Source organism: Bombyx mori, chromosome W, assembly GCF_030269925.1.
Source record: "Bombyx mori chromosome W, ASM3026992v2".
Lineage (NCBI taxonomy): Eukaryota > Metazoa > Arthropoda > Insecta > Lepidoptera > Bombycidae > Bombyx > Bombyx mori.
In genome coordinates, this window is record NC_085135.1 from 2,489,662 (window position 1) to 2,633,840 (window position 144,179).

General features: G+C 42.9%; 3 protein-coding genes across 3 annotated transcripts; 2 read left to right on the top strand and 1 right to left on the bottom strand.

The window, feature by feature from the left end:
• The first annotated feature begins 6,145 nt into the window (after positions 1-6,145).
• On the top strand, positions 6,146-77,630 carry LOC134198713 (protein angel homolog 2-like). Its single transcript, XM_062677018.1, has 10 exons — positions 6,146-6,195; positions 46,055-46,479; positions 48,319-48,467; positions 55,949-56,103; positions 57,511-57,675; positions 60,548-60,759; positions 62,564-62,653; positions 65,117-65,237; positions 65,775-65,980; positions 77,303-77,630. The coding sequence occupies exons 2-10, from the start codon at positions 46,196-46,198 to the stop codon at positions 77,454-77,456; spliced, it is 1,536 nt and encodes a 511-aa protein (XP_062533002.1). The 5' UTR covers positions 6,146-6,195; positions 46,055-46,195; the 3' UTR covers positions 77,457-77,630.
• On the top strand, positions 7,171-12,357 carry LOC134201650 (uncharacterized protein K02A2.6-like). Its single transcript, XM_062676893.1, has 4 exons — positions 7,171-9,089; positions 9,742-9,879; positions 10,944-11,126; positions 12,293-12,357. The coding sequence occupies exons 1-4, from the start codon at positions 7,259-7,261 to the stop codon at positions 12,355-12,357; spliced, it is 2,217 nt and encodes a 738-aa protein (XP_062532877.1). The 5' UTR covers positions 7,171-7,258.
• A 35,077-nt stretch (positions 77,631-112,707) lies between the features above and the next one.
• On the bottom strand, positions 112,708-116,901 carry LOC134201672 (uncharacterized). The gene is made up of 2 exons (XM_062676914.1): positions 116,166-116,901; positions 112,708-112,920 (listed from the first exon to the last, which is right to left on the bottom strand). The coding sequence occupies exons 1-2, from the start codon at positions 116,629-116,631 to the stop codon at positions 112,724-112,726; spliced, it is 663 nt and encodes a 220-aa protein (XP_062532898.1). The 5' UTR covers positions 116,632-116,901; the 3' UTR covers positions 112,708-112,723.
• Between the last annotated feature and the right edge of the window lie 27,278 nt (positions 116,902-144,179).

The window sequence follows — 144,179 nt, forward strand, 5'->3', positions numbered from 1 at the left end:
TTCTCAACTGAAAGGGATAGACCATGATTATTTAACCAGTCATGGAGATAGTTAATAGCGGAGTTGAGGCGAGCAGAGGCATCCCCTAAGTCCCTGGCTGTGACGTATAGAGCCAAATCATCCGCATATTGTAGTACGTTGCAGAATGAATTTACCGAAAGTTCTAGGTCGTAGGTATACAAGTTGTATAGTAGAGGGCATAAACTGATCCCTGAGGGAGGCCCTTCCATAGAAGTCTAGGAGGAAGTAAAGAATTTTGGCAAGAAATTAGAATGGCTCTAGATGAAAATAGATTAGATCATATCTAGTTAACCATCTTCTCTAGGATACTCAGCTGGAGCATTTTTTGCCTGAGTACAGGAAGAAGGACATTATCGTATGCGGATGCAATGTCAAGAAAAACCCCGACCAAGGACTCTCTTTTAGAGAGAGCAATGCGTATATCCGTTGCAAGGCAACCTACGCTATCCATAGTGCTCAATCCCTTCCTAAAGCCAAATTGACTTGCAGGGAGGATGCCTCTACTCTCCACAAACCACTCCAATCTATTTTTAACAAGATGTTCTAAAATTTTGCTCATAGTACATGATAGGGCGATGGGACGGTAGCTACTTGACTCGTTATTAGGTTTTGCTGGCTTGAGGATAGGGACGATTATTTGGGTTTTCCATTCATCTGGAGGGATTCCTAAAGAATAAATATTATTTAATATGTTTAGAAATATTAATTTGGACGTAAAGCTACATTTGACAATGAATGAATAAGGTATTCCATCGATTCCCGGGGACGAGTCCTTAAGAGACTCCAAAACTGCAGTGAGTTCGTCCAGAGAAAAAGGGGCCATAAGAGTATCAGGAGTAGGTGAAAGCGGAGGGGGAAGGGAAGAGGACTCAGCTAAGGTGGGAACGTAAGGGGGAGCAAGTCGACATGAGAATGAATCGATCCAAACCGATGGGTCGTTCGAAGAAGAATTGTGGTCTACAGATACGGATCCGCGAAATCTCCTGACATTATTCCAGACCAAAGAAGGGCGGGAACTGGGAGAAAGAGACTTACAAAACATGTTCCAGCCTAGTCTCTTTCGTTCAGATAGTGTTCTGACTGTCCTTGCAGCTACTTCTTTATAACTTATGTAATTAGCTGGAGACATGTGTAACGCGTACTCCTTCTCGGCTTCTTTACGTTGTTTACATAGATCAGAGCAGTCAGAGTCCCACCAGGGAAGTGATGGGATTTTACCCCTAGAAGCGTTTTTAGTAGGAATCGCTGTCTCTGCTGCTGAAAGTAAAGCATTCCTAAAGATGGAGTAAGCAGAATGGGCGTTCTCATGGGGTACTGGGGAAAGATTAACCAAAAGAGCGTCAACAGACTGAGAGAACAGGATCCAGTCCGCCTTAGACAAATTAAATTTAAGTCGAGGGTTGCGAGGGGGGAGTATATAATTAGAGGAGTCAGGAAAGGACATAAGGATGGGGAAATGATCACTACCATGCGTATTGCACAGCGTAAACCATGTGAGGCGCGAAGAGGTGGCTGGAGTGCATAGAGAAAGGTCTACAGTGGATTTTGGGTTCTGGCCAGGAAGAACTCTACGTGTGGGGGAGCCGTCATTGAGTATGCAGAGGTTGTGGTCATCAACTAGGTCAAGGAAGGCGGAGGATAGGGAATCATTCTGATAACAACCCCATGAACTGTGGTGGATGTTAAAGTCACCCAATACAGCAACAGGAGGGGGGAGGGCACCAATGATTGAGAATAGATTTGTTAGGATGGACATGTTAGGATCAGGTATATAAACGGATAAAAAAGATATATCTAAGGCTCTAACAGCCACTACATTGAAGCAGTTACTGTCATGTGGAGGGAGGGTGATCTGGGAATATGGGATGGATCTCGAAACTAAAATGCAGCTGCCGCATTTTCCGTTGTTCTTATCATCTCGGAGGCACGCAAAACCGGGAACCCTGAAGCGGGAGCCCGGGAGTAGGCGTGACTCCTGGACAGCAAAAATCAAGGGGTTATGCTTATTTATGAGAAAAATCAGTTCAGCTTTTTTTAATCTAATGCTGCGACAATTCCACTGTAGTATTGTTGGGAACATTGTTGAAAATCGAAATCAGCTGAGTCAGTTTTTGATAGACGTTGTTCGGTAGGGCTACATCATTCATTTTCGAAATGATGTTGATGAGGGTGGACAAGAGAAGTTCTAGTAGATTTTCTTGTTGAGGGGGGTTGGGGGATAACAGAGCGCATCCATTGGGGGTGGTGGAGGCTGGAGTATCTACAATACGACAGTGGGCTTCTCTATCGTAGCCTGGGCTTAGGGCAGCAGAATATGGGCGTCGGGCTATATTAACAGTCTTCTTATAAGAAGAGGACTGAGAATTGGGATGGAGTGGCTGAGAGAGATCAGTGTGGATTGTCGGAGGATACGTGGACAGAAATGATTGAGTCATTCGGGCAGTATCTGCAAATGATCTTCTCACCTGAGAGAACCTAGCCGATGCTTCTAAATATGAGATGCTTTCCTGTGACATAACTAATTTGATCGATTTTTGTCGACTGTGCTCTGGGCAGGATGTGTCAGTGGCAGAGTGGGGGCCGGAACAGAACAGGCATAGAGGGGATGACTTCGAGCAGGTAATTCCTTCGTGGGGTTGGGAGCAAATAAAGCAACGAGGGGCGGATCGGCACTGCGTTGAAATATGGCCGAATCGGCAGCACTTGTTGCACTGGATAATGGGAAGGACATAAACTTCAACTGGGAGAGAAGTAAAAAAGCAGAAAATCCGATTTGGAAGTTTTTGACCAGAGAAAGTTAAAACTACAGATTGGGTAGGTATCCAGGTAGGGACATTATTTTCTATTTTCTTCCTATTCAAGCGGCGTGCTTTAATGACTGCACCGCAGCCAGCAGGAACTTCTACCGATTGGACCAGCTCCTCTAAAGTCCATTCTACTGGAACATCACGCACAATTCCCATTCGTGTAACATTATAAGATGGGATGTTCGCTTCAAATTTAGCCGGCTGAAGTGCTGGGTGTTCTAGAAAAGCGTTAGCCGCAGCAGCAGATTTAAATTCCACTGAAACCCTGTTGCAGCCAATGCGTTTCACACCATCCTGTATTACATTTTTTATGCTGTTTCTGAATAGAAAGTGTCCGAATTTGATGGGTTTCAAGGTGGGACCAGCAGACACATCTGCTACCGTCTTACTAACGTGGACTAAAAAAGGGGCAATGTCATCTTCACAGTATCGGGTCTTACGTTCAACAAAATCGGGATGTGTGTACGTAGACTGAATCGACGGCGAAGTTTGTGAAAGATTAGTAATCGTTTTTTTAGGGGGAATGTTTTCCTCAGACTGTGGTGGTCGTTTTCTGGAATTGGGTGGATCAATATCCATCTGAGAAGAAAAGTTTTGTGAGTGGGGCGCACGTGGTCCTTTATAACCTCCCCCGGGATCGTGCGGGTCATCCATGATTCTTACCTTTTAATAATATAACAAACACAATATATTTACACTCACGGCACAACAGATATATACCAACACCAACACGAATCAGTAGCGCAAGTCAACAGCAATTTAAACAAATATTATCAATTAAAACACCGAGAAACTTCGAAGACACTTGTGTTCACACTCGACGTCACCCGAAGAAAAAAAACTACCCCTACCTTGACTACAAGATGGCAAAGGTATAATAATATGACACATCTCATTTTTAGTCGTCTCTTCAATCTCCTTGACAATAGTGAGTCTTTGCCGTTTCACAAATGCAGGCCGAGGTTCAATTTGAGTGAATTTTCGTTTTCTATCTGCCCGACAATCGAATTTGGATGGTAAACAGTTTGGTTTCATTCAAATTCATTTGATGGAGCCTTGTCTTGTATTGCATATAATTCTCCATGTCGTTTTCCAGCTAAAACATGAAATAATTTTCCAACACTTTCAATACCTACATAACCTATAAAAAAAAATTAAAATGTTATTTTACTAATGTTAGGAATATGATTGTGTAAAAAAGTTATTATAATGTATACCTACATTATCTCTTGAAAGATAAATAATGAACATATTTACTTATTTGTTTATATGACCTATGTGAACTCCCTATCTTTTTTATGCCTTCATAACGATAATTATGAGGATGGAAAAAATGTATTTGGTCTAACTTTACGCCAATGCACATTATTTCATTTATTTATTTTTTAATTTTTTTAATATAAAACTGTATACCAATTAATTGCTCCTTCAGGATTTATATATTTTTTTTTTTTTCACGATTAATGCCGCGTAGAAAGTTTAGGCATTATAGTTGACGCATGCGCAGTACACATATTTTGCAATTTTTGCATACATTTATTCAACTAATAAAAATAGTAAATTAAACAAAAAACGAGTAATTTCGAAAGAGAACAAACGTGTTTTATATAAGAACAATCGAAAATGAATATTTACGAGTCATTAAGGATGAAAAAATATTAAAAATTGCATTAAGGGGGCTAACATGTAGGTATATTTTTAATTTTTTTTTTTTAAATAAATAAATGCAGAACAAACAATTATTAACAGTGAACAATCAAGAACAAATGATGAACAAACGAATTAATAGAAAATAAGTATAAAATAGGAAAAAAAAATTTTTTTGAGGGGCTAACTTCATTCACCTGAAGTAGTGTGATTTGTTTTATTTTGTCTATTTAGTGTTTCTTCGGGTTTAAATGTGTAATAATGGTGGTTTATTAACTGTTTAATGTCTGTGAAAGTGCACAAATGTGGGAAAATGAAACAAAGCCGCTGGACGTATCTTCTCGGGATCCTCCAAAAAGTCCACTGGAAAAATCTTAGTAAATGACCACCATTTTACTGAGATTATATTTCATCCCATTTCATTTCATTTAATTTCATCCCAGTTGATTAATGTCTCAAATTAATCATCTTCATTGCATTTCACTCCATAATATCATTTTTCATAAAAATATGAATATAAAATAAAATAAGACATGACTTAAAGGTCTCAGTTACCAGGTCATAAAATCCCTTAAAAAAAATACGAGAAGTAGTGGGGTCACTAAAAATGTATTTTTAAGGTTTAATTTTACCAACTAGTTATTAGACTTGCGCAAAACATCACTTGCCAATGTAATGTGATATGACATCACTTTTACAGACAGGTGATATTACTCGAAAACATTACACATCACTCTTAACATTACTCGGTGCGTTCAATAGATACTGTGACGACGAATACATTGTATCTATACACCCGAATCATTACCTAAGTGATGTGTTCATACACATCACTTAGGTAATGATTCGGGTGTGTCATTACAGTAGTGTATTACAATACAAAGTATGAACTTTGTATTGTAATACACTGTTATATTACTTGACAGAGATTGACTTACTTAATAATATAATAATTTTATTTTTTACTTAATATAATTTATTGCGGGATGAACGGATTTCATATGGCGACTTAGACTGCAAATTGAGCTCGACAATAATGTTAATATACGAGAGCAGTAGATGCATTGTTTCGGCGCGATATCCTCAAAGTGCATCCAAGGAGGACTGTACTTTCATTTAGACGCCGTTATTTCTTTCACTTATTAAACACGCATTAAAACAAATAATTAAACTATCTTCAAACAAGTGCTTAAGTAATTCAAATACAAAAATTAATATGAAATATTACTAAACAATTACGAGCGACTAGCGATTTTACAAAAGTTGCGAATAAAAAATTAAGTAACTACTTGCGGGGAGCTACCGGCTGGCCGCATGAAAAATATAAACACAAATACCTATATTAAAATTCAGACGTACCATAGGTATAAAAATGTACCTAGCGGCCAGGACATACGGTTCCAAATCACTAGGAATAATTCCGTGTCGCTTGCTCATTTATTTTGCGTCGATCGGTCTGTCTCGCTCGCTCGGTTCCGTTCGTGTATTAAGCAACATTACACGACAAAGAAAGAAACATGTTGGGTGATGGTGTGATGTTTGTTTCCTTCGCGTAATGTGTGATGTTGCATTACATCGTAGAGTAATATTACCCGAGTAATATCACTCGCATTACTTACACATGTCTACTAGTTATGGTTTTTGCCTTCGCTAGAAGTAATAGTGTTCTGTGGTTTTTGCTCTCTAAATTCACAAGTCATGGCTTTCATCTCAAATACATGTAAGTTCATTTTCATTTAAAAGGGCATTATTTTGTTACGTTAAAGCCTCGCATATCATCGGTGGCTTATTCTTTAATTGTGCTCATGTTTTATTATTTTGGTGCTATTAGACATATAATTGTGTAAACGTTGCTATTACTGTCCGTGTATATCTACTGTGTAACATGTATTACTACTGCATTTATATATTTTTGGGAGTTCAAAAAGTTCTTCGTGATTTAAACTTTTTTTGCCAATCATAGAAAAAAACACATATTTTAAAACATATGAAATATTTATTTTATTCGACTATATTAAATGACCTTACTTTTAAATCCACTGGATGCTATAAAAATTAAAAATGTGGACTCACTAAATACAATGTAAATTGTAGTTTTAAAAAAAATTATGTCCTTTTTTATTTCTAATTAAATATAAATACATACACAAACATTGATATTTTGTATATATATTAATAAATGAATCATGTAAGTTAAGGTTTGGGATGTAGTTTTTTCATATTTTATAATTTATTTAACAAAAATTGTAAAATCTCTAGTTAAATTATTAGTATCTGGCTGTTATTGATATCATCAAATATATCGCACCCTTAAAATATAAATGACACTATACGAAAATGTTCATTTTACAGTATGGCCGTTTTAAGTTTTTTTAAGTATTGTATGGGTGATATGGAACTTAAAAAATGTAAATAAAGCTTCGTGATTGGCTTAAAATAACAGTTTAACTAACGCTGTTTCAGAATCCAGTGGCATACCATAAAATTATTGATTATTTATCAATGGAGAAGCATTTAAAAAAAAAAAAGTTTTGTATAGTGTCGGTTATAGTTTGATAGTTATTCAAAAATTTTTGCTTAATGACCTCTAAGTTGTTATTTTACCTACATTGTAATTGTAGTGTATTAGTGAGGGTACTTGTTCTCCTTTTAATAAAAGGATTGCTAAGTGCGGGTTGCATAAAGACAGACACACAATGAACTGATTTGTTAACGAACACATGTGCTTAAGTTCTTTATTAAATAATAAAACATAATATTGGCGACGATCGTAAAATACTAATATGGAGCGTAAATCAGTCAAATTCCAAGAATTTAATGTAAAATCGGATAATTGGGACAGTTATATTGACAGACTAAAATATTGTTTTGAGGCAAATGGAATCGAAAGTGATACTGTTAAAAAGGCTAATTTCTTTACTGTGTGTGGTGCTGAAGTGTTCGAAACTGTTCTCGCGTTAATTACACCAACAAAATCTAGTGATGTGACTTTTGTTGAAATTGAAAACATTCTAACCAAACATTACAGTCCGAAACCAAATGAAATGTCTATGTCATACAAATTCTACAAACGAGATCAGGCACAAAACGAATTGGCTTCTGATTATATTGCTACGTTACGCAAAATTAGTTCGGGATGCAATTTTATTGATTTAGAACGAATGCTTCGAGATAGACTGGTGTGCGGCATGAGCGATCATAAGCTTCAGTATGAGTTGTTGAAGAGAGAACAACTTCGTTATGAAGATGTTCTACATGCTATGGTATCATCGGAGAGCGCCGGAAAAGATGTGCGCATGATTCAAAGCACGAGCACGGACACATTTGGTATGACACAGGGTGAGGTAGTGACGTCACATGCCGAGCCTATGGAAGTGAATGTCATCAATTTCAAACGTAATTTTCGACTGTGCTATCGCTGCGGAGACCGACACGGTGGAGAGTGTCGTTATATTAATTCAATTTGTCATTATTGTAAGAAAAAAGGGCATATTGAAAAGATATGTACATCTAAGAAAAACAACAAAAGAAAGAGAATTAACTATACAGATGATGAATTTCAAGCGCAATTAAATGGTATTTACAACGTGAACACAAATAGTCGGCGCGTACCAGCTTACGAAGTAAAGGTGTTACTAGATGGTGTACCAGTGATTATGGAAGTGGACTCGGGTGCTGCCTACTCTCTTGTGAATTTACATACGTGGCGTCGAATACACTCTCACATGCCTTTGGAACCTTTGATGAATAAATTATGTACTTGGAATAATTCTGCAGTCAGAGTGGACGGTCAAGCCACAGTGCTAGTACAATATAAAGACATTAAGTGTTCTCTTAAGGTTATTGTGGCTCAGGGTTCGGGTCCAAATTTGTTAGGACGTAATTGTTTTGAAGCTTTAGGAATATGTGTAAATGTAAATACTATTAAAGAAATTAATGTGACTGAGGTAATTTTGAATAAACATAATGAAGTTTTCAGAGCCGGACTCGGTACTTATCGTGGGGAACCTGTAAATATTCACCTGAAACCAGGTGCAGTGCCAAGATTTATGAAAGCGCGTCCTGTACCGTACGCTATCAAAGAAAGAGTTGAAAAAGAAATCAATCGCCTGGAAGCTGAAGGAGTACTCCGCCCTGTAACTTTTTCTGAGTGGGCTACTCCAGTTGTTCCTATCGTAAAAAAGAATGGAGACGTACGCCTTTGTGGAGATTATCGTAGTACAGTTAATCAGGCTACAGAGTCTGATACGTATCCAATGCCCACCGCAAGTGAAGTGTTTGCCACTATCTCTGGAGGTAATATTTTCTCAACGTTAGATCTTGATCGTGCTTATACTCAGGTGGTTGTCACAGACGACACAGCACGTCTCCTAACCTTAAACACATGTAAAGGTCTTTACACGGTACATCGGCTAACTTTCGGCGTCAAGACTTCCCCGGGTATATTCCAACGTTTAATGACAGCATTACTAGCTGGCATATCTGGTGTTGCAGTGCTAATCGATGACATCATCGTTAGTGGTAGAACAGCGCAGGAGATGACACAAGGCTTAGATGCAGTCCTGGATCGCATTGAAAAAGCGGGATTACGACTCAATAAAGGCAAGGAAACAAGTAGAATTTTTAGGTTTCATAATTGATGCTGAGGGTATACACCCTGCACCGAGTAAAGTAGAATCAATATTGAAAACTCCCAAACCTAAGAACGTACAAGAGCTTCAAGCTTTTCTTGGCCTTTATAATTTTTATGAGAGATTTATTCCTCACAAAGCCACCGTACTTGAACCTTTACATAGATTGCTAGACAAAGCACATAAGTGGCAGTGGTCAGAACGGGAACAGAGAAGTTTCGAGGTAGCAAAACGTTTGTTGTCTTCAGAGTTAACCTTAGCTCATTACGATCTTGAAAAACCTTTGATACTTACCTGTGATAGTTCAGATTACGGTGTAGGTGCAGTTTTGTCACATGTCATGAGTGATCGACAGGAACGACCTGTTGCTATGGGGTCCAGGACACTTCACATGCACGAAAGGCGCTATTCGCAGCTAGATAAAGAAGCGACTGCAATAATGTTTGGAATAAATAAATTTCAGAACTATCTTATGGGACGGTCATTTACTATTGTCACGGATCACAAACCTTTGTTAGGTATATTTGATCCAAGAAAACCCATTCCTAATATGTTGTCACCACGTCTTACAAGAATAGCATTAGTACTTACTTCACATAATTATGATATTATTTATAAACCTGGAAAATGCATAGGACATGCAGATGGGTTGAGTCGTTGGCCACAACCTGTATCAGAACAACCTGAAGAACAGCTTCAGGACATATTGCTACTGGCCGAAACACCAGACGAGTTTCCAATAGATGTTGCTCAAATAGCAAATGCTACCAAACGTGACTCAGTTTTGTCTCGTGTACGGCATCATATACTCTCCGGATGGCCAGCTAAGATAAATGATGAGTCGCTACGTCCATACTGGCTTCACCGAAATGAATTTTCCTTGAATGAAGACTGCATTCTAATAGGCAATCGTGTAATAATACCACCATCATTTCGGCAGCCAGTTTTAGATTGTTTGCATAAAACACATAGTGGCATCGTTCAAACTAAAGCGATTGCTCGTAGCTACGTCTGGTGGCCACAAATGAATAAGGATATTGAAAAGTTGGTAAAGAACTGTAATCGCTGTTTGGAAAATCGACATATGCCCCCTAGAACAACTTATGAATGGATAACTCCTACCAAACCTTGGTCTCGTATTAATGTAGATTTTGCGGGACCATTCCAAAATAAAATATTCCTGATTATAGTTGACGCGTATTCGCGATGGCCAGAAGTATTCATTGTTAACAATATGACTTCGTCGACCGTTGTTAAACACCTTCGAACAATATTTGCGACACACGGATTGTGTGAGGTATTGGTGTCGGACAATGGAACACCTTTTGTATCTGAAGAAACGAGAAAATTTCTAGAGTCTAATAAAATTAGACATATTACAACGGCGCCACATCATCCATCTACTAACGGACTGGCAGAAAGAATGGTTCAAACAGTCAAGGACAAGTTACGGAAGATGGACGGTATCTCTTGGGATATAAAACTTCCCAATATATTATTAGGACTTCGCACAATTCCATGTGCAACAACAAATAAAAGTCCATGTGAATTACTGATGAACAGGCGTTTGCGCACCTTGCTTGATACACTCCACCCAGACAATCTCCAAACGTGTAAGAGAAATGAACAGATTGAAAGAAATGGCAACAAAAAAATTAGACACACTGATGTGGGGCAGAAAGTGATGTACAGGAACTTTGGAAATGGATCCCGTTGGTTACCAGGAACGGTAGTTTACAGGAATGGGCCAGGAAACTATCAAGTAGAAACTGGTGATGGAACAGTGGTGAATAGACATATAGATCAATTACTTAAAAAAGAAACAGATTCTGGACAGGAAAATGCAGAAAGAGGAAGGAATCGGAATTGGATTGTGAGGCAGTGAATGTTGAGGAACAAGAAGATATGGAAGACATTTCTAGTAGTTTGGAGGAACAGGAAATTATAGAGATACCGAGTCCGGATAAATGGGCAGAAATGTTAGGAATTCCTCCCGAACCAGAATCAGGATATTCTGGTGGTAAAATTCGTCACAAAAGTCACATACATCAGAGGTCACCTTATAGTAGATTTAACTATAATTACATTAATTAAAACCTTAGATATTATACATTATTTAATAGTAATAGTAGTAATTAGATGAAAATTATGATTAAGAATCTAATTCTTTAAATTGTGATTAAATTGTACTTGTGTCTGTATTTATGGGATCGAAATATATTTCATATTATTATGGATAGTATATACTTGGGGAGAAGGTATGTAGTGTATTAGTGAGGGTACTTGTTCTCCTTTTAATAAAAGGATTGCTAAGTGCGGGTTGCATAAAGACAGACACACAATGAACTGATTTGTTACCGAACACATGTGCTTAAGTTCTTTATTATGATAAATAAGAGACAAATATAACAATATAATTACTGAAATATTAAAGAATACTGTTTATTTGACACACGCTCACAGTTTTAGGTCAAAACTACCGCAAATAATCATAATACAAATCTGTCTAAATCTAGACAAAGGTATTGTCAAAAAAACAGAAACTTAGGATTTGTGTTTGAATAAAATTCGTAATTTTATCATAATTAACATTATATTAGAATCTTGTTCTTACTACTAACTAATCAATACAAATTAATAGAGGTATTTCAAATTAAGTACCAAGGTTAAGTCTTTCAAAGTAGGAACTGTAAAAGTTACGTATAAATCAGCGTATTAAAGGATTAATCACAAGAGTCAGCAAAAATATTATTTAATATAACTTACAGTACTTAACTTAAAAATATTGTTTTTCACAAAAAACCGTAAGTAATTATAAAAAATATTGTATCAACATGTAGGTACATCCTATAAAATCTTGTAAAAACTGAATTTAAAACTGAATTATGTAAGAACCTGTAGTCTTTTAGCAATTCGGTCTTTAAGCTTCAAGTTCTAGAACCGAGAAAAATATTAATAAAGTAAGAGTAACTTAAAACATTTTCGCACAAAAATCCGTAAAATAGATTTAACCAACTACATTTTTAAAGGGTGGTGGACACTACCCACCCAGTTCAAAACTCTGTCAAAGTAGGAATTGTAAAAGTTGGGTACCTATCAAATCAGCATCTAGAAGGCTTTTCACGTCACTCTTCTTTCTTTCGGATAAATCTAACTTTTGGTTATATAGATGTTGCAATTCTTCAGTCCTCTGGTTCCTTGCACTGGCTCTTTTAGATTCCAAGTTCAGTTCTTTGAAATCATCAATGTAGGATGCTTTGTAACAAAATTTTACCTTATCATCTTCAACTTTCACCACTTTGATGACTTTTATATCACCTTTACAAGTTCACTTTCAACACTTTTGTTCAGTCTAGGAACGGGCAGATTGATGTCAATGAAATCGTTATAAGCCATTTCGTTTACTTTGAATGGTGTGCCATGTTTTTTTGCACTTCTGATGTCGGTTACGTACTGGGAAGGCACATAAATGGGTCCAGATTTTAGTATTATTTTTATTTGTTGCTCAATCGTTGAATGAGCTGCATCTCCTTCGTTCTGTGTGTGTCCACGGATTAAAAACTTGTGTGTTATAGATGTTACTTTCAAGTTAATTGTACATCATCGGTATGTACAACTATGCAAGATGTACATACCGATGATGAACTGATTTTTCTGCTGACCGCAGCAGTTATCTGAATAGAAAACAAATCTAAGTCTTCGTCAGCTAAAGAAGATTTCTTCGCAAGTATTTCAGGACACAGCTGGCTATTTCATTTGCTCCACGGTTACCTTGCGATTCGTCTCAGAAAAAACATTCAGTATTATGTCTTGCAAGCTCAGAGATGGTAAAATTCAAACAGTTTATCTTTGACTTGTAGAAGACAGAAAACAAAATCCTAATTAAAGTTATTAAATAATTGACGTTAAACTCAAACTGCCACTTAAGCACTTACTCACTGTAAATATTCGAAAGTATATTTATTTAATAAGTGACACTTAACACAATGTGCCAGTTTTTTACTCACCTCGACAAGGGATTCCTCCGGTGACTTGTCGCGATCTGGCATAGTGCCGGCTTATTAATTACCGACCGTACAAGTTGTTACAAATTCATAAGTGACACTAGCGGCATTTAGCGAAAATTAAGCGCATTAGAGCTACAGGGGTCTTTGCATTAGGCGCGTTTCGTCTTACGCATTTTGACACTATACTTAACTAAAAAATAGCATTTTTTGTATAGTGCCATTTATGTTTTAAGGGTGCGATATGATATTCTAAATTAGAAACATCAAAAATGTTTTCCTTCTATTTTTCTATCATATAAAATGAATTTAACTAATGAAGGAATTTGATACATTAAAAACAAATATTAAAAAAAAGTGACACAAGAAATAAAACATTGCTGCTGGCAATGTTAGTAAGAGTAGCAGAAAAAATATTAAAATATTTTCAGTGTGACAATTTTTAAGCGATGTGACTGGTTAAGGATAAATTGTTGCAATTTTTTAAAGAGTAGTAGCTACGGCATAGTTGTAGGGTTAAGGGAAACAACATACAGCTCGACCAAGCTAAGTGCACCTCGCATCGATTACGTCACATTGCCGCTTAGGTACGGTCTAAAAAAAGGATTCGCTATGACTTAAAAATGTAAACAAATGTTTGTTAGATTTTACTTTGCATTTATTGTTTTTAACGATATATTATACATAGGTACATTAGAATATAGCAATATCGGGTTTTTGTATTAAGACCACCTGGGCGTTCTTGCACTTTTTAAATTTGTATCACCAATTGCTCAGTAATAATTTTCCTTTATGTTTCTTTTTCAGGATTATGTTTCCCCCTTCACTGTGTATCACCTTTCCTTTCATTTTGTTGCCCACAATAATCCTCTCGAAGTAAAAAAAATGAACGTTAAGCGTTCAGTAACAACAGTTCAACGAAAACTTAAAAAAAATAGTCCAATAATATAACTAAACCTCAACAAAAAACCTAACAAGAACAGTTAAAAAATTTAAAATTCAACGTATAGAGAGACGATAACTCGTATGACCCGTGGCGACAAAGATACTAACCGTACTGACGCGACAGGGCGATCGCGGGAAGGTGAGCGGGGAAGCGGGCGGAGCGCCACATTCCAGCGAGGTGCAAACTTGGCTTGGTTGAGTAGTAACTGTTTTGACCAATTTGATAAAGTCCATGTTTGGTACCACATGAGTCCAGGTTGGGGTTGCGACATGGTTGGGAGAAGCCTTTGTCAAACAGTAGACTTAAATATATTTACTCTTAGGGATATAAAATTTTATTAATACACAAAATATTATTTTAATAACCTAAAAGTACATGTTATTATCCGCAACACCCTTCGTCAGATTACAGACTTAAAGAGGCTGTTAATGATACCATATGAAAGAAACCCTAGAAATCTTCTAATCATTTGTGGTTCTCTACTGAAGTAAAGAAACTGATATTGATCACTGGACATGAAAAGTAGATTATCTACGACTAGAAAGTTCATAAAAGATTAAAAGGCAATTAAGATAGTGAAACCTAGATTAAATCGCAATATTTAAATTATAGTTAAAAATATATATAATTTGTGTAATTAACAGTAGTAGGACGTCTTGTGAGTCCGCACACTGCCTATTTATGTTGTGAAACAGTGATGCGTTTTGGTTTAAAGGGGACCGCGGGAACCCCCCTACTCTGACCAGGTTTTGACCCCGAAAGGAGATCAGACGTCGGGTGTAAGAGTGCAGGTTAGCCGTTTAGTGGGTAGGCTCTAAAATTCCTTGGGCCCGCGGTATGCTTCCAACACCTTGCAGATCGTTGAGTCCCACATACCCCGCGCGCCCCTTAGGCGCGGGGGCCTCGTAGGAGGTTCGGCCCTAGGCCAGAAAAAAAAAAGGTGACGGCATTTGCATTGTAGACATCTATGAACTCCGGTAACCACTTAACACCAGGTGGGTCGTGAGTAATAATCTAAGTAATAAAAAAAAGGTAATGCTGTGTATATGGTGGAATTGAAAGAGTTCTTTATTTGCTTTTACCAACATGCAAAACCATCAAGTTGAGACTCAATAAAGAAATAAAGAAAATGCTGAAATTTATAAATAGACAGGGTGTGGTTTTTATCATGATATCACCAGAATTCATACATGCTTAGCCACTTAGCAGATATTGAGAGAGCTTTGTTGAGAAGTGTTAATATATCCACTGTATAGCCCAGTCCTTGTGTCCTCAGATTTTCAGTTTTATGTAATGTTAGTTTATTTAACATTAAGACATCAAAACTACTTGTAGCAGTTTTCTGATATCGATCAGAAAACTGCTACAAGTAGTTTTGACTAATCGTAGTCTATAATTTTTTACAGCACTGGCATTGTCATAACTACAAAAAGGCTAACCAAATATTGATTATATAATTAAAAATAATATCTAGACTCTGTATATAAAATATGAAATACTTTTTTCTAACCTATTATAGAAAGGTAGTATTAAGAGTTGTAAACATTTACATTTAGAAATTAGAAATTAGTTGTTAGTTGCCTCATGATTATGGTAATTTAATTATATTTAGCAGTGTGTAAAAATGTTAGGCTGATTTTATTCTTCTTCTCAATTATTACATCATTGTTGATGATGATTTCTCTTCTATACTCTTTGCATTGTTCTCTCCACTTATTCTTATATCTTCCCTTTGGCCTCATAAAGAGCTTTGTTACTAGCATTTTTAGCTCCTGAGTCATGTGATCGGAAGACATCTTTGGGCTTTAGCCTTTTGTGTTCTATTTTATTGGTAACTAGCTGACCCGGCAGACTTCGTAGTGCCTCAATCGATAAATAAAGAACCTAAACTTTTGTATAAAATAAACTTAAAACAAACAAAAGGAATCCGTCCGACGGGGGACACATCAAAGGAAAAACAAAATTGTTATTTTTATTTAATTCAGAGTGTTTTCATATTTATCTACCTTTTGAACCTTCTCTGGACTTCCACAAATAATTTAAGACCAAAATTAGCCAAATCGGTCCAGCCGTTCTCGAGTTTTAGCGAGACTAATGACCAGCAATTCATTTTTATATATATAGATAGATGATAGATGATGAGTTTTCCAGATTTATTAGGGTTACTGTATGCTGTGTAATCGAAATTTCATATGACATTATAAATATAACATAATCATACACAGCTGATCACCATTGACACTCTTCTGTTCTTTTAAAGTTTAGGGTTTTTTTCGGAATGTAGCCCAGTGTATTCTCAACACCATTAGGCATAGAGGTCAATATTATCCAATTAACTTTATACCAAATCTATACTTCTATACTAATATATAAATTTACAGATGTTTTTACGGATGTTCCGTTATAACTACTGAACCATGCATCTGATTGACTTGAAACTTGGTATCCATGTAGAAAATACATGTACTTAATGGATAGGCTAATATTTATATGAGTGTTGGACTCCCTGCACCAGTTGCGGTACGTTAATGACGAGAATCTTTGTGGTGGTGAGAAATAATAATGTTAATTTTAAATGCGCAGCGAAGCGGATGGGTACAGCTAGTATTTTGTGTATTTATTAATTACATTAAAAAGAAATTATTTAAATTACATTAGAAGCATCACAATAAATAAACCTAAAACTTTGGACACCACAATCTATAATTCAAAGAGTTACACAATCAACAAACTAATGATTACTAATCCAAAAAATACATATTATTATTATTCTCTTGATTAATGGCAATCTGCCGATACTTTCAGCAATTTCTGCCAGTGTCGTGTTATGGCTACACATGGAACATTGTCGAGCTATTTAAACAAACTTTATATTATGAAAAGTATCCAATTTTGGCAATAATAATGGTGCCTGGAACAAACACAAAATTAATGTTACTATAGACTTACATATTATAATAAAATGTATGTACAGACTGTGCTCTTCAAAAGGGGTCGCCCTCCCGACACCACTACTAGCATCTCGTCCCGAATTAGGCGTGGTAACTCCATTTTCGCCATCAGAATTTGTATCCAGCCCATACCGTGGACTTCGAAGGCCAAGTAGCTAAGCGTCACCCTTGACAGAGGGATGAAATTCGGTCCCCACATCGCGAACATCATACACGACCGAGCCGTGTTCCTACTCGGTCGACTCTACCCCATGACTTGCAAGTGAAGTAAATTGTCCCTTTATAACAAGGTGTCAGTATAAATCCTATATACGTTCTGTCATGACCTATATAAGTATATTTTTCGCTCCGGGCCCGCACGCACATAAACTCTCCAGGTCATTCGATCCCGTTTTTGCAGGATAGCCGTCGGAGCACCATGGTACTTGAGAAATGTCGACCTTCACGACCACCTAAACATAGAACTGATAGTAAGTATCTAAAGGGAGCGTCAGAACGCTACTTTCAAAATTCAAATTCAAATTCAAAATCATTTATTTCAATTTAGATGTCAGTATGACACACTTGTTGAATGTCAAAATATAAATTATAAATAACAATGTTAACTCTACCACCGGTTCCAAAAAAAGCCACAGTCCTGAGAAGAACCGACGAAACAAACTCAGTGGTTTTTTTTTTGTTTTTTCTCAAATATTTTTTTTTTTTTAAATAAATAAAAATATTTACAATAAAGGAAAAAACAAGTCAAAAAATACAATTAAAATAATAATAATAATAATGAAAATGAAAAGGCCAGGAGCGAACGCCTCATTCCCAGGTAGTGCCATCTAGTAAATAATCCTTAACTTTATAATATGCCTTGTTGCACAAACGTTCCTTGACAGTTTTCTTAAATCTATGAACAGGTAGTAATTGAACGTTTATTGGGATCCTGTTGAAAAGTTGTACACCCAGCGCCCTAAAAGAGTTGCTTATTTTCTTAATTTGAGCCACCGGCAACGCAAGCCTATGTTTGTTCACATTGTGCAAATCGCAGACTCTGGGGAATTCTTCAATGTTTTTACGCACGTACAATAAATTTTCAAAAATGTATTGGGACGCTAAAGTTAGAATTTTGATTTCCTTAAACTTGTCCCTCAAGGATTCTCTCGGGTGCATATTATAAATAGCACGAATAGCTCATTCCCGATCCTGCGGAAAGAATGGAAAGCAGTCGACGTCGCCCAAAACACGTCATCTCGGATCCTCCCGATCCACTAACGGTGCTTCTAGGTACTTCAAGTACCGGTCACCGTTCTCGTCGAACCCGTCGCTTGCGACGAAGGGCTCGACGAGTAAATTAACTCTCAGACACTGCCCAATGAGTTTCTCGCCGGATCTTCTCAGTGGGTCGCGCTTGCGATCCGGTGGTAGATTCTGCGAAGCACGGCTCTTGCTAGGGTTCGTGTTAGCATCGTCGTCAGGTTTGAGCCCCGTGAGCTCACCTACTAGTTACGGTTATGCTGGAATAGTCTCTCAAGGCTATCAGCTTAGGTAGAAAAAAAAAAAAAAACGAATAGCCCTCTTCTGCAGGATGAAAATCGTTTCGACATCGGCAGCATTGCCCCATAGCAAAATGCCATAGGACATAACACTATGAAAATAACTAAAACAAACCAGACGTGCCGTATCTTCATTGGTATACGTTCGTATTTTTTTTTACAGCAAACGCTGCAGAACTAAGTCTACTCGCTAACTTGCATATGTGAGGACCCCACTGCAGCTTGGAATCAACTGTTATACCAAGAAAAACTGTCGAATCCACAAGCTCCAGTGTCTCTCCACTTACAGTAATATTAGTGTCTACTTGTCTAACATTAGGTGTGGTAAATTTTATACATTTTGTTTTTTTGTTATTTAATTATTTAATTAACAGATTATTAACACTAAACCAATGTACCACGCGCGGGATAGCATCATTCACATCGGCATAATCTTCCAAATGTCGTTTAATTTTATACAATGATGATGTATCGTCAGCGAATAATACGACCCCGTGACGGGTTTCAATAAACATTGGTAAATCATTGATATATACAAGAAATAGGAAGGGACCCAATATGGAACCCTGAGGAACACCCATATTGAGACACCGGAAGATCTCGTTCCTTTAACGTCTACCTTTTGGAATCTTCCGGATAAATAAGATTTAATAAGTTCTAATGAAACGCCCCTAATACCATAATGGTGTAATTTCCTCAACAATGTATTATGCTCAACACAATCAAAAGCTTTAGATAAGTCGCAGAATACCCCAAGGGCATTATGCGACTCCTCCCAAGCCTGAAAAATATTTTTAATAAGATCTACACCTGCATCAATAGTTGACCGACCTCTAGTCAATCCATATTGTTTGTTATGAAGCAGGTTATTGGAATTGAAATGGTTCAAAAGTTGTTCCAAAATAATTTTTTCAAAAATTTTACTCACTGTAAGGATACCGCACCGTCTCCTTCGAGGCGGCGTGCTTGCTCGCCGGGGCGCCACCCTGGGACCTGGAGGCGGAGGCGCTCGCTGCCGATTACCGGTGGCGTAGCGACCTTCGCTCTAGGGGGGAAGGGCGCCCCGGCGAAGGAGTAGTTTGAGCGCGGAGGTTCCAATCTCGGCGGTCCGTGCTGGAGGCGTGGTCTCGCCGCTTGGCGGACCCGTCGGCCGGCCTCCGTACCGTCGAGGCGGTCCGCCCGGTTCTCGCGGACTGGGTGGGCCGCGACCGCGGATGCCTCACCTTCCGGCTGACGCAGATGTTGACCGGCCATGGGTGTTTTGGCCGGTACCTCTTTAAGATAGCCGGAAGGGAACCGACGGCGCAGTGCCACCACTGCGCGGACCGCGACGAGGAAGACACAGCGGAACACACATTGGCGCGTTGCTCTGGATTCGACGAGCAACGCGCCGCCCTCGTCGCGGTCATTGGAGAGGACCTCTCGCTGCCGCGCGTCGTGGCTACGATGCTCGGCAGCGACGCGTCCTGGAAGGCGATGCTCGACTTCTGCGAGTCCACCATCTCGCAGAAGGAGGCGGCGGAGCGAGAGAGGGAGAGCTCTTCCCTTTCCGCACCGATCCGTCGCCGTCGAGCCGGGGGCCGGAGGCGGGAATACGCCCGTACGTCCCGGCCCCTGTAGGTGGCGGCCTCCCCCCGGTGAAGGTCAAGGGGCGACCTGAGGGGGTGAGACCGCGCGGCGCGCTACCAGCACTCTAGCGCGCTGCCGTGGAGTGAATAGAGCGACCGGTCGACGGTGTATCGCGTCCCGACCCGGCAGGCTGGTTCTGGTCCAGCGGGGTATTCCGGGACACCAGCGGCACCGTCTGGGCGGCCCGATGGGCTGCCGTACCGAGACGGCCGACGTTTCAGAGCCTTCGATTCGCCTCGAAGGCTCCGTCGGCTGGGCGTCCTTGGGGTGAGCCGCGCCGTCTGGTTGTAGTGTTGACCGCGGTAGCCCCCCTACCTCATCCGGGTTCTGACCTCGGAGGGGATCGGACGTCGGGTGTAAGAGTGCAGGGGAGTCGTTTAGTGGGTGGGTCCTAAAATCCTTGGGCCCGCGGTCTGCTCACAACACCATGCAGATCGTTGAGTCTCACATACCCCGCGCGCCCCTCTTGCGCGGGGACCTCGTAGGAGGTTCGGCCCTCTACCCGAAAAAAAAAAAAAAAAAAAAAAGGTAGTACTGAAATGGGCCTAAAGTTAGAGGGGTCAAAAGTACTACCAGATTTAAAGAAAGGTATTATTTTACTATATTTCATTAGATCAGGAAACACATCACAATCAATACAGTCATTAAATATTGTAGCAAGGTAAGGTGGGATTATATCAATAACTAGCGGAAGAAGTCGAATGGCAAATCATCGTCAATAGTCACAAAACCGACCAAGAGAGAGTCGGAGAGTTCTGAACAAAATTTCGTCAATCAAGTACGTATAATTGTCAAGAGTGCTGCTACCTAGAGACATCGTTTTATTTTTCCTGTAAAGTTTACGTAAACGTCTATCATGTCAAATTATTTCAGATAGTTGACCCGGCGAACTTCGTACCGCCTTAACCTAGCTTTGATGCACTACTTTATTTTGTATAGCTGACCTATCTTATGTATGAGTACCTATTCAATTTGAACTGGAATCTATAATATCCTCCATATAAAAATGAATCCTTATTTCCCTGGTCTCGCCATACCTGAGGACTTTACTAATTTTTATTAAATAAAAAAACAACATAATATATCTTTTCATAGTAGTGTTTATTCCATAGGGTTCAATTTCACTCATATTTTTACAAATCGCTATTGAACAACTTTACATTTTGAAGTAAAAAATGAGCTCAACACCACGTGCGCTCTAGAAAGCAACTAATAGCCTCTATACCCTTCACCTGCTTCTCTCTATTCTAATGCTTTTTGATAAACTATATTTTTAGTTTTATGTTCTGGCGCGTAAATAAATAATGTTGATGGTTTTCCGACACGGGAACAGGCGACATATAATTGGCCTTGTGAAAAACATGGATTTTCTAGGTTGATGCCACATACACTTAGCGACTGCCCTTGAGATTTATTTATTGACATTGCAAATGCAAGCCGCACTGGAAACTGTAAATGTTTAAAGCTGAATGGCATGTCGTTCGGTATCATAGGGATGCGTGGGATTAAAACATCTTCGCCTTTGTACTTCCCTTTCAAAATTGTGGCTTCGATGACGTTGTTCAATAATTTCTTCACCGCAAGCCGGGTGCCATTACACAGACGTGGCTGGTTTATGTTACGTAACATAATAATTACTGATCCGATTTTTAATTGCAGATTATGAGGTGGTAAGCCGGGCAATTCCAGCGAATTTAAAAATTCTGTTGGAAGGACGGAGGGATTCTCCACCTAGGGTGGTACCCTCCTGGGGTAATTTTATTTTTAAGTTTGCAAAACTAGGAGCATAATACTTTCGAGGAACGTGCTTATCGATTACGTCATATAAGATCTTATAAATATTATCGAGGGCCTCGTCAATGGAAAAATTTAGTAAAAAGCTGTCCCAGTCTATATCCGCAAGTGACGAGTTAATAGACTCAAAATTTCCAGAGTGGAAGCAATACTTTAACCTAGGTTGAACTATTAACTGTTTTATATCATTTAAAGACAGAAATATATTGAACGATTTATGATGAACATCCTCCTTCACTAAAGGGTCGTCACAAGCACTGATTTCAAGCTTTGAGTTCGATAAAACCCAATCAAGTACCCTATTATCTATCCACAGATTCGGTAGAATCTGGCGCCAAGTTCCGTTCAAAAATCCCGTTGTAAACGGAGCGCCAGACTACCGACTGTGTTTACTGTGAGCAGAACAGTTTTTTGAGGTTGCGAAATTTTATTTAATTCTACGGTACTTCTGGTTCCTAAATTGTATATTATATCAATCACTCACAACTTTATTTTACTGATATTAACTAGTTATATCAATTACAACAATTAATCTACTTGAAATTATTAATTTTATCACCACAAACTATGGCTCGCTCAAAAATTTCGATCCTGACTTTTTTCGATGTAAAAAGTGACATGCCACAGACTATAAATATTCGAGAATGGTAATCTAAGGCCGCCAGGGTGCGCTGGAATTATTCCTATTTGTAATGGATTTTATGACCTGGTAACTGAGACCTTTAAGTCATGTCTTATTTTAATTTATATTCATATTTTTATGAAAAATGATATTATGGAGTGAAATGAAATGTGATATTATGGAGTGAAATGAAATGAAGATGATTAATTTGAGACATTAATCAAATGGGATGAAATGAAATGAGATGAGATGATATGGAATGAAATATAATCTCAGTAAAATGGTGGTGGTCATTTACTAAGATCTCAGTGGACTTTTTGGAGGAAACCGAGAAGCTACGTACAGCGGCTTTGTTTAATTTTCCCACATTTGTGCACTTTCACAGATATTAAACAGTTAATAAACCACTATTATTACATATTTAAACCCGAAGAAACACTAAATAGACAAATTAAAACAAATCACACAACTTCACACCTCGCGTTCCCGCCAAAAAGTCATTATTCCTACATAAACTGTAGCTTCAAGGGGATAGTTTGCAGTTCTTATTGAACGGTTTATACAATAAATAACTTTAATGTTGTTACTGTTAGTATTTTAGTTTAAGTACTGCCGAAGCAAGTACTGTTGTTACTGTTGGAGAAACAATTTTGTTTTGTAATGTAATACCGAAATACTTTACGAGATGGCGTTACAAAAAATCCCTTCCCAAAACTATAAAACCGTTGTGATTGTCTACGAATAATAAATAATATAATAACTAATATTTATTCGTAGGTGATTGTTTAAGATGCTATGAATATTTCGGTTTTGATTTCATCAAAATAACTTGAACTTTACTATTGAATTCCGAAGAAAATTCTAATTAAGGCTGAGTTAAGTTCAGCTTTTTATTTAAGCCTCTTACTGTAGTTTTTAAATTACATTTATGCGGATTGATGTTTCAAGGCTTTCAGATTTTAATTTTAAATTCTGAAATAATTAAGAACAGCGTCATCTACCCTTCAGATTTGAAACAAAATTTAATTCGGTTTAAATTTGTAAAAGTTGATGTTGATTATTATTACACTGTAACGCAGCGTTCCGTTTCGCGGGGCAACAGCAGCCAAAGGGAATGTGACTCAGGTCCGTGCCGCGACGACCCACCCCGCGCTACCCGCGCCCGCGCATCTGTTGCATCATTCGCACCCCCAATTAGTGCGCGCCAGACTTTGAAGCGGAGTACACGCGTCCCCGGTCGATACCGGAACTGACAACGAGAGAGTCTCATGCCAGTCGGGCACCTAACATTAAACTGGCAGCCCAAGCGCGGGCCCTTTAACTTCGGAGTGAATCTACGTAACTACGACACGTACTCGTCGTCAGTCACGGCGTCAATCCGATTTTCAAGACGTTGAAGAAGAAATTGGTTCAACCGCGGGACCGACGCCAACATTTACCGCAAACAACATGGCGTCATTACAAGAAAGTCAAATGGCAGCATTCGAACGCCTACTCGACCGAGTTTTTGAGCATAAAACTCAACTCGAATCATCAGCAACACCGACGTCGGAGCCGACATCGCCGCCTTCCTCGACGCCCGCTCACCATTCTGGGAACTTCGCGTCATGCACGGCGCGGTTCAGCGGAGCGCCCGGCGACTCACTCGACGGTTTCCTTGACGCGGTCGAATCATACAAAGATTGTGCTGACGTAGGACACGCCATCGCGTTACGAGGACTCTCAATGTTACTAACCGGAAATGCAGCCGTGTGGTGGCAAGGCGTTAAAGCTAGCATCACTTCCTGGGACGACGCTTTATCATCGTTACGAAGCGCTTTCGGTGATTGCAGACCGCCCCATCGAGTCTACTTAGAGCTCTTCAAAATGTCGCAAGGACAAAGAGAGAAGACGGAGATCTTCGTTGCCAGAGCACGAGCCCTACTAGCTCGACTCCCACCTGGTGACCTTAGTGAGAAAGTTCAAATTGATATGCTTTACGGCCTTCTACACCGTCGTGTTCGTAAAAGATTAAGAAGAGACGAAATAACTTCATACGACACGTTATTAAAGAAAACGCGCCATATCGAGGACTCCATCTACGAGACCAGTCCGCCTGAATTTATTCATCATCCTCAGCGAGCGACGCCACGTTCATCGGGTAGTACCGTAGGCGAAGTTCCCGCCGGTGCTTCGACTTCGCAGCATACATACGCGCGGATGACGCCGCGGAAAATATTCAACTCGGGCGCCGCTGGCGGCCCGCCACGCGACGACAGCGCTGCGCCGAGCACCGTTCGAGTCCCCGCGCCTCGCTACACGAACACTGATAATGTATCATCTACGTCGATTGTTAAAAGACTGTTCTGTGTTTATTGCAAAAAGTACGGACATATTCGTGATGAGTGTTTAAAATTAGCGTCAAAAACGAAATTCGACAACGAAAATACGCAAGCTGTATCCTCGTGTTACTCGGTCTCAGTGTACAAAGTGTAACGCAAGTTATTACGCCGTCGACGCTGCACGGACCCGATCAGTCACATCCGATTTACCTATTGGTAAAGTAAATACACAGCTGTCAAGTTCAGTGAACTCTATTCATCGCGACAGCTCGTTGCATACAGCTTGCACTTCAAACACCGTAAAGTCGTCCATTTATATTAATAATCGTAAACAATGTTTTGTTGATAATGAAAATAATTATTATCCTACCGATTTTAAGGCGATTCTTCCTCCGCGCTTTTTCGGTACTGATAACAAGGTTAGACTTCAAAATTATTCTAGACTTAATCATAATATAAACAATAATATTAGTTCTAGGAATAGGCCCCTGATGCGTTACTCGAGTGGTACCGAACCAAAACATAGTTATTCCGAGGTACCAAGTGGCCGCGATAGGGTGACCATGATGAACGAAAATAGCGTGACCATGGAAAACGTCGGACATTTTTCGACGATTAATTCTAATGTGAAAAGTGTTGCCCAGAGTAACTCTACTGAGCACCAGGTTAGGTTAAGACCAATTTTAAGTGTTCAAATTTTAGGTATACGAGGTAGTGCTTTGTTGGATACGGGAGCTAAGAGTAGCGTTGCCGGTGCGTTGCTTTATGAATTGCTGTTAAAGCATAACCATCCGTGTGAGGAAACCAGGCGTCGGGTGAGGCTTGCAGACGGTTCCGCGCGCACCCGCCGAGTTTTGCTCACTACTCTAGAAGTAAGGATAAGTCCCGAAAGGTCAGTAACCCTTGAATTTACTGTTGCTCCAGATGCTCAAAATAATGAAACTTTGCTTGGCATGGATTTTTTGGTGGCGGCAGGTATTGTGCTTGACTTTGCTTCATCCACTTGGCATTTTTCGGGAAAACGGGTTACATATCCAATTGAATATGAGTGCCCTAAGCCATGCATGTTTGCTTCTACTGCTGACTTCCTGCGTGATGATAAGGGTTCTATGCTTGGCTCCGATGAACGGCAGCAGCTATCACATTTATTGCAGCAGAATGGAGACATATTTAGGGTGGGGGGAGCCCCAACCCTTTACGCCGAGCACCACATTGATACCGGTGATCATCCGCCTATATCGGTACCGCCGTATAGGCTCACTCCTGTGCTTCAACAGCGAGGAGAGGTTCTCGCAATCGATTTGTTCGGGCCACTGCCAGAAGGAGAGCAGGGGGGGCGATGGGTACTCCTGGTAGAGGATGTAGCTACAAGATGGGTAGAACTCTACGCACTTGTTGATGCCACCGCCGTGGCTTGCTCCCGAGTCCTACTGGAAGAGTATTTCCTTCGTTATGGCTTGCTTATGCGTCTAGGGGTGTAACACGTAAGTTCATGCCACGACGAGATGGCCCGTATCGCGTAGTAAAAATAGTTAGTCCTACAACGTACTTCATAGCAGACTTGTCAAACAATGTCATCGGCAAGTATCACACCGCGGATTTAACCCACTCTCCGTCAAATTCAAGTACGGATCCAATTATGCCAAAGAGGCAGAGAGGAAGGCCGCGTCTTCAGACTAACAGTCCCAAGTTGGACTCGGGACGCGTTCCCAACTTGGAGGGGGAGTATGTAACGCAACGTTCCGTTTCGCGGGGCAACAGCAGCCAAAGAGAATGTGACTCAGGTCCGTGCCGCGACGACCCACCCCGCGCTACCCGCGCCCGCGCATCTGTTGCATCATTCGCACCCCCAATTAGTGCGCGCCAGACTTTGAAGCGGAATACACGCGTCCCCGGTCGATACCGGAACTGACAACCCGAGAGTCTCATGCCAGTCGGGCACCTAACATTAAAACACTAATTAATTGAGCGTTTCATTAGCTTTTAAGCTGAGTGACTATAATTAATTTATTTTTATTAAGTAATAAATGAGCAAAAAATAATACTTAACAAAAAGATATGAAATCCGAACAAAAACAGTTTCACTGTAAAAAATTGCGCCAAGTCCACGTTTATAAAACTCATCTCAATAACATTTGCACTTTACAAAAAAAAGAAGACTTCAATAGCTTTCATTCTCTACAAAAATATGTGAAATACAAAAAAATACCAAGAAACCGTCATAAAGATGAAAAAATTAAAAAAAAATTGTTGAAAATTTAAAAATAAAAAAATAAAATTTTTATCGTACTTGGCGCGCGTCATTGAGTACCCCAAAATTTTTCGGAAGAATTTCAACCCGAGAAAAAAACCATTTTGCTTTAATATATAGTGAAAGCTGAAAAAGTTACCCAGGTTGTCTTTTTCGCTCTTGTTAGCGTTTTATGAGAAATTGAGACAGAACTACGGTAATTTTCAACAGCTCTCACTATATACCTATGGGCTATTATATGCCAAATCGACCACTTTTGCGTTCGACCCCTTTAGATTCAGCTGAAACTTTATTATTCTTTTCTACCCTTTGAAAAACATCTTTGAGAATTTTTTCAAATGTTTTGAAGCCAACTTATACATACGTATCGACTCGTAAGTAGCTTGTATTTGTATAAGCGAACACGAGAGGGTGTTTAGTTCAAATCATAAAAGATGAGTGGGAAACATAGACCTATATAGTAGGGACACGACATATTGTTCTATACGTACAATTGCTTATATAAATAGCACCCATTTTGAAGGCACACACATAAACATATATCTATCTCGTTCTTACTCAGCACTTTAACTCGCAGGAAAACAATATAACAGTATTTCAGTGCGTACATAAAATGAAACGTGAATATACGTAAATGTCTCCGTCTCTGTCTAATGAGGCCGAAAATCCGCCATGTTTAGAGCGCCAAATGTCATTATCACGTCAGTTCGGCCGTCTGTTTTGGGTTGTACATTATTTATTGACTTTGATATCGATTTAATATGATTGCTTAAATAAAATTTCTAATTTTATCATGCTTAAAACATACAAAAATAATAATTAAAACATATTTTATAGGATCTCAAGAAAGTCGATGCCCCAAAACTATTATCTATATATATTTAAATTCATTATGGAGCCCTCATCCGAAAAATCGGACACCATTTTTCGGTCGGAATGACACTAATCATAAATTCCTCATTAAAATATGTCATCAAAACATATTTAGACATTCTGTTTAGATATTTCGGGAAAAAGGCTACCGACAAAATCTCTTCGGAACTATTTAAATAAAATAGTTTTATTCCGCAGTGAGTAAAGCACTATTGTAAATTCGTTAAAATATATTTAATAATTAAGTGATTTTAGAGAGGAAGTCACAAGGAATGAAGTTTTTAATAATGAATAAATGATCTGTAGGTGGTTGCGCGCGGATTAGTAATAGGATGCTAATGAATTATTGGGATGGCGCCACCTTTGGAGTTTGTCAGTAACTAATTACCGCGACTATCCAAAGCGGGGTTCTACCCGATCGATCACGCTTTACCGCTAGCTGCCTAGATGGCGGCACTTGTATATTGTGTGGTGCATGTGCTTACGAAAAGCTACGTGAGCTTCACCCCCCCGCCGCCCGCGTGCTTCCATCGCCGACGCCCGCACGACAGTCACTGGCAAGGTCTACAGGTGAGTGCAAGTTCTTTTAATTTATTGCCATTTTATTGCTGCTTCCGTGTAATCATTCGCCCGCCCGCTCGCTTATGTGTATTTAATTTATATCTTTAGTTTGATTACTAGCTTTTGTTTACCGCTATATAGTTTTACCGCTCCGCTAATTATAAGTGACAAACATTTGTCACATACCGCTTAGGACGGCTATTTACACGCCTTTCTACAACCCCGCTTTATATGCTCCCGCCGCAGGAGGGCTATTTACACGCCCCCTTGCTACCCCATAGTTTGGTCCTGCGAGCCTGGATTAGATCCAGCTTAAATTTTAATTAGAATTAGAATTAATTTATGATTACCCCCATTCGCCATTTTGTTACTGTATTGTATTGTATGTAAAAGTTAATTATATTCATCGCTATTAGTAATAACTCGTAACCGCATATTGAATTATATTTATTAACTTAGTTCATTTAGTGTTATTTTTTAGTCAGTTATTTCATAACTTCATTATGGAAAATAGACAACTAAAGAAACTTATCGCGAAGAATAATTTAGTATTTGCACAAATTAATGATTTATATAATAAATCAAAAAATATTTCGGAGTTTGATTCGGAATTAATTGAAACTTTTCTTGCCGAATCAGAATCGATTGATGACATGCGTGTTAGATTTGAAAGCAATTTGGATGATATCAATGATTTAAATTTGAAGCAAAACCCCGAAGTTGAGCCTGAATACGCAGCTTTATCGTCTTTTGACACGTTATATAATTACGTAAGACGCGCTCGTAACAAAATTACAATTGGTAATTCGTCAAATGTAATGAGAACTACCGCCGCCATAAATGTAACATTGCCAACAATTTCACTTCCTTCCTTTGACGGACGCTCTCTTGAAGGATGGGAAACATTTTACCAGGCTTTTAAAGCTAACATTCACGATAACCCGCAACTGTCTGATGCGCAACGTGTGCAGTATTTAATGGGCAAATTAACACATAGTGCATTAAAGTTAACCGCTGGTATAATACCCACAGGTGAAACTTATAATATTATTTGGTCGAATCTAATTAGTAAATATCAGGATAAACGAGCTTTAGGATGTCATTATCTGAATAATATATTAGATTTAAAAAATTGTTCACCTACCGCAAATAGTTTAAATATGTTCATTGAAAAAATTTCATCTTCGATTGCCGCTTTAAAACAATTAAATTTACTTGATTTGACTGATTTTATTTTATTACAATGCTCACTGAGAAGGTTGGATCCTCAAACTTTACATTCGTTTGAAGCATCGGTTCGTGGTATTGAAATACCCACAACTGAAATGTTTATTAAATTCATACAGGATCAGATAAAAATATTAGAACGCTCTGCACCGAAGTGTAACATAGAGAAATCTAAAAATCACAAATCGTTTATTTCTAGTAGTTATAATGACCCAGTCCGCACTGAAAGGGTTAACAAACCGGTTTCGTTATCTACGTGCGATCTTTGCTCGAGCTCGCACCACACGCAGTTATATCGTTGTAATGAATTTAAAAATATGATTTCACCGCAAGCACGTTATGATTTTATTAAATCGCACAAGGGTTGCATCAATTGTTTAAGCTTATCGCATACATTAAAAGCATGTCAATCAAAGTTAACATGCAATAATTGTAAGAAATATCATCATACTTTGTTGTGTTTTGGTAATAAACGGGCGAATCGAAAAAGTAAAAGCGTACCCAGTCCATCGGATGACTACGCTGATATGGACAGGCAGGTCAGTCGGTCGCAGGTACATGGAATTCCGAGTGATGCCGCGCGGCCCGATTACGGTCGGTCCCAGGTTCAATCTCAACCTGTTGTTCAGAGTTACGATCATCATGATGCCGCTTCGAATACTTGTTTACACTCTAACAGAACGATACAACAACAAAATAATACGACCGCTACCACGTTGACTCACAGTTCGGAAATAAAATCGAATAGTAATATTTTATTATCAACCGCTCAAATATACGCTCACTCGAATAAAGGGGAACGTAAAATAGTTAGATCTTTAATAGATAATGGTTCCCAAAATAATTTAATAACTGTCAATTGTTGTAAATTACTTAAATTACCGATTATACCTTTAAATAATTCTTATATTAGAGGTATTGGATTAACCGCTCGCCCGATTCACGGATATGTTTATTTAAATATTGAATCTAGATTTTCTCCTAATAAATATTATATTCACGCTTTAGTAGTAGACTGTATTACAGATAAATTACCCGCTTATTTTATAAATTCCTCAAATATGAATCATATACGTAATTTACCGCTTGCCGATTCAAATTGGAACGTTCCAGGTGTGATTGATATGGTGTTAGGTGCTCAGTTATTTCCATATATATACTTAGGTAATCGTATAGATACTGGCTCACTAGCGCCACCTGCCGTAGAAACAACCTTCGGTTATGTTCTTATGGGTGACGTACCTGAAGTGAGTTACACCGGCATTATGAAACCGCAACATGATAATTTTTCTGTTATAAATGATAATAATACCTCTTTGTGACTATCTAGTACAGTTTATATTGATAATCCACCCGCTTTCGAAAATACAAAAATTCATTCTGCATTCACTTTAAATAAAACTTTTTCATCTATAACGCATAAAGACCTTGAGTCATTTTTACATAAATTTTGGGAATTAGAGGAGATTCCTCATGAGCGTCATCTTAGCCCTGAGGAAGCCGAGTGTGAAAACAAATATATTTCTACAATTACCCGCGATAATGATGGCCGATATACGGTTGAGTTACCATTTAGTAGAAATCCCGCTGACCTTGGCAAGTCTTATACTGTTGCTCACCGCCGTTTTCTTTCGCTCGAACGTAAGTTTGTTCAATTACCCTCACTCCGCGATGATTACGATATCGTTATACAGGATTACATTAGTAAAGGTTATTTAACTGAAATTAACGACACCGCTAAGGAAACCGATAACGGTTATTATATACCGCACCATGCAGTTATCCGCCCAAGCAAGACTACCACTAAACTACGTGTAGTTCTTGATGCTAGTGCTAAAACATCTAGTGGACTGTCACTTAATGACGTCATGCATACTGGTCCAAATTTACAGGCAGACTTATTTTTGCTTTTACTACGCTTTCGTTTGTTCCCTGTGGCACTGTGCGCTGATGTGGAACAAATGTACTTACGCATTAGGGTGACCACAGACCACCATAAATATTTAAAAATATTGTACCGCTTTAAAAATGATAAACTTCGCATTTTCGCTTTTAACTGTCTGCCCTTTGGTTTAAAGTCATCACCTTATTTAGCAATGCGTACTATACGTCAATTAGCATCAGAAGAATGTTATCGTTATCCGGAAGCCGCTAGTGTAGCTGAGTCTCAATTATATATGGATGATCTCGTCACATCCCTACACGAAGATATTTCAGCTATCAAACTATCGAAACAACTAATTTCACTCTTTAAATCAGGAGGTTTTAATTTAACAAAATGGGCAAGTAACTCCACTGCCTTTCTTAATAGCCTTCCAGAAACGCACCGCTCTTCTGTAAGCTTCTCTGATGATGCTAATAATACCATGAAAGTTTTAGGCCTTGCGTGGCTTCCCGCTAATGACTCATTTTTTATGACGAGCTCAAACACTAATGAAAAGTGCACTAAAAGAACAATATTATCTTTAGTCGCACGCTTGTTCGACGTGCTTGGTTTAGTTGCTCCAGTTATACTGTTCGCTAAATTGCTTATTAAGGAACTCTGGAATTCTAAAATAGACTGGGATGATACACCTCCAGATACAATTATTTACCGCTACTCTTCACTAGTGAAAGAGCTTCCATTGCTTTCAACTATCGCAATACCGCGCCATATTGGAGTTTTTAAAGACTGTGAAGTAAATATTGTTGCATTTTGTGATGCAAGCTTGAACGCTTACGGTTGCGTTGTTTATTTACACATTACAGATCCCACAGGAGATATTACTTTAAGATTATTGTGCTCAAAATCAAAGGTTTCTCCGGTTAAGATAACTACATTAGCTCGCCTTGAGCTTTGTGCCGCTCTTGTTTTGTCAAAATTAGTTAAACTTATTTATAACGCTTATAATTCTTTACATCCTATCACCGCTATATACGCTTTCTCAGATTCTACAATTGCTCTTTCTTGGATTAAATCTTCCCCGCATAGATGGTCAATATTTGTAGGAAACCGCATCGCTCAAATTCAGGAGAATTTATCACCTGACCGCTTTTTTCATATTAATGGTAAGGAAAATCCTAGCGATTGTGTGTCACGAGGTCTTTTACCGTCACAAATTATTAATAACTCGCTTTGGTGGCAGGGTCCTTCTTGGGCCTGCTATCCTATTTCACAATGGCCTATTGAACCTTTTGTACCTTGTAAATCTGGAAGTGACATACCTGAAATGAAAAAATCTGTAACACTTACCGCTTTAACTGTTGTCGAAGATTCCCCAATATATCAACTTGGGTTGAGAATTTCGTCATGGTCAAAACTTCTTCACTGTGTTGTTTATGTACTTCGATTTATCAGAAAATTACCGCGAAACAAGTTTGTAACCGCATTCGATTTAAATACTGCTGAGAAAGCTATTATTCGAGCTCTTCAAGCTAAATATTTTGGTCATGATATTGCCAGCATTAGAAAATTAGATTTACCTTCGAAAAATATTCGTAAACTTAGTCCATTTATTGACGAAGATGGAATTTTGCGTATTCAGGGTAGACTTTCGAGCTCTGATTTACCGTTTGAAACGCAACACCCCGCTTTATTGCCAAAACACGATCACATAATAAATATTATTGTTGATTATTTTCATAATACAAACTTGCACACCGGTCCGGACCTTTTGATGTCCATTATTCGTCAACGCTTTTGGATATTGTCCGCTAGAAACGTTATAAGAAAAAGAGTGCATATGTGTAAATCATGTTTTCGTGTATCACCTTCACACCCAACTCCCATGATGGCTGACCTTCCGTCAAGCCGTGTAATGGAGGCCAAAGCTTTCTGTCACACGGGAGTAGATTACGCGGGCCCATTTAAGATAACGCTTGTACGCAAACGTGGTCATCATTCACAAAAGGCTTACATTTGCCTGTTCGTATGCTTAACGACAAAGGCTATACATATTGAGTTAGCCTCGGATTTGTCAACGGACTCATTTCTTGCCGCTTTCAAACGTTTTATATCTCGTCGAGGTCCAGTTTCTTTCATGTATTCAGATAATGGCACTAATTTTGTTGGCGCAAAGGCTCAGTTAGATGAAATGTACAAACTTCTAGTTTCAAATAATTTTATATCCGCATGGAATGATGAATTAACTAAATACCGAATCATTTGGAAGATGATCCCACCTCGGGCTCCACATTTTGGAGGTTTATGGGAATCAAACATTAAATCCGTTAAAACTCATTTAAATAGAGTAATAGGCGCACAAATTCTCACTTACGAAGAGATGTTGACTGTGTTGAATCAAATAGAATGTCTTATGAATTCCAGACCTTTATGTCTTTTATCCGCAGATCCCAACCCCGAAATTCTCACACCCGCACATTTTTTGATGTCCACTCCTTTGCAGTATTTACCCGCGTCTGAATTATCCGCAAATCAGATGAGTCTAACTAATCGCAAAGCGTTGTTAGATAGTTTGGTTAATTCCTATTGGAGGAAATGGAGATTAGAGTACCTGCATACGTTGCAAGTCAGACAGAAGTGGTGTACATCAGATAACCCCGTGAAGGTTGGGACAGTAGTTCTTATTCATCAAGATGACATTCCACCGCTCCGCTGGCCACTTGGCGTTATACAAGAGGTGTATCCAGGTGTCGATAACATTATACGCGTTGCTTTGGTAAAAACGAAATCTGGATTTCTTAAACGTCCAGTTGTAAAATTATATCCGCTACCGCTAGAATAAATTAGAGTACCGCATGTCATCAACCGCTTCAACTCTACTCGTAAACATTCATGATGGCTTATTATTAATTAAAATTTGTTTCTTTTCAAATAACTTCCCGCTATTTAAGCTTTATGTTTCCTATCTTAGTATCTTTATATATTTTTTGAAAGTCCTGCGAACTTTCAAGGCGGGCAGGATGGTTGCGCGCGGATTAGTAATAGGATGCTAATGAATTATTGGGATGGCGCCACCTTTGGAGTTTGTCAGTAACTAATTACCGCGACTATCCAAAGCGGGGTTCTACCCGATCGATCACGCTTTACCGCTAGCTGCCTAGATGGCGGCACTTGTATATTGTGTGGTGCATGTGCTTACGAAAAGCTACGTGAGCTTCACCCCCCCGCCGCCCGCGTGCTTCCATCGCCGACGCCCGCACGACAGTCACTGGCAAGGTCTACAGGTGAGTGCAAGTTCTTTTAATTTATTGCCATTTTATTGCTGCTTCCGTGTAATCATTCGCCCGCCCGCTCGCTTATGTGTATTTAATTTATATCTTTAGTTTGATTACTAGCTTTTGTTTACCGCTATATAGTTTTACCGCTCCGCTAATTATAAGTGACAAACATTTGTCACATACCGCTTAGGACGGCTATTTACACGCCTTTCTACAACCCCGCTTTATATGCTCCCGCCGCAGGAGGGCTATTTACACGCCCCCTTGCTACCCCAGTAGGTGTTTTTTTTTTATCACGTGGTCCCTTGATAAGTTTAAAATTTGAATCACTCTCAAGTGAAAGTGATTCAAATGGTGCGGCGCACCTTCCTTGGGGTGCGCTGCAGTAGTGTGTTACGGACTTTAGAGTCAGCAAAACAATTAAAATAGATTGTAATAGTCTAAGAAAAACACGTACTCAAAATACGATAACATTTAGCATGCTAGAAATGGGTAGATGGCTTTGAACTACGCCATATCTTTATGTTTTGCGACAAACAACAACTTTATAAAATCAGTGTAGCAACTTTTAAAAAACATCATATCATTTACTTGGCAAATTCGAAGGACGAACTTGTCTTAGATTTCACCCATCTAAATCATATCATATTTGCACATAACAATATACCTACTTACTTCCCATTAAAGTATAAATTCTACAAATAAATAATACTCAACAATATTTAAAATAAAATGAGCCAAGAACGTTTATCGATAAAACCTGATAACATTGAAATCTTTTGTACAGCACTAAAACCGCCATGTTTTGTGGCCAGATGACGTCACAGTGGCACGAATTTTGGTTGACGTTTCATTTCCATAAGTTTCCTACTTCAGTGGTGGGAAATGAAAAAAATTCAAATAACATACGTATGAGATGTCGATTTTACTTAACTTTTGTAAAACTTATTATGAAATAATAATTCATTAATTACATTTATGCATTTCATAGGTTGACCTACTTATAAATTTCTAAACATTGAAAGGATGTTCATTTATCCTGAAAAATTTGGGGTACTCAATGACGCGCGCCAAGTACGATAAAATTTTTATTTTTTTATTTTTTAATTTTCAACAATTTTTTTTTTATTTTTTCATCTTTATGACGGATTCTTGGTATTTTTTTGTATTTCACATATTTTTGTAGAGAATGAAAGCTATTGAAGTCTTCTTTTTTTTGTAAAGTGCAAATGTTATTGAGATGAGTTTTATAAACGTGGACTTGGCGCAATTTTTTACAGTGAAACTGTTTTTGTTCGGATCAGTAATACTTGTCACGTCTTTAATAACAAGTAACTTGGGAAAATCTTTCAAATGGCTCATTTCCTTTATAAAATTGTCTACAAATCGTTCATAGCGCTTGCTTTTAATTATTACGAGCATGTTTATTTTGATTTGCTTGCAAATACGTTATAATTCTCTCATTAACACACTTACGGTAGACAACGATTGAGAAATTATAAAAATTGCTGATTTTTCAGGCACGAATTTGCAATTACCATTATCACTAGTAAAATGTTTGAATTTTTCTATCTGTTTTAATGTATTTTAATTAGAAAATAGAATCAATTCAACGCCGTCAATTGGTCGTTTGAGGATTTCCACTACTTTAGGTTGATCAGGCCTTGGAGTAGAGGATACCTCCGTAGTCATGTTATTATGGTCACAGTCAATTCGTAACCTACGAGCCTGTGCTCTTGTCATGAACGATACTACATGCTGTTGCATTTCCTTTAAGCTGTTCGATGTAATAGGTATCCGGCTCAATGCATCTGCAGCTGCGTTGTGCAAAATTCACATGATTATTTATAATATTTAAATAAATATATCCCATAGACTCTAAATTACCACTAATTCCTTTTATAATTATCTTATCATGTTTTACTAAATTCAATAAATTCTTATGTCGCGACAACCATTCATACTTAAGTACACATAAACTAGCTCCTAGATCGATTAATAAATTAAGATTGATATTACTATTTTTAAGTTGACACTTAATTACACAAAAATTACTATAACTAAAAATCGAATGAGTGCACTGTTTAGGTGCGAAAAAACTCTAAGTTGTCATAATTATTTGCGTTATCGTTGCGCAAGTTGTCTTGGACATTGGACTCTTGCGTATTATGCTGTACACGCTGATTATTCATCGGCCGTCCGCGAAAATGCTGACGCTGGCGTTGATCGCCTGAGTGTTTACCTCGATTTACGATATGTGAAGTTCTTTGACCTGTGCTATTTTCATAACAATTATAGTTACGATTATAATCTAATTTCTGATCTTGAATTTCTTGATTCGGTTGAGTCAAAATACACTCCAATTTACTATATTCTTTTTGAGCTTCCTCTAGTTTCTTAAAACCTAAATCTTCTTGTACGCCTATTTGGACCAAGTTTTACTACATATTCTCTTAAATATTTTAAATTAGCATGTAAATCTCGCAATTATCGTGACATCATTTCCTTAAACTAAATATAAAGAAATTTCGCATGAACTAAATAATAACAACATATACTCGTAATAGAGAACACTAAAATAACGGAAAAAAAATATTACAATATCAAAGCAAAAACTTACATTGCAGTAAGCACGTATTTACTGTCAACGTATATGTAGGTCATGACGTCTTACGTAGCATGGGTGACTGAACTCCTCAGCATTGGAGTCGAGCTGACTCCTAGCTGTTCCACCTCGGACCCGTACAATTTATCTCCCGGCGCCCTGCATATCCTCTCATCATAAGGCTTGAGCATTCTCCCGGCTCCCGGCAGCAACACCCTTTTCTGTCTTCTTCTATTGTTCTCATCGCTTCATCCAAATCAATCTTCTGTGAGGGTTTATTTTTTTCTTCTTTTTTTTCATTTTCGGTTATTTGAAAATCTTCTTTCCTCTTCTCGTTTTACAAACTTCTATTCTTCATAATATTCTTCATAATTTATTCAGCTACTCTCGTAATTTATGTATGTTGCAAAATTTTAACTGCTGGCTAAGGGTCGCCATGTATTGGAGTGTTGTAGGTGAAATAAAAGAGAACTGTTCAAGTCGACAATTCGTGTAATACTCTTATAATTTAGTGCGTGCAGTTACAAATATAAGGCTAGGCGAGCTGCACACTAAAATGTAGACAAAATTATAGAAAATAATGTTCGTATTTGTTTAGCATTTGACGAAATCACAGCATCTTCGAGAGTGTGGTCCCAATGAGTGTCATTCTCTAACAATCCCAAATGTTGACAGGCTTCTCTGTATGTGCCACACAATACACCATTAACAGTTCGCAGATGTTGGAATGATGTTGGACCACGAACATTGACTAACAGTAAACGCAAATAAAAACACTCGTCTTAACTGGGATGCACTGCATAAAGACGGCCTAGTGCATCGGTGGAAAATACTCGTGGGTAACCTGGAACTGGCTGTCCTCGTTTTCGTTGTTCAAATTTTTTAATGATTGATTCCAGGTATAATATCTTGGCATTTCGGAGTAAAGTAACGTTCTGGCAAAATCATCATTCTGGCACATTTCAAAGAAGCTGGTTAATGTTGTCGATGGTGGCCTGTCAACTCGTTGTAATACGTTTGCATCTGTAAAATACACCCGTTGACCATTTTCCAAATGTACGGCCAAGTGAACAACAGTAGGGTGTCGTTCATGTATAGGAAACGAAAATATACGCCACATGCCTTCGTTACTACTAACATAGCGGCCCATTTGATATTGAGTGACTTCATCATTTGAATTTTCTGCAGCAACTCCGAAGACAGCCATGTCACTACCTTTGTTCACATACTTGCAAATGTATTTAATAGATTTTACGGAATGGCAAAATTCGACGTTTATGTGTGCTTTATATGCCTTGCAGAGTAATGGCGAAAACGGAACAACCCAACGATTATCAACTTCAATGTCTTGTCGATTTACTTTGACTATTGTTGTCTTTCCATTGTCATCAATGGATCGGCGGCGATAAAGTGGATATCCATCATTTCCAGTAATAGTTTCTGCTACTAATTGTTTTGGGTAGCGTTTTGAACATTTTCCTTCAACCATACACGGAGAAATGGCATTTAATATTCCACATGGACCATGTATCATATTTTTTGTAATAACCTCATGTAACAGTGGGTCTTCATTATTATCGGGAATTTCTGCTGATATCACATTATCAATTTCATTTGGTCTTATCCTCTCAACTAACCAAATGAGGATATGTGCATGTGGCAATCCGCGTTTTTGCCACTCATCTGAGTACATCCAACAGCGCGTCTCGCCGATGCTTAACAATGAAATCCATGAGTGATTTTAATTTCATTTTGAACACCCTTGCAGTGATATCGTGGCGATCAATAGGTGATTGTCTAGTAAATAATTCTTGTTGAATTTCTGTCCACTTTGGATTGCATGTGAACGTGATAAACAAATCTGGTGTGCCATAATGTCGTACATAAGACATCGCATCTTGCGCATATTCATGCATATGTCGCGGACTTCCGACGTATGTTGCTGGGAGAATAGTTGTTCTGCCAACATTCTGTGCATTTCCATCAGCATTAATGGCATCCCGAAGATGAATGTATTCCTCGGAACGGAGTTTTGCCTGGTTCAACCTGATAAATGTTAATCGTTCAGTTTCAACTTTCACATACATATCCACAGCATATTGGTGAAATAGACGCCGACACTTTAAGATGTGATTATCCTCATTTTGCCGAACCATCAGTCTATATGAATAATAATTCATTGAACTAACTTTTTTGTTCGTTTCAGCACCTGTAAACAATTTTTTGTGTTAATAATATAAATTTTAAGTTAGTAAACATATGTTAGTAAACATATAATGTAGTAAACATATATTGTTAATTTACCTGTAACTGGATTTATCATCTTAATTGAAAAATGATAGCCGTCTTCACCTTGCCAAAATAGGATAGGATATTGTAAGGCATCATATGAGCGATGTGTTTCAGACACACGCTGAAGTTGATCGTTCCGCCGATGTAAAACAATGTCTCGGTTTTCTAAATTTTCTCCTACGACGACAATAGCCACTTCATCAATTGTTGGCGCATTAAAACGTCCAGCATGTTGTCCTGCAGGCGCCTTATCGGCTCTGATGACAATTTTATGATTATCTGATGGCATGCGGTCTAATGCAGTTTTTTTTTTTTTTTTTTTTTTTATGATTGAAAGTTTACTGGTGGCCCGAAGGCCTTTCCAGTTTCACCAGGACAGGTGGGCGAGCAAAGGCTCAACCAAGAGGGGTGGGATTTGCTAACAACTGCCCGAGCGCCTCCGAAGGAGACCTAACAACTCAAGAGCAATTGTTTCGCGAATGAATCTACTACCGGATCGGAATCGCGACCCGCTGAGAAGATCCGGCGAGAAACTCAGCGGGCTGATGCATGGGTTAGGTTGCACGTCGACCTCTTTGTCGAGTTCGACGAGTACGGTTACCGGGGTCCCTAAGCCTGCCCCTAGTATTAGAGCTGAAGGCATCTAATGCAAAGGTTATTGGATCTGATGGATCCGTAAGGACGTGTCTAGGGCGTCGACGGTGACTGGCTCCTGCATGATCAGGATTCGGGGAGTAGTCAGCGGCGGCAACGATAAGGCGATTATCATGACGCATAGCCTTATCGAAGTATCGTTCCGACGCTGACTTAATGTATTTCCGAATTGATTCGAGGCCCAGGTCGTCGTGTAGGTCAACGTTCCTCACGAACCACGGAGCCCCGACAGCTAACCTGCAAAAGCGGGATTGTAGGGATTGGAGGGTGTCTATGTGTGTGCGGGCCGCGTGAGCGAACACCACACTCGCGTAAGTCATGACGGGCCTTATGCAAGTTTTGTAAAGTGTCACCTTGTTCCGAAGGGACATTTTACTTCGCTTACAGATCATGGGGTAGTTAATGCAGTTGTGAATAATGCAACTAATTCATTGTGTTGATGGAAAAATGTTTGAAGTTGTTCCACAATGGATCTTTTCACTGAGTTGATGTGTGCGCAACGCTGATCGACTTCTCTTGCTGAATTGCCCATCAAATATATTTGCAAAAATTTATAGTCTTCATCAGGCACTGGCAATAAGGAACCTGTTCTATGATATATTTGACCCTGAATCTGCAAGAATATAAATATGTATTTAGGTAATTGTATATCAAATTGTTTGTACCACCATGTGGCTCGCAAAATACTGCCACAATACTTTACATCATTTCAAATTAAAACTACTTTAAACCTCGACATTGAACAGCAGCTTTCCATGGCAGCTTTAGGTAGTAGGCCTTACCAAGTATTGGAACACCTTGCTCATGCCATTATGAAATACAACATGTTATAAAATGTTGCTGATTAACTCATTGGGTTATAGACTATTATTATGTATTTGACTTATTGTTTACAAAATAAACACGTCTACACAACACTGGCTCAACATATTTTGCACCAGCTACATGGTTGTATAACTTAATAAAATTGTTTGCCATTATACTTACTTACCTTGAAAGTAGGTATAAAATTGTCTCGAATAACTTTTGTTGCGCCAAATGACGTCATTTGAAAGCAATTATTGTATTGCTGGATATGAGTCAAAAAATGATTAGAATCTGGCCCATTTCCGGAAACCAATGAATGTAGTGGCTCTGGTGGTGGTACCAATGGCGTCAATTTGACTTTGCCGCTGGCGCAACACAATCCAGGGGCTTCATTTTTGAATTTCAATGCATTGCAATGTGGACACACAATATTCATTAGTCCAATAGCAACAATTTGCTCTGAACTGTAATCAATTGCCACATTATAACTGAATGCAGCTCTGTGGGGATTAAAAACAACATTTCTATGTTGATTTCGATTCCGTTGAAGTTCATTTCGGGCTTCGCGTTGCTCATCAGTTTGATTTGCTCTTATATTTCTTTGACTTGCTGTATTTCGAGTTCTGCGGCCTAAGTTTGTACGTCTGGTTGGTGACATTGTTAAAAACGAAAATCCAACTGAAATTAAAAAGATCTCATATATTTTCTATATAACCATGTAAAATTGTAATATTGTGTAGTCACCAAAAGTTACCAAAAATCGATATGAAGTGAAGTGAACTTACCATGATTAACAAACACTTATTAGCAAACAAAAAACTTCTTAGTCTTTAAAACAAAACGAACTTTATTAAAAACATAATAAAGTTATTATTAACGCGGTTATGGATGTGTTTTTTTTTTATAAGAGATTTTATGACCTAGTAACTAAGACCTTTAAGTCATGTCTTATTTTACTTTATTTTCTTAATTTTATGAAAAATGATAATATGGAGTGAAATGAAATGAAGATGATTAATTTGAGACATTAATCAACTGGGATGAAATTTAATGAAATGAGATGATATGGGATGAAATATAATCGCAGTAAAATGGTGGTCATTTACTGAGATTTTTTCAGTGGACTTTTTGGAGGAACCCGAGAAGTTACGTCCAGCAGCTTTGTTTCATTTTCCCACATTTGTGCACTTTCACAGATATTAAACAGTTAATAAACCACCATTATTACACATTTAAACTTGAAGAAACACTAAATAGACAAAATAAAACAAATCACACAACTTCACTCCTCGCGTTCCCGCCAAAAAGTCCTTTTTTTTTTTTAAGAGATTTTATGACCTGGTAACTAAGACCTTTAAGTCATGTCTTATTTTACTTTATATTCTTAATTTTATGAAAAATGATAATATGGAGTGAAATGAAATGAAGATGATTAATTTGAAACATTAATCAACTGGGATGAAATTTAATGAAATGAGATGATATGGGATGAAATATAATCGCAGTAAAATTGTGGTCATTTACTGAGATTTTTTCAGTGGACTTTTTGGAGGAACCCGAGAAGTTACGTCCAGCAGCTTTGTTTCATTTTCCCACATTTGTGCACTTTCACAGATATTAAACAGTTAATAAACCACCATTATTACACATTTAAACCTGAAGAAACACTAAATAGACAAAATAAAACAAATCACACAACTTCACTCCTCGCGTTCCCGCCAAAAAGTCCTTTTTTTTTTTTTTAAGAGATTTTATGACCTGGTAACTAAGACCTTTAAGTCATGTCTTATTTTACTTTATATTCTTAATTTTATGAAAAATGATAATATGGAGTGAAATGAAATGAAGATGATTAATTTGAAACATTAATCAACTGGGATGAAATTTAATGAAATGAGATGATATGGGATGAAATATAATCGCAGTAAAATTGTGGTCATTTACTGAGATTTTTTCAGTGGACTTTTTGGAGGAATCCGAGAAGTTGCGTCCAGCAGCTTTGTTTCATTTTCCCACATTTGTGCACTTTCACAGATATTAAACAGTTAATAAACCACCGTTATTACACATTTAAACCTGAAGAAACACTAAATAGACAAAATAAAACAAATCACACAACTTCACTCCTCGCGTTCCCGCCAAAAAGTCCTTATGGATGTGTTGTCACAGATTACCACAGATTCCTTTGTTTTAAATTGAATGACGTTGACATTTGTTAGCGCGGTTATCGATGTGGTGTCACAGATTACCACAGATTTTTTGTTTTAAATTGAATGACGTTGACATTCGTTACGCGCGTTTTTTAAAATATGCAAAATTAAATGTATATTTTTCAATCTTTCTGAGAGATTTTCTTAATATTTGTTTCCGTAAGAACCTTGTACAGAGTATTAGAAAACTACAAAAAAAAAAGCCAAATCGGTCAAGCCGTTTTCATGTTATGTCGTGACAACGGAAAACGGGTTTCATTTTTATATATATAGATGGATTTTATAACCTTAATTGAAATTCCCCATAAATCACCAGTTTTCTTAATATTAATGAGCTTGAAATTATCAATTAAGTATGTCCTTTATATCAATATTTGTGAACTTAAAGTTAACACTGCATTTATCAACATGATCTTGCAGTAATGATTCGGCGGCGGTAGGAGATGAAATTAAAGATTTTATAGTAGAAGCTGGGATATCAGCAAAGTAATGCTCAAAGGCACTGGCCACTTCTTGATGAGAAGTTATTATTCGATCATGATTTTCAAAGTTAAGTCAGCATTGCTGTTTCTGACATTCCCAGTCACCCTATTAATGATATTCCAAGTCATTTTAATTTTGTCAGGTGCATTTTTTATAAGATTGCCTAAGTGCAATGACTTGGCCAATGTACAGACTTTTTTAAACAGCTTGGAATATTTAGAGACATACTCATGAAAAAGCGGGGCTACACGATAACTCTCTTATCGTTGCCGCCGCTAATTACATATCCGACCCAAGCGACAGGGCAACGCATAGCGGCCGACACCCGAAATATGTTTTGTCGGATCCTTCGAAACCACTTTCTGTGCTTTTAAGCTCTTCAAGCACTGGTCACCTCTCGTAGAACTTGGCGATTAAAACTTGTCGAGAAAATATCAATAATATAATACACAAAATGTTAGTTAGGTATTCATCTAAAATTATTTTATCACCTTCAAAGTATGCTCTTTTAGAAACGAGACACTTACGCCAACGAATAATCTAATTAACAAAATATTTTTTGCGAAGTTGCTTTCCGCGAATTCTCTTTTATGTCTTCTACCGAATGAGAACGGGTGCCACAAAGTTGTAATTTAACTTTAGGAAAAAGAATGAGGTCGACTGTAGCCATGTCTGATGGTTGCTCGACGGTATTTATAGAGTTTTGTTTCAATCACTATTATGTTCACTTTTGCGATGTGAACTTCAGCTGCAGACATTGATGGCCTCCCGGAGCCAGGCAAATCATCCACCACATCTCGACCGCTTTTGAACGATTTATTCCACTCATAAGCACGTATTTTGATGTAGCCTTAAGTAACATCTTCAGTGACTCCGATTACGAAATTCTATTGGCGATGCAAAATTTAAGACGAAACTCTTTGTTAGATGCTTTGTCCATTATGAAATTCGTAATATACACTAGGTATGATATAACTTAAAACAGCATTGTATTTAATCTAATTAACAGATGAAACTCAAACTCGGGGCCAAATTGAAAAACAGTTGTGACGATTAAAACAAAAACAAAAAAATGTTTGAAACTATAAACGAATCATTGATTCCGGATACCTACCTTTTTGACTGAATATATTTATATTTATTAATTAATTGCCTGATAAATGTACCACTACCCTATTTCTATAACGAAAAAGTCATGCGTTTCTGTAGGAAGTTATGGATAGGTTAATCGTGAAATAATCATAAATACGATTCAGTTTAGATTTAACTAAACATATAGGATATATGCAATCTTGATTGAAAAGAATTACGTTATGAGAAACAAAATCGTAAATAAGATAAAGTTAAACCTTTAAAAACCACGATTCTTTTTTTATACGGAGAATCGTTTCGGGTTGAAGGGTGGGGAAGTCGTTTTAAATCAAAACCGGTAATAAGACATTTTGTCTCAAGGTACCCATATTAAACGTTGACGTATTGATGTCCATAGGCCCCAGTTACCACCTAACACCTGGTTATCCTTGGGCCTGTCCAACTAACCGTGCAATAAATGAATCAATTCAAATTTATTTATAAACCAAGTACTTATCGTGTGCCTGAAAGGTTTGTCATCTCTCTCGACCTAAGTAATTACTTCAAAAACGCTTAAATAAAAAATTTATCGCGTTTTATTTATTTCGTTAATGTCCGTGGAAAGGGTTTTTGTTTAAGAATTACAGCTATGAAGTTGCTTATTAAATTGTCAATGAAACAGTCATAAACATACACTAAAAAATATGTACTAAGACATCTAATATAACCTAATCTTCCAACAGTATAGATCCAATTTTTTTTTCGAAAATATTAATTCTCTAGCATGATTAATTTATTTTGGAACGGGCGACAACTAATAGAAGTCTCAATCTTAAACTTACATGAAATATATAATCAACATAATTTCAAATTTAATTACATACTAATATTTCAGATCGTGATTGACACGACAAAAATCTACGTTAATACGTATTTTTTGTTTCAGAATTGACAACAGCAGCAGAGCAAATCCCATACATCATACCAAAGATATTTATTAAAAAACAAATATAAATATGTATGTACACAATTACCTACTAACAAAATTATAAATATGTAAAATAACAGTAATAAATTGAGAAAAGATATGCTGAAGACAAACAGTTTTTGCAGATTATTGAAAATAGTCACAGACAACACATATTGCGGGGCACATGTCAGGAAGTTTGCATATTTAAGCAGGAAGAAGTGCTTGCCTCAGTGCTTGGCGAGAGCTACGTGTTTGCACACGGGTCTGCTGCTGCGACAGAAGAAACGGTTGAGGATAAAGATATCAACATTTCACTCCGGTGAGAGTACGACAAAAGGGCAAATGATGGACGAGAGCCAGCCCACCGACAATCATGCCAGTTTCGGAGGAAATTTTGAAGTGTATGTTGATTTTCTTTAATCGATGATAAATTGCGTTTTGTTGCTCATTCGAGTACGGTAAAAGTGAAATAAATATATTCACGAAGCGCTGTCTAACTACAAATTAATAAATTAAAATAAAACATAAATTATACCATACCCGCGTTGAAATGTATTGTAAGTATAGTAACCGGCAAATGACCTTGACTGCGCAGAACCGAATTTCAGATCACTTTGGTGGTGAGGGTGAGGCGCGACGGCAGGGGAAATCGTATCGTTATTGGTAGATCAGTCGAACCCTGCGCCCCGCACCGCGCCCTCGTTCCGCTTGCTCCCAAAAGTACGCTTGCGTACAGTGAAAAGTCTATCGTTATTAATCGTTAAGTTATTTGTTATAATTGCTTGTTGACTTTGTTGCCATTGCTATTTGTCGAGTGTTTGTTGATTTTTTATAAAAAATACACTATATAGTGACAAGCTGGTGTAGTATTCAAAAGAAAGGGTAGAAAAATTGTGTAAGACGTATATTACTTCATTATAAAACAGGGGAAGAATGATATGGAAAAAGTAAAACAGACTTCGGCAGCAACAAAAACATCAGTGAGTACTGTTAGGTGCAATATTAACGAAGCTAAAGGCTCTGGCTTGCTCGCCGTGTTTCGGACTCCGGGTAAGAAAAGATCAGGGAAGAAGAAAGTTACCGGAATGGATAGTTTCATTCAATCTGTAATAAAAATATGTATTCATAATAACTACATAACAAGCAGCGAAACTCCGTACCGTAGAAAGGCTTCGAAAAATTTAATAATAATAATAATATAGCCTTTTATTCAGATCCATATTACAATTATATGACTAAAATTAAATATAATATATAAAACTTAAATTTTATTTAAACCTTAATCTAGCCTATTATTTGAATTTTTCTTATTTTCTGCAGATCTGTTTGCCAATCGACAAAGGCCTCCTCCAACCTTTTCCACTCATGTCTTTCTTGAGCCACTCTGTTCCATGTGACGCCTGCCACTTGTCGTATGTCGTCATCCCATCTTTTTTGCGGTCTACCTTTTTTCCTTTTACTTTCTCTAGGATACCATTGTGTCACAACTTTGCTCCATTTATCTTTACCTCTAACCATATGCCCTGCCCAACGCCATTTAAGCCTTCTAATTTTGCACCCTATATCTATTACCTTTGTTTTGCTTCTTTCGAAATTCTGCTTTTGAAAAATTTAAAGAAGATATAAATTTTAATGGCTCGAAATTAAGTTTACGACGAATTATGAAAGAGCTAGGCTTCCGATGGAAAAAAAAAACAAAAAATAATCGGAAGCTGGTGATTGAAAAAAGTTACATTCGATTACTACGAATCGAATATCTTCAAAAAATAATTAATTATAGACAAAAAAGAAGACCGAACCGACAGAGTTATAAACTACACCGATGAGCACTATGTCGACTCATCACGATGATAGCGACTCTGGTGATGAAAACAGTGACGATGAAGATGGTCAAGATTATGATAACGAAAAAAAAATTACAAATACCAGCTTCGCTTCAACTGAACCAAGACCTGGCAACAGCTCTAGTTTTTACTTAATAGAAGGAATATCTATTTTACCCCAAGATTCAATTATTAAAATTATTAACCCATATTTTTTGTTGATGTTCTATAAAATATATAAATAAATACATATTTTAATAATTTAATTGCATTATGACGCAGAGTAAATAATGTTTTTGCACGTGAGTGTACCATGCGCGAACTTACCCCCACTACGTCAACAAATGCTCAAGTAGTTTGCCGGCTATTATACCTGAAATATTAATAATTGAAATGCATTTTATAACATCAATATAGTAGTGATTCATCAGGCGAAGACACGTCGATTGTTGAACAGAAATATGATTCTGAGGACGCGAAATCCGAGCACCACAGGAGACCAACAAAGATCCCACTCAACTTCAGGACCTGGGAGACTGTAGGGAAGAAGACCGATTCGGACGAGAGTAATAATAATATCTTGTTTATACTACTTACTTATTTAGAATAAATCTGATTCTTTAATGAATGAAATTATTTCTATCAGATAGATCAGACAGATCTATTAGATTCAAAAAATACTTTACACTCAGAATTAAAAAATATCTCTGGATCTCTTCGATCAACAATAGTAACTAGATAAAGGGACACGTACAAAATCAAAGCAAAAACTGTCCGCGTGACTATACACATACATAGCTACATTGGTTTACAACAAACGGAGAAAAAAGTTTTGAAACAGTTTTAAGTTCAAACTAATTACAACTATGCCACCTAGTAATAAAGTCACAAATCTCCAAAACATTATCTAATACTTAGGATCATTCGTCACAAAGCCATAAATTACTCCTGTCACTTACAAATGAAAAGACATATCGTACGTTCGGTAAGACAAGGGCCGAAGTGCTAAAATTTCTGAAAATGAGTTAAATATGCCAAAGTGCCTTAAAAACTAATTTTTACCTGTAGGAACAAAGAGTTTCACTAGATTCAGTTTATTTTCGCCAGATGGCAAAAGTGTCTTTGTACCATTCGTTCGTTTTTTGGATGATATTGGCGCGACAAAATCTTATTGGTCATTTGCGGCATCGCCCGCGCGAGTAGTGGTTGTATACTGGACCATAGGGGTCATTAAGGTAAATATGCCCTTTTTTGTTTTATATTTTGGAAAGTCATGGTCAGATTTTGTGTACATAGTATGCCTAATTTGAGAGTACATATTTGACAGAAAAAATAAATGTCTTGCGCATTTACTTGGCATTCCACAAAGGAATATGTAGCATTTTATAGATTTAATGTAAACCTTTTAGAAGTGAATTTTATGTTATTTTTTTTATTGTAGTTTTATTTTATCATTGATAAAGATTTTCCTAAGAAAAAGAAGAATAAAGATGTAGAAAATAAGTAGTATTTTCATTTAATAAGTCATTTCAATATAATGTGTAACTTTGGTCGCAACTGCACATTTATTTAAATGTTGGTGGGATAATGGCATAATTGTAGGCATACATTAATATTTCATTAAATAATTAGTATAAATAAATAAATAACTCAGTCTTTCAAATTACATATTTATATTCACATGTATAAGGTATATTTTTGCTATAAATAAAATACTATTTTACATTAATATGGGCAGAAAAACACAATTAAAATCTATAAAAATTTTAAAACATCTCTCCTGAACATTTTTAAAATTAGCACTTCGGCCCTTGTCCTACCGAAGGTGCGATATGTTAAACAACCTTTAATGTTAAATCAACTTTAACTGCCAACAAATAAAGTAATTTTTCCCGTGATAGCTTTGAGAACTAACATAATGTTTTTTATTTTTTTTGCGTCTTGAAATTTCAATTTCTTTTACTACAGGAGGTAAGGGAGTCGCGTTGAACACTAAAATAATTTATTAAATGAATAAAAGTAAAAGTTTAGTTGTTTACTTTTTATGTTTTGAGAATTTATGTTTGTTAGTATCTATACATTACTTATTATTTTATTAGCGTTACGTTTTGTGTAATACATATTTTTATAGTATATTTTTAAGTTTTCGCGACTAGTACACATAATAAAACAACGTTTAAACGGTTTTAAGCGAGATATTTTTATTACAATGCTTCGGCCACGTTTCAGTAGCCATGAGCACGGAAGGCAAAGATGTCCAGTGTCAATGAGTCGAGTTCTTAGCTTGGTTATAAAAGTAATCTCTTCTTTCTCTGGCGACAATCGAGATCCATTCCGCACACGTGATTACTAGGAAAGCTAAAATATAAAAGGAAAGCTAAGTATCTAATAAGAGTCCAACAAACAGACACAAAACAGCATTAACCAATTTTGAAGTACTACTAACAAATTTTTAAAAATTATTACAACACAAATCTACTCCATGCATTTTACTCTTCTGTTAAATAAAAGTTTGTCCAAGTGTTGGCGAGCCTTGGCCAACTTTTGTAGCGGTGGTTAAAAATCGGTAATTTTGTTTAAAATTTAATATTATTTATTAGCTTAAAGCTTAAAATATAACTTATACTTCATGTACTTACCGAAAGTAAGATACTCCGGCCGTTAAATTGCTATTTCGGGCATTTTTTTGCAACGTTTGTATACACACTGCGGCATTGTGAGACGGTTTGACATTGGCGGTGTCTGAAGTGAAGTAAACAAAATAAAGAGCTCACATTTCAAGTGAGCTGTTATATTTTAACGAGACGGATTTTTGCGCCGACCCGAAATCTAGCTGAGCATTTCTCAAAATTATTGCACAATAGACTAGCCTCTGTCCCATTGTTTTAATATTTTGTTCCGGCTAATATATTAGATCATTACTACTTTTTATAAATTGTGTAAGCAGTAAAACTACTCTACTTATTAGAAAGGAAAAAAACAGACATAAATACAATGAGATTTTTTCATTAAAAATATATATCATAAATCAGCTTCAACCAAAGTGCAGTGTCCTAATCTCAATATCTTACCAAACCATCGATCTTTAGTTGAATGGACATGGGCATTGCATAAATATAAAATATTATTTATTTATAGCCATAAGTCACATAGTCAATTCATCCTAAAACATCCTTTTTAGCATTACTTTATAATTAAATTTCTAATTAATGATTTTAACTTGTCCCGTAAAAAGTTCCACCTAGAAATTCCAGTTTTTGTTACCATAGTTTTGAAGAAATATGAGAATCGATTAATGTAGTATTAGAGTGGTAGATCCAAGTCTGCAGTTCGCTGTAGCACGTAGGTGGGCAGGATCGACCGGTGAAATACTACCCTCTCACAGAAAATCAGCGTGAAGTGGGGGCCTCCTAGAGGCCACCGCGTTTCGACTGGTGAGTGAGAGTCCCGGCGCCCTTATCCCTCTACCTCGGGGCCCAAATAGCAACTGGCACTTTCATTATACTACACGTATCGCAACAGATTTTCTAGGGACTGTTGCGTTGCGTGTGGGAATGAGTATCAGTTGGCCCCTTCCTGTCTTTTTATTCCCTGTCCCACAATTCCTCACCCTCCGTGACCTTTCTCCTTCCCTTTCCTTCCCCACCCCTTATGCTATTTTTGATTTTTGTGCGACAAATGCGACTTTTATATATCTGCTTGTTTTAATCTAAAAGTGCGATCATAGTAAAGAGAGAACTACTGCATGATATTCCTTCTGATGTGGTGGGCTAAATTTCAAAATATCTGTTGTTCTGGGTAACGTAAAAAAAGGGTTCTATTACACTGCTGCTACAGTAATGCTAATACAATGCTGTTGGTTAAAAATGATATGCATATTGTTTGTAACCTGCACTGGTTCTGGATTAAACAACAATTAGGATTGATCAAAAAGACCATCAACTGTTTGAGCATGGATACGCTTAAATTTTTTACAGCTCTCAATAAAAATGCCTCTAACCTCTGCTGAAAAAATGAGGAACTACCGCAAAAGACTTAAAGAAAATCCAGAAAAGAAGGAGGAGCAGCGAATACGAAACATAGAAAGGTTAAAATCTAAATATTTATATAAATCAGTAAATGAGATGTCAGAAGACGAAAAAAATAAACAAAGACAAAAGTGGCGTGCCTGTGTTTACACCTTGGCCTCTATTGGCCTTTTTCTTCGACACAGTTTATCAAGGCACCGATATGTTATTCCAGATTCGTCTAATAATCCGCTGCATTTTTTATCAAGTATGAACGCTGAAGAAATAAAAATATTATTACGTTGTCTATTTTTCTGGTGCCAAAAATGTGATTATGCTTATTACTCGTAAATGTTCCCAAATATTTGAATAGGGTATTTTTTAAACCAAAAATGTTTAAACGTCCTTTGACAGCAGTTCATACTCTATTCTACATATATAAATATAATTATAATTATTTTTAACACGGGTCAAAGTTTATTATAATTTGAACTACTTCGAAAACTAGCCTTATAAAATCCTAGTTTGTTACCAGTATTCCATTTTTGTTACTGTCCCATAAAATCGGACACGTATTTCTTTTGAATTTTGTACACACACACACACAGCTGTTAGAAAAGACACGTCAATAAGAATACAGAGTACAAGGGCACTACTTATTTCATGCTGAAATCTCTTCCAGTAGGCCCGCAAAAGGAAAAAAGAATTAGGAACACAAACCTAGTGCATACAGTAAACATTACATATAATAATATATACAAATTACAAGATACAAAACAATATATATACATACAAATACACACACACACATATATATATACCTAGTCAGGTCATAAATTCACATGTCTAATGTCTGTCAAAATCTGTCACATGTTTAATGTCAAATAATTGAAACAAGTTTATTCATTATGTAACCATTCATATACCAAAATGAACTTAACAAAACATAGATTCTTATGACACTAAAGTTTATTCAAAATGACCTCCGTGATTTTGAATACAGGCCTTCAATCTGCGCGGCCAGTCGTCTATCGCAACACGAACGAGGTCCATGTCAATATCGGCGGCTGCCATAATCAAAGATGTCTTGAGTGACTCCAAATTGGGATGAGGCTTTGAGCACGCCTTTTCCTCCAAGTGTTGCCATATTTTGTAATCTAACGGATTCAAATCTGGACTGGAGGAGGGCCAGTCTTCGTGCCGGATGAAGTCGATTTCACGCGTCGCCAGCCAGTCTTGTGTGCTCTTCGCTCTATGAACTGGCGCCGAATCTTGTTGGAATACCCAGTGCCTGTTATTGAACATGGTATGAGAAACAGGTTCCACAGGGTTCGTCTGGACTGTATTTTGACACACAACTGCATTCGTTTTTACACCTTTCTCACAAAAATGTACCTCTGTTAAGCCCCAATAAGAAACTCCTAACCATACCATGAGCGAGGATGGAAAAGGACCTCGTTGGACACGCGGAATACGGTTGCTCGCTTCTTCACTACTGTGTGCGTACACCTTATCATTTTGTTTGTTGTAGCTCTCTTCTACGGTAAAAATTTTTTCATCCGAAAAAAGAATTTCCCGATATTTTTTTCCCGCGTATCGCTTCAACAAAGCGCGGCATTTCTTCAGTCTCAGGTCCATTAGACGAGCATTCAAACGATGTCCTGTTTTTTTTCGATATGCCCGAAGCCCTAAGTCTTCATTTAACACCCTTTTCACCGTGGTTCTGCTTAACCCCATCTGAAGGGCCAACAGTTTCTGCTTACGTTTGGGATTTCTTTGAATTCGCGCCTTCACAGCTTTTATCACTGCTGGAGTCCTAACAGACCGAGGGCGACCACTTCTTGACCTGTTATCTACACTAGAGTCTTCATTGTATTGTTTGATGGTACGATAAACGAATCTTTTGGTTATATTCAAATTTTTCAGTATGTTAAAAATTTGAATTGGCGCGTAACTGCAACGATGCAACGCAATAACTGCAACACGGTCTTCTTTAAGCGTCTACTCCATATTTAAAAATGAGTAAAATTCTAAAAGTATACATTTTTATTTTCATGAACAATTCGAAATTCGAATTCAATAAACTTTTTGTGGCCAGCATTCTAAAAGAAAAGTTTTTACTGTGTGACAATACTTATGACCTGACTAGGTATATAAAATACACACATAAGTATACTTACTTTATATTATAATACATTATACAAATATATATACTTTATTTAAGATGGTGAGGATAAATAATGTTCTTTAACAGATTTCTTGAACGCTGCTATGGTTTTGCACGCTCGTATGCTTGGAGGGAGGGAATTCCAAAGTATAACTGCTTGTACAGAAAATGATTTTGCGTAAGCATGTGTTTTATGAACAGGGCATTTGAGAAGAGTTTTAATGTGTGTTCTACAAGGAGCAATGGAGGGACGGGCATAGGTAAAGCGATCACGTAAATATTGTGGGTAGTTAGGATTATGTAGGATATTAAATAGGAAGCACAACATTCTAGTATTTCTGCGGAAACGGACTGGGAGCCACTTGAGCTTTTTGCGAAATTCAGAAATATGATCATATTTTTTGAGACCAAAAATAAAACGGATGCACAAATTTTGCAAACGCTCAAGCTTATTGAGAAGCTCCTCAGTGGCATCCAAGTAGCAAGCATCAGCGTAGTCCAAAATGGGTAAAATGAGACTTTGGGCAAGAGAAATTTTAGTTTCCAAAGGCAAAAAATATTGGAGACATTTGAGTGAATGGAATGCAAAGTTAACTTTGCTGCTAACATTGTTAACCTGCTCATTCCAGCTTAAGAAAGAGTTAAAGGTAACGCCAAGGTTTTTAACAGTTTTACTAAAGACAATTTTTGGCCATTCATTAAGAGAGATCCAATTGCAGAATGATTTAATGCACGAATATCTACTACCAATTATGATGGCCTGTGTTTTGTTGGCATTAAGTAAGAGTCCATGAGACGTTGCCCATTCATGAATGTTTTCCAAGTCACAATTAACATCTTTGACTGCTCTATCAATTTCACTAGGTGCGCAGTGATGGTAAATTTGCAAATCATCTGCATAAAGATGAAAATTTGAGGATATCAAAGTAGTGACTGTGTTAATGAACACTGAGAAAAGAAGAGGAGAGAGAACACAGTTTTTTTTTTTTTATCTTAAAACCTGCAATTTTTATGAAAAAAGCAAAATAAGTGTAGTGTTATTTCATTTGTGAACGTATTTAAAAATAAAACAACATCAAAACTTCTTTACTGTGATTTTAAAACAAAGTTGTGGGCAAATGGTAACGTAAAGGATATATTATTACTTATATTTAATAAGTAACATTTTGCTGTAAATGTTAATAGTTTTTTATAGACACGTAAAATGATGGTTATGTGGGTGACATTGAAATGCATAAAAGTTGACGAAATTGATTTGGTGTTTTAATTATCGTAATTGATAGACGGTAACAAAATAAGAATATTTCTCCGCCCTTGGTATATTTCTACACATTTCTCTACTTTATTACATATTAAACCTCCCAACAAACCTCATATTCAAAATCTTTAGACACCTGTCTACAAATGAAAACAAAAAAAAAAATTTAGTTTAACATTTTTATTTTAGTACAGTATTCTATTGGTGGTGCAATTATTTTGAGAAATGCTCAGTTACTATTGTTGATCGAAGCTGGATCTATTGAAATCTTATTCTCTGTATCCTGTAGTGTGTTTTTTTTTATTGCTTAGATGAGTGGACAGCTCACACAGCCGACCTGGTGTTAAATGGTTACTGGAACTCATAGACATTTGCGGTAGGTAGCGGCTTGGTTCTGCCCCTGGCTTTGCTGAAGTCCATGGGCGACGGTAACCACTCACCATCAGGTGGGCCGTATGCTCGTCTGCCTACAAGGGCAATAAAAAAAAACCATTTACAACGTAAATGCGCCAAACAAAGTGATAAGTGAAGCTAATATCGCTTATAACGTTATTTTATGCTAAAAAAAATACGCAAATAGAAGATGTAAATAATAACCACTAAACCAAATTTCAGCAACTTTTAGGTTCAAAGTGGTGTCTTACAATGTACTAGCGCAGTATTTGTTGGAGTATCATCCGTATCTCTACATTGATTGCTCTCCGAGGAACTTAAAGTGGAAACACAGATCTAGACGTCTCTACCAAGAAATTCGCAGACTGTCACCTGACGTAAGTACTTGAATGTGGCTGTGCAGTGTTCTAAACACAATATCATGTCTTACTGTGGGTGGCGCGAAATGGCCTCTTAAAGTATTCACCGGAGAATGGACTGTAGAAGGCGTTCTCCGAGCATTACGCCAGCGTACTCTGATCGTGAACTAGCATTTAATGATACGGCGTATTGTTAGGCACACATATGAGCTTCAAAGACAGAACAGCCATTATTAAATACAGTTGATGTCGAGCGATGCGATTGTGTCGATGTTTGAATCTCGCAGGCAGATACCAATTTTTCTAATGAAACACACTTTAGTAGTCGTTGATGGTGGTGGTAAGGTCACCAGTGCCGGGCGGCACAATAACGAGTCCGTAATTGGATGGACAGTTTATTTCCAATCACAGATAGTATAGCAATATTTAGAAGGAGAAATTACGGAGTACAGAAGGCACAGATAAAGCGGTAGCAAGTTCAAACACAATAATACCAAATAGACGAAAGCAATAAATCGTAACGAAGCAAAAGAGTACGCGTAAGTCGAGGAGTGACACAGTCTTAGCGTAGCGTTGATCAAACCCGACTGGCCGCGAGCGGCGGCCGAGTCGTGGCGCAGGCGACGACCAGTACGTACGCAGTTATACATAGTCGGGGTCTTTGCCGCATACTAGCGGTTGCGCCCGACTATGCTTGTGTAAATAATATAATTTTGAGTAGTGTTGTGAATGTATGATTGTTTGGCGTATTTATGTACTGTATGAGAGTGTGTTATAGAATACGTAATTAAATATGATATAATATATTAAATATTGAGTAGGTGTGCAATGTAAATTAATAAATAATATGAACTAATATACATAAATATAGTAGAAACACCTACACACACGTTCTCGGATGACTTCCACACCGAAGAAATAAAATCGTGTAATTAAAATCAAACCCGTATAAATTCTATTATGCCTAATGACTGGTGATAGAACGTTTTGTTAGCCTGTGCGTATCGGTATCGCCACCCTGTCTATTTTTGTCGCGAAGCAGTAATGTATTCCGTTTTGAAGGGCGGGGCAGTCGTTAAATGATGGCCATGAAACTGAGATGTAGAACTCATGTCTAAAGTTGGGCGGCTGTAGTCATGTTGCGATGTCTATACCCCCGGTTATTACTTTGCACCCACGGGGCTTTGGCTCGTTCACCGGTCTACACAATAATAATGAAAAGGCATGACTTATTAATACCTACGTAATTATGGAATCTCGTTAAGTTCAATTTAATCTGTCGTATGTCGCTTTTGAATGTTTTACATTTATCTAAATAAAAATTGAACGTGATAAATATTGGGTGGATTTTTTTTTGTGTTTTTTGTTTCTTATTTAACTAGGGAACAACGGACATTCCTTTATTGAGACATCGTTCTCTTACAGATACTGTGCCTCCAAGAAGTTCAACTGTCGCATCTTGAAACGTTCTATTCTAAATTCGAAAACATCGGGTACCAAGGTGTCTTCAAACAGAAAACCGGAGACAGGCAGGACGGATGCGCTATTTACTTCAAGAAGTCTTTATTTGATTTGGACGATCAAATCAGCGTAAGTTAATAGAATTAGTAGGATTTTTTTTTATAGAGATAGACGTTTTTATTTCCTAAGGATACTTAAGGACAAGGTAGTCTTGGTAAACTCCGAGAGGTGATAATTTTTTGTTGAATCAAACTTCAGAGGTGACTTAAACAGTTGTTTCAATCAGTTATATAGTACAAAAGTAGCGGTTATCATCACTGAAGTCGAGAGTAGTAAGAGATGAGAAACGTCAAGCTACGTAAGCGTTGTAACGGTGATTCTTGGTATGTCTGTGTTAAGATATCCAGTTCGGGAACCTGGCACACGGTATAGTTATAGTATTGTTCGCGGCCAGTAACTGAGTAATCAACTTCCAAAATTGCTTATTCAAATATTCTCAGAATGTTTTTTTTTATTTTTTTTTTATTGCTTACATGGGTGGACGAGCTCACAGCCCACCTGGTGTTAAGTGATTACTGGAGCCCATAGACATCTATAACGCAAATGCGCCACCCACATTGAGATATAAGTTCTAAGGTCTCAAGTATAGTTACAACGGCTGCTCCACCCTTCAAATCGAAACGCATTACTGCTTCACGGAAGAAATAGGCAGGGTAGTGGTACCTACCCGCGCGGACTCACAAGAGGTCCTACCACCAGTAATTACGCAAATTATAATTTTGCGGGTTTGATTTTTATTACACGATGTTATTCCTTCACCGTGGAAGTAAAGTTTGTCGCCATTTATATAAAAGGAACAAGAAAATATTAACTGATGTTTCTTAATTTTAAGTTCCTTTAAACCTAAGAAAAGTACATTATGCCGAATGCGTTATACACCGCTTATTTTCGACAAGTCCTATATCTCGTTCTATGTATGGGCTTTAGCTTCATTTACTTGCGAGCTAGATTGCTCTATTACCTGGAGTTTCGACATATTACTGAAGAATAGATAAAGCCTTGGGACATGACACAAGCTTGTTTGGACATTATGGATTTTTTTTTTGTACGGGGACAGGTGACTGGTTAAGTTGTGTATTTTTTTATCATAGGTGTGAAGAATACCCCGCGTTCAATGACGTAACTTCTAGAAAGACGTAAAAAAACTGGTAAATTAATTATAAAGACACTTAAGCGCATGTCATCAATTAATAAATAAAAAATTGCAACCACGATTTTACTGATAAGACAACTAAATATACCGCACCATACATGATTAGGATCACTAGGTTTTAATGCCTCATTTAGACGAATTTCAACGTTACCACGGATACTAATAACAAAAAAATGTAGTTTAGTTGAATTTTTAAAATGTTCATATTAAAGTAGTCTCTGATTAAAGCCATGAACAGACAAAACGGAAGTGAAGAATAAAAGAACATAAAATAGTGCCGTGAAATTAATTATGTATTTAATAATAATAAAAAACGCAGAGTAATTTACGACTATATCGATTTATAGCCGATACTAAATTGTTAGTACGGTAATTACAAAGTACAAAGAATTCCAGGCCGGACCATAAAATATTGATACAAGTTAAGTGATAATTTCACTCGATCAAAGTTCTTTCGATTTGCTGGTCAGAGTAACTTGTTAGCAATACATTGTGCCTTTCATTTTGGTCACGATTATGTTTCAATTCCTTAGATTCGTTTACAGTGTAATGTGTCGATATTGACATTATGTTTGTATTATACTGAATATCAACGATGACAAAGCCTAAACAGATATGTTTATAGTGTTGCTGTGTGGATAAAATTCTATCCATTCAAATCCATCCATCCTGAGGAGAGTTTCAGAGGGAGAAAAAATGCTCCTACATATCTCCTAGCCCACTAATTATCGTAATTTTGCAAATCAAATTTTTATTCAATTCGATTTGGAAATGTTTTCGTTGCTGGAAATTTAAGAAAGATTCATAAATACATTTGACTGTCGTTTATAGTGGTACAGGCAAGTAGCAATCACGGTCAGAGGTTAACGAGTGAAAAAACGACTGTCACTTACATAATATGTTTATATTTTTCACGTATTGAGGTTTTAGGGAGGTAGACCCGAATAATCTCACTAAAGGAGTTTTCTCGGTTACTAAGTTCTCAACTCTCCAGGTTTGACTGTATAATCATTAAAAAAACTTACAGTGTTCAGTTAATAAATGTAAATAGTAAGTAACTTATTTTCAGGTTTTCACAATATTTTTGTTGTATTTCGGTATATTGCAGGAATACTCGTACAATATATCGACTCGGTTAAGTCGAAATATTCATAGAATCTTGTTTCACAATAGCTTTTGAGTATCGATGACCTTTCGAGATCAATCCCTGAAAAAGTATGTGGTTCTTTGTGAACGAAAACACGTTGAATAATTTATTCGTATGAAACTGGAAAAACTTTGAAACCTTTTGTTGAAAAATCCCGAAACAACATGATATCTTTGTAAAACTTTCTCGAATTTTTTCAATAACTATACTGTGTTATATTTTCGTAATAGAAATAATAATAAAAAGGTATACCGTATTTTCCGTTGTGTGTATGGAAAAAACGCCCTTTAAAGGTAGTTGTATGAATAAAAATGAGCCCATGACCTAGCTATTATGGTTTCTTTCATGAAACTATGACTAGGGCCCACGGAGGTTCTCGCCGGATCTTCTCGGTGGGCGACGATTCCGATTCGGCGGTAGATTCAGCGAAGCACTGCTCTTGCTAGGGCTAGTGTTAGTAGATGTCTATGGGCTCCAGTAACCACTTAACACCAGGCGGGCTGTGAGCTCGTCCACCCACCTAAGCAATAAAAAAAAAAACTATATTTCTGTCGCAAAACATTATCTATAACTCCGCAAGGATTAGCAAAGATTAGCGCGCAGCATGTAATCCCCGTCTGATGCTCGTCATTCTTCAACAGGTTGAGTTCTTCCAGCCGGAGCTGCCTATCCTCAACCGTGATAATATCGGTGTGATTGTAAAATTGTCGCCGAAGGAATTGCCCGGGTCTTCCATAGTCGTTGCCACAACCCACTTACTCTACAATCCGAAGAGAACGGACGTACGACTAGCACAAATAAAAATATTACTCGCCGAGATCGATAGATTCGCTTATTTCAACAATGGGAGGGAGTGAGTAAGATTATTTAGTGTTTTCTTTTGTCTGTTTCGACTATATTGTCCTATGTCACCTTGTGTTATTTATGTATATATAATAATAGTGAATTCTAGGTTTTTTTCATTATTTCTTAGTAACTCAGAAACTTGGTTATACCTTGTATGTAGTAAAAATCGGATCACTTTTTTATTTATGGCTTAGCATTTACCGGAGCATGTAGACCTCAACAACGTAACGATTATCATGCATCTTGAGAGTTACTCTAAGTCTTACAAAGGCTGCCCCAAGTTTCGAACCGAAACGCATTCCTGCGTCGCAGCGGAAATAGTCAAGTTGGTGGTATCTATCTACCATCAGTATTATACATACATACATTATATACGCAATTGGTGATCCAGAGAGATGAATCCAGGAGAAAGATATTAAAGGAGGTCACAACCCTCATTATTGAGGATTATCGACGCAAGGAGGAAAGAATTGGTGATGGGCCGATTTGAGAGCCCTCTCAGATCACACTCATGTGTACCTTTGTAGGGTAGGACAGCCGCACTACAAACACAACTTAAGATTTCGACCTTATTTAAAATGGAAGGTGAAATTTATGTTCTGATGCTTTTTGACTATAATTGACGAGTGCTGTAAATATCATCATTCTCCTGCCCTTCTCCCAGTCACGTGGGATCGGCGCAACATATTTTCTCCTTCCATACTCCTTTATCTATACCATTTCTTCGCTCACTCCCCTCTTACACATGTCGTCTTTCACTCAATCTATCCATTTTTTCTTAGGTCTACCTTTAGCCTTACCAAAGCTAATACAACCTAGGTCCCCAGGGTCAACAAAAGCATTCCCAAGGAGAGTTGACGTTAGGCAGGCGGCCTGTCATAAAGATTTTTCCAAAACTGAGAGCAACATGACGAGTGCTGTAGAGTTTACACGAAATATTAGTTTACTTCGAATAGACGACATATCTATATCCATACTAATATATAAATCTACAGTGGTTTTTACGGATGGTCCGTTTATAACTACTGAACCATGCATCCGATTGACTTGAAACTTGGTATCCATGTAGAAAATACATGTACTTAATGGATAGGCTAATATTTATATGAGTGTTGGACTCCCTACACCAAATGCGGGTTGTGTTAATGATGGGAATCTTTGTGGGGCTAAGAAATTTTAAATGCCCAGCGAAGCGGACGGGTACAGCTAGTATCTGTATAATATCAATCGAGAAGGGAATTCTACATCTAGAATCACACAGTTTGCTGTAACAATCAAGATATTTGTTAGAAATTGCAGAATTCACCATAACAACGTAAACACGGACGGGTATAGCTAGTTTAACTATTGTAAGCTCATATTCCAGAGCCAGTAAATAAATACACAGGTTGCAATAGTTCACTTAATACTGCTTTATTTGTAACTCCACTTGTACAATCTTAGATATCTGCTCACTACTCAATATACTGATTTCTGTGTCGTTTTTTCAGACTACCGCCTTTTTTATTATGTCACGTTCCCACTACTGCCATTGCTCCCACAAACAGTGTTGCTATTTAACAATCCGATAATTGCCTTAAGTTTAACATGATACATTTTATTATTTTTGTTTTAATTATTTTACAATAAACCTTACACTATGATGAAGTATTCGTAACGGACTTCCTTGTGATGCGCCTTTGCGCCTTCCAATCACTGCAATATAATACGGAAGAAGCACTATTTATGGACATTTTATGCTAAGACACACACATGGGCTTCGACAAATGCATGTGACGGGCTGACCTCCCTTTCAAATTATTATTTTTCAGGTCCGGCCATTTTCCTGTTATACTGACAGGTGATTTCAACTCCACCCCAGAAAGTGCTGTGATAAAATTATTAGATAGAGGACGCGTTAGGTAAACGTTCAATCTATTATTTGTCACATAAAATGTTTTACGAGAGAAATCGCGTTTTACGAGTTTTTTTTTCGAATTCATTTAGATATGTACTCCAGATTTCTTATTTTTCTACATCCGCCGCTGGTGTCACGTGTAATGATGAAATGGAATGACGGGATTTAGATTTGTAAATGTCATGATACTCAACGGATCCACTGAGGAGATTTAAGGCAGGCAAAATTACTGGAAACAAGAGAGTTATTTTTTAGTTTTAGTTCTAATATATCTCGAAAACACTTTCGTTATTCGGAAAGTTTTTTTATTTCTATTTTCCTTGTAGACAGACAATCACACAGCTCATTTGACGGTGAGTGGTTACCGTCGCCCGTGGACATCAGTAATGCCAGGGGCAGAGCCAGGCCGCTGCCTACCATTGTCCGCTGTTTATAAACTAGATTGCCTCACTTCGCAATAATGTGTGTTGCATTTCTTCTCTCACGCTTTCATTATTGCGACTGTTGTATAGGCGAGTTTCATAACGACTACACGCGAACATACCGAACATCACGTTCGTGTAATTATTTTCGGATAACCAGAGGGAACCAAACTCATTATTTAGCCACAACATAATGTGGGAAGTTTAAACGACAAAGGAAGATCTTCCACCGAGCGGGTGATATTAGCTCGGTAGACCGACAGTCCAAATGTTGTTGTTCGGAACTTGTATACTTAGTCTGGCCATAAATACTGTTACAATTAAAAATAAACAAAATATTACATTTGAATTTGGAATCCGTCATTTTTATATGATTGCTCATTGAGTTCTCATTTTGGCGCCAATACATTGTACAATATTTTGCGATAACAAAATGGAGTGGGGTGATAAAGAGAACCAAATCGCTGTGATTGCATTACACAAAGTAGGTATGGAGCCAAATGCAATTTTTTAAACTCTCCATACGCTTGGTATTAGTAAAATGTTTGTGTACCGGGGTATTAATAGGTGCAATGAGACCTCCTCTATTTGTGACAGAAAAAGATCTGGCCGTCCACGTAGTGTTAGTGCGAAAAAGGTGGTCAAAGCAGTAAGGGAAAGAATTCGAAGAAATCCTGTCCGAAAGCAAAAGATTTTATCTCTGGAGATGAAGATAGCACCTAGAACCATGTTGCGTATTTTAAAAGATGACTTAGGACTTGCAGCCTATAAGAGACGTACTGGTCATTTCTTTACTGATAATTTAAAAGACAATAGGGTGCTAAAATCGAAACAACTACTGAAGCGGTACGCAAAGAGAGGTTATAGAAAAAAATTGTTTACGGATGAGAATTTTTTTACAATTGAGCAACATTTTAACAAACAAAATTTAGTAACAATTGGTTGGGTTCTTCAATAAAATACTGATAATGTATTAGGTTAGGTATTTATTGCACACCTTGCTTAGCTGGCGGTAGACGAACGACTGCCCTTGCAGGAGCGTCGCCCGACATCGTACATGCATACACGTCATATTGCAATGTGCAACATTGCATATTACCTACACTACAAAATGACCGTATTTATGCTCAAAGCTCTAAGGAATCTTCCCAATTAGTCGAGAGAGTGCAACGTGGGCACTATCCGACTTCAGTGATGGTTTGGTGGGGTATTAGCTATGAAGGAGTGATTGGGCCATACTTTTGTGAAAAAGGTATCAAAACATCGGCACAAGTGTATCAAGATACCATGGTAGTGAAGCCCCTTAACAACACCATGTTCAATAATCAGGAATGGTCCTTCCAGCAAGACTCGGCGCCAGGTCATAAAGCTCGGTCTACGCAGTCTTGGTTGGAAACGAACGTTTCGGACTTCATCAGAGCTGAAGACTGGCCATCGTCTAGTCCCGATCTTAATCCGCTGGATTATGATTTATGATCCGTTTTATGGAGACCACTTCGGATAAGCTTTTTATATTTTAAATTGTATTATATTTATGTATTAAACTAACACTGTAAAAGTAATAAATGTTATTTCCCATAGAAATTTGATTTTTTCCTTTGTAACAGTATTTATGGCCAGACAAGTATATCTATACTAATATTATAAAGAGGAAAGATTTGTTTGTATTGAATAGGCTCCGAAACTACTGAACCGATTTTAAAAATTCTTTCACTGTTTGGAATCTACACTATCTCTGAGTGACATAGGCTATAAAGGGGAGTCAAGGTCGGGGAGTTCCGGGTAACCTACTCCGGAACCCGGACGGCGTGAAGCGCGTTGCTCTTTGGGCAGGCTTAGACAACAAAGGGAAGATCTTCCACCGAGCGGGTGATATTGCTCGGTAGACCGACGTTCCGAATATTGTTGTTCGGAACTTGTATATATGCGAGCTTATCTTGAAAATGTCATAAGCGAGATTCAGGCATCAGGTCAATTATCTTGCGTTGTATGATGGCTATCGCCACACAATGTGTATTTTGGTTTGAGTTCTCATCATTTTACAGAGCGAGTTCACTACGAGACAATTCGGATTGGAAACGAATCGGCGTCACCGATAACTGCCAGCACTTGGCCGTTTATTTAAACCGAGAACAGGGATATCCATCGAATTTCAACAAAATTAAGGTCAGTTCTGGTCTCTTTTAGGTTTTAGGTTCTATACGTATGCAAGAAACTTGTTGCGGTAGTCATCATAATACGCAAGATATTTGACCGATGTCTGAATCTCTTATAGATCCGAACAATTTCAACGGCTCTGTGGGAGATATTTGTCGTTAAACCTCCCAAAAAACTCACCCTTGCAGATTCTTCTAATACAAAATAAAAAATAGTTAAAAAAAACTAAAAATGCTTTTATATAAAATCCAACTACAAAATAGTGTAAAAGAATGTATTTTATTATAATCCGAGAAATAGGCGCGCCTGGTAGTTTCCCTTCTTGGTCTTGACGCAAATAAAGTCGGGGTTCAAGGAAAACAAAAAAATCGCTAATCTTGATTATCCTAGTAAGGATGTAACTGTTTAAAACATTGAATTGTCATCGGATCTAAATGACAAATATCGAGTTAACCCGATATTTTGAAGGGGGTCAAAATCATTTTCGAAGATTCCGTTACATACATACATATGAAGCTAATGAAAGGCCATTAAAATAATTTCCAGATACACAACTCGGAATACGCTTTCGACTCGGCCGACGCGGACGAGAGTGATTACTGGAATGATGCTCACAATCGGATGTTCAACAGTGACGTCATAGGTCACTCCCTAAACCTGATCTCTGTTTACAACAAGTTCAAGGCGGACGGGCAAATGGAGGCCTCCACTTTCCAAGACCATTGGGTCACGGTCGATTACATTTATTTTAGGTAAATACATTATTTACTTACGTCGGTATTTTCGTGATTATTTCATGATAAAAAATTACATAAATAATGTTGTTCACATTGATCTGCATTTTGCGCATCACTTAAGCTGGTCTAGACCGAGATTATCGAAAACGTATCGTATTTAAATCTGTATTAAATGAATATGAAATTTTTATAGGGTAGGTGCATTTTTTACCTATGTTAATAGCTTTGAGAGGCTATTTCAGTTTCGCCTTGATGTGTAGGTGAGCTCACGGGGTTCAAACCGGAGTGTTACCAACACTGGCCCTAGCAAGAGCAGTGTCTCAGCCTCTTATCTTATAATTGATCACATTTGAGTTTCTTCATGTCGTGAATTTACACTTTTTTCCCTGCCTATTCGTTGGTAGCTTAAGAGGCTATTTCAACTTTGCGCGGACTGGTAGGTGAGCCCACGGGCTCAACCTGAGAGAATTGCTAACTCTAGCCCCAGCAAGAGCAGTGCTTCACAGAATCTTACCATCGGATCGGAAACGTGACTGAGAAGATCCGGTGAGGAACTCAGTGGGCTGTGTCTATGGGTGTTAACGCCTACGAAATTTTACTGAGCAATATTAAATTTTTATTTATGTTCACCGACACAATTTTTACACACTTCAATTAATGGCCGTGCCAAGCTAACTTGTTCGCAACGTAATAAATTAACAAAAACCTGTATAGAGAAAATACAAGCACAAAATCGATTGTGGGAGTTTTATTGAAGAAACCCAAGCATCCAACATCTGGCGACCGTGACAGGACCTTCAAAATTCTTCGGAAAAGAACATTTTTTCAATCGGATGGTCAAGTCATAGTATCGGTCAGAAACGTATTCGCCGAAACCAGCTGCCGTCCTCAACTGTATCCACGGGATCTTGGAGCTCAAGCCATTGCAGCCATCGCCGGTCATCGATCAGCAATCAGCATCGAGCCGCAGCCCAGGCCAATGCAGCTAAGTGCCCTTCCCATTACTTTCCCGTCTATATAATCACACCAACCTAAATTCCAATAACATTTTTCCTATTTACCCAAATCGATTAGTCTGTACTTGTGCTAATTGTCTTTATACAGTGTTTTTTATGTTTTCATTATTTTCAATTCATTTTTTTATCATAGTGAATCTTACCCACATCATAAAAATATTGAAACCAAAAAGTGTCTTTCTTAATATTCGTTATTATTTTCTGCATTGAGTAATTATATTTATATTGCTTACAAAGGAAGACAAGCGGACGGCCACCCAACAATAAGCGGATTTTGCTAGATAGTTATTTAAATAACTGAATACCCACCGTGCCTAATTAATTATTTTTTTTATCCCCTCTTGCATTGTTGTTTTAATTCACACAATTTAGCCGAACATTCCAGACAAACGGTGCGCCTTCGCACGTTACCTACTGGCTGCGATAAACAAGTTCAGCCCCGCTGTGTCCCAGGGTTCCGAGTGAGAGTGCAGCAGGGCCGGACTCCAATGCAGGTCACGTCTAGTCGAGGAGCGTGAGATAAATTTAATATTTTTAATTTATTAATTAACTAAACAGATTTTATTCTATTTTTGCATTCATTTCATTATCTGTAGTACTAGACTTTGCTTTTCTTATTGCTTCTTTTACCAGTTACATATAATAATTATATTAAATTAATTTACAAATTTTTTACTTAATATATTAGAAACTTATAATTTTTATTTATCATGGGAGGTGAAACTAGTGCAAAAGACTCAAGATTTGCTGGATCTTTTTGTTAAACGTAGCTCCATAAAGGGGCAAATAACTAAATTTCGGAACTATTTAACTCAGACAAGCTCAAAAGAAACACTAACTTCTTGCTGACTTGCTGAATTGACACTTAAGCTTAGCAAGTTTGAGTCACTGTCAAATCGATTTGACGACTTGCAGACTCAGATAGAGGTTTTGAATCGTAGTGATTTGACAAACGAGGTTGATGAGCGAGATGACATTGAGCAGTTATTTATTACAAACATCGTTTCCGCTCAAAGCATGATTAAACAACATCATGCAAGTAAACATGACGAAAGTAATTACAAAGACCTTAACTCTAGTCAGTCATCAGCTCAATGTAATATCGATCATCATGATGTTTTAGGATTTAAATTGCCCCAAATACAAATTGCTAAGTTTGACGGATCATATTTCCGTTGGCTTGAGTTCCGTGACACGTTTCTGAGTTTAATTCATAACAATGAGCGAATTGCTGCAATTCATAAGTTTCATTATTTAATGTCATACTTAACGGGTGATGCAGCACGCATTATTACTAACTTCGAAGTTTCTAGTTCCAACTATAAAAGTGCTTGGCAATTATTATGCAGTCGTTATGATAATAAGCGTCAATTGATAAATCATCATTTAAATTCATTATTAAATATTCAACAGACAATTCGTGAGTCTGAAAGATCTTTAAGATTTATGGTAGATCACATCACTAAGAATTTAAGGGCATTGTCTAGCCTTTTTTTTTTTTTTTCGGGCCGGGGGCCGAACCTCCTACGAGGTCCCCGCGCCTAGGGGGCGCGCGGGGTATGTGAGACTCAACGATCTGCAGGTGTTGAGAGCAGATCGCGGGCCCAAGGATTTTAGGGCCCACCCACTAAACGACTCCCCTGCACTCTTACACCCGACGTCCGATCTCCGTCCGGGGTCAGAACCCGTTCAGAGTAGGGGGGTTCCCGCGGTCAACACTACAACCAGACACGCGGCGCCACCCCGAGGACGCCCGACCGACGGGTCGTCGAGGCGATAGTCGACGACCAACGACGTCGGTCTCCGCTGTACGGCGGCCCTACCAGGCCGCCCGGGCGGTGCCGCTGGTGTTCCGGGATACCCCGCTGGGCCAGAACCAGCCTGCCGGGTCGGAACGCGATACACCGCCGACCGGGTTGCTCTTCAACAGTATGTTCGGCGACGACAGCGACGACGAAAATGCGGACCGCATCGCAGTCCGCAGCCGCCGACGCGCCGTCCCGTCCTTCTGGTGCCAGCGCGCTAGAGTGACGGTAGCGTGCGGCGCAGCCTCAACCCCCTTAGGTCGCCCCGTGACCATCACCGGGAGGAGACTGCCTCCTCATAGGGGCTGGAGCTGGACAAACGCCCTCCTCCGAACCCCGGCTCGACGGCGGCGGCACGGCGCCGAGAGGGAAGAAGAGCTCTCCCTCTCCCGTTCCGCCGCCTCCTTCTGCGAGATGGTGGACTCGCAGAAGTCGAGCATCGCCTGCCAGGACTCGTCGCTGCCGAGCATCGTAGCCACGACGGTCGGAAGCGACAAGTCCAGTCCTATTTTTGCAACGAGGACGCGGCGCTGCTCCGCGAAAGCGGTGCAGTACGCGAGCGTGTGCTCCGCCGTGTCCTCGTTGCAGCCACTGCAGTGGTGGCACTTCGGCGTCGGCTCCCTCCGGGCGACGAGGTGCAGGTAGCGACCGAAACAGCCGTGTCCCGTGAGCACCTGCGTCGCTCGGAAGGTGAGACGTCCTCGGTCGCGATTCACCCAGTCCGAGAGGACCGGGCGGATCGCCTCGACAGTCCGTCGCCCGTAGGCGGGGTCCGCCAGGCGGCGAGACCACGCCTCGAGCACGGCACGCCGAGATTGAAGTTTCCGCGCTCGAACTTCCGCCGCGCCGGGACGCGGCTCCCCCCTGGAGCGGAGATCGCATCGCCACGCGTAATCCGCAGCGAGCGCCTCCGCTTCTAGGTCCCAGGGAGGCGTCCTAGCTAGCACGCACGCCGCCTCAAACGAGACGGTGCGGTATCCACGAACCGCCCTGACCGCAATCGCGCGCTGCGGACGTCGCAACGCCGCAACGTTGTCACGGGTCAGGGCGTGGCACCACACGGGAGCCCCGTACAGTGCCATCGACATTGTCTAGCCTAGGTCAACCTACCGACAAATGGGATGTCCTCATAATTCACATAATGAGCTCAAAGCTAGACAGCCACACTCTTTTGAAATGGGAGGAGTGTCGTGGCGCGTTGGATGATGTACCGAATTTGGAACAATTTTATAAATTTTTAATTAATCGTGCTGACGTCCTTGAGTCTATAAATCGTAATTCGTATAAATCAATGCATGCGAATCGACGAAGAGCAGGGTGGTGTTTGATGGCTCTGCTCCTACTTCCTCCGGTTATTCTGTCAATGATCTCCTTTTGGTTGGTCCCAACATACAGGATTCACTTTTCTCCATTCTTATAAGAGCTCGACAGTACAAGTACCTCCTGACCGGTGACGTCGAGAAGATGTACCGCCAGGTCCTAATTAATAAAGAGGATAGAGATCTTCAACTTATATTATGGAGAGAGGATGAGAATACTCCAATCAAGACGTTGCAACTTAATACTATTACTTACGGAATGGAAAGTTCTAGTTATTCGAGTACACGCTGTCTTTGGCAGTTGGGTGAAGACTGCTCAGATCCCCTGATTAAACAAATAATACAACACGACTTTTACATAGATGATCTCATTACAGGAACTGACGATGAAAGTAGTTTGCGTCATATTCATGAAACAGTGTCTGCAGCCCTTCAGAAAGGCTGCTTCAATCTTAGAAAATTCAAAACTAATTTACCAATGATATTAGAAGGGACCACTGCAAGTTCAAGTAATAATTTGATTGTAAGTGAATCTTCTTCAACTTTGGGTATGGGTTGGAATCCATCCACTAATCAGTTGCACTTTCCTTTTAAGGTTCCACCCCCTACTGCTGTTCCTACAAAGCGATTCATTTGAAGGATTACTGGTGGCCCGGAGGCCTTTCCAGTTTCACCAGGACAGGTGGGCGAGCAAAGGCTCAGCCAGGAGGGGTGGGATTTGCTAACAGCTACCCGAGCGCCTCCGAAGGAGACCTAACAACTCAAGAGTAGCTGCTTCGCGAATTAATCTACTACCGGATCGGAATCGCGACCCGCTGAGAAGATCCGGCGAGAAACTCAGCGAGCTGATTCATGGGTTAGGTTGCACGGCGAACTCTTTGTCGAGTTCGACGAGTACGGTTACCGAGGTCCCTAAGCCTGCTCCTAGAGCTGAAGGCGTCTAGTGCAAAGGTTATTGGATCTGAGGGATCCGTAAGGACGTGTCTAGGGCGTCGACGGTGACTGGCTCCTGCATGATCAGGATTCGGGGAGTAGTCAGCGGCGGCTACGATAAGGCGATTATCATGACGCATAGCCTTATCGAAGTACCGTTCCGACGCTGACTTCATGTATTTCTGTATAGATTCGAGGCCCAGGTCGTCGTGTAGGTCAACGTTCCTCACGAACCACGGAGCTCCGACGGCTAACCTGCAAAAGCGGGATTGTAGAGATTGAACGGTGTCTATGTGTGTGCGGGCCGCATGAGCGAACACCACACTCGTGTAAGTCATGATGGGCCTTATGCAAGTTTTGTAAAGTGTCACCTTGTTCCGAAGGGACATTTTACTCCGCTTACAGATCATGGGGTAGAGTCTACCGAGAATAAACGCGGCACGGTCACGGACTGATTTTATATGCGGGCGGAATGTCATCGATGCATCCAGGGTAACGCCCAGGTACTTGACCTTCCTGGCCCAGGGTATGGATTGACTAAAGAGAGTAATCGGGGGTGTGAGATTCCTCCTCCTAATACGGGAGGAAATCCGTGTGGAGCTTCCCCTCTGAAATAGCACCGCAGTACTTTTCGCTGGGTTGATGTCTATGCGCCATTTTCGGAACCACTGTCCTAGGGCTAGGGCTGCGCTCTGAAGCTTCTTCGCGATTAGGGACTTGTTTCTACTGGAATAGTAAACAGTCGTGTCGTCGGCGAATAAAGCTAAATGGGTCGGCGGCGACCGGGGAATATCGTTAACGAATAAGCTAAATAGGAGGGGTGAGAGGACAGAGCCTTGCGGGACTCCAGCTGTGAGAGGTCGTGGGGAGGAGCGGGTTCCCTCGACTCGATATCGAAAAGAGCGGTTCGACAAGAAGTCCCGTATGATGAGCACGAGACTATCCGGCACGCCCATGTTGAATAGTTTGAAAATCAAACCGTTGTGCCAGACTTTGTCGAACGCTTTTGCGACGTCGAAGAAGAGAGCTCCCGTGTATAACGGTTTTGGTCGATTAAGCCCCACAAGAATGTGCTCCGTGAGGCGGTGCACCTGTTGAACGCATCAGTGATTTGTACGGAATCCGAATTGTTCATCGATGAGAATGCCCTTGGATGAGACGAAGTCTCTGAGGCGTTTGTAGAGCAGACGCTCATACAGTTTACCTAGAGACATGACGAGGCTGATCGGGCGGTAGCTCGTCGGATGATTTTTTGGTTTACCGGGTTTATGTATGCCGATAACGTCCGCTTCTTTCCACACCGCGGGAAAGATACAGTTCGCCATAGCGGCATTGAAAATAGATGCCAACATCACGATGAGTTGGACGGGTAGAAGTTTAATAACGCGGTTGGATATACCGTCGGAACCGGGAGCCTTGCGAGGACGTAGGTCTTTGATCAAGTCTTTAACTTCCATCGGGGTGACGGGTGGTAACGCATCCGAGGGTGGCAAGGAGGCTCTGCGTTCTACCTCACTGTCTACTAATTCTACATGAACAGGGTCCACGGATTGAGTGCTGGGCGTACACTGGGTTTGCAATGTATCGGCCAGCAGCTCTGCTTTTTCGTCATCATCGAACGCCGCGAGTCGGCCTGAGGGGCCTACGAGGGGGGGCATAGTTACTACCGTATCCGATTTGAGAGTACGAGCTAAGCGGTAGTAAGACCTTTGGGAGGGCGCGAGTCCTTCTAAGAAATCAGACCATCTGGCATCTCGGACTTCGGCGATGCGAGACTTTACGTCGCGTTGTAGGGCACGCATTCGAATACGATTTTCCGCGGTAGGATACCTGTCGTAGGCGCGTATTGAGGCGTTCTTAGCTCTTAGGAGCTCCCTAATATCGTAGGACAATTTGAAGCGGTGAAGGAAGTCCTCCGCTACAACTTGTTTCGATGACCTATCTAATGTCGAGGTGATGTGTGACGTTAAGATGTCTATGGCTTCAGCGGTATCCTGAGGAGACGGGGTAGAGTCCGGGCTAAACGGTTAATAACGCTATGTCGAGTATATCCGGGCGATGCGCGATATTTAGCGGGTAGTGAGTCGGGGTTAGCGGAGCGACGATATCGAAGGCGAGATCATCAACTAACGCATCAAGCCGCCTGCCATTCGGGGTTGTGGTGTGTGAGTTCCACCTGATGTGTTTACAATTTAGGTCGCCCGCCAGAATGACAGAGCTCCCCATGCCGAGCAGCGCCTCGATATCACTGCTTAGAACGATCTTATCCGGTGGAAGATAAACGGACGCGATAACGGCGATCGGCGCGTGTCCCGTCAATGAGATTCGGCACACTGATGCTTCGATATTAGCGAGCGCGGGAGGATCGAGCGGGACGCAATGCAGGGCTCTTCTATAGTAAATGACGGTACCACCACCACGAGCAGAGAGCCTGTCGTTCCTGACCATGTTATAGTTCGCGATTTTAGGGTCACGGCGCGCGGGCTTAAGTAGGGTCTCCTGCACTAAAAAGATATCAATTTGATGGTCACGCAAAAAGTCAGAAACCTGATCACGTTGATTTGCGAGACCGTAAGCGTTAAAAAATCCTATCGTTACGGATAGGGGCTTTATTCTACTTATATACGCCATTGATTACCGGCGGAGTGAGGGGAGGACGTACGTATTTAATGACGCGTATACGTCGGCGTATTCTTGCACAACGGCGATAAAGTGTTGTGCAGTGGAGGCAGCGCGAATGGCGTCGCCCAAAGCGTTAACGCGCTCAAAGTTGATCGACTGAAAGAAGTCGATCGCTAAAGCGAGATTGTCGGACGCGGTCGGAGGGCAAGTCGCGGGAGAGGGACGAGTCGCGGGGGCGGGACGAATCGCGGAGGAGGGAGTTGTAGCCGTGTTCGTGTACGGCAGCGGTTTCGCCCAGGCCGAGACACTGGGCACCGGCGCCGGAACGAACGCTGGCTTAGCCTGCGACACAGAGGGTGCCGAGGCTTTGATGTCTGGGCCGGAAGCTCGGAGGCGGTTTTGGCGGGCGACGCGTCGATTTATTTTAGGGGCTCGGGGGCATCCGCGGTAATTTGCGGGGTGACCCTGTGTTCGACACAGGACGCAGCTAGGCGGTTCCGTCGCGGTTTTTTGATCGCGAGTGCATAGGGCCGTGGCGTGATCGCCTAAGCACTTGACGCATCGGGGGCGCGCGTGACAGTTACGGGAAGAATGCCCGTATAATTGGCAGTTATGGCACTTGCTAGGTGTGCCTTTCTTGTGTGGGGTTTCGACTGCGATTCCGGAAAGGCTACAGACCGTTCGGATGTTGAATATTTGCTTACCCTCGGGGGTAGGCTGGAGGGCGACGAGAACCATATTATATGGCTCCCTTCCGCGGCCTGTATGCATGCGGTGTACGGAGTTAACCGGTAGGCCTTGTTCGAGAAGGTCGGCCTTAACGAGCTCGGCATCCAACTCTTTAGGGATGCCACGTATAACGGCACGGAGTTCGCGCTCCTCCTGGAGCGTATACGTGTGGAAACTTATACGCTCCTTACGGAGGTAAGAAGAGAGGGCCCTATGGTCGTCGGGTGTTCGAACCTTAGTTTGAATGCCGTTCGCGAGGTTACGGGCATTCGTGAAATTGATATTTTTGGCCTTAAGGGCCAGGCGATTCATACTATCTTCGCTTCTAAAAATTTTCGATCCTTTGGGTTTATTGAGTCCTTGCGTAATAAAGGCTAAAATGCTTTTGCAACAATTGTGGTTGCATAAGCTTGCATGGGACGATCCAATTCCCAATGATATCCAAAGAAATTGGAACAAATTTTCCATAGCTATACCTTCGCTTCTAAATCTTGAGGTACCGAGACGAGTGCTCTGCGATGAACCAATATCTATAGAACTTCATTCCTTTAGTGATGCATCTCAGAATGCATATGGAGCTTGCATCTACCTGCGCTCTGTCAACTCCAATAATGAAGTAACTGTAAGGTTACTGTGTTCCAAATCCAAAGTGGCTCCAATCAAAGCCACTACAATTCCACGGCTGGAGCTCTGTGCCACTCTATTGGCTGCGAAATTGTGTAAGGCTGTAAGAGACTCATTAAGCTACGAAATACATACCCAGGTACATTGGTGCGATTCAACAATAGTGTTAGGATGGCTCCATAGTAGTTTACAAAATTTGAAAACTTTTGTAGCAAATCGAATTTCTGAGATTTGTAACCTAACTAATCCTGCCTCTTGGCGTCATGTGCCTACATCATCTAACCCGGCTGATCTTATATCGAGAGGTGTCAGTCCCGACCAGCTAAATACCGCGTCGCTGTGGTGGTTAGGCCCGTCGTATCTCTCTGAATCTGAAAGTACCTGGCCTATACTAAAAACTAAAATAAACGTTACAAATTTACCAGAAACTAAAACTAATTCAACTATAAGTAACTTAACAACTAGTATTGATCCTATTATAATTTTCAAAAACTATTCTAATTTAACTAAATTAAAACGTACAATGGCTTACGTACTGCGTTTTATAAATAACTTAAAAAAATCTAAAACTAGACCTACCGGTTCTTTATCAGTTGACGAATTAAATAATTCCTTTCTTCAATTATGCCGCTTGTCTCAAAGGGAATCATTTCTGCTTGAGTATGAGTTACTAGCTAACAATAAATCTCTAAGTCCAAAGTCACATATTTTATCATTAACTCCATTCTTTCATAATGAGTTGATTATGCGAGTAGGTGGTCGATTGGATTTTAATTTTTGATAAGAAACATCCAGTGCTTTTAGATGCCTCACATCATTTTACGAAACTTTTATTTGAACACGAACACAAGCGCAACCTTCATGCTGGACCACAGTTGTTACTAGCTATAATTCGTGAATTCGTGCGGCCCACTAACGGAAGACACCTGGCTCGACGTACGTTTCGTAATTGTTTTAAATGTAGACGATTACAAGGACGAACTATGCAGCCCATTATGGGAGACTTACCATCGCAACGCGTTACGCCAAGTTTCCCATTCAAAACTGTGGGTTTAGACTTTGCCGGACCATTCTTTATTGTTAATAGGAAGGGCCGCGGTGCCATTATTATTAAATGTTACCTTTGCCTTTCATTTGCTTACGTTACAAATGTGTACACCTTGAAGCCGTTAGCGACTTATCAAAAGACGCTTTCCTCATGACATTTCGCAGATTCGTGTCACGCCGAGGCCGGCCAACTGAGGTGTTCTGTGATAACGGACGCAATTTTGTAGCAGGTTCTAAAGAAATTAATCATTTTTTCAAAATAAACTCTAAATCTTTATCTGCTTCTGCAAGTGAGGATGGAATAAAATTTGCATTTTCTCCAACTTACGCTCCTCACTTTGGCGGAATCTTTGAGGCCGGAATAAAATCCGCAAAATTTCACATTAAGCGCGTTATGGGTAATTCACACTTAACATTCGAAGAAATATCTACTCTTTTCGCACAAGTAGAGGATATATTGAATAGTCGTCCATTATGTCCTATGTCACCCTCTCCTGATGACCTCCTTTGCCTGACTCCCGGGAGCTTTCTCATTGGCCGGGCTCTCACTGCTCTTCCTTCGCCTGTGCTGGAAAACTGCAACTACAATAATTTGCAACGCTACGCTCGATTACAGCAAATATATCAACATTTTTGGCAGCGCTGGCAGCGTGAATATATTGCTGAGCTTCAACAACGCCACAAGTGGAAGACCAATTCTTCAAAACCAAATTTAGGAGATTTGGTACTGTTGCAAGAAGATGATGTTCCTCCTCTCTGCTGGAGACTTGGACGCATATCCAGACTATTTTATGGTCCAAATGATGGAGTACCTCGAGTCGCTGACGTCAATACTTCTAGAGGCTGCGTGCGCCGCCCGTTGGTTCGTCTGTGTGCTTTGCCTACCGCAGAAGAACTAGAGGGTTGAAACCCGAATAATCGACTTTCAACGGGGGAGGATGTTAACGCCTACGAAATTTTACTGAGCAATATTAAATTTTTATTTATGTTCACCGACACAATTTTTACACACTTCAATTAATGGCCGTGCCCAGCTAACTTGTTCGCAACGTAATAAATTAACAAAAACCTGTATAGAGAAAATACAAGCACAAAATCGATTGTGGGAGTTTTATTGAAGAAACCCAAGCATCCAACAATGGGTTTATTTACTCGTAAAGCCCTTCGTGCTAGCTGCTACTAAATAATGTATGCGCTTGCGAATTGTTATAAATGTCGTCGTTGTGTGTTCCACGAAAGCAGCTGTTGCAGCGGTCTCCGTCTGCTCGAGCGTCTGCGGCTGCCGACGGCCGCGGAGTGCGGCGTGCTCGGTACGCTCCCGAACGAGGTGTACCCCTCGGACCATCTGGCGACCGCGGCCGTGTTCGAGCTGAGGCGGTTCCGCTACGCCTCCTAACACGCACGCTTATGTGAAGCCGCGACTGAGACACGTACGGACCGCTCATTATCATTATATTGTAGAATATATTCGAGGTTGAATAGATAAAAAAAACTACATTTTTTTCAAAAGTATTTCTAAGTATCGAAGGATAGTATTATGAAAAGCCAGTAAATAAAAAAAAACTAAAAATCTTGACGCGCGCTATTTTATTAAAAATATGTACTAGAAGTAATTAATTAACATACTTAAAGATATAATGTTCACGAATCACGAACAAGTATATTTTTCTACCAAAAAAAAAAAAAGGGTAGAAATAAACATTTGGTTTTTATTGAAGTCACTTTAGAGTTTTAGGTTACGGGTGTAACTAAAAGGGAAGACGTGATTTCAATGTATGTAATTTACATGAAATACAAACGAGTAAATCGTGGCTTGGAAGGAAAGTATGCAAAGAAATTTTACTAATGAAAATTATGTCATTATTTCATAGCTTTTAATTATGAACACACAAGAATTGCCTAGTTGAACATTTTTAAATGCAAACTGACATAGATTGTACTCACAATGTTTCCTTTCCGAGAGCTGGAGCAAAAGTGCCGGTGTGACGCAGGTCACTCCCTTTTTATACCATTTGTTCGACACCATAACATTTTAAGTTACCCACAATATTTTTACAAAAATAATTATTAAGGTAATCGATGGAGTTTTACTTTGTTAAATTGATTTGATTTTATTACAATTGATTTTAAAATATTAGCACTAGAATAATCTATCAGCGAAAGTAATTCATCTCTAGAATTGACCAATCACAATAAATGTGACTCCCACCATTTCAACAAAAATTGAAGTAGTTAAAGGAATTCGGCCTCGTAGTAAAACAACGCCTAATTATTAACGACATTGACATTGCGACATTGTTCACAAATCAACAAATCGTCATTAAATAATTTAAACAATGATTTTATAACGAATAAACTTAAAATCAAGTTTTTAAAAATCGTTGCGGCGACATATACAATACTATTTGTATAAGTAGCCGCTGGTGCAAGAGTACTTAGAATTCTTATGACGTCATTTATTTTCAACCATCGCTAAATTCGAGAAGAATGTAAATCAATATATTATTAATCAAATGTGCCAAAATATTTTTTTGATGTACAGTAATGATACTTAAATATATTTATGTACGTAAAATAGTAATACTGAAAGTCCTCATACAATTATATTATATACCTTATAATGCCTAGATATAACAATGTAAATGCGATATTTTGGAGAATACATTTACATATAATACGATTTAATTTTTTATTTATTAAATGAGTAGTGGATAGTGAACGAATAAAAAAAAATTGTTAAAGGCTACAATTTTGTAGAGAACTTTTTGTAATGTTATAAGAAGGAATCACAAGAAGTACACGTTTAACATATTTTGACATCAGTCAAAAACCTTGGACTGTATATGGATTCTAGACTTGATTGGGCGGTACAGGTGTTGAATGTTAGTCGGAAGGTTACTGGATCTCTGCGTGCCCTTTATCGCTTCAAGAACTTTCTCCCTTTCAAGATAAAGTTGATGCTTGTTCAAGCTTTAATCCTGCCCATAATTGACTATGGAGATGTATGCTATCTTGACCTGAATGCAGACCTTTTGAACAAACTCGACCGCCTTCTCAACAACTGCATTCGTTTCATTTTTAATCTTCGCAAGTATGACCACGTGTCTACTTACCGTTCCGAAATAAATTTTCTTCCTATACGCGAGCGCCGCAATCTACATGCTCTTACTGCGCTTCATTCTATACTAACATGCCCAACTCCTCCCTCCTATCTGACTCAGTACTTTAAATATTTACATTCTTCGCACGATAAGGACTTGCGTTCCTCTAATAATTTACTCCTTCACTGTCCCACGCACAACTCTAGTTTGGTCCGTTCGTCTTTCGTAGTTCAATCTGTTCAACTTTGGAATTCACTTCCTCTTAATGTTAGGATGATCACTGATCGCCTAACTTTCAAAATAAAGGTACGCCAACTTTTTCTGGAGAAACTTAAAAACTTAACAATTTGACTTGCAATGTGTGTTCTGTGCAATATACTATTTTCTTGTACTATATATATATATGTATATGTGGTCCTATTTCTTTGTTATATTTTTAAGTTGTGTCTAAGTGTGTATATGAATATGTATGTGAATATGTGAGAGAGATTATATATGGATATATGTGTAAATTTTATGTTATTATCATGATATAAAATTGTGTACGTTGTTTGTGTGATTATATATATATATATATATATATATACCGTGTATGTGTTTATATATTGTATAATGTAGTTTGGTTGTTTCACATTAAATTATGCACCTATCACAGGATTCTCTACACCACCCTTGGTTGACTGGTAGAGAATGCCTCAGGCATTAAGTCCGCCATTGTACTTATGTGCATTAAGTTGAATAAATAAATAAATAAATAAATATTTTATGTATAACTAATACTTGAAGTTAAAGTTTAATGTCGGAAACAGTAATAGAAACGATCTCTCAAAAAAGTGGAAGGTTGCATCTCTGTTAATTATATTTAGCAAATATCCTTCGGTTTCCTATGCTAGCCTTCGTTTCGTATTCCTTTGCTTAACGCTAATGGCCATGCCGTGTATAAAATAACAAGAATCATTGCTACGTTTCCTCATTCTTAAGCCCGCTATTATTAGCTGAACTAAGAAAGTGTAATACAGTTTAAGTTAACTTGATTGAGTCAGCGATCGAATGGACGCAAACAATTGATGTGGAAACGATCCAACTGTGGAACCAAATGGAACAACCGTGCACATTTTCATCACTCACATGATGAATTACAGAATACATCGCGTTGTTTTGACTAGGCATTGAGTGCGGTGTGGAGGTAGTCTGTGGCGGCGTCGGTGTTCGCTTCCGTAGACTTAAAGCTGTAGCCGAATGAGTGTGCGATGTCCACTGTCGGCTCGCACCTATATCTTTTCTCTTGCTCGATGATTACCCAGCAATGGACTTTAAAAAAAATATTTTTTAATGTTAATCATATATTTTATCGCTACAACTCTTATAGGTACAACAAGGTAAGACGATTTTAAATTTAAAAAAATAATCCACAGATTCGGTAGAATCTGGCGCCAAGTTCCGTTCAAAAATCCCGTTGTAAACGGAGCGCCAGACTACCGACTGTGTTTACTGTGAGCAGAACAGTTGTTTGAGGTTGCGAAATTTTATTTAATTCTACGGTACTTCTGGTTCCTAAATTGTACATTATATCAATCACTCACAACTTTATTTTACTGATATTAACTAGTTATATCAAATACAACAATTAATCTACTTGAAATTATTAATTTTATCACCACAAACTATGGCTCGGTCAAAAATTTCGATCCTGACTTTTTTCGATGTAAAAAGTGACATGCCACAGACTATAAATATTCGAGAATGGTAATCTACAGCCGCCAGGGTGCGCTGGAATTATTCCTATTTGTAATGGATTTTATGACCTGGTAACTGAGACCTTTAAGTCATGTCTTATTTTAATTTATATTCATATTTTTATGAAAAATGATATTATGGAGTGAAATGAAATGTGATATTATGGAGTGAAATGAAATGAAGATGATTAATTTGAGACATTAATCAAATGGGATGAAATGAAATGAGATGAGATGATATGGAATGAAATATAATCTCAGTAAAATGGTGGTGGTCGTTTACTAAGATCTCAGTGGACTTTTTGGAGTAAACCGAGAAGTTACGTACAGCGTCTTTGTTTAATTTTCCCACATTTGTGCACTTTCACAGATATTAAACAGTTAATAAACCACTATTATTACACATTTAAACCCGAAGAAACACTAAATAAACAAATTAAAACAAATCACACAACTTCACACCTCGCGTTCCCGCCAAAAAGTCATTATTCCTACATAAACTGTAGCTTCAAGGGGATAGTTTGCAGTTCTTATTGAACGGTTTATACATTAAATAACGTTAATGTTGTTACTGTTAGTATTTTAGTTTAAGTACTGCCGAAGCAAGTACTGTTGTTACTGTTGGAGAAACAATTTTGTTTTGTAATGTAATACCGAAATACTTTACGAGATGGCGTTACAAAAAATCCCTTCCCAAAACTATAAAACCGTTGTGATTGTCTACGAATAATAAATAATATAATAACTAATATTTATTCGTAGGTGATTGTTTAAGATGCTATGAATATTTCGGTTTTGATTTCATCAAAATAACTTGAACTTTACTATTGAATTCCGAAGAAAATTCTAATTAAGGCTGAGTTAAGTTCAGCTTTTTATTTAAGCCTCTTACTGTAGTTTTTAAATTACATTTATGCGGATTGATGTTTCAAGGCTTTCAGATTTTAATTTTAAATTCTGAAATAATTAAGAACAGCGTCATCTACCCTTCACATTTGAAACAAAATTTAATTCGGTTTAAATTTGTAAAAGTTGATGTTGATTATTATTACACTGTAACGCAGCGTTCCGTTTCGCGGGGCAACAGCAGCCAAAGGGAATGTGACTCAGGTCCGTGCCGCGACGACCCACCCCGCGCTACCCGCGCCCGCGCATCTGTTGCATCATTCGCACCCCCAATTAGTGCGCGCCAGACTCTGAAGCGGAATACACGCGTCCCCGGTCGATACCGGAACTGACAACCCGAGAGTCTCATGCTAGTCGGGCACCTAACATTAAACTGGCAGCCCAAGCGCGGGCCCTTTAACTAGTATTTCGGAGTGAATCTACGTAATTACGACACGTACTCGTCGTCAGTCACGGCGTCAATCCGATTTTCAAGACGTTGAAGAAGAAATTGGTTCAATCGCGGGACCGACGCCAACATTTACCGCAAACAACATGGCGTCATTACAAGAAAGTCAAATGGCAGCATTCGAACGCCTACTCGACCGAGTTTTTGAGCATAAAACTCAACTCGAATCATCAGCAACACCGACGTCGGAGCCGACATCGCCGCCTTCCTCGACGCCCGCTCACCATTCTGGGAACTTCGCGTCATGCACGGCGCGGTTCAGCGGAGCGCCCGGCGTCTCACTCGACGGTTTCCTTGACGCGGTCGAATCATACAAAGATTGTGCTGACGTAGGACACGCCATCGCGTTACGAGGACTCTCGATGTTACTAACCGGAAATGCAGCCGTGTGGTGGCAAGGCGTTAAAGCTAGCATCACTTCCTGGGACGACGCTTTATCATCGTTACGAAGCGCTTTCGGTGATTGCAGACCGCCCCATCGAGTCTACTTAGAGCTCTTCAAAATGTCGCAAGGACAAAGAGAGAAGACGGAGATCTTCGTTGCCAGAGCACGAGCCCTACTAGCTCGACTCCCACCTGGTGACCTTAGTGAGAAAGTTCAAATTGATATGCTTTACGGCCTTCTACACCGTCGTGTTCGTAAAAGATTAAGAAGAGACGAAATAACTTCATACGACACGTTATTAAAGAAAACGCGCCATATCGAGGACTCCATCTACGAGACCAGTCCGCCTGAATTTATTCATCATCCTCAGCGAGCGACGCCACGTTCATCGGGTAGTACCGTAGGCGAAGTTCCCACCGGTGCTTCGACTTTGCAGCATACATACGCGCGGATGACGCCGCGGAAAATATTCAACTCGGGCGCCGCTGGCGGCCCGCCACGCGGCGACAGCGCTGCGCCGAGCACCGTTCGAGTCCCCGCGCCTCGCTACACGAACACTGATAATGTATCATCTACGTCGATTGTTAAAAGACTGTTCTGTGTTTATTGCAAAAAGTACGGACATATTCGTGATGAGTGTTTAAAATTAGCGTCAAAAACTAAATTCGACAACGAAAATACGCAAGCTGTATCCTCGTGTTACGGGTGTGGTACCAAAGGTGTTACTCGGTCTCAGTGTACAAAGTGTAACGCAAGTTATTACGCCGTCGACGCTGCACGGACCCGATCAGTCACATCCGATTTACCTATTGGTAAAGTAAATACACAGCTGTCAAGTTCAGTGAACTCTATTCATCGCGACAGCTCGTTGCATACAGCTTGCACTTCAAACACCGTAAAGTCGTCCATTTATATTAATAATCGTAAACAATGTTTTGTTGATAATGAAAATAATTATTATCCTACCGATTTTAAGGCGATTCTTCCTCCGCGCTTTTTCGGTACTGATAACAAGGTTAGACTTCAAAATTAGATTCCGATAGAGGCACCCGTCACGTGCGGACGTGCCCATCGACCACTCGATCGCCCGGCCTTTGTTCGCCCGGCTTTTGTTAGCCCGGCCATTGTTCGCGCGGCCTGTGTTCGTGGTACATCTGCCGACCAAGTGTTTTTCCTGGAAGTTTTTATTTGTTTTGTTTCCTTTCGTTATTTCTGTGTTCGTGGTACATCTGCCGACAAACTGCTTTCCTGGAAGTGTTTAATTGTTTTGTTTCTTTTTGTTATTTCGGTTTTGTTGTGTTTTTTTCTTTGTCCTGTAGTAATCGCGCCGCATCGCCACCTGTGTTCAATAGAACCGCTCAGGTCCGAGAAGTTGGGGCCTCGCCGCAAGGCGAGTGTTGTCAAGACCCAGGGCCGCCCCACCTGGGCACTCAGCGATCATGGACGCTGTATTCGCGGAGTTCCTCCGACTTCGTCATCCACAGCTCGCCTCAGAGTTTCTGGCTTTCAAGGCCAATCACACTGCGAGCTCTCTCGAAGACTCCGCCGTGCTCGCTGCTCCTGCGTCGCCTGTACCTGCGTGCAAAGCTTCTACATCGAGCACCGCAGCCTCCGTCGTGCCTGCCGTTCCCGCGTCGCCTATACTGGCGAGTAAAACTGCTGCGTCGTTCGCCGTGGCCACCGTTCCAGCTGTGCGATCATCCGCGGCCTCCGTCGCGCCCTCCAAAACACCTGCTCGTAGGTCACCTGCGCCCGCCTCCTCGTCCTCCGACTCTGACTCGGAGATGGAGGTCGACCTCGCCCCCGCCTCAACGACGGATGGATTTACCCTGGTACAAAAGAGTAAGAAGCGTGCCGCGGAGTCTCGAGCTCCCGCGGCCGCTAAAATTAGCATGGCCGCGAACGCGTCGCGCCCCCGCTCCCAGACTCCCGTTGCGCCTCCAGCCCGTGCCAGTCCGTCGCCGCGTCCGGTGGCACAAAATAAAACCCAGTCCCCTCCTCCGGTAATCCTTCAAGAGAAGGCAGCTTGGGATCGAGTTTCCCTGGCCCTTAAGGCCAAAAATATCAATTTCACGAATGCCCGTAACCTCGCGAACGGCATCCAAATAAAGGTGCATTCATCTGATGACCATAGGGCCCTCACCTCTTACCTCCGTAAGGAGCGTATAAGCTTCCACACTTATACGCTTCAGGAGGAGCGCGAACTCCGCGTTGTAATACGCGGAATCCCTAAAGAGTTAGATGTAGAGCTCGTAAAAGTCGACCTGTTAGAACAAGGCCTACCAGTGAATTCTGTGCACCGTATGCACACCGGTCGCGGTAGGGAGCCATATAATATGGTTCTAGTCGCTCTCCAGCCTACCCCCGAGGGTAAGAAAATCTTTAACACACAGACCGTCTGTAGGCTCTCTGGTATCGCTGTCGAAGCCCCCCATAAAAAAGGCACTCCTAGCCAGTGCCATAACTGTCAATTGTATGGGCACTCTTCCCGTAACTGTCACGCGCGCCCCCGATGCGTCAAATGTTTAGGCGATCACGCCACGGCCCTATGCACTCGCGATCAAAAAACCGCGACGGAACCGCCTAGCTGCGTCCTGTGTCGAACACAGGGTCACCCCGCAAATTACCGCGGATGCCCCCGAGCCCCGAAAATAAATCGCCGCGTCGCCCGCCGAAACCGCCTCCGAGCTTCCGGCCCAGACATCAAAGCTTCGGCACCCTCTGCGTCGCAGGCTAAGCCAGCGTTCGTTCCGGCGGCGGTGCCCAGTGTCTCGGCCTGGGCGAAACCGCTGCCGTACACGAACACGGCTACAACTCCCTCCTCCGCGATTCGTCCCGCCCCCGCGACTCGTCCCTCTCCCGCGATTTGCCCTCCGACCGCGTCCGAAAATCTCGCTTTAGCGATCGACTTCTTTCAGTCGATCAACTTTGAGCGCGTTAACGCTTTGGGCGACGCCATTCGCGCTGCCTCCACTGCACAACACTTTATCGCCGTTGTGCAAGAATACGCCGACGTATACGCGTCATTAAATACGTACGTCCTCCCCTCACTCCGCCGGTAATCAATGGCGTATATAAGTAGAATAAAGCCCCTATCCGTGACGATAGGATTTTTTAACGCTTACGGTCTCGCAAATCAACGTGATCAGGTTTCTGACTTTTTGCGTGACCATCAAATTGATATCTTTTTAGTGCAGGAGACCCTACTTAAGCCCGCGCGCCGTGACCCTAAAATCGCGAACTATAACATGGTCAGGAACGACAGGCTCTCTGCCCGTGGTGGTGGTACCGTCATTTACTATAGAAGAGCCCTGCATTGCGTCCCGCTCGATCCTCCCGCGCTCGCTAATATCGAAGCATCAGTGTGCCGAATCTCACTGACGGGACACGCGCCGATCGTTATCGCGTCCGTTTATCTTCCACCGGATAAGATCGTTCTAAGCAGTGATATCGAGGCGCTGCTCGGTATGGGGAGCTCTGTCATTCTGGCGGGCGACCTAAATTGTAAACACATCAGGTGGAACTCACACACCACAACCCCGAATGGCAGGCGGCTTGACGCGTTAGTCGATGATCTCGCCTTCGATATCGTCGCTCCGTTAACCCTCGACTCACTACCCGCTAAATATCGCGCATCGCCCGGATATACTCGACATAGCGTTATTAAAAAACGTAACTCTGCGCTTACACTCGATCGAAGTAGTTTCAGAGTTAGATTCAGACCACCGTCCCGTCGTTATGAAGCTCGGTCGCGCTCCCGATTCCGTTCCCGTCACGAGGACTGTGGTGGATTGGCACACGCTGGGCATCAGCCTGGCTGAATCTGATCCACCATCGCTCCCGTTCAACCCGGACTCTACCCCGTCTCCTCAGGATACCGCTGAAGCCATAGACATCTTAACATCACACATCACCTCGACATTAGATAGGTCATCGAAACAAGTTGTAGCGGAGGACTTCCTTCACCGCTTCAAATTGTCCGACGATATTAGGGAACTCCTTAGAGCTAAGAACGCCTCGATACGCGCCTACGACAGGTATCCTACCGCGGAAAATCGTATTCGAATGCGTGCCCTACAACGCGACGTAAAGTCTCGCATCGCCGAAGTCCGAGATGCCAGATGGTCTGATTTCTTAGAAGGACTCGCGCCCTCCCAAAGGTCTTACTACCGCTTAGCTCGTACTCTCAAATCGGATACGGTAGTAACTATGCCCCCCCTCGTAGGCCCCTCAGGCCGACTCGCGGCCTTTGATGATGACGAAAAAGCAGAGCTGCTGGCCGATACATTGCAAACCCAGTGCACGCCCAGCACTCAATCCGTGGACCCTGTTCATGTAGAATTAGTAGACAGTGAGGTAGAACGCAGAGCCTCCTTGCCACCCTCGGATGCGTTACCACCCGTCACCCCGATGGAAGTTAAAGACTTGATCAAAGACCTACGTCCTCGCAAGGCTCCCGGTTCCGACGGTATATCTAACCGCGTTATTAAACTTCTACCCGTCCAACTCATCGTGATGTTGGCATCTATTTTCAATGCCGCTATGGCGAACTGTATCTTTCCCGCGGTGTGGAAAGAAGCGGACGTTATCGGCATACATAAACCCGGTAAACCAAAAAATCATCCGACGAGCTACCGCCCGATTAGCCTCCTCATGTCTCTAGGCAAGCTGTATGAGCGTCTGCTCTACAAGCGCCTCAGAGATTTCGTCTCATCCAAGGGCATTCTCATCGATGAACAATTCGGATTCCGTACAAATCACTCATGCGTTCAACAGGTGCACCGCCTCACGGAGCACATTCTTGTGGGGCTTAATCGACCAAAACCGTTATACACGGGAGCTCTCTTCTTCGACGTCGCAAAAGCGTTCGACAAAGTCTGGCACAACGGTTTGATTTTCAAACTATTCAACATGGGTGTGCCGGATAGTCTCGTGCTCATCATACGGGACTTCTTGTCGAACCGCTCCTTTCGATATCGAGTCGAGGGAACCCGCTCCTCTCCACGACCTCTCACAGCTGGAGTCCCGCAAGGCTCTGTCCTCTCACCCCTCCTATTTAGCTTATTCGTCAACGATATTCCCCGGTCGCCGCCGAACCATTTAGCTTTATTCGCCGACGACACGACTGTTTACTATTCTAGTAGAAATAAGTCCCTAATCGCGAAGAAGCTTCAGAGCGTAGCCCTAGCCCTAGGACAGTGGTTCCGAAAATGGCGCATAGACATCAACCCAGCGAAAAGTACTGCGGTGCTATTTCAGAGGGGAAGCTCCACACGGATTTCCTCCCGGATTAGGAGGAGGAATCTCACACCCCCGATTACTCTCTTTAGACAACCCATACCCTGGGCCAGGAAGGTCAAGTACCTGGGCGTTACCCTGGATGCATCGATGACATTCCGCCCGCATATAAAATCAGTCCGTGACCGTGCCGCGTTTATTCTCGGTAGACTCTACCCCATGATATGTAAGCGGAGTAAAATGTCCCTTCGGAACAAGGTGACACTTTACAAAACTTGCATAAGGCCCGTCATGACTTACGCGAGTGTGGTGTTCGCTCACGCGGCCCGCACACACATAGACACCCTCCAATCCCTACAATCCCGCTTTTGCAGGTTAGCTGTCGGGGCTCCGTGGTTCGTGAGGAACGTTGACCTACACGACGACCTGGGCCTCGAATCAATTCGGAAATACATGAAGTCAGCGTCGGAACGATACTTCGATAAGGCTATGCGTCATGATAATCGCCTTATCGTTGCCGCCGCTGACTACTCCCCGAATCCTGATCATGCAGGAGCCAGTCACCGTCGACGCCCTAGACACGTCCTTACGGATCCATCAGATCCAATAACCTTTGCATTAGATGCCTTCAGCTCTAATACTAGGGGCAGGCTTAGGGACCCCGGTAACCGTACTCGTCGAACTCGACAAAGAGGTCGACGTGCAACCTAACCCATGCATCAGCCCGCTGAGTTTCTCGCCGGATCTTCTCAGCGGGTCGCGATTCCGATCCGGTAGTAGATTCATTCGCGAAACAATTGCTCTTGAGTTGTTAGGTCTCCTTCGGAGGCGCTCGGGCAGTTCTTAGCAAATCCCACCCCTCTTGGCTGAGCCTTTGCTCGCCCACCTGTCCTGGTGAAACTGGAAAGGCCTTCGGGACACCAATAAACCTTCAATCATAAAAAAAAAAAAAAAAAAAAACTTCAAAATTATTCTAGAAATTCATAATAATTTAATATTATAAATATAAAATTCATAATATAAACAATAATATTAGTTCTAGGAATAGGCCCCTGATGCGTTACTCGAGTGGTACCGAACCAAAACATAGTTATTCCGAGGTACCAAGTGGCCGCGATAGGGTGGGTGACCATGATGAACGAAAATAGGGTGACCATGGAAAACGTCGGACATTTTTCGACGATTAATTCTAATGTGAAAAGTGTTGCCCAGAGTAACTCTACTGAGCACCAGGTTAGGTTAAGACCAATTTTAAGTGTTCAAATTTTAGGTATACGAGGTAATGCTTTGTTGGATACGGGAGCTAAGAGTAGCGTTGCCGGTGCGTTGCTTTATAAATTGCTGTTAAAGCATAACCATCCGTGTGAGGAAACCAGGCGTCGGGTGAGGCTTGCAGACGGTTCCGCGCGCACCCGCCGAGTTTTGCTCACTACTCTAGAAGTAAGGATAAGTCCCGAAAGGTCAGTAACCCTTGAATTTACTGTTTTTCCAGATGCTCAAAATAATGAAACTTTGCTTGGCATGGATTTTTTGGTGGCGGCAGGTATTGTGGTTGACTTTGCTTCATCCACTTGGCATTTTTCGGGAAAACGGGTTACCTATCCAATTGAATATGAGTGCCCTAAGCCATGCATGTTTGCTTCTACTGCTGACTTCCTGCGTGATGATAAGGGTTCTATGCTTGGCTCCGATGAACGGCAGCAGCTATCACATTTATTGCAGCAGAATGGAGACATCTTTAGGGTGGGGGAGCCCCAACCCTTTACGCCGAGCACCACATTGATACCGGTGATCATCCGCCTATATCGGTACCGCCGTATAGGCTCACTCCTGTGCTTCAACAGCGAGGAGAGGTTCTCGCAATCGATTTGTTCGGGCCACTGCCAGAAGGAGAGCAGGGGGAGCGATGGGTACTCCTGGTAGAGGATGTAGCTACAAGATGGGTAGAACTCTACGCACTTGTTGATGCCACCGCCGTGGCTTGCTCCCGAGTCCTACTGGAAGAGTATTTCCTTCGTTATGGCTTGCTTATGCGTCTAGGGGTGTAATACGTAAGTTCATGCCACGACGGGATGGCCCGTATCGCGTAGTAAAGATAGTTAGTCCTACAACGTACTTCATAGCAGACTTGTCAAACAATGTCATCGGCAAGTATCACACCGCGGATTTAACCCACTCTTCGTCAAATTCAAGTACGGATCCAATTATGCCAAAGAGGCAGAGAGGAAGGCCGCGTCTTCAGACTAACAGTCCCAAGTTGGACTCGGGACGCGTTCCCAACTTGGAGGGGGAGTATGTAACGCAACGTTCCGTTTCGCGGGGCAACAGCAGCCAAAGAGAATGTGACTCAGGTCCGTGCCGCGACGACCCACCCCGCGCTACCCGCGCCCGCGCATCTGTTGCATCATTCGCACCCCCAATTAGTGCGCGCCAGACTTTGAAGCGGAATACACGCGTACCCGGTCGATACCGGAACTGACAACCCGAGAGTCTCATGCCAGTCGGGCACCTAACATTAAAACACTAATTAATTGAGCGTTTCATTAGCTTTTAAGCTGAGTGACTATTTATAATTTATTTTTATTAAGTAATAAATGAGCAAAAAATAATACTTAACAAAAAGATATGAAATCCGAACAAAAACAGTTTCACTGTAAAAAATTGCGCCAAGTCCACGTTTATAAAACTCATCTCAATAACATTTGCACTTTACAAAAAAAAGAAGACTTCAATAGCTTTCATTCTCTACAAAAATATGTGAAATACAAAAAAATACCAAGAAACCGTCATAAAGATGAAAAAATAAAAAAAAAATTGTTGAAAATTTAAAAATAAAAAAATAAAAATTTTATCGTACTTGGCGCGCGTCATTGAGTACCCCAAAATTTTTCGGAAGAATTTCAACCCGAGAAAAAAACCGTTTTGCTTTAATATACAGTGAAAGTTGAAAAAGTTACCCAGGTTGTCTTTTTCGCTCTTGTTAGCGTTTTATGAGAAATTGAGACAGAACTACGGTAATTTTCAACAGCTCTCACTATATACCTATGGGCTATTATATGCCAAATCGACCACTTTTGCGTTCGACCCCTTTAGATTCAGCTGAAACTTTATTATTCTTTTCTACCCTTTGAAAAACATCTTTGAGAATTTTTTCAAATGTTTTGAAGCCAACGTATACATACGTATCGACTCGTAAGTAGTTTGTATTTGTATAAGCGAACACGAGAGGGTGTTTAGTTCAAATCATAAAAGATGAGTGGGAAATGAAAAAAATTCAAATAACATACGTATGAGATGTCGATTTTACTTAACTTTTGTAAAACTTATTATGAAATAATAATTCATTAATTACATTTATGCATTTCATAGGTTGACCTACTTATAAATTTCTAAACATTGAAAGGATGTTCATTTATCCTGAAAAATTTGGGGTACTCAATGACGCGCGCCAAGTACGATAAAATTTTTATTTTTTTATTTTTAAATTTTCAACAATTTTTTTTTTTTTTTTTCATCTTTATGACGGTTTCTTGGTATTTTTTTGTATTTCACATATTTTTGTAGAGAATGAAAGCTATTGAAGTCTTCTTTTTTTTGTAAAGTGCAAATGTTATTGAGATGAGTTTTATAAACGTGGACTTGGCGCAATTTTTTACAGTGAAACTGTTTTTGTTCGGATAATTTTGTACACCGACCGGCAAGAAAAGACTCACTCTGTTGAAACTAATTTAGTCTCATTTACGTCTTACCTCTGCCGGGAAATTAATAGAGGTCTGGAAGTAGATACAATTTATATGGACTTTTCCAGTGCCTTCGATAAGATCTGTCATTCTCGTTTAATAAATAAATTACGAGGCTTTGGGATTGGTGGGTCGTTGTTGGAATGGTTTCGTTCGTATCTTGCAAAAATACTCCAGTTTGTAGTGGTGAATGGTCATAAATCACAGGACTACATAGCCATTTTAGGCGTACCACAAGGCTCCCATCTCGGTCCTGTATTGTTTTCAGCCTTTATTAATGATATAATTTCAGAAATACGCGACAGTCAATTTTGTCTTTTTGCTGACGATTTAAAAATATGCAGAACAGTTACTTTACCAATAGACTCGGAATTTATACAATGTGATTTAGATAGATGTAATTTAAATCTCTTCTTCTTCTACTGGTGGTAGGACCTCTTGTGAGTCCGCGCGGGTAGGTACCACCGCCCTGCCTATTTCTGCCGTGAAGCAGTAATGCGTTTCGGTTTGAAGGGTGGGGTAGCCGTTGTAACTATACTTGAGACCTTAGAACTTATATCTCAAGGTGGGTGGCGCATTTACGTCGTAGATGTCTATGGGCTCCAGTAACCACTTAACACCAGGTGGGCTGTGAGCTCGTCCACCCATCATTGCTATAAAAAAAAAATCGACATTTTTAACGACACGTGTCCTGGTCTCAAAAACAAACTAGTATCCAAGTTCCTTTGTTTATAATTGATGAGAGAATGTTAAGTAGTTAACTTTTGTTTTCATGTTCTGTTCTTTTTTTTGTCGTACTGTTAGCATTTAAATTTTTCCGCTGTTTGTAAAATTGGTGTAACATGTCATAGTGTGTTATAAGAGATTGCTGTACATGCCTGTAACTGGCTTACATACCAGTACCTAATTTTATAAATGTTAATTTTAAGCTTGAATGTTTTGTGTGTATTGCTGTTGGTGTGTCTAAATAAATAAATAAATAAACTTAACGGTGATCATTTGTTTAATTAATTATAAATTATAGCAACCCTAACGCCTGCCGCGTCGGCAGCCGCGTCTGATCGCGCGCCGCGACCAATGAGGGATTCTCGTTGTCGGCTCCCGGCGCGATTCAAAGAGTAGCGATCGAGTGGCTTTCCTTTTGGCAAGCCGCGCGTGCGCCTTTACTGGCGCCGACAGTTCACCCGCAACCACCAAAGCATACACACGAGAATACGTCCGCACCTCGCTCGCTACCATTCCTTTTCGAACTTGTTTGTGGGACCCTCTGGAGTATTCATACCCAGTGCTCCAGCTGGACAACACAAAACTGGCGCCTCAACGTGGTAAGGAGGACAACACAAAACTGGCGCCTCAACGTGGTAAGGAAAATCTAGCGGTGAGTCGACGAATCGTACCGGTTTTGCCAATAAAATTGTGAACTCATGATCATGGTGAACACTCGAAGTGATAACCGTGCTAGCCGAAATCGCAGGGATGATGATGCAACGGACCCGTCGTCTGTCCGCGTCCCGCGATCGGTCTCCCCGAGCGCGTCCGCCGCCCAAGAAAATGGCGCCGGCGACGCCTCGCGCACAATCTTCGAGTCCTTTCAAGAAGCAACTACGAGCGCGTCTCCCGCCTGCGAAATCGGCGCTGCTGACGCCTCGCGCTCCAATCACCACAACCGATCCGGCGACAGCCACGTGACCCCCGCCGAAGCCACCTTCTCCAGCGAGCACGTGTCAACAATAGTAGAGGCACTACAGCGGAGCCAAACAGAGGTTTTGAAATCATTATTTGAAACGATACGGCACAACACATCAACACCAGTGCCCGCATCACATGCACACGCGAACTTCGCCCGATGTACCACGCGCTTTAGTGGGACTGCAGGTGAGTCGCTTGATGCCTTCCTGGATGCGGCCGAGGCCTATCGCGACTGCTCCGACATCTCGGATGAGAACGCCGTCCGGGGATTGTCGATGCTGTTGTGCGGCGACGCCGCCGTCTGGTGGCTGGGTGTGAAGTCCTCCATATCTTCGTGGTGCGATGCTGTCTCAGCCCTACGAGACGCTTTCGGTGATCGCAGACCTCCACACCGTATATACGCTCAACTGTTCAAACGAGGTCAACAAAACGATGAAAGAACGGACCGTTTCATCGCTGCGACGCGTGCTCTTCTTGCGAAGCTACCTGCCGGCGACCTAAGCGAGAAAGTCCAGCTGGACATGATCTACGGACTCCTCAGCCGCCGCGTACGGGAGAGACTTCGCCGCGACGAAGTAAGTTCATTCGACGTGCTCCTGCAAAGAGCACGCCAAATTGAAGACGCGACGGACGAACTTCGCTACGAACACGATGCCTCAAGACCAACGGGAGATATAGCAAGAAAACCATACGAGTCGACGACCGGCACCGGACGCACCCGCCCTCCGCCAGCAGTAGCAGCTCGCACGGCCGCGTGCGCTCCGAGCGGCGCCGCCCCCAGCCACGAGCCCGCGACGCAGCCGCCGCTTGCTCCCGGAACGCCGCGTATATTTGACTCCGTCGAAAGGAAGCGACGCCCGAAATGTTCGTATTGCCATTTCTTCGGTCACGAGAAGAACCATTGTCGTAAGTTAGATTCAAAACAAGGTGATCAATCTCATAGTAACTTATTTAAAAATAAAACTCACTCGAAATCTAGTGAAAGTGAAGTTAAAAGTGATCAGTCATTTTATTGTGTCGATTCAAAAGTGTGTTTTGAATTTGAAAACGACAAATCAGTAAAAGACCATATTCATAGTTCTAATTTAGTGCATGAAACTTGTATACCTATTTTGCCAAATAGTGATGCATGCACTGATACCTACACACAGTATAAACAGCGGCGAATTCCACAAAATTATAATTTTGCTGCCCATAATTCAAATCGTTCGCGGTTTAAGGTTACTGATAACAGTGATAATGCCGATCGAGCTCGTATTGACCGCCCAGGTTTTTCTCGAGAAAAGATCCACAATATCACTGCATGCAACACGAAATGCATAACATGTAATCGATCGAGTGACGATCGCAAAAATAATAATAGTCCGAGCGAAAACATTACTCATGTTAACCCTTCAGCCGCCACAACTGAAAATGTTAACTCTTTGGTTGCCGAACCTAAAAAAGATAAAAATTATTTCAACAAAAATAAAAATTTGGATATGTTTTCTAGCGTCGACGGACATCTTTGCCGCAATGCCAATACAAACGGGCAATGTCAAACATTAACCTGCGCGGTCGCAGAGGATTCAAATTTTGTTCATCAAAGATGTCCGGGCGACAGCAAGATTTGTATACCATTAGTTGAAAATTATTGTGATAATAACGGGATGAACCCGAATTTTCCGGAAAATGGGAATAGGCATGATGTAAAGGGATTTGATTGTTTTTATGGTTGCGGCGGAGATGACGATCTTGCGGGACTCCCTATTGGTCGTGACGTACGGCCGATTTTTAACATAAATATACTGGGTTTTGACGGCACCGCTTTAATAGACACAGCTGCAAAACACTGCATCGCGGGTCATACGCTATACGCTCTCCTCCAGCAGAACAACCACCCTCTCCGCGTTTCCTCTCAACGAGTCAGACTTGCCGACGGTGTGGTGCGCATTATGGACGTTTTTACCACCACACTCGATGTACGCCTTGAGACGACAATTATTTCCACTCCATTCCTCATATTTCCTGAATCCACCAATAATGAAACGTTATTAGGAATAGATTTTATTACCGCAGCTGGAGTAGTAATCGACTTCAAAGAGGAGGTTTGGTTCTTCAGTGAAGATGCAATGGTAAAGTATAATCTGTGCTTCGAACCTAAGTCACGCAAAGTTTCCTGCGCCGCTACAGACATCCTTAGGGATGACGAAGGTACTCACCTTACGCCAGCTGAGCGGCAAGCGCTCGCTGACGTACTGGACAGGCACGCACACATCTTTAGAGCAGGGGGAGGTCCAACACCGTGTGCTGAGCATCGCATCGAAACAGGTGAGCATGTACCAATTTCAGTACCTTCTTACTGTTTGAATCCTTCGAAGAAACCGCCTGATATTATATTAGGGAAATACCATACCCAAGACCTTACCTGTTATCACGGTAACAAAGACTCCTTACCCAAACCTGTGATTCCTAAGAGGAAACGTGGACGCCCAGCTGAGGCTGTTGATGTCCTAGTCCAGGAGCGAGGGCGTTCTCCAGGACTAGAGGGGGAGTATATAGCAACCCTAACGCCTGCCGCGTCGGCAGCCGCGTCTGATCGCGCGCCGCGACCAATTAGGGATTCTCGTTGTCGGCTCCCGGCGCGATTCAAAGAGTAGCGATCGAGTGGCTTTCCTTTTGGCAAGCCGCGCGTGCGCCTTTACTGGCGCCGACAGTTCACCCGCAACCACCGAAGCATACACACGAGAATACGTCCGCACCTCGCTCGCTACCATTCCTTTTCGAACTTGTTTGTGGGACCCTCTGGAGTATTCATACCCAGTGCTCCAGCTGGACAACACAAAAAAATAAATAAAAGACGAACAAAAATTTTTTACATTCGAACATTAACGAGCAAACGACGAACAAATAATTAAAAAATAAAAAAAATCCGAAAATCAAAAAAAGAGGGGCTAAATTCACTAAGCCGTATCTTACCAAATTGCTATTTTTTAAATATATTTAGATAGTTTTTTATAGATTAGTATATATTTAATATAGATTAGTTTTTTATACATAGACACATTTTTTTCTTCTTCAAATTTTATTATTTGTCTTTTTTATCAGGTGTATCAGATACTGATGATGATTCTTTTTTTTCTGCAAATGAATCCAGTACGTCTTCTGGAGAGGAAAGTTTTGGTTCAGCCACCGACACCCTTGTTGACTTCTTACGACATACTTTTGACCACAAATCTGGCTGCCAGGTCACCGTATGCCACATCAATGCACAGAGTGTAACCAGTCATTATGGCGAACTGTATCATACATTTTACAATACCAACGCCGACGTCATCCTGATATCCGAAACGTGGCTCAAGCCTACTCTTCTGTCGACCTCTTTCTCTCTCTCCCAGGTTTTATTCTTATCCGTAATGATAGAACGGTCGGTAGAGGAGGTGGTGTGGCCATTTAACTTCGCAGCACGTTTCCATATAAAATATTGTCTTCTTCTTCTACCAACTCTAGTGCGGAGTTTCTTTTTCTCGAGGTTTCTCCTAAGAGAGTAAAAACTGTAGTTGGTGTCACCTATTGTCCCCCTAATATTGATTACTTTACTGAGTTCGTATTAGAATCTTTGGGCTCTGAGTACGCACATCTTATCATCATGGGTGATTTCAACACAAATATCTTTCTGGTAATTCCTCTAGATCCCAGAAGCTTCTTCAAATCATTGAATCAACTACTCTTCATCTAATGCAAACTACAAGCGACGCACCTGAATACCGTCGGTGAACACACCTGGCTCGATTTAATCCTTACCTCGAATCCTTTCTTAGTTTCCTCTCATGGTCAACATACTGCTCCAGGGTTCTCTCATCATGACCTAATTTTTCTTACCATATAGGAAATCCCCAAAACCTATTCCCAAGACCCTGCACAGGCGGTGCTTTTCTCGCATGGATCTTGAAAAACTCAGGAATGATGCAGCCGAGATAAACTGGGATCCCCTAGTAGATGCTGCATCAGTTGACCACAAAGTCGAAATTTTCAATAATATCGTAATCAAATTATATTATATTCATGCCTCAATTAGAAGAGTAAAACTAAAACGAACGCCTGCACCATGGATGACTGAAGGAGTTAAGATGGCCATGCGTCGCAGAGATAGCGCTTTTCGAAAATACAAAAAGAATCGCATAGAAGATAATTGGCTCCTTTTTAAGTCTGCTAATGGTGTAATTAAATGACATGTAATGCCAAGCGCCGCTACATTCAGGATAATATCGCTTCTTCTTCTCCTGCCGATGTTTGGAAATTTCTCGGAACTTTGGGTATCGGCAGATCGCGACGTTTGGACATTCCAAATATTATTCAATTATATGATCTCAACCGACACTTCTCCAAATCCTCCGTGATAGATCCCTTAAGGGATTTGACAATAAGACAACGTTTGATTTTTAGTTAACTAAAAATCAAACGTTGTCTTATTTGTCTGGCCTAAAGCGTCCAGATATTGTCCCCTTTCAGCTCTTCCCAGTTGCCCCCTCTGAGATAAGAAAAGTGATACTTTCCATTTAATCTAATGCGGTGGGATGTGACAACATATCTCGCCGCATGATTATAACTATCCTAGACTGTCTCCTACCTGCAATCTATCATATTATTAACTTCTCTCTTGACTCCGGAGAGTTTCCTTTCCTATGGCGCAGAGCTTATGTTCGTGCTCTACCTAAAATTTCTGACCCTTCTGTTCCTAATCACTTTCGCCCAATTTCAATCTTACCCTTCCTATCCAAAGCGCTCGAGATCTGTGTCCATAAGCAGCTTTCTCGATATATATTTAATAATTCCCTAATTAGCCCTTTTCAATCTGGGCTTAGACCAGGCCACAGTACCATTTCTACGCTTCTGAAAGTAACAGGTGATATCAGGGCGGGCTTGGAAGAATCCAAAATCACTATACTAGTTTTGGTTGATTTCTCAAACGCGTTTAACACCGCTTGTCACGATATCCTTCTTTCCATCCTCTACCATCTCAACGTCTCAAAAGGGGCGTTTGATTGGTTCTCTGCTTATCTTCAGGGACGTCAGCAATCTGTTCGTAATGACGAACTCTCATCAAACTGGTGTAATCTTGAATCTGGCGTCCCACAAGGCGGTGTCCTCTCTCCTCTCTTGTTTTAAATTTTTATAAATTTTCTCCCCCATGAGCTACGGTGTGCATTTCATCTTTACGCCGATGATCTTCAACTGTACGCACAAACCGATGTTGATCACATATCGGACAATATTACCAAATTAAATCATGATTTCAAATCAATCAAAAATTGGTCTGATAGGTTTGGTCTGGCGGTGAATCCTACCAAATGCCAGGCGATAATTGTTGGTAGCCATCGAAATATGAGAAGATCAGTAATTTTAAGTTGTCGCCTGTTATTTTCAATGACATTATCATCCCCTTTAGCCGAAACGTCAAATATCTTGGATTACACATTGACACTACACTTGTTTGGAGAGCGCAAACAACATCCATTAGTCAAAAAGTCATCAGGACCTTGCGATCTCTCTATCGGCTAAAAAATATGCTACAATCGAATGTAAAGGCCACGCTTGTGCAGACTTTAATTTTCCCTATGGTCGACTACGGTGATGTGTGCTACTATGACCTGAATGCAGATCTCCTCAACAAACTAGACCGCCTTCTCAATAATTTGAAGTCGTCGTGGCCTAAAGGATAAGACGCCTGGTGCATTCGTGTGTATCGATGCACCGATGTTCGAATCCCGCTGGCGGGTACCAATTTTTCTAATGAAATACGTACTCAACAAATGTTCACGATTGACTTCCACGGTGAAGGAATAACATCGTGTAATACACTGAAACCCGCAAAATTATAATTTGCGTAATCACTGGTGGTAGGACCTCTTGTGAGTCCGCACGGGTAGGTACCACCACCCCGCCTATTTCTGCCGTGAAGCAGTAATGCGTTTCGGTTTGAGGGGTGTAGCCGATGTAACTATGCTTAGACCTTGGAACTTGTGTCTCAGGGTGGGTGGCGCATTTACGTTGTAGGTGTCTATGGGCTCCAGTAACCACTTAACAACAGGTGGGCTGTGAGCTCGTCCACCCACCTAAGCAATAAAAAAAAAAATTGCATTCAATTCGTTTTCAATCTTAGAAAATATGAGTATGTGTCCGCGCATCGAACTCGTATGAAATGGTTACCGATCCGTCAGCGTAGAGAGAAGAGAGCGCTGACTACCTTGTTTTCTCTTTTGGACTCTGCCACTGCTGCCCCACCCTTCAAACCGAAACGCATTACTGCATCACGGCAGAAATAGGCAGGGTGGTGGTACCTACCCGCGCGGACTCAGAAGAGGTCCTACCACCAGTAATTACGCAAATTATAATTTTGCGGGTTTTTTTTTTATTACACGATGTTATTCCTTCATCGTGGAAGTCAATCGTGAACATTTGTTGAGTACGTATTTCATTTGAATAATTGGTACCCGCCTGAGATTCGAACATCGGTGCATCGCTCAACACGAATGCACCCGCTTAGGCCACGACGACGCATTTTAGATACTTGAACGCAAGCCATGAGAAAGTCTACGTTCTTCACATAACCGTCTCTTACAATGTCCTATCCATCGCTCAGATTTTTTACATTCTTCTTTCTTTGTACAGTCCATAATATTATGGAATTCGCTTCCCAAAGAAATCAGGATGACCAGCAATCGCTTTACTTTTGTTCGCGACGGACAGAAATAAACATAGTAAGAATAAGATATTCCCGAACGGACATAAATGATTAAAAATAGTTAAATAGATATTGTTCGCGACGGACATAAATAGTTGTAAAATAATAGAAAATGTCCGCGATAAATAAGTGGAGAATGTCCGTGATGAATGAATAAAGAATATCCGAATAAATAGTTATGTTAAAATTAAGTTAGCATAAAAATGTAAATAGAAATAAGTTAATTTGTAAATGTTATATTCATTTTGTAAATAAAGATTGGTCCTCGTGGTCTTTAATTTGGCGTGGGAACGCAGGAGCGAGTCACAATGTGAGCGAGTACTAATGGAGCGACCGGGCAAACAATAGGCGAGCGAGGCGGCCGAGAGAACAATGGACGCCCACCGCGCCTCGAATTTATCATAGCACTAGACGAGCGCGCGTGGGCGACCATAAATAAAGGGCTTACCTCGCTGCAAATTCAGTGCCCGGGACACCAGTGCTACGAGGCCCCTATTGTGTTGTGCTGTGCAATTGTGTGTGCCCAAAGTGAGTGTGTTTGCATCTAGCGGTGTTGTGTCGGCGCGGAGACGTTCCGAGCAACGTAACGCAGGACCCGGGACCAGGTGAGTTGTTCGACACTTTCTTTTTTAACATCAGTTAATTGCGGGTAGTTGTCGATCAGCCTGGAGAAGCTGCGTACTCATTTTATTCTAACAATAAAAACCGAGTTACGTTAGCGCCTTCGAGTCTGGCCATCTGTGTCCGTTCCCAGTCCTCCCCTACCCTTCGGGGTCAGGAGGGGCTGTTATTAAACCCGCGTAGCTGAACTATGGTGGCGGTTCGCGGCGACGTCGGGAACCCCGTATTTAGTTCCGTGCTTAGGTTAATAAGTTTAGTTCCAATATAGTTATTGTTCATTTTCTAATTTAAATTCTTTTTCCGTATTATTTTTACAATTAACCTAAGATATAATATAATTAAATTTATTATTAGAATTAGTAATCATTATTATAGGGTAGTTATTCAACTGCATACTAGCGCCACTGTGGCAATTTATTTACAATTAAACTAGTTTTAAATTAGATATACCCTCTATAACTTAATATTTTTTAGTAAAGTATAAATTGTGTTTTTAGTAAATTCTTTTGATCTTATACTGGTGAACCGACCGACTTCCATAAGTGACTATTTTAGTAGTTCAGTCCAGTTTTACTCATCATTAGGTTTATATTTTTGTGATTTTCTTTTGCTTTTCACGGGACGTACTGTGGGTTCTCCCGTCGTGGCCGGTTGATTTTTACTTTATTATTATTAATTTTCTTTTCTCCTTTTAATTTTATTTTTTCATATTTATTAAAGTAATTAATTTAGCTGGTAGTATTCTATCCCCCTCTTATTTAAAGTTGGGGTGGAATCATAGTTTCTCCTTACCATATTTTGTATAAGCCGATCGAGTTGGAGCTCCTGAGGGTAAGTTAGTTTAGTTTTGTTTTGTTTATTTACTTTCCTTCCCATAGGTTGGTTTACCCACGTACAACTCGCAAGCCGGTCGCGGAGGGTGCCCGCAGAGTGGCTCGGGCCCATTTCTTTGTACATTATTCCATTTTATATCTTAATTTTAGTTGATCAACGATTATTATCAGTATTATCAGTTACACATTGAAAATCCTAACAACAAGGTGGGTCGGTCGTTGTCGTCAATAGTAGTACGGATGTACCGCCAGCCGTAGTGGCCGTTCATAGTTCGGCCAAATCATGTCGGGGGGGAACCCACCCCCAACTATCAGCACACCCGGCCCGTCTCATAAGGGACGACAGGCAATGCCGGAACTTAATATACCAACACCAACACCTGCAATCCGTATGGCCCCGATGGGACCCGGTGCGGGCAGTTCGTCCGGGCCTTCGGCCGCGGCCGGGGAATCCCTGAGGATCGTACCGGTGGAAAGTCACTTTCCTTCGTCGGCCGATCCCTCTGGGCCCTCTCGGCCGCGGAAGAAGGCCAGGTCAGAGTCTGACCGAGGCTCATCGGGCCAAGATAAACGCCTACGTATAGGCCCTTCCTCCAGGTCGGAGGGAGAAGAGAGCGTGACCACGTCCACGGATCACTCCTCTACCGAGTCTATTACTCCTTCCTCGTCAAGATCCACTTCCCCCTCTGGGAGTCCAATCCCAGTCCAACCCGTTCCTAAGCCTAGAGCACCCGCCAGGACAGGGATTGCTCCTAGGCAATTAAGAACCCCTCCTCACTCTCCTTCCCCAACTTTATCCCCAATCCCGGTGGACTCTACCCGAGGTGCCTCCGCCCTAAGCGGCACGGCGGGTAACCTGGACTCCACCAGGTATATGGACCTCGAGTCCACCAGACCGCATCACGCCCCTAAGATAAATCCCACGCCCTCTACCTCCTATGCTGCTATGGCAGCTAGGCCGGGTATCCCATCCACCCAGAGGACATCCCAATCCTCTCATGTCCCTCCCCCGAGGCCGAAGGGTCGTGCCCAAGAGGAGCTGCGCCGACACCCGCCAATAATGGTGGAGGCCCTCCCTAATTGGTCTCGCCACATGGCGGCCATTAGGGGACGCCTCGGCCGCGCCCCCTCGGCGCGACCCTTCGGCGCCCTCGGCGCGACCCTTCGGCGCCGGTTTTAGATTCCTGCCGACGTCAGTGGAGGAATACAGGACGGTCCAGGCTTACCTGTCGGAGGCCTCTGCCAGGGATTGTACCATTAAATGGTACTGCTATGCCCTGACAGGGGAGATTCCGACTAAGGTGGCGGTCCGAGGCCTCCCTGCCGATACTGACGCGGCAGAAGTAACCGATGCCCTGAAGGAGCTGGGGTTCCCGGCTCGTCACGCCAGGTGCATCAGATCCCAGAGAGGGCGCCCGGGCTGCGTGTTTCACGTAGCCTTGGACCACCTCTCGAAGGACGACCTCGCCCGCCTGTACGCAGTCAATGAACTGCTGTACTTGCCGGGGGTGACGATTGAGGGATGGCGACCAACCCGCGGGCCTGCGCAGTGTCATCGCTGCCAGGCCTTCGGGCACGCCTCCAACAATTGTCACCGAGCGGTCCGTTGTATTCGATGTGCCGGGGAGCACGTCGTAGCGGACTGCCCGAGGCCGAGGGACGGCCCATTCTCCTGCGCCAATTGCGGGAAGGACCACGCCGCCGTTGATAGGCGGTGTCCGGTCTACCGCAAGAAGGCCAGGATGATGGGAGTAACCGTCCCTCCTCCTGCGCCAACGGTGCCTCGACCCGGGAACACAGCTCTTCCTTCTGTAGCTCCCATTCCGAAGGGGAAGGGGAAAGGGAAAGGGAAATCCTGCCAGCCCCAGCCCCCTCCCCTGTCCTCACCCATCCCCCCTGCCGTGTCAGTGGAGGCCCGCGGCGGGGTAAACCTTTTCCTACCCCTCGTGGTTCACAAGCTGCAATCAGACCGCCCCACTCGACAAGCAGCGCCCCAGCTCGTGCTGGAATACAAGCTTTAACAATACCAGGTCCGAAAACTAAGAAAAATCGGCTTAAAAAATTAAAAAAAAAGCAAAAAAAGAGAGCTCAACGGGATGCAGCGGTGAGTGCTCCTGCTGCACCGGCTCCCGCGCTATCAACAATGGAGGTATAAACCCCCCAATCGACCCAACTTTGCCACCGATCTTACAATCGGGAACGACCCCCTTGTCCCAGGCTCAACCAGCCAGCTCGGGCACATCTCAGCCTCCTCTCCCCCCCGCCCACAGCGCGAGCGGTGCAGCGACCGACAGGCAACGCAGCTTGCCGTGGTGCATCAGTTGGATTTGCTGTCCTTCACATCGACACGATCGGTCGGTGTGAGGGTACACACCTCGGGGGGGATATGTGGATTTATGCCGCGTATAGACCCCCGGGGCCTGAATTTCACCCTGAGGACATAAGACGGGCCCTGAATCACGACAGCCGCCCAGCTCTGCTGGTCGGGGACCTCAACGCGAAGCACGTCGCGTGAGGCTCCCGACTTAACTCAGCAGTGGGCAGGCGGCTGTTAGAAGATGCCGATAGGGGTGACTACTCTGTGGGCGGCCCCGACGAACCCACACACATTCCGACCGCCGCGCGCTATCAGCCCGATGTGCTGGATGTGTGTGTGCACAAGGGGCTACGGTGCCCCGTAACGATGATCGAGGCACTGTACGACCTGGGTACCCCCCATCTCCCTATCCTGGTCACTCTGGGAATGGGGCTCACCCGGGTTGCGACCTCGCCCCTACGACCGAAGGTCGACTGGGAGCTCTTTAAGAGACGCCTAGTCGACCTTCCCGTGATTCAGGACCCCAACACCCCTGATGGGGTCGACGATGCTGCAGTCCGCCTCGTTGACTCCATCAGGGGAGCGATCGATCAGGCGACGACTCTCGTGCCCAGCGGCGGGCAAAGAGGTAGACTCCCGGCCCATCTGAAGGCGATTATTCGCCGGAAGAGGGGCCTGAGGAGGCTCTGGGCGACAACTCGTTGTCCCAGGATAAAACGCGAGCTTAGTGATCTGGAAGCGGAGCTGGCGACAAAGATTAGCTCCTTCTGGGGCTATGCCTGGCAGGGGAGGATCGAGGAGGCCCGCGAGGATCCCTCCTCAGTATCTCTCCACCGGCTTTGTCGCCAGCTCTCAAATCGGCCTGCCCCGACTTGTCCACTTGTGGACGAGAGGGGCAACCGATGCTTCTCGGCTCAGGCCCGCGCCGATGTCCTGGCCGTAATGCTGGAGCAGTTCGCTCCTAATGACTCTGCACCCTCAGAGGCCGCATTCCACCAATCGGTGGAAGAGAGCGTAGCAAGCCTACTCTCCTCCCCGGTGCCACCGTTGGGAGATGATGATTTCATCACTCCCAGCGAATTGCGCCTCATCATCAAGCGGATGAAGAGGCGCAAGGCGCCGGGTGAGGACGGTATTCCCTCCCTCGCATTCTTCCACTTCCCTGAAACGGTCGTGTCATACATGACACGGCTGTTCAATTCCATTCTGTCCACAGGACACTTCCCGGGAATTTGGAAATTGGGCAAGGTTATCGCCTTGCCCAAACCCGGCAAGGATAGGAGAAATCCCTCCAGTTACCGTCCGATCACTTTGCTGTCGCATGTGGGCAAGTTGTTCGAGCGGCTGCTGCTGAGAAGGATGTCGCCATACATCCTTCCCAGACCCGAGCAATTCGGGTTCCGCAGCGGTCACTCGACAACGCTGCAATTGGTCCGCGTTATGCACCACTTGGCGGATCGGTTTAATGCGCGCCAGTACACGGCCGCAGTCTTTCTCGATATCGAGAAGGCCTTCGACCGTGTCTGGCATGCGGGACTGATCCACAAGCTGGTGCAGAACACGGACCTCCAGCACGCCTACGTGCGACTGCTGGGGTCGTACCTGGAGGGAAGATCCTTCTTTGTCGCGGTCGAGGGCGCCAAGTCGTCGGTGCGCCCAGTCACGGCCGGAGTTCCGCAGGGAAGCGTCCTGGCACCATTCCTCTACGCTCTCTACACCAACGACATTCCCACGCTCGAAGGCAACCTTCAAGCGTGGGAAGTAGACGTGAAGTTGGCGCTGTTTGCCGACGTGTTATGTTTGTAATAAATGTTAGTGTGTCACTGGCCGTCTTGAGTATCACTTGTCCCCATACACGCTAACACAACATTGGCGACGAGGTACCCACACTAAAAAAAAAAAAAATAATGTCTTTCGGAAATTTAAGTAATTTCGATCATAACACGCAAACTTGGAAGACTTGGAGATGCAGACTCACACAGTGGTTCATCGCGAACGATATTAACGTGGTGAAAGATCCAGCAGGAGTCAAAAGACGGGCCATATTGCTTAGCACACTCAGCGAATCTACCTACAAACTGGCAGCTGATCTCGTGCTGCCTAAAGAAGTTCAAGAAGTACTATACGAAGATATAGTTAGTGCCTTGGACAACCATTTCACTCCAAAATCAGTGGGATTTGGCGAGCGTCATCATTTTTATGCCGCCACACAACTACCCCAGGAGACACCATCACAGTGGGCTGCGAGGTTACGAGGTCTCACTTCTCAGTGTAACTTCAGCAATGTAGAAGAAACATTAAGAGATCGATTCATTATGGGTATGTTGCCGGGCGTGGAGAAAGAAAAAATGTACGTGCAGGAGCTGGCCGGGCTGACCTTCGCCAGGGCTGTGGAGCTGACCGAGAGCTTGCGCAGCGCCCGCGCGGCTGCTGCTGCAAGCGCTGCTGCCGAGACTGTCGTTACAGAGCTGTACAAAATAGGCAAACGTTCTCCGACTAGTGTACCTCAAAGTGCAAAAGTAAAGTGTTCCGTGTGTGGTTATTCGAATCACAAAGCCGCGGAGTGTCGTTTTGCGAGTCACACTTGTAGGAAGTGCAACAAAAAAGGACATTTGCGTAGAATGTGCAAAAGAATCAATTATGTTGTAACGGAGGAGAACGATGAAGGTGACGGTGACGACGGTAAAATTTGTAACATTCGATCTTTGCGAGGTGAACCATTAATCGAAGCCGTGTGTGTCAATGGTATCAGAATGAACTTTGAGATTGATAGTGGGTCAGCTGTTACCGTTATGTCCGTAGATACATATAACGAACATTTTAAAAACATTCCCTTATTTAGCACAAATAAGAAGTTATTAAGTTACTCGGGTGACGTGTTAGGTTGCGCCGGTCGCGCTCAGTTGTTAGTGGAGTGGCGGGGTCGCACGCGCCAGCTCGACGTGTACGTGGTGCGCGATGGCGGACCACCTTTACTGGGCCGCGACTTCATCGCGCAATTTGAACTGCAGCTAGCGCCCGTATATAAATGTGCCACTACCCGTGACACGTTGAAATTAATACAGGAACAATATCCCGCCGTGTTCTCGGACAAGCTAGGTAAATTCAACAAATATAAAGTTAATTTGAAATTAAAAGAAAGTGCTCATCCTATATTTTTTAAACCACGGCCGGTCGCATTTGCTCTGCGTGAAAAAGTAGAAAAAGAGATAAACCGTTTAGTGGGACTGGGAGTACTCCGACCAGTCAAGCATTCCGACTACGCGTCACCAATAGTTCCGGTACTGAAACGTGACGGTTCGGTCCGTATCTGCGCGGACTACTCAGTTACTATAAACAAGCAGTTAGTTGTAGAACAGTATCCGTTGCCTACCGTAAACGAGTTGTTTTCTAAACTATACGGGGGCCAGAAATTTACTAAATTAGATTTGTCTATGGCCTACGGTCAGTTTTGTCTGGATGAAGAATCCCAAAAGTTAACTTGTATCAATACGCATAAAGGGATCTTCGCGTATACGCGTTTGGTGTTCGGGTTAGCTAGTGGGCCATCAATTTTCCAGCGAGCCATGGATACAGTGCTAGCGGGCCTGGACGGCACGCTGTGTTTATTGGACGATGTGCTCATAACGGGTCGCAATGACTCTGAACATCTTGAGAGATTGCATCAGGTCCTACAACGGTTGCAAGACGCAGGATTTGTTCTACAAAAGTCTAAATGTCAGTTCTTTCAAGATGAAATTAATTATTTAGGGTCTACCATTAATAAAGAGGGGCTAAGAAAATCACCCGATAAAATAAGAGCAATATTAAAGGCACCGGCGCCTACGAATGTTAGTCAACTACGATCTTTCTTAGGCTTAGTAAATTATTATAGGAATTTTGTACCGAATGCATCTTGTATTCTCGGACCATTATACGAACTTTTAAAAAAAGAAACAAAGTGGCGTTGGTCTAAGTTACATGATAAGGCGTTTAATGAAATAAAAAAAATGTTAGCATCCGATAATGTATTGGCCCATTTTAATCCTAATGCAAATATAATTCTCACTGTAGACGCGTCGCCCAATGGATTAGGTGCTATTCTATCACAGGTGAGTTCCGATGGCCAGGAAAAACCTATCTCTTTCGCTTCGCGCACGCTCAATGACGCCGAGAAACGGTACTCACAAATCCAAAAGGAAGCAACCGCGATTATATTTGGTGTTCGTCGATTTCATCAATATTTGTACGGCAGGTCAAATCCATTTATACTAAGGACGGACCACAAACCGCTGCTCTCGATATTTGGCCCACAACGAGGCATCCCAGAAGTCTCGGCAAACAGACTTCAAAGATATGCAATTTTTCTTAGCGGTTATAATTATGTAATCGAGTACGTGAAGAGTGCAGATAATAGTGCGGACTATCTGTCTCGTGCGAGTCTACCGGGCGGCGCGGGCGCGTGCGGTGGTCGAGGCGGGGGGGGGGACCAGACGCGGAGCGGGAGCGGTCGATGTCGATGCATTCGACAGCGCCTCTTATGTTTGCTTCGTAGTGCAAGGCGCACTCCCGATATCGGTGACTGAATTACGTAACGCAACCAGCAATGATAGCATATTACGTGAAGTCATCAAATATATTCAAAACGGATGGCCTAAAAAAATTATTAACGCAGAAGTTAAGCCTTACTACTTATGTAGATTGCAACTGTCCGTTGAAAATGGTTGCGTTATGAGGGGTCATAAAGTGGTGATACCAGGGAGTTTGCGTCACCGTATTTTAACAGAGTTGCATACCTCACACATGGGCATAGTTAAAACAAAGGCTGAAGCTCGATCTCGATGTTGGTTTCCAGGCTTAGACGACGCCCTAGAAAATATGATTAGCTCATGTGAGGTGTGTATGCAGCTACGACCGACTCCGCCGCGCACTCCGGTGTGCCCGTGGGAATACCTCCCACAACCCTTTTACCGTGTACACTTAGACTTTCTAGGTCCGCTGAATGGTCGGATGTACCTCGTCCTAGTAGACGCGTACTCCAAGTGGCTTGAGGTGTACGAGATGGCTTCCACAACTACTAGTGCGGTCATTGAAAGAATGTATGAGTACATGTCCAGATACGGATTGCCTCATACGGTAGTTACGGATAACGGTACTAATTTTTGTTCTCAGGAGTTTCTTAATTTTTGTACACTAAACGGTATATCTCATATGACTTCGCCGGCATACCACCCGGCAAGCAACAGACAAGCCGAAGCTTATGTGAAAATAGTAAAAAGGGGTATCAAAACTTGTTTGTTGAGTAGTACCAATGCTAGGGAAAACAAACTGCGACTATACAAATACGTTTTCGATTATAGAAACTCAGTTCACTCAACAACAGGAATGTCTCCGGCACAGTTAGTGTTTGGTCGCAAATTACGTTCACGTTTAGATTTAATGAACCCGCGTTCGCCGCCGTCACCTTCATCTGCTTCGTTGACTGATTATGTTTTATCTAAACAGTGTACGCAAAGTAAAACAAAAGGAGGGAAAGTCAGAAATTTTGAGCAAGGCCAATTAATTATGTACAAAAAATATCTTGTTAATAATAAATATACGTGGTGTAAAGGTGTGATATTAAAGAGAATTGGTAAAAACGTATACATTGTAAAAGACTTTAAATCTTCAATACAACTCAAGAGGCACTCTGAACAGCTGTTTTCATGCAAAACCAAATGTGGTGCCAGTCAAACCTGGGCGGATGACTTGAGCGGTTCTATTGCTCCAACCGTTGCTAGTCCGGCAACGGGGATGATGTCGTCGCCTTGTGATGATAGTAGCGGCATCGGACCTCATACACACGACGAAGAGAGTGCAACTGAGGAGAGGGAAGAGGAGAGCGGCCGCACTGGAATCTCTAGTGCATGTGACAACCAGCCGAATCGGGAGTCACCGGAACCGAGTCACGTAACTGTCACGCGAGGAGTGCGTCGACCCGCGCAGTCTGAAGACTCTGAAGAAGGGGATCTGTTCTTCGAGGCAGAGGAGGCGAGCTTGGAGCCCCAAAATATTAGGGAGCCCAGGTTTCCTAAACGTAACCGTCCTAGGGTTAATTATAGACAGTTTTATTAAATGTGTAGCTTGTAATTTTGTTTGTCTTAATAGTGTTAATGTGTCTTAATAGTTAATGTGTCTTGAACTGATAAGGGAGGAAATGTTATGTTTGTAATAAATGTTAGTGTGTCACTGGCCGTCTTGAGTATCACTTGTCCCCATACACGCTAACACAACACGACGACAGCGCCTACTTCTCGTCATCCAACGTCCCCTCTGCGGCCATTTCGAGGATGCAGAGGCTTTTGGACTTACTGCCCCAGTGGCTGGACCGATGGAGGGTCGCGGTCAACGTGGGGAAGACTGCGGCTATGCTCTTCGGTCCGGTCCGCACAACAGTCGTCCCGGGACAGCTCAGTCTCCGTGGCGCTAATGTCGAGTTTAGATCCAGCGTCCGGTACTTGGGGGTCGATATCGACCGGAGTTTGAGGATGACCGCCCACGCCATGTCGGCGTTGGCGGCTGCTCGCTATGCGAGATTCCTCCTCCGGCTGGTGTTGGCCTCCAGGTTGCCGGTCAGGACTAAGCTCGGCATTTATAAGACGTATGTCCGTTCCCGCATCACGTACGCAGCTGCGGCCTGGTATCACCTCATCCCGCAGGGTATGCGGGCGAGGTTACAGGTCCAGCAAAATCTGGCTCTTCGCACGATAGTCGGAGCAGGGCGTTACGTCAGAAATGACGTAATCGCCCGGGATCTAGATGTGGAGTCGCTCGAGGAGTTAATCCGGAGGCTAGCTCGTAATTTTTACGAGCGGGCTGACGGTGGACCCCACGAGCATCTCCACAATTTAGCTTCCTTGCACGCCAGACCACCTGATGGTCGGGCGCTACCAAGGGAGCTACTGGAACCCCCGGCTATGGTAAGATAGTCGGCTTAACCGGAGTGATATGGGAGTGCTCATAATGAGTGCCCCCATGGGACTGAGCTGTCCACACTCGTCACTTCCCCCCACATTGTTGGGGTGCCCCCCTATGGGGACCCATTTTCCACCCCCGAGGGTGGACCACTCCCCCGTTTGGGGAGTGTTTTAAGTCGGCCCCTCCCCGTGACGGACTTCCCCTTCTGGGGAGCCTTTAGCGGGTGAGCGCCAAACTAGTGCCGCGGCTCCCCCTCTGACTTGTGGAGGTGGGGCCGGTGGCGGGCCCCACGGTGCTGACTCTTGTGCCGGCTTTGTATATATTGTAAATAGTTAGTAGTTAATAGTTAGTATAGTAGTTTAGTTTTAGTTAGTTATAGTTAGTAGTTAGGAAAAAAAAAAAAAAAAAAAACGGGGTGACTCCTCCGCGGGCATCACTCCGCCCAAGAGAATCAAGCCCATCGTATTATGTATATGTATATATAGATGTAAATTGCAGCCGTGCACGCTGCGCGTACCTTCCCCAAAGTCCTCCCTGCATCTACTTCACCCCTGCCCTATGTGGTAGGGAGTTTCAGCCCGGGTAGTGGGGTTTGCCCCGAGGCCCGTTCCGTGCCCCCGTGAGGGGGTACGACGACCCTTCTTCTCTGCAAATTCAGTTCGAGACAGCGAGCCGACGAGTCAAGACCTCTCCGGAAGAAGACGAGAGAACCAACGACAAGAAGAGACTCGCTCCTACGCCCTGCGCCGATCAAGCCACGAGGACCGTGTGAACGCCATACTGAAGCCTTCGTTATTTTCCTCGAACCAATCCCAGCACCCGTTCCGCGACAGCCACTGCGGCAATACTCGAGCTGCCACTTTTCAACACGTAAGAAGTCTAAAAATCACACGTGGTGGCCGAAACTTGAGCGGTGGCCGTCCGGAATATTGGTCCTTCGAGAGCCGGATTCATTTGAGGAAGACCGAAGAAAATTTAAGATAGAACTCACACGGTCCGAGAATATGAGGTCGTCGCGCCTTGACCGGCCCGGCAATGAAGCTGTCTCGGGCTCAACTTCACAAGACGCACAGCAACGAGCTGTGTCGGCCACGCCGCGTTCGGGAGTGACGCAGGGACCGCCACCGATGGCGGCACCCTCCTCCTAAGTGGAAAAGTGTCCGGGAGTGCCGCGGGGCTCACAAGCGATGCCCCCCCCCCTCCCGCCAAATATTGCCTACGCAATACTCGCCGGCGTCGCCAACGGGACCGAACAGCGGGGTCTGTCGTCTAGTGGTCAGACCTCCCAGCACCGCGACACCGGCAACAACTTCAGGCGACGCAGCAATGGAGAGCGTCGTATCCGCGAGCCAGAACAGAAAAAAGTCAGCGCTCACGGCCAATCCAATCCAATCCAATTGTACACGGGTCCCACACCACGGACGCCGCTGCCAAAATCTCGACGACAGAAGAAGGCTCCACACTCCGCGACGGGATGGCGCCACCAGTACGAGGATCTTCGAGAAAGTCGAGTCAACAGTCACAACGGCTGTTGCTTATGGCGCGCCTCAAAAAAGAGCATCTTCGCGCCAAGGAAGAACAAGCCCGACTCCAAGCAGAGCTCGCCGCCGCCCGCATCTCAACATTAGAAGCCGAAGCGCTCGTTGAAGAAGAGGAAGATGCGCGCACGACACTCACGTGTAGTGTGCAGCTCACCTAACCTTATATTTGTAACTGCACACACTAAATTATAACAGTATTACACGAATTGTCGACTTGAACAGTTCTCTTTTATTTCACCTACAACACTCCAATACATGGCGACCCTTAGCCAGCAGTTAAAATTTTGCAACATACGTAAAATACGAGAGTAGCTGAATAAAATATGAAGAAATATAATTATGAAGAATAGAAGTTTGTAAAACGAGAAGAGAAAAGAAGATTTTCAAATTATAGAAAATGTTGCAAATGATGTGACAATAAAAACCAGCAGCGTAACGACAAGTTCTTTTATTTGTGCAAGAATGCAGAAAAGTAGTTAGAAATGGCTGGCACGGCTTGTTTTATTAACACTATCCCCCCTTCGTTGGCTTTGGCTGGCGGCGGTGGCGGTGGCTGTGGCGGAAGGGGGCGTGTTAATATGGCTTGGCGGCTTGGCTGGCGGCAGGGCATGACAGCTGACGTCACGTCCGTTACATTCGGCCATCCTGCAACAATTGCTCCCGCAATGGGGAACACACAAAAACATTTAGTTCTCAAATAAATCAATAAGGTCTTCAGTTTCGAGCTGCTCATCGGAACTACTAGCGCTATCGGACACATGGGCTATACTTTTATAGGGCTTTAATGAATCTGTTGATACCAGGCCAGTGAAGTTTTTATAACTTCGTAAACCTTTTAGATATACTTCTAATTCGATAACAATTGTTACCTACTACTTTAGTTACTACATACGGACCTGAGTACAAATCGTCTAATTTGGTATTAATCCTAGCGGCGCTACTAACCAGTTGGCGCCTGTCTCTACGATACAAAATGCCTTTTCTTATAAACATGAGCTTTTTTTTATATTAATGTTGTGTGTCATTATTGTACTCGCTTGTTTTATCCTAGCTGCAGCTATCTCACGCCGTGCGTCAACAGTTTCTGGTTCGAGACCAGGAATCGAAACATCACATATTGACCTACCAGAGCGCGCAAAGATTAAATCACAAGGCTTGTAGCCGCTGTTACTTTTAATTGTGTTGTTTGTGCCTCAATTGACGGAGTTCACTAAATTATTTGAAGCTTCACTAGGATCAGTTGCCCGCAACACATAAAATTGTATGTTTAGTTTGTTCAACCTGGCCAATTAGCGCGCGGACAAGCAATACCGTTTAACGTATGCCTAAACTGTTTATCTTCTGATATATTTTTTTAAAGTACCTACTCGTAAAAGCTTTCCCGTAGTCTGTCACCACGTGATTCGGGTATCTGGACAAACCCTATTAATATATTTTTCAATGCACGAATGGTCCCGATTGAATTTACAGTACGCGTTAGTTCAGCTATCACAAATTTAGACAACGCATCTTTCATTACGATCATGTACTGGTTGGTGGCCTTTAGATGTCCTACAGAAGGGCATCATGTTATATATTTGTACCATGCGCATAGTATCAGATGGTTTAGAGATCGGATATAGACAGTCTTCTTTTTTTTAACATAGTTATCCTTCTCATGTGTACAATAAAGACATGCTGCCACGTATTTCCTAATAAAGCGTGTCATTTTAAGAAACCAATATTGGCTTTTAATCAAAGCTAAACGATGATTTAGATCCACGTGACAAATGTCGTCATAGTGCATTTGTACAATTTTCCATTTAGCCGAAGGGACTGCGAGTCTATTTCCCTTAAAAAAATTTCGAACTAGTTCATAATTATCTTTAACATCAGCGCGACTTCGTCCGCGTGGAATAAAGCATATAGTTCACAAATAATGCTTTATTTTAGAACATATTTGGTTAGCATAAAAAAAAAACGTTATAGTGAGCCAACCTTAACATATAGATATATGCTATCGCGGACATTTTTTTTAAAGGGGAACAATTCTGTCACATTATTTTAGCGAAACTTTAACCGCTTCTGCAGCGCAGGCACCGGAAGCTCTTAAAAGTGAAAATAACCCGATTTTGAAACATTATTTACTGGTACTTCGCTTGTATTGGCCTTAGCGTGACACAATGATGATCTTAGCGGTCTTAGCGTTATATAGCCTATAACCTTTTATATAGCCTATAACCTTTCTCAATAAATGGGTTATTTAACACTGAAAGAATTTTTCAAATCGGACCAGCAGTTCTTGAGATTAGCGCGTTCAATGCTAGTATAGATTGCTTTATAATCGAACTAAGCTTTTCGTCCTGACATTGCACAGTACAGAATCAATTCTTTAAGATAATTTACGTTCATCATGTCAACAGGATGCCTATTAAGCGCGTCTACAAATGTTCCATACGTTCACCAGGTCTATACTCAACACTAATGTCATAATCTTCTTTCAAAACTCACCATCGCGCCATGCGTGGTATAATGCCGCGTTTGGTAAACGTAGCACAAATCACAGTACAATCAGTTTCTACTATATCATGCTTACCTACTTCATAAACACGGAACCTACGTAGCGATTGTACTACCGCCAGGTTATGAGCTCTTAACTATGATACACACTCTCTTCCTTCCTAGTAACCCGGCTAAAATACATAACAGGCCGCAGTGAGTTGTCAGTTTGTTTTTGTAATAGTATACCAGAAATTCCTAAGTTACACGCATCGGTTTGTATTTCTGTAAGAAGCATAGGATTATACAGAGCTAGCATAGGTTTGGAACATAAACTGTTTTTCAGTTGTTCGAAATTCGCGTTATGTTCACGGCCCCACCCCCATGATTTTTCTTTTTCTTAACTCAGTTAATGGACGCGCAATCACGGAAAAACTGGGAATAAACTTTCTAAAGTAACATAACCAATAAACTGTCGCACACTATGAGCATTATTTGGCACAGGAAACTGCGAAACGGCCGTCAATTTTTGTTGCATCCGGCTGTATACCGTCTGAAGATATTTCATGACCTAAATAAGTGACTTTTTTCTCCAAGAATGAGCATTTACTCATTTAATTTTAAGTCTCCATCATAAAATTTCCCAAGTACTTTCTCCATAATTATTGAACCTGATTTTATACCAACTGAGGGTAGAGGTAAATCGTTTCAAATTGCTAGTATCTCTATTTGACCTACATTTATTTTTACCCATTTCTTTTCTACCCACAGACTCAATTATTTTATTTATTAAACGCATTTAACTACCCCACCTAGTGGAATAAGGTGGAGAAAAAGAAGAAACGCATGAATACAGATGGCGCATTTGCTAAACCAAAAGGAATTCTAGTGTACTCTAAATAATGACCTTGCGGTGTAATGAAAGCAGTTGTGTGTCTGGCACAATGGTTAATTGATGGTAGCCCTGGTCTAAATCTAAACTCGTGAAGTACTTTTCGGTGGATACTTTTATATTTTACCATAGCGTTTAACGCACGATAATCAACGCATAGCCTATTGTCGCCGTTCTTTTTCTTAATAAGACCACTGGTGGAGCATGACTAGCTTCAGATTATTTTATAATGCCGGCATCTAAAAGTTAATTAGCTTTAGATTTAACTATCGTTTGTTCATTATGAGAAAGTAAAGGTGGCGATACATGGGCTGATCACTAGTAAGCTTAATTTGCATTTGGACTAAATTGGCAATACCTAAATCATGTGTATTCGTAGCAAAGCAATGCTTATACTGTATTTTTTAAATCTGAATGACCCTTATTATTTAATGGCTCCTTTTAATTTTTTTTTATTTCTACCCTCAAATCTCGAAATATTTGTAATAGCATGGCTAGGGCAAGTAGAAATGCAACACACCTGGCTGTTTGGCTGTGGCTCCTCGCAGCTGTTGGCCCTCGGCAGGACCTCGCCCGGCGGCCACATGATGGTCTCTGAGCTCATGTTGATGACTTTGACGTAGCTGTATTCGCCGCGCAGCAGCGTCGCAGGCAGGGAGAAGGAAGCTCGTAGCCGTGAATCTCATGAAGCGCCGTGAAGCTCGTAGTACCGCAGTGGAGTAACCGCGTTGCTGCTCTTCTAGTTTCCCTCCACGTGAACCAGAATGATGGAAGGACAGGGCGGCAGGCGCTCTTGGTCCGACGACGTCGAAGTCCCTTTGATTTGATTGTTCCAGGTTCTTCATCCTGTAGCTCAAGTATCGCCTTGTGGACCTCCTTCTGAAGCAATTTTTCAACACCTTCCTCGCCAGTGGAATAGGAGCTTCATCTTCTTCAAACTTGTCAGAAGACCGAGAGATCTGAGCGTGTATATGACGTTGTTTCATTTCTTTATGCCACTTCTGATTGTTGCAAATGATGTGACAATAAAAACCAGCAGCGTAACGACAAGTTCTTTTATTTGTGCAAGAATGCAGAAAAGTAGTTAGAAATGGCTGGCACGGCTTGTTTTATTAACACTATCCCCCCTTCGTTGGCTTTGGCTGGCGGCGGTGGCGGTGGCTGTGGCGGAAGGGGGCGTGTTAATATGGCTTGGCGGCTTGGCTGGCGGCAGGGCATGACAGCTGACGTCACGTCCGTTACAAAAAAGAAAAAAAAACCCTCACAGAAGATTGATTTGGATGAAGCGATGAGAACAATAGAAGAAGACAGAAAAGGGTGTTGCTGCCGGGAGCCGGGAGAATGCTCAAGCCTTATGATGAGAGGATATGCAGGGCGCCGAGAGATAAATTGTACGGGTCCGAGATGGAGCAGCTAGGAGTCAGCTCGAGTCCAATGCTGAGGAGTTCATTCACCCATGCTACGTAAGACGTCATGACCTACATATACGTTGACAGTAAATACGTGCTTACTTCCACCGGATAAGATCGTTCTAAGCAGTGATATCGAGGCGCTGCTCGGCATGGGGAGCTCTGTCATTCTGGCGGGCGACCTAAATCGTAAACACATCAGGTGGAACTCACACACTACAACCCCGAATGGCAGGCGGCTTGACGCGTTAGTCGATGATCTCGCCTTCGATATCGTCGCTCCGCTAACCCCGACTCACTACCCGCTAAATATCGCGCATCGCCCGGATATACTCGACATAGCGTTATTAAAAAACGTAACTCTGCGCTTACACTCGATCGAAGTAGTTTCAGAGTTAGATTCAGACCACCGTCCCGTCGTTATGAAGCTCGGTCGCGCTCCCGATTCCGTTCCCGTCACGAGGACTGTGGTGGATTGGCACACGCTGGGCATCAGCCTGGCTGAATCTGATCCACCATCGCTCCCGTTTAGCCCGGACTCTACCCCGTCTCCTCAGGATACCGCTGAAGCCATAGACATCTTAACGTCACACATCACCTCGACATTAGATAGGTCATCGAAACAAGTTGTAGCGGAGGACTTCCTTCACCGCTTCAAATTGTCCGACGATATTAGGGAACTCCTTAGAGCTAAGAACGTCTCGATACGCACCTACGACAGGTATCCTACCGCGGAAAATCGAATTCGAATGCGTGCCCTACAACGCGACGTAAAGTCTCGCATCGCCGAAGTCCGAGATGTCAGATGGTCTGATTTCTTAGAAAGACTCGCGCCCTCTCAAAGGTCTTACTACCGCTTAGCTCGTACTCTCAAATCGGATACGGTAGTAACTATGCCCCCCCTCGTAGGCCCCTCAGGCCGACTCGCGGCGTTCGATGATGATGAAAAAGCAGAGCTGCTGGCCGATACATTGCAAACCCAGTGCACGCCCAGCACTCAATCCGTGAACCCTGTTCATGTAGAATTTGTAGACAGTGAGGTAGAACGCAGAGTCTCCTTGCCACCCTCGGACGCGTTACCACCCGTCACCCCGATGGAAGTTAAAGACTTGATCAAAGACCTACGTCCTCGCAAGGCTCCCGGTTCCGACGGTATATCCAACCGCGTTATTAAACTTCTACCCGTCCAACTCATCGTGATGTTGGCATCTATTTTCAATGCCGCTATGGCGAACTGTATCTTTCCCGCGGTGTGGAAAGAAGCGGACGTTATCGGCATACATAAACCCGGTAAACCAAAAAATTATCCGACGAGCTACCGCCCGATTAGCCTCCTCATGTCTTTAGGCAAACTGTATGAGCGTCTGCTCTACAAACGCCTCAGAGACTTCGTCTCATCCAAGGGCATTCTCATCGATGAACAATTCGGATTCCGTACAAATCACTGATGCGTTCAACAGGTGCACCGCCTCACGGAGCACATTCTTGTGGGGCTTAATCGACCAAAACCGTTATACACGGGAGCTCTCTTCTTCGACGTCGCAAAAGCGTTCGACAAAGTCTGGCACAACGGTTTGATTTTCAAACTATTCAACATGGGCGTGCCGGATAGTCTCGTGCTCATCATACGGGACTTCTTGTCGAACCGCTCTTTTCGATATCGAGTCGAGGGAACCCGCTCCTCCCCACGACCTCTCACAGCTGGAGTCCCGCAAGGCTCTGTCCTCTCACCCCTCCTATTTAGCTTATTCGTTAACGATATTCCCCGGTCGCCGCCGACCCATTTAGCTTTATTCGCCGACGACACGACTGTTTACTATTCCAGTAGAAACAAGTCCCTAATCGCGAAGAAGCTTCAGAGCGCAGCCCTAGCCCTAGGACAGTGGTTCCGAAAATGGCGCATAGACATCAACCCAGCGAAAAGTACTGCAGTGCTATTTCAGAGGGGAAGCTCCACACGGATTTCCTCCCGTATTAGGAGGAGGAATCTCACACCCCCGATTACTCTCTTTAGTCAATCCATACCCTGGGCCAGGAAGGTCAAGTACCTGGGCGTTACCCTGGATGCATCGATGACATTCCGCCCGCATATAAAATCAGTCCGTGACCGTGCCGCGTTTATTCTCGGTAGACTCTACCCCATGATCTGTAAGCGGAGTAAAATGTCCCTTCGGAACAAGGTGACACTTTACAAAACTTGCATAAGGCCCGTCATGACTTACGCGAGTGTGGTGTTCGCTCACGCGGCCCGCGCACACATAGACACCCTTCAATCTCTACAATCCCGCTTTTGCAGGTTAGCCGTCGGAGCTCCGTGGTTCGTGAGGAACGTTGACCTACACGACGACCTGGGCCTCGAATCTATCCAGAAATACATGAAGTCAGCGTCGGAACGGTACTTCGATAAGGCTATGCGTCATGATAATCGCCTTATCGTAGCTGCCGCTGACTACTCCCCGAATCCTGATCATGCAGGAGCCAGTCACCGTCGACGCCCTAGACACGTCCTTACGGATCCCTCAGATCCAATAACGTTTGCACTAGACGCCTTCAGCTCTAGGAGCAGGCTTAGGGACCTCGGTAACCGTACTCGTCGAACTCGACAAAGAGTTCGCCGTACAACCTAACCCATGAATCAGCTCGCTGAGTTTCTCGCCGGATCTTCTCAGCGGGTCGCGATTCCAATCCGGTAGTAGATTCATTCGCGAAGCAGCTACTCTTGAGTTGTTAGGTCTCCTTCGGAGGCGCTCGGGTAGCTGTTAGCAAATCCCACCCCTCCTGGCTGAGCCTTTGCTCGCCCACCTGTCCTGGTGAAACTGGAAAGGCCTCCGGGCCACCAGTAATCCATGATTGTGCAATGTAAGTTTTTGCTTTGATATTGTAATTTTTTTTTTTCGTTATTTTAATGTTCTCTATTACGAGTATATGTTGTTATTATTTAGTTCATGCGGAATTTCTTTATATTTAGTTTAAGGAAATGATGTCACGATAATTGCGAGATTTACATGCTAATTTAAAATATTTAATAGAATATGTAGTAAAACTTGGTCCAAATACGCGTACAGAAGATTTAGGTTTTAACTAGAGGAAGCTCAAAAAGAATATAGTAAATTGGAGTGTATTTTGACTCAACCGAATCAAGAAATTCAAGATCAGAAATTAGATTATAATCGTAACTATAATTGTTATGAAAATAGTACAGGTCAAAGAACTTCACATATCGTAAATCGAGGTAAACACTCAGGCGATCAACGCCAGCGTCAGCATTTTCGCGGACGGCCGATGAATAATCAGCGTGTACAGCATAATACGCAAGAGTCCAATGTCCAAGACAACTTGCGCAACGATAACGCAAATAATTATGACAATTCGTACCTAAACTCAAAACTTCGTACAAAAACTCATTCGATTTTTAGTTATAGTAATTTTTGTGTAATTAAGTGTCAACTTAAAAATAGTAATATCGATCTTAATTTATTAATCGATAGTGCAGCTAGTTTAGTAGAATTTATTGAATTTAGTACAACATGATAAGATAATTATAGAAGAAATTAGTTCTAATTTAGAGTCTATGGGATATATTTATTTAAATATTATAATTAATCATGTGAATTTTGCTCAACGCAGTTGCAGATGCATTGAGCCGGATACCTTTTACATCCAACAGCTTAAAGGAAATGCAACAGCATGTAGTATCGTTCATGACAAGAGTACAGGCTCGTAGATTACGTATTGACTGTGACAACAATAATATGACTACGGAGGTATCCTCTACTCCAAGGCCTGATCAACCTAAAGTAGTGGAAATCCTCAAACGACCAATTGACGGCGTTGAATTGATGCTATTTTGTAATAAAAATACATTAATAGAAAAATTCAAACATTTTACTAGTGATAATGGTAATTGCAAATTCGTGCCTGAAAAATCAGCAATTTTGATAATTTCTCAATCGTTGTCTACCGTAAGTGTGTTAATGAGAGAATTATAACGTTTTTGCAAGCAAATCAAAATAAACGTGCTCGTAATAATTAAAAGCAAGCGCTATGAACGATTTGTAAACAATTTTATAAAGGAAATGAGCCATTTGAAAGATTTTCCTAAGTTGCTTGTTATTAAAGATGTGACAAGAATTACTGACAAAGATACAAAGACTGTGATCCTAAATGACTTCCACCTGTTACCCACGAGTGGCCACGCGGGGGTAAACAGAATGTTAAATAATATTAGGAAGTATTATTATTGGCCAGGAATGACCAATGAAGTATCAGAATACGTAAAGAAATGTAAAAGTTGTCAGATTCAAAAGCATTCCAATAGACGTACAAAGGAGCCAATGGTTATCACATCCACGGCATCCACTGCTTTTGAGAGAGTTAGTTTAGATTTAATGGGGTCATTAGATGTAGATAATTTTAATTTTAAGTATATTCTGTCGTTACAATGTGATCTGACTAAATATGTTGAAGCTTATCCTTTAGAAAATAAGGATACAGTTTCAGTAGCGCGATCATTTGTAAATAATTTTATTCTGAGATATCGTATCCCTACAGAAATAATAACAGACCAGGGAACAGAGTTTATGTCATCAGTATTTACTGAAATTTGCAATTTATTGCATATAAAAAAACTGCATTCAACAGCTTATCATCATGAGACTCTTGGAGGCTTGGAAAACACTCATAAGGTTCTAGGAGCTTATCTTAGGATTCAGTGTGATAATAATAAAACAGATTGGAGCAGTTGGCTTCCATTCTGGTGCTTTTCATTTAACACTACAGTTCACTCTGAGACAAAATACACGCCATTTGAATTAGTATTTGGTAAACATTGTAATCTACCGTCTAACATAGAACAAAATTCATATGTTGATCCCTTATAATATATAATCCTGATTCTTACCCTTTAGAACTAAAGTACAGACTTCAAAGAGCACAAGCTGAAGCAAGAAACAATTTGTTATTTAATAAAAAATTAAGAAAAATAAATTTTGACAAAACTATTAATTCAATAAAATATAAGAAAGGAGATTTAGTATTAATTAAAAATCAAGTAGGAGATAAGTTAGATAAGATTTATTTAGGACCATACGAAGTCATAGAAGATATCTCACCAAATGTTAAAATCTTAAAGGATAATAAAGCATTCATAAAAATAATACAAAAAAGTTTGTAACTTAAAATATTATTTTATTGGATTTTTGTTAGTAAAGTATAAAATTTAATAATATTTTGTGTTAATTTCTTTAAAGTAAAAAAAAAATGATGTAATAATATAATCTTTTTTTTTTAAAAAGGGGGGAGGTGTAGTGTGCAGCTCACCTAATCTTATATTTGTAACTGCACACACTAAATTATAACAGTATTACACGAATTGTCGACTTGAACAGTTCTCTTTTATTTCACCTACAACACTCCAATACACACGGAAGACGAGAACGAGCAATCACAGCGCATCGATACGTGGCTCAGTCAGCAACGATCGATCGCGCTACACGGAGTCGATGAAACAGTAATGCAGCCAACACATGGATCACCAGCCACCGTCGAGCAACCGCAACTGGAACTTCCCGCACCAATAGAACAGCTGAAGTTACCGGCCCCTGCCGCGGCACCGATTGCCGTACCTGTCGCACCGAAGAGCGACATCGCCGAACTAGCAGCTGCCATCGCGACGGCCGCCCGCCAAGCCAGGCCCGGACCATCGCATCGGTACTACGGGGAGCTTCCAGTCTACAGTGGATCGCATCAGAAATGGCTCTCCTTCAAGGTCGCCTACGCCGAATCAGCGGACAGCTTCAGCGCCGCAGAGAACACTGCAAGACTTCGGCGTACGTTGAAAGGAAGAGCAAGAGAAGCGGTCGAAAACTTGTTGCTGCATTACACCGAGCCCGCCGAGATCATGCGGACTCTAGAATCGCGCTTCGGACGTCCAGAAGCGATCGCCGCAACGGAACTGGAACGACTACGCGCGCTGCCACACTGCACGGACACTGCGTATTCGCGAATAAGGTGAACAACGTCGTCGCCGCTCTGAGGGCCCTCGACCGCGTACATTACATGTACAACCCGGAGCTCACCAACATCACATCGGAGAAGCTGCCGTCCACTCTACGCCACCGCCACCGCCAAGAGAGACGATCAAAACTTGTGTCTGAAGTGGAGAACTCTCTGGGGCGAGTCTCCGAATGGGGTGAATTGAACTTGGTTCAATTCAACCCGATAAAGACACAAGTTTGCGCGTTCACTGCGAAGAAGGACCCCTTTGTCATGGCGCCGCAATTCCAAGGAGTAACCCTGCAACCTTCCGAGAATATCGGGATACTTGGGGTCGACATTTCGAGCGATGTCCAGTTTCGGAGTCATTTGGAAGGCAAAGCCAAGTTGGCGTCCAAAATGCTGGGAGTCCGCAACAGAGCGAAGCGGTACTTCACGCCTGGACAAAGACTTTTGCTATATAAAGCACAAGTCCGGCCTCGCATGGAGTACTGCTCCCATCTCTGGGCCGGGGCTCCCAAATACCAGCTTCTTCCATTTGACTCCATACAGAGGAGGGCCGTTCGGATTGTCGATAATCCCATTCTCTCGGATCGTTTGGAGCCTCTGGGTCTGCGGAGGGACTTCGGTTCCCTCTGTATTTTATACCGTAATTTCCATGGGGAGTACTCTGAGGAATTGTTCGAGATGATACCAGCATCTCGTTTTTACCATCGCACCGCCCGCCACCGGAGTAGAGTTCATCCATACTACCTGGAGCCACTGCGGTCATCCACAGTGCGTTTCCAGAGATCTTTTTTGCCACGTACCATCCGGCTATGGAATGAGCTCCCCTCCACGGTGTTTCCCGAGCGCTATGACATGTCCTTCTTCAAACGAGGCTTGTGGAGAGTATTAAGCGGTAGGCAGCGGCTTGGCTCTGCCCCTGGCATTGCTGAAGTCCATGGGCGACGGTAACCACTCACCATCAGGTGGGCCGTATGCTCGTCTGCCTACAAAGGCAATAAAAAAATAAAAATAAAAAAATAAAAACCGCTGGTTCGAATTCTCAGCAACTCAGCCGGCGGGAGAACCGGACCTCGTCAAGCTGTCGCGCTTCTTACAGCGCGAGGCGGACCTGTGCAGCCCATACGCACAACCGGAACCAGAGACGAGAGTGGAGAACATCAGCGGCCGGCGGAAGATGTTAAACACGCCTCAGAGGACGCACACCACGCAAGCGAAGGAAGAAAGGAAATGCGCAGCATGTCAGAAGCCGGGGCACATCCCACAAGATTGTCCCGAATTCAAGAGAGCGGCCATCAGCGAGCGCTGGGATACGGCGAAGCGTGAAAATTTGTGTTTCCGGTGCCTACGGTTCCGGTCCCGGGGACACGTATGCAAAAAGAAGAGGTGCGGCGTCGACAACTGTGAACGCACGCACCACGAGCTGTTGCATAAGAAGCCGGCATGGCAGAAACCAGCAGAAAAGGAAGAGGCGGTCACCTCGACGTGGGCCGCAAGCAGAGCGACAGCCTACCTCAAGATGGCGCCAATTACTGTTATCGGACCGGCGGGAGAAGCAGATACGTGGGCCCTGCTGGGCGACGGGTCAACGATCTCGCTGATCGACGAAGACTTTGCGAGACGAGTCGGCGCCAAAGGACCGATCGAACCCCTCTTCATCACTGCCATCGGGGACAACAGAATAGACGCAACACGCTCACGACGCGTCCCGCTGAAGTTATGTGGACGCACGGGGGAACCGCAAGAACTGAATCTACGGACAGTCAACGGCTTAAAATTGACACCACAGCGACTGAACAAGGAAGTCCTCGCGCCGTGCCATCACCTCACCGACCTCCGGTATCACTTCAAAACGAGCTACGCCTCGCCGAAGATACTGATCGGCCAAGACAACTGGCACCTGCTGGTGACGGAGGAGATGCGGACGGGACGACGCGATCAACCAGTGGCGTCTCGTGCTCCGCTCGGGTGGGTCGTGCACGGAGCACATCCGGGAGGCAAGAGACAGCGCGTCAACTTCGTGGGACACGCGACGACGGTCGACACGAACATGGACGAAGCCCTCAAGCACTACTTCGCGATTGAGGGACTCACCGTCGCCGCAAAGACGCCGAAGAACGATCCGGACGAGCGCGCGCTGAAGATCCTGCGAGAGTCCACTCAACAGCGACCCGACGGCCGCTACGAGACCGCACTGCTGTGGCGTGAGGAGAGCCTGAAGATGCCCAACAATTTTGAAGCCGCACTGAATCGCCTGACATCCGTAGAAAAGAAACTGGAGAAGGATCCAAACTTGAAAGAGCGCTACAAGCAACGAACAAACGCGCTGGAAGCGAAGGGATACGCCGAAGTAACTCCGTCGACGGGTACGAAGGATCGAACCCGGTACTTGCCACACTTCGACGTGACACATCCCAAGAAGCAGGAGAAGCTTCGCATCGACGCCGATGCGAAAAATAGAGGGAAGAAGCCCAAAGGACTTCCTGCTCACCGACCCGGACCTGCTGCAGTCGCTGCCCGGAGTGATGATGCGCTTCAGGCAGCACGCCGTCGCCGTCTCCGCGGACATCGCGGAGATGTTTATGTAGATAGGCGTCCGAAGGGAGGACCGCGACGCGCTCCGGTACTTGTGGAGGGAGGACCCTTCACAGGAGCCTATAGAATACCGGATGAGGTCCATCGTCTTCGGCGCGACAAGCCCACCTGCAACCGCCATCTGCGTAAAGAACCGACTGCAGTACCCGGACGCCGTCGACCTCAAGCTCCACACGTACGTGGACACGAGCAAGTACGCCCACGACGCCGCGTTGTACTAGCGCGTGGAGACCTCCGACGGGGAGATGAGGACCTCCCCCGCCAAAGCCCGAGTCGCACCCATGAAGCTAACATCGACACCGCGCCTCGAGCTACAAACCGACGTGATGGGAAGCCGCATAGCCGCGGCCGTCACGGGAAAACACTATAGAAAGCCAGACACGAGAGTGTTCTGGACCGACAGCGCCACCATAGAAGAGTACAGCACTGTGGAAGAATGGCGCTGGGTCCCCACAAGAGAAAATGTCACCGACGACGCCACAAGGGAAATACCCGTCGGCTTTGAAGGAAACCACCGCTGGTTCATAGGCCCGGAATACCTAAGACGGCATCCGGATGATTGGCCCGTACAACGGACTGCAAGAAGAGCAGAAGATACGGGCGAAGAGAAGTGCGCAGCGCTCGCCGTGAGCAGAGAGAGCCTCGGCGAAGCGATCCCGGACCCAAGACACTTTTCAAAATGGGAAAAGTACCTGCGTGCAATGGGGCGAATACTGCAATTCGTCGACCTATGCCGCAGGAATCGCGACCGCACTTACTACAAGAGGACCAGACGGAACCCGCGCTCGGACCCGACGTGGGAGAGAAATAGAAAAAAGATGACTTCGAAGACCCCGCTGAACACACCGCGGACGCCAAAGCACGCGGTTATTCGATACAGAACTTTAGACGCCGACACGCTACGACGAGCCGAGACGCTCATTTGACGGCAGAGCCAGCGGGAAGCCTTCGAGGAAGAGATTTTGGCGCTCCAACGAGGGAAACAAGTATCCCCAGCGAGCCGACTGCGAAACTTGTCCGTAACTTACGCGGACGGGATATTGAGAATAAACGGACGCATCGGCAACATTGAAGGAGCTAACGTCATCACCTCGCCTCTCGTGCTAGATGGATCCCGACGCGAAACGAGGCCGATGATAGACTTCATCCAAGATGCACCACGCCGGAACCGAAGCTACGATCGCCGAGTGCCGACAGTCGTACTGGGTCTTACGGCTACGCCCAGTGACACGGAGCGTGATACACAACTGTCTCCCGTGTCGTATCCGCAAGGCCACACCACCGCGTCCAGCCACGGGCGACCACCCACCAAGCAGACTGGCACACCATCGGCGACCATTCACGTACGTAGGCCTCGACTACTTCGGGCCCTATCAAGTCACCACCGGCAGAAGCACCCAGAAGCACTACGTGGCCATCTTCACGTTTTTTATTTTTTTTTTTTTTTATTGCTTAGATGGGTGGACGAGCTCACAGCCCACCTGGTGTTAAGTGGTTACTGGAGCCCATAGACATCCACAACGTAAATGCGCCACCCACCTTGAGATACAAGTTCTAAGGTCTCAAGTATAGTTACAACGGCTGCCCCACCCTTCAAACCGAAACGCATTACTGCTTCACGGCAGAAATAGGCAGGGCGGTGGTACCCACCCGCGCGGACTCACAAGAGGTCCTACCACCAGTAATAAACGCTACATTTAGAACACTACGCGTGCGGTACATTTAGAACCGGCAGCGAGCCTCAGCACTGACTCAGCGGTGATGGCACTCCGGCGCATGATTGCGCGCCGGGGAGCTCCGACGGAGATATGGAGCGACAACGGCACCAACTTACGGGGTGCCGACAAGGAGCAGCGCCAAGCTTTGGACAAGGCGACCGAGCACGAAGCAAGCTTAAGACTTATACAATGGCGCTTCATCCCACCGGGCGCGCCTTTTATGGGCGGCGCCTGGGAAAGAATGGTGCGGGCGGTAAAGGCCGCGCTCTCGGCTACGGAACAGCCGAGGCACCCGACGCCCGAAATATTTCATACTCTGCTAGCAGAGGCAGAGTTCATAGTGAACAGCCGACCTCTCACCCACGTATCGGTGAGCGCCGACGATCCCGACCCTCTGACACCGAACCACTTCCTGCTGAGAGGCCCGGCGCGAGTCCCCGTGCCGGGCAAGTTCGACGACGCCGACCTCATAGGGCGCGCAGCTCAACGTCTGGCAGACGTGTTCTGGAGTCGCTGGCTCCGGGAGTACCTGCCCGACCTGCAGAACCGGCGGGAGCCCCACAGCCGCGGGCCCGCCCTGAAGATAGGCAACGTCGTGATCATAGCGGACGGAACTCTCCCACGGAACACCTGGCCACGTGGGATCATCGAGGAGGTATACCCGGGGGCCGATGGCATCACTCGAGTGGTCGACGTGCGCACCGCCGGCGGTATCCTGCGACGCCCGGCGAAGAAGATCATCGTGCTGCCCACGATGTCCGCCGCTCACCAAGGAGGATGCAGCGACGTGAACGACGCTACACGGCGGGAAGATGTTCGCGACGGACAGAAATAAACATAGTTAGAATAAGATATTCCCGAACGGACATAAATGATTAAAAATAGTTAAATAGTTATTGTTCGCGACGGACATAAATAGTTGTAAAATAATAGAAAATGTCCGCGATAAATAAGTGGAGAATGTCCGTGATGAATGAATAAAGAATATCCGAATAAATAGTTATTTTAAAATTAAGTTAGCATAAAATGTAAATAGAATTAAGTTAATTTGTAAATGTTATATTCATTTTGTAAATAAAGATTGGTCCTCGTGGTCTTTAATTTGGCGTGAAGAAGAAGAAGAAGAAGGGTCGTCGTACCCCCTTACGGGGGCACGGAACGGGCCTCGGGGCGAACCCCACTGCCCGGGCAGAAGCTCCCTACCACATAGGGCAGGGGTGAGTTGATGCAGGGGGGAATGGGAAGAGGGTTCGTATGCGCGTTCGGCGCACTCCACATCGACAAAAATATATACATATACATAATACGATGAGCTTGATGTAAGCGACGGATTGATGCCCGTGGAGGTGGCACCCCGGCGCCGGCTGCTGTCCTTGGCTTCGGTTTTTTTTTATTTTTTTCCTTACAATCTAAGTAATTCTAACTAAAGTAACTACAACTAACTATACTACTATATACATACTATATACAAGAAACCAGGGCAACAGACAGCAGACGAGGGGCCCGCCACCGGCCCCATGCCGCGGCCCCACCTCTACAAATCAGAGGGGGGGCCGCGGCACTAGTTTGGCACTCACCCGCTAAGAACTCCCCAAAAAGGTAAGGCCGTCGCGGGGAGGGACCGACGTATAGTCACTCCCCATAAGGGGGAGTGGTCCACCCAACGGGGGTGGGAAATGGGTCCCCATAAGGGGGCACCCAAACAATGTGGGGGGAACTGACGAGTGTGGACAGCTCAGTCCCATGGGGGCACTCATTATGAGCACTCCCATATCACTCCGGTTAAGCCGACTATCTTACCATAGAAGGGGGTTCTAGTAGCTCCCTTGGTAGCGCCCGACCATCAGGTGGTCTGGCGTGCAAGGGAGCTAAATTGTGGAGATGCTCGTGGGGTCCACCGTCAGCCCGCTCGTAAAGATTACGAGCTAGCCTCCGGATGAACTCCTCGAGCGACTCCACATCCAGATCCCGGGCGATTACGGCATTACTGACGTAACGCCCTGGTCCGACTATCGTGCGAAGAGCCAGATTCTGCTGGGCCTGTAACTTCACCCGCATGACCTGCGGGATGAGGTGATACCAGGCCGCAGCTGCGTATGTGATACGGGAACGGACATACGTCTTATAAATGCCGAGCTTAGTCCTGGCCGCCAACGCCGATTTGGCGTGGGCGGTCATCCTCAAACTCCGGTCGATATCGACCCCCAAGTACCGGACGCTGGATCTAAACTCGACATTAGCGCCACGGAGACTGAGCTGTCCCGGGACGACTCTTGTGCGGACCGGACCGAAGAGGATAGCCGCGGTCTTCCCCACGTTGACCGCGACCCTCCATCGGTCCAGCCACTGGGGCAGTAAGTCCAATAGCCTCTGCATCCTCGAAATGGCCGCAGAGGGGAAGTTGGATGACGCGAAGTAGGCGCTGTCGTCGGCAAACAGCGCCAACTTCACGTCGGCTTCCCACGCTTGGAGGTTGCCCTCAAGCGTGGGAATGTCGTTGGTATAGAGAGCGTAGAGGAGTGGTGCCAGGACACTCCCCTGAGGAACTCCGGCCGTGACTGGGCGCACCGACGACTTGGCGCCCTCGACCGCGACAAGGAAGGATCTTCCCTCCAGGTACGACCCCAGCAGTCGCACGTAGGCGTGCTGGAGGTCCGTGTTCTGCAACAACTTGTGAACCAGTCCCGCATGCCAGACACGGTCGAAGGCCTTCTCGATATCGAGAAAGACTGCGGCCGTGTACTGGCGCGCGTTGGACCGATCCGCCAAGTGATGCATAACGCGGACCAATTGCAGCGTTGTCGAGTGACCGCTGCGAAACCCGAATTGTTCGGGTCTGAGAAGGATGTGCGGCGACACCCTTCTCAGCAACAGCCGCTCGAACAACTTGCCCACATGCGACAGCAAGGTGATCGGACGGTAACTGGAGGGATTTCTCCTATCCTTGCCGGGCTTGGGCAAGGCAATGACCTTGCCCAATTTCCAAATTCCCGGGAAGTGTCCTGTGGACAGAATGGAATTGAACAGCCGTGTCATATATGACACGACCGTTTCAGGGAAGTGGAAGAATGCGAGGGAGGGAATACCGTCCTCACCCGGCGCCTTGCGCCTCTTCATCCGCTTGATGGAGAGGCGCAATTCGCTGGGAGTGATGAAATCATCATCTCCCAACGGTGGCACCGGGGAGGAGAGTAGGTTCGCTACGCTCTCTTCCACCGATTGGTGGAATGCGGCCTCTGAGGATACAGAGTCACTTGGAGCGAACTGCCGCTCCAGCATTGCGGCCAGGACATCGGCGCGGGCCTGAGCCGAGAAGCATCGGTTGCCCCTCTCGTCCACGAGTGGACAAGTGGGGGCAGGCCGATTTGAGAGCTGACGGCAAAGTCGGTGGAGGGACACGGAAGAGGGGTCCTCACGGGCCTCCTCAATCCGTTCCTCCCACGCATAGCCCCGAAAGGAGCTAATCTTCGCCGCCAACTCCGCTTCCAACTCATTAAGCTCGCGCTTGATCCTGGGACAACGAGTTGTCGCCCAGAGCCTCCTCAGGCCCCTCTTCCGGCGAATAATCGCTTTCAGATGAGCCGGGAGTATACCTCTGGGCCCGCCGCTGGGCACAAGAGTCGTCGCCTGGTCGATCGCTCCCCTGATGGAGTCGACAAGGCGGACCGCCGCGTCGTCGACCCCATCAGGGGTGTTGGGGTCCTGAATTACGGGAAGGTCGACCAGTCGTCTCTTAAAGAGCTCCCAGTCGACCTTCGGTCGTAGGGGCGAGGTCGCAACCCGGGTGAGCCCCATACCCAGTGTCACCAGGATAGGGAGATGGGGGGTACCCAGGTCGTACAGTGCCTCGATCGTTACGGGGCACCGTAGCCCCTTATGAACACACACGTCCAGTACATCGGGCTGATATCGCGCGGCGGACGGGACGTGCGTGGGTTCGTCGGGGCCGACCACGGAGTAGTCGCCCTTATCGGCATCTTCTAACAGCCGCCTGCCCACTGCTGTGTTAAGTCGGGAGCCCCACGCGACGTGCTTCGCGTTCAGGTCCCCGACCAGCAGAGCTGGGCGGCTGTCGTAATTCAGGGCCCGTCTTATATCCTCAGGGTGGAACTCAGGCCCCGGGGGTCTATACGCGGCATAAATCCGCATATCTCCCCCCGAGGTGTGTACCCTCACACCGACTGACCTTGTCGATGTGAAGGACAGCAAATCCAACTGATCATGCACCACGTCCCGCCTGACGAGGGCCGCAGTGCCCCTGAACGGCCGCCCGGCAGGGGTAAGCTCGTCACGTCGGTACATGAAGTAGTTTGGAATCCTGAACACATCCTGAGGACGTAGCTTGGTCTCGCCCAGGAGCAGAATCAAGAGGTCGTTCTTACGGGGTTTAATCCCGTCGGGGTTCCAGTAGATGATGCGCAACTCCTGGCTAGCCATTGAGCTGCGCAATCATCTGGTAGAACCCCGACAGGAGCGCCCCGAAAGGGCTACCTCCCGAGGCGATCTCACGGATCACTCCGGAGATCACCTCGGACAATTTCTCCCACAGCGCGAGGAGCCATGCAGCAAAGCCAGCAGGTTGTGAGGCCTGCCGACCGCTGCGCCGCTCACGCTGAGGGCGGGGAGGGAGGGAATGAATATTTGGGCCCGAGGTCGTTGGGTCTTGGGGCTTCTCGATAGACACTTTTATTGGCCTGGATGTAGAGGAGGTGGAGGCTACTGCCTCTTCCGGCTCCACATACTCCACCTCCATTTGTTGAGGCGCCTCTTTTTGTGGCTTGGATTGGGCAGTTGAGGTACTGCCTGTGGCCTGGGTTTGCAAGGCTTGTTCTTGGGCCCTTTTTTTTTTTTTTTTTTTTTCGGGTAGAGGGCCGAACCTCCTACGAGGTCCCCGCGCAAAAGGGGCGCGCGGGGTATGTGAGACTCAACGATCTGCATGGTGTTGTGAGCAGACCGCGGGCCCAAGGATTTTAGGACCCACCCACTAAACGACTCCCCTGCACTCTTACACCCGACGTCCGATCCCCTCCGAGGTCAGAACCCGGATGAGGTAGGGGGGCTACCGCGGTCAACACTACAACCAGACGGCGCGGCTCACCCCAAGGACGCCCAGCCGACGGAGCCTTCGAGGCGAATCGAAGGCTCTGAAACGTCGGCCGTCTCGGTACGGCAGCCCGTCGGGCCGCCCAGACGGTGCCGCTGGTGTCCCGGAATACCCCGCTGGACCAGAACCAGCCTGCCGGGTCGGGACGCGACACACCGTCGACCGGTCGCTCTATTCATTCCATGGCAGCGCGCTAGAGTGCTGGTAGCGCGCCGCGCGGCCTCACCCCCTCAGATCGCCCCTTGACCTTCACCGGGGGGAGGCCGCCACCTACAGGGGCCGGGACGTACGGGCGTATTCCCGCCTCCGGCCCCCGGCTCGACGGCGACGGATCGGTGCGGAAAGGGAAGAGCTCTCCCTCTCTCGCTCCGCCGCCTCCTTCTGCGATATGGTGGACTCGCAGAAGTCGAGCATCGCCTTCCAGGACGCGTCGCTGCCGAGCATCGTAGCCACGACGCGCGGCAGCGAGAGGTCCTCTCCAATGACCGCGACGAGGGCGGCGCGTTGCTCGTCGAAACCAGAGCAACGCGCCAATGTGTGTTCCGCTGTGTCATCCTCGTCGCGGTCCGCGCAGTGGTGGCACTGCGCCGTCGGTTCCCTTCCGGCTATCTTGTGCAAGTACCGGCCGAAACAACCATGGCCGGTAAGCATCTGCGTTAGCCGGAAGGTGAGGCATCCGCGGTCGCGGCCCACCCAGTCCGCGAGAACCGGGCGGACCGCCTCGACGGTTCGGAGGCCGGCCGACGGGTCCGCCAAGCGGCGAGACCACGCCTCCAGCACGGACCGCCGAGATTGGAGCCTCCGCGCTCTGTTATATCCCTAACCTGTATAGACTAATGCTTACCAAACACCTTACTCATCGTAAGCTCTCTCACAGTGATTTCATGAGAACATACCAGGCTCAGTTCGGGTCAGATATTCATTGAAGTGAGACGTTTACCAATTTTCCTCACTATTTCTAAATTCTTTTATTATAATTAATTATTCATTAAAAATATTGTGTAGTGTCGAATAAATCCTTTTTTTAAAAAGAGTTCGGCCTTCTCACTACTAACATTTGGTGGCAGCTTAAGGGATTTTAAGTAAAGAAAATCCGGGAAACGCCTTCGTGTGTGAACAGTGTACAAAAGTTGTAAATTCAAAAACTAATTTCGGCTGTATTCGCCGTTGTGAGTTCTGCATCTCTCATTTAATTAAGTGAAAAGTGAAAATAACATGTTCGTGAACATCTTATACATGTAAGTTAATTCATGTGCACATTCCATCGGTGGTGTATATTCAAATAAATCACAAAACCAAAAGTGAAATAAACTTTCAACTAAATAAACTTTAATCCACAAACACCTCACGCTATCGCTACAATTGTCCAGTTCCGAGAACTCTTATCTCGCTCAGCGCATCCGCTCACCTGTATTTGGTATCGAATAAATTCAAGATAAATTATTACGATGACTACAAAGGAAGAGACTAGGCAGAGAGGTCAAAAATCAGAGAGTGAAGAGAAAATCGATTTGAACATTCTATTAAAGTTTATTAAAAACTTCGATGGTAACAGAGAAAATTTAAGTGCATTTCTCACAAATTGTCAAAACGCCTATAATCTAGCTAATCCACAACAAAAACCTATTTTATTTAAGTATATTTTAAGTCAGTTAGAGGGTAAAGCAGAATCAGTATGTGCCATACGCGAATTCGAATCGTGGGAACAATTATCGGAATTTTTACGTGCACAGTTTGGCGATAAAAAACATTACGCTGCATTACTCTCTGACCTACAAAGTTGTAAACAAAATCATAATGAACCGGTCAACCAATACGCCTTACGTGTAGAGTCATGTTTAGCAAGACTTTTAAGAGAAATAAATATCTCCTTACCGTCACGTAATAAAGGCGAACTGGCAGGCCGTGTCGCTGCAATGCAAGACCTCGCTTTATATACATTTATCACTGGGTTAGACCCTAAATTGTCTATTGGTGTTCGTTGCCGCGATCCTGACACATTGAACGAAGCAATAAACCTCGCTGTCTCAGAAGAGAAAATTCTACAAACAACTGTTAAAAAGTTTCCCTCGTTTTCATCTGGATTTTCATTCAGAAACCCGCCAATTTTGAGTCGTAATCCTCAACAAACCCAGTTCCAATTTCGGCCTAAAATTAATACCGCACAATCTAATAACTTAACTCCGGGTACTAGTGGAAGACTTTTCTGTCGTTATTGCAAAAAAGATGGCCATATCCTAGAGAATTGTCGTAGAAGAGAATACAATAATAAACGATTCCAAAACCAACCACAGAATTATCAACAATGGCCTCAAACCAATCAAAATCGCGTAAATTTTACCGACAACGTATTTATCCATGGTAACTCAAGTGAACCTCAAATAGTTGAATCACGTGATGAGGTTGACCAGTCAAACGCTTTAAACTAAGCCCTGACCTGCGTAGGTGTCGTCCGGGTCAAAAGTCCTATAAAACCGACACCCAAATATTTTACAACTCTTTAAACAGTTATAGGAACAAGGTACTTCTAAATGAGCACGTTATACGACAGGGTAACCAGCCCCGAATTGGAAATTGTGCCAATCCCATTTCAAAAAGCATTACACGCCAGGGTAACCAGTCCCAAACAGGAAATGCTCAAACTCACAGTCTCCCTCTTCTTAAAAGTATGACCAATGGACAGGGTAACCAGCCCCAAGCTCACGGTCTTCCTCTTAACAGTAAAACCAAGCCGCAGGGTTATCAGCCCCACAAAGAAGGTCCTAGAGGTAAACAAAAAAACGAACCCGTAAAAGAAATAAGTATATATGAAATTGTCACCCGAAAACGATTCCTACCTTACATTAAGATAAATACATCAGTAAACCGAAAACCCCTTACCTTTTTGGTAGATTCTGGAGCGTCAATATGTGTTCTAAGTAAAAAACAAATTAATGACTTTACACAGTTACAAAATAGTTCTATTAGAGTCAAGGGTATAGATACCCAGAAAGAAACCTTAAAGAGTATAGGATGCTTAAACGTACTTTTAACGTTTAACGAGAAATTGGAAATAGCGCACACCTTCCACATATTTGACAACATAGATTTACCCTACGACGGCATCATAGGTAACGACTTATTTATGCAACACAAGTGCCGCATTAATTACCAATTAAATTCCCTTGAAATAAACAATCATAACATAAAATTGTCCTTCGACGAACCGTCGTATACACTCGAACCTCGGACCGAGACGGTGATAGAGTGTTCAGTGAAAAACCCCGAATTACAAGAAGGGATTATACTCGATCAACATATATCTAAGTCCCTTCTTGTATCAAACTGTGTTGCTCGAGTAAAAAACAACAATAGAATTAACATAACAGTATTAAATATGTCAGATGAAAAAATTAATTTAAAGGCCAACTTAATGCTTACCCTATTACCGATCAACCTTACCGAAATTGAAAGGATACCAGACTACCCGCCTTCCAATAGCCTCCAAAGATCCCAACAGCTATCCAAACTCTTACGGACATCCCACTTAAACGCAGAAGAACTGTATCACCTGAATGAAGTTTGCCAGCAATATTCTGATATTTTCTACCTACCTGGTGACCATTTGAGCTATACAGATGTAACACAACATGAAATAAAAACAAATACCTCCCAACCAATAAATGTCAAGTCATACCGTTTTCCTGAAATACACAAAGAAGAAGTTAAGAATCAGATAGATAAAATGCTGGAACAACAAATTATCACACCATCGAAATCCCCATGGTCATCCCCTATTTGGGTGGTACCCAAGAAAGAAGATTCCACAGGGAAAAAACGATGGAGAATCGTAATCGACTACCGAAAGTTAAACGATATCACTATTGGAGAAAATTACCCTATTCCTCAAATTAACGAAATTTTGGACCAATTAGGCCAAAGCAAATACTTTACAACTCTAGACCTTGCTTCCGGTTTTCATCAGATTCAGATGTCTCCAATTGATGCACCAAAAACTGCCTTTAGCGTACCGCAAGGGCATTTTCAATTTAATAGGATGCCCTTTGGGTTAAAGAATGCACCCGCCACTTTTCAAAGAACTATGAATACTGTATTGTCTGGACTACAAGGGATACACTGTTTTGTGTATCTTGATGATATTGTAATCTATTCATATGATCTTCCGTCTCACATTGAAAAGTTAAACCTAGTTTTTAATAAACTTCGAAATTTCCGTTTAAAACTCCAGCCCGATAAGTGTGAATTTTTAAGGAAGGAAGTCGCATATTTGGGTCATGTTATCAGTGGCGAAGGAGTTAAACCTAACCCAGAGAAAATTAAAGCTGTAACGCAATTTCCTGTGCCAACGTGTGCAAAAGATATAAAATCATTCCTAGGCTTAGCGTCATATTACCGAAGGTTCATACCTGAGTTTTCAAAGCATGCAAAATCATTGACAAACCTCTTAAAGAAAGATGTCCCATTTATTTGGACTAACACACAACAACTGTCATTCGAATTATTAAAAGAAAAATTAGTAACAGCACCAGTTCTCATATACCCTGACTTCACAAAACCATTTGTTCTAACGTGTGATGCGTCGAACTACGCTATCTCAGCTATTCTCTCGCAAGGCGCAGTTGGTAAGGATCAACCTATAGCCTTTGCCTCCAGAACACTCAATAAAGCCGAATGCAATTATAGTGTTACCGAAAAGGAGTGCCTAGCTATTGTTTACGGAACTAAAACATTCCGACCCTACCTTTTTGGACGACAGTTCACCATAATTACCGACCACAAACCTTTAAATTGGCTTTTCAACTGTAAAGATCCCGGATCACGATTGGTCCGTTGGCGCTTGAAGCTGGAAGAATATAATTACGAAATCCAGTACAGAAAAGGCAAAACTAACACCAATGCAGACGCGCTCTCTCGATACCCATTAAATCCATTGCAAAGACAAGTAGACGATAATCATTCAGTAAATGGGCTACCTGACGATCATCCAGAATCGGCTCTTAGAAGCAATACTTCTGATCCCGCAAGAACTGAAGAAGAAGTTCCCCCTCAGTGCTCATCACAACCTGATATTGGAAACTATGACCTACCTGACCTGCAACTACCAGACGACTTTATTTTACCAGAAGACTTAGACCTCCCTGATGATTTTGATATTCCTAGTCCACCATCCTCCGAATCCTGTAATGATGACGATACTTACTCCAAATGCTTGAAATCTATAAATAATAAAACAATGGCATTTGACACCAGTATCAGAGAACATAACGAAAACATTCTAAAAACAAATTCGAAGCACATCGTAATACCTACCTCTATTGACCTAGATGAGTCAAATCGGTACATATCTGAAATAATTGGCAACATCCCTGATTCTAAAGAATTCTTAGCATTAGAAAGAACTTTATATTCATTCATAACAATTGATAAGAACGATGTTAAATATTACTTCCTATTTATCAAAGTTTATCATTATGACAATACAACTTATGACGACGTTTTCAAAAGCCTTAAAAACCTAAAGTCACAATTCTTAATATCAAAAATAAACGAATTCAGTATTACTGATTTTAATAATCCTTTCGACTGTCACGCCTTCTTTAAAATATATAATATCATATCATATCTGTTTCATAATACAAATATTAGTGTACACATTTACAAGAACACCATAATGTACCCCTCTATGAGCGATATTACCAAAATTCTAAGGGAAAATCATGACATCCCTATTTCTGGCCACTTGGGTTCCAATAGGATGCTAAAGAGAATTCAAGAAAGGTACTATTGGCGGAATATGCGAACTGATGTTGAGAATTATGTCCGTAGCTGCGTATACTGCCAAGCTAATAAAGCACTGCGTCAGACGAACCGCGCTCCAATGCAAATAACTTCCACGTCTACCCAGCCGTTTGAGCGTGTCGCTTTAGACATAGTAGGCCCACTTCCTGAAGCTGGTAATATTAAATTGAAGTTCATCCTAACACTACAGGATGACCTCACAAAATACTCAGCTGCTTATCCAATATCTCAGGCCACAGCAGAAGAAACATCTGAATGTCTAATCCATTTCATCAGTCAGTTTGGTATTCCTAAAACTATTTTAACCGACCAGGGTACCAATTTTACAGCTGAACTGTTTAAACAAACTTGCAGCTTCCTAAAGATTAAACAGCTGTGGTCAACCCCTTACCATCCACAAACTCAAGGAGCACTAGAAAGGAGTCACTCGACTCTAAAAGAGTACTTAAAGTCATTTGTCGATGAAAATCAGGGCAATTGGCCTCGCTATGTGTACACGGCTATGCTTACTTATAATACTACCGTTCATTCTACTACCAACTTCACACCATATGAACTAGTCTTCGGTCACAAAGCCATTATATCATCTTCCATTTACGACTCTTCTTTGGAATCCACATATAACAGTTACGTTAGAGTCTTACAACAACGCTTACGCCTCTCTAGAGAAAAAGCTATAGAGAATATACTGAAGTCCAAAACTACATCTAAAACATATTATGATAAACACACAAAGATAATGAAGTATAAAGCAGGTGATATGGTATACGTCAAAAATCATTTACGGCTCCGCAAAGCTTTATCACCCGTCTGGAAGGGACCCTATAAAGTCATTCGAATCAATGGCAATAACACACTTACCATACTGATGAACAGAAGACATGTAAAATACCATTATGACGAGATTAAACATGCTTAAAACGTAATTCTTAAGATATTATATACTATCATTCCAGAATCATCGCGACCAGTTTCTCCGTTGCAACAACTGATGTCGTAGAACCTATTAAAGAAAGTGCAGGAATTCATTTTGACCCTTTGGGAATATTACGAGTCTCTAATAATTACCTTCACGTCCTAGTACCCATAGATATTGGGTATATCAAACCCCATATACAAAACATAAGGACTGCTTTAGGTGGTGCTAGAACTCTTTGTCAGCAACATGACCTGAACGTTTCCAAATGTCACAATTTTCTGCAACCCTTAACCTCCCGTCTCGAGGGTATCTTAAGGGATTATGACTCAATATCACACCTGATACCCGAGCGAAATAAGAGATCAGCATGGTTTCCTGGCTTTGGTACATTGTTTAAGCATTTGATTGGCACCATGGATGAAAACGACTCGTTTCGGTATAATGCTGCAATCCAACATTTAGAAAGTAACGATAAAAAATTGTCATCCCTAATTAAGGATAATATTTTAATGACAAACACAGCCTTGAGAAATTATAACGATACACTAAAATTGATTAGTATTAATGAAGCTCGAATGGGTAACGCAATCGAAAACCTATCAACTGTATTAAATAATATAAGTAATTTACCAAAGGAATTGTATGTAGAGTCTAAAATGAATGAAATTTATAACGAATTGTCTTCTAGTTTACTAACATTATCATTTAAGTTAGACGACATTGTTAACGCGATTATGTTTACTAAAAGCCATTCTATACACCCCTCCATACTAACCCCAAAACAACTCTATGATGAATTAACACATAGCATTAAGGATTTAAATAAGGATAATGAATTGCCTATTAGTTTAAGTTTAGATAATATCCACTCGTTGAGCGATGTGAGCCAACTTTCATGTTATTTTATTAATAATAAAATAGTTTTTGTTATTAAAATTCCCCTAGTATATAAGTCAGAATACTTAGTCTATAAGTCTATACCTGTTCCTATACCACACGATGTGGAACATCCAAATTCATATGCTATGATCATTCCTCGTTGTAATCATATAGCTGTAAGTAGAGATAAGTTGACATATGTATGTCTAACCGATTTAAGTACGTGTTCTGAAATTACAAATTCAATCTATATATGTAATAATGTGGACACATATTCTGTCCAAGATGCACCCATTTGCGAAACTGAACTATTATGTAAAATTGTTAATACGCTACCTCAACAGTGTGACACGAAAATAATTCATGGGCATATTGACACATGGCAAGAATTAGTGGGTAATAAGTGGTTATTTGTTAAATCAGTACCTACCAAACTTACCCTTGAGTGTGATTCTCAAGTATCAGAATATAAATTGTTAGGGACCGGTATTTTTAACCTAAAACCAGATTGTAAAGCATATTGTAGAAATAAGGAATTCACCCCTAAGTTTAGTTATAGTATATTAACTACTCCTGTAATTTCCGACTTTAATCTTATAGATAATTCTTGTTGTGACAAATATAAATTTAAACTAACCGAACCTAAATTAGAACCTTTAAAACTGTATGATTTGAATTTAGATAAACTTACAACTGTCTCCAATGCTCAGGTATTGTCAGATATAGATAAAATAATTACGGAACCAGATCCTCTTATAGAGTACAGATCACACTACCCCATTCTTTTATATTGTTTAGTTATTATAAGTTTGATTTTCATGTTTTATAAGATTATTAGGAAATTTGGTAAATGTCCAATATCAAAAAATACTTTTCACCCAAATGAGATCTCGAATGAAGTCCAAGAACAGGAAGAAATACCAATTCCTAGACTTCGAATCTCATCCTGAAACTCATTTAAAATTATAAGTTTCATCTTGTCGGGGGGGTTGTTATATCCCTAACCTGTATAGACTAATGCTTACCAAACACCTTACTCATCGTAAGCTCTCTCACAGTGATTTCATGAGAACATACCAGGCTCAGTTCGGGTCAGATATTCATTGAAGTGAGACGTTTACCAATTTTCCTCACTATTTCTAAATTCTTTTATTATAATTAATTATTCATTAAAAATGTTGTGTAGTGTCGAATAAATCCTTTTTTTAAAAAGAGTTCGGCCTTCTCACTACTAACAGCTCGAACTACTCCTTCGCCGGGGCGCCCTTCCCCCCTAGAGCGAAGATCGCTACGCCACCGGTAATCGGCAGCGAGCGCCTCCGCCTCCAGGTCCCAGGGTGGCGTCCCGGCGAGCAAGCACGCCGCCTCGAATGAGACGGTGCGGTATCCTCGGATCGCCCTGACCGCAATCGCGCGCTGCGGACGTCGCAGCGCCGCAACGTTCTTGCGGGTCAGGGTGTGGCACCATACGGGAGCCCCGTATAGTGCCATCGACCGCACCACCCCCATGTAGAGGCGGCGCGCCACCTGATCGGGACCCCCGACATTTGGAAGCAGCCGGCTCAAAGAGCCGGCCGTCGCCATCAGTCGAGGGCCCAACTTCTCAAAGTGAGCGCGGAAGTTCCACCGACTGTCCAGTTCGAGGCCGAGGTACCGAAGACCGGTCACCCCGACCCCGACGCGGACGCCTCCGATCACGAGGTGGGCACCCAGAGGCGGCGCTCGTCCCGGCCCGTGAAATAACAGGGCCTGGGTTTTGTCGAGCGCCACCTCGAGCCCCAACCGTCGGATCCTAGTGACGACGTGTGCCACGCCTGCGCACGCCAGACGGGCAGACTCCCGGTAGTCCCTCCCCGGAGCCACGACCAACGTGTCGTCGGCGTAACAAATTACGCTCAGCCCGGGGAGGGGACCCCGAATGACGCCCCGCAGGACCCAGTCGTAGCCGATGTTCCACAGCAGGGGGCCCAGGACAGACCCCTGCGGAACACCGCGCTCGACCGGAAAGCGGTACATCGCCCCACCGTGTCCGATGCACTGGATCGACCTGCCCGCGAGGTAGGAGCCGATCAGTCGACGGAGGTATGCGGGGACGCCGTGATACTCCAGCGCCCCCGCGATCACCGACCAGGGCAGGGTGTTGAAGGCGTTCCTTACATCTAAGGATAACGCCATCGCCACCCCGCCCCGGGATACGGCTTCGTCGGAGAGGGCCCGCACGCGCAGAATTGCGTCGATAGTCGAGCGGCCCTCTCTGAAGCCGTATTGTTCCGCCGAAAGATCGGGACCCGTCTCGGTCAGGTGCCGGACGATGCGGGCCGCGACGATCCTCTCGAGCATCTTGCCCGCTTCGTCCAGCAACAAGATGGGGCGATAGCCCGCGGGTGAGTCCGCGGGGCGCCCGTCCTTCCGCAGAAGGACCAGTCTGCCCGTCTTCCATTTCGACGGGAACCGTCCCGACTCGAGGCACGCTTCGAAAAGTCCCCCGAGCCGGTCCCCTAGGGCCTCGAAGGCCAAGCTCCAGACCCGGCCGTGAACGCCGTCAGGGCCGGGGGCCGCGTCCTTCGCTCTCATTCTGGACACGGCCGCATGGATCTCCGCCCCCGTGATAGGGGGAGGGGGCTCCTCGGCAGCGGGAACGCTGGGGCGACGCGGAGGCGTGCCCCACGTGGCGTCCATCTGGGGGGGCTCAAAGTCCCCCCCCGCCGCCGGCGGGAAAAGCGCGGAGACTATATCCCGCAGCTGCCGAGGCTGGAGCCGCTCGGTCACCGGGAGCGCCCACGGCTGCAGTTTCCTGCGAACCATCTTGTATGGGCGCCCCCAGGGATCTTCGTCGAGCGACTCCAGGAGAGTCTTCATGCTCTGCTTCTTGGCCTCGCCGATGGCCAGCTGCAGCGCCGTCTGCTTTTGACGACAGTCAGCGTGCAGCTGGGCCGCCGTCTCCGCGAACGCAGCGTCGCGACGACGGCGGCGGCGGTGGCGTGCGCTCCGGCGGCGCGCCCTCACGCACTCCTCGCGGAGTCTTGCGATCTCGGGCGACCACCAGAACGCGCCCCCACGTGGTGCTCGGGGGCCGACCCGGGGCATGGCGGCATCACAAATGTTTGCCATGGTGCCCCGGAACCAGTCGACCTCCGCATCCACGTCCGCGAGCCGCGCGGGTTTTGGCGCCCACGCAGCAACAGCGGCCGCCTCCATCAGCAACTCCTTGTTCATCCTTTTAAAGGCCCACCTGGGGAACGAACGGGGCGCACCTTGCGGGAGCTCCTCCTCGCCGCGGGCGCCCGCGGCTGACGACGACGACAAGGAGGAGGCGGAGAGCTCAAATCGGACGTATCTGTGGTCCGAGAGCGTCTCCGCCCCCTCGAGTACGCGCCAGCCGCGGGTGCGGCGCACGGCGGACGGGGACGCGAACGTCACGTCCACGTGAGATTCCCCGTTCCACCGCACGCAAGTCGCGACCGTGCCTCTGTTTAGGAGACAGAGGCCGGTCGCGATCGCCCACTCCGAAAGGGCCTCGCCTCGCGCGTCCGTGCGGGGGGAACCCCAAGCCGTACACTTGGCATTGAGGTCCCCCGCGACGATGATAGGGCGGGACCCGAGGCGGTGTAAAAGCACCTCGAGCCCGCCCAGAAACCGCTCGAACGCGGCGAGGCTCCTGTTCGGAGAAAAGTACGCCCCGATCACGACGGTCCCGTCGATCCTAGCCGCGACGTACCCGGGTCCCCTGGCCACCATATCCAAGGGGGGTAACGCCGCGGACTGTCTTAGTACGATGGCCACGGAGCCGTCGACGTCCCCCATCCAGCAGTCCTGGTCGGTGGGGACGAAGTACGGCTCCGCGGCGACAGCAACATCAATTGACCACTCCGCCATGGTGTGGACGAGGAGATCCTGTGCCCTGGCGGAGTGGTTCAAATTACTTTGGAGGAAGCGATGGACGCAACCCATTACGGGGCTACGTCCATCGCTCCCTCGTCTGTCCCGCCCTGCGGCTCGACAACAGCCGCGGCGGGAACTGACTCGCCGGCTGCCCTTGTTGCAGCCGGCTTCTTTTTCTTTCCGCCCCTCCTCGTTTTTGTAGAGGAGGGGGCAGACTTGTACGCCGGGC

Coding starts and splice junctions, on each gene's coding strand:
- LOC134201650 (XM_062676893.1), top strand. CDS start 7,259: ATGGAGCGTAAATCAGTCAAATTCCAAGAATTTAATGTAAAATCGGAT. Junction 9,880..10,943: donor AATAGCAAATGCTACCAAAC/GTGACTCAGTTT, acceptor GATTCTGGACAG/GAAAATGCAGAAAGAGGAAG. Junction 11,127..12,292: donor AGAATCAGGATATTCTGGTG/GTAAAATTCGTC, acceptor GCAATTCTTCAG/TCCTCTGGTTCCTTGCACTG.
- LOC134198713 (XM_062677018.1), top strand. CDS start 46,196: ATGCTGAAGACAAACAGTTTTTGCAGATTATTGAAAATAGTCACAGAC. Junction 48,468..55,948: donor GAAGACCGATTCGGACGAGA/GTAATAATAATA, acceptor ACCAAATTTCAG/CAACTTTTAGGTTCAAAGTG. Junction 57,676..60,547: donor ATTTGGACGATCAAATCAGC/GTAAGTTAATAG, acceptor ATTCTTCAACAG/GTTGAGTTCTTCCAGCCGGA.
- LOC134201672 (XM_062676914.1), bottom strand. CDS start 116,631: ATGAAACAACGTCATATACACGCTCAGATCTCTCGGTCTTCTGACAAG. Junction 112,921..116,165: donor AGCCACAGCCAAACAGCCAG/GTGTGTTGCATT, acceptor CAATTGTTGCAG/GATGGCCGAATGTAACGGAC.